General features: G+C 45.4%; 2 protein-coding genes, 1 long non-coding RNA gene and 1 pseudogene across 5 annotated transcripts; 1 reads left to right on the top strand and 3 right to left on the bottom strand.

Moving 5' to 3' along the window:
* Positions 1 to 26111: 26111 nt before the first annotated feature.
* Bicdl1 (BICD family like cargo adaptor 1) lies at positions 26112 to 124358 on the top strand. Of its 2 annotated transcripts, XM_059249035.1 has the most exons (10): positions 26112 to 26585; positions 33573 to 33788; positions 98795 to 98911; positions 102416 to 102562; positions 107754 to 107933; positions 108602 to 108820; positions 110051 to 110194; positions 116486 to 116616; positions 120331 to 120451; positions 122970 to 124358. In XM_059249035.1, the coding sequence occupies exons 1-10, from the start codon at positions 26112 to 26114 to the stop codon at positions 123129 to 123131; spliced, it is 1911 nt and encodes a 636-aa protein (XP_059105018.1). In that variant the 3' UTR covers positions 123132 to 124358. The 2 variants fall into 2 exon arrangements, with proteins under 2 accessions (XP_059105018.1, XP_059105019.1); XM_059249036.1 differs by lacking the exon at positions 110051 to 110194.
* LOC131898533 (large ribosomal subunit protein uL22-like) lies at positions 51446 to 52025 on the bottom strand (annotated as a pseudogene).
* Positions 111163 to 116404, bottom strand: LOC131898001 (uncharacterized). The gene is made up of 3 exons (XR_009375834.1): positions 116379 to 116404; positions 114969 to 115087; positions 111163 to 111754 (listed from the first exon to the last, which is right to left on the bottom strand). It is a non-coding gene; the product is annotated as an uncharacterized LOC131898001 (long non-coding RNA).
* Positions 124359 to 124828: 470 nt separating the features above from the next.
* Rab35 (RAB35, member RAS oncogene family) lies at positions 124829 to 140450 on the bottom strand. 2 transcript variants are annotated; one of them, XR_009375898.1, is made up of 7 exons: positions 140364 to 140450; positions 134421 to 134471; positions 131667 to 131790; positions 128904 to 129028; positions 128695 to 128819; positions 126119 to 126923; positions 124829 to 125630 (listed from the first exon to the last, which is right to left on the bottom strand). XR_009375898.1 is itself a non-coding variant. In XM_059249464.1 (6 exons), exons 1-6 carry the CDS (start codon positions 140413 to 140415, stop codon positions 126795 to 126797), a joined length of 606 nt encoding a protein of 201 aa, XP_059105447.1. In that variant the 5' UTR covers positions 140416 to 140450; the 3' UTR covers positions 126034 to 126794. The 2 variants fall into 2 exon arrangements, 1 of the variants encoding a protein (XP_059105447.1); XM_059249464.1 differs by lacking the exon at positions 124829 to 125630 and having other exon boundaries at positions 126034 to 126923.
* Positions 140451 to 143706: the final 3256 nt, after the last annotated feature.

Genomic DNA, 143706 nt, shown 5'->3' with positions numbered 1-143706 from the left:
CCAGAAGCCCAGATGAGCATTTTTTTAAAATTATTTAATTATTTTTTAAAAGATAATTCTGAATATAATTTTAATTTTTTTCCCAAATGCCATTTATTGAAGGAGGGAGGAGGTCTTAAATACAGGCTTACAGCACAACACCCCGGAGGGCAGAAGTTCACTACTGATGTTTTACAATCTTGCATCTAAGCTGTTAACGCCCATTATGCAGGATACACAGACAAGGAACTTCCCTTAAGCATTCAGGAGGGTGGAACCCGGCAGGGAATTAGCATAGGGAGGATATCAAGGTCAAGGTCAGCAAGCAAGGCAACAGTTACCCAAAACGGGGGCCAGGACCCTACAGGTCCCCTTTTTACTAATAAATGAGCTTCTGACTTAGGTTGCATGGGACGTCAGCAGGTCACCTTATCCGTCATGGAGATGCCTGCCCAGGCCACACAGGCGCTCTGTCTTAGGTTGGTGAGCGTCCCCCACGCATTACCCATCTCTGAATACTTATTACCATACAGGCTCAAACGTGTGTGAGCTGCAGCGTTAACTGCTGCCAAAGATCTCAAAGTAGCACTGGGCTTGCAATCTGTGTGTTCGACACAGAAAAGACCAACAGAAGTCCTAACCCACCCATAGCCAGTAGGCTAAAGGCAACTGAGCCATTCCCTTCCTTAACGAGCCTTACTGCAAATTGGAGTCCTTGTAAGATGGTATACCAAATGGAACTTGAGTTTATAAATTTATAATTATAATAATGGGCGTTAACAGCTTAGATGCAAGATTGTAAATTTATAATTTTCAAAGCCAATCAAAATGTATATAACTATTGAATTAAATTTATCATGCCCAATAGAATGAAAAATTAACTAACTGTGGTAGCTACTTTTGCTGCCAGGGTCTCCACTGTGCTAGCTGTAGTAACCAATTATGAAATGGTAATCCCAGAAACAGTAGCAGCAGTGGCCACCACTGCTATAACAGCAACAACAGCAGCATCAATGTCAAATTCTCTTCTGGAATGTGTGGGCATCCACTAGCATGGACACAACTCAAGGAACACTTGACTACACTTTCATCACAGCAACAGGAAGGGACCTAATTCACTCTCCTGCTCTCGCTGGTACTTCCTCCTTCCTGCTCAGCATCTCTTTCCTGAGAGCTGGCCGTCTGCTCACATGTCTTTTTTCTCTAGTGCTGGGGATCCAACATAGGGACTTGACTGTGCTTATAGGCTGGCTCTCTCTCTTGCTTTGTTTTTTTTGAGACAGGGTTTCTCTGTGCAGCCCTAGCTGTCCTGGAACTCACTCTGTAGCCCAGGCTGGCCTCGAACTCACTGAGATCTGCCTGCCTCTGCCTCCTGAGTGCTGGGATTAAAGGCATGCGACACCGCTGCCCAGCTTGTATTTTTTTTTTTTACTCATCCATTGATGGATGCTTGGGCTGATTCTATAACTTGGCTATTGTGAGTAGGGCTGTGGGTATGTGTGGCCATCTCTATGGTATGGTGGCTCTTGATGTCTTCAGGGATACACCAGGAGTGTTATGGCTGAATATTACTGTTCTATGTTCAGTTTTTTTTTTTTGAGGAATCTCTGTGATAATTCCTACAGTGGCTGGAATCCCTTACATTCCAGTGTGTAAGCATTCCTTTTCCTCCTGCATCCTTGCCAGCACTTGTCAGTTACTTATTTATTTATTTTTCTGGTACTAGGAACGGAACCTAGAGCCTCACCCACAGTAGTTGAGTGGTCTACCACCAAGTCACAGCCCGAGCTCAATTTTACTTATTTTTCTCTCTCCCTTTCCTTTAAAAAAAAAAAACAAAACAAAACAGAGTTTCCTTAATTGCTCATGTTGACCTTTAACTCATTCTTTTTTTTTTTTTTTTTTTTTTTGCTTGTCATTTAATTTCAGGTGGAAAAAGAGCAGGAGATCTGCCCACAGTGACTGACAGCTGACATGGATCTGCTCACAGTGACTGACAGCTGACATGGATCTGCTCTCAGTGACTGACAGCTGACATGAGGATCTGCTCACAGTGACTGACAGCTGACATGAGGATCTGCTCACAGTGACTGACAGCTGACATGAGGATCTGCTCACAGTGACTGACAGCTGACATGGATCTGCCCACAGTGACTGACAGCTGACATGGATCTGCTCACAGTGACTGACAGCTGACATAGATCTGCTCACAGTGACTGACAGCTGACATGGAGGATCTGCTCACAGTGACTGACAGCTGACATGAGGATCTGCTCACAGTGACAACTGACTTCAAGCCCCAGAAGATTATACAGTTGAGAAATGAAAATCCATATGTTTCGTTTCTCTATTTGGAACTCTTTAAGTCTGCTTTACTGGGAGGGGATGTTGGAGGTGTAATACTTAAGGAGACTCCCACATGGGAGATTTCAAGTTTCTTTTTTGTTTGTTTTGTTTTGTTTTTGTTTTTGTTTTTTGAGACAGGGTTTCTCTGTGTAGCTCTGGCTGTCCTGGAACTCACTGTGTAGACCAGGCCTTGAACTCACAGAGATCTGCCTGCTTCTGCCCCCCCTCCCTGAATGTTGGGATTAAAGGTGTGTGCCACCACCATAGAGTGATTGTTTTCCTGATGAGAGATATTACGGCTGGGGTGAGGTGGATTCTTGGAGTAGTTATGATTTGTATTTTTCTGATGTCTAGAGAAGCCAAACATTTTTTTCAGGTATGTATTCGTCAGGTCCCAAAGAAACTGGGGCAAATGGCCAACTGTGGTAGCTGTTAGCATACCAGAGTGCTTTCTTGCCTTCTGTGGGCTTCCTTTCCTCCAGCTTCTCATTCCTCATTTCAGCCAGGCACTTTGCCATCTTGGTTTGCTTGTCCTCTCTCTCTTTGCCCTCTCCTCTCTAGATCCTCTTTCTAGATCTCCTTTGTTCTCTCACTTCTCTTCCTCTCTCCTCTTATGGCCTGGTTCCGTCTACTGGCCATGTTTAGTCCACTGCTCTCTCTCCCTGCTCTGGACTCCTCCAGGCGCGTCTGGCTGTGCTCTCCCTCATATCTACCATAAAACCCTCTCCTCAACCATGCCTTGGAGCGGACATGTTCTTATTTGATTCAACATTAGCCATTTGTTCTTCCTTTGCTGTTTGGTTTTATGAGTGTGTGTGTGTGTGTGTGTGTGTGTGTGTGTGTGTGTGTGTGGTTTTTATAAGTTGATTTTGTAACCCCCTACTTAGCAGAAAATGTTTATGAGATCTCTCCATGTTTTCTGGTGGAGTCTTTGAAGTACAGAACCTTCTCAACTGTGTAAGGAATGTTCTAGCTTCTTTCCCCCCTACTCTTACCTCTTTATTTAGTTTTCTTGTCTTATCGCTTAGGTGTGGGAATTAAATCATTATATTGAGTAAGAGTAGAGAAAGCGCACACCCTCGCTTGGTTCCTGACTTTAGAAGAAATGTTTTCAGCGCCCCCCACCCTGGTGCAGTGTGATGAAGAAGCTGATCGGCCTAAAGATTGTGTCATTATAGATTTGTTTTTTGTTTTGTTTTGAGACAGGGTAACCTTGGCTGGTCAGGAACTCTCAATGTAGGCAAGGCTAGCCTCAAATGCACAGCAATCCTCCTGTTTCTGCCTCCCAAGTACTTGGCTTAAAGGTGTGGACAGCCACACCTGGCTACATTTCAATTCTTAGGATACCAAAATTGCTGACATTTTTCATTCTTGTGACAGCAGCTCCGTGTGGCGTTTCCTACTGCAACTCTGCATCTTTAGTGATTTGACAATATTCATTTGAACAGATAAAGAAATCCCCCAGCAAGCAAAGGCCAGCACATCTCTCCTTGCAAACACTGCCTAGAATCAGTCATGAAATTCAATCTCCCTGTTGCCTCTAGCAAAAATGAGATCGTCTGTAATTTTCAAAAGGAAATTCACCAGTAAACAAAGAAAATACCAAAAGTAAGAAAAGCGAGGAACACTGAGTACACAGGTTTTGAGACTCTGTAAGAACTTGCCAGCTTATACATATCCTATCCAGCCCCTACTCGAGTTACTTCCTTGATAATTTTTTCCCAGTCCTTTGCCTTTGGCTCTTACATTTGTAACTTCCTATAACAGGGCCCTGGTTACCCAGGATGTCAAGGATGTCAAGAGAGAAATGAATGTAAGACTGATGGCTGAGACCTGTGTGGGCAGAGTATTTCTTAATCTTTTCCAGTTGGAATCAACATAGCAAAGTTTCTCTATCTTTAGGAGATGGCCATGGCTTTGTTTCTTATGGGCAAAATTTGTTTCAGCTGTCTTTAATATATATTATAAATTATTAACATTATAAATATATTACTACATTAATTATAAATAATCGATATAGTATTAATTATTCATAATTAATTATAAATAATTAATATATTATAAATATATAAATTATTGTAAATAGTAGGAATTATATACTATTATAATTTATTTCTGTGTACACGTGTGTGCACGTGAGTGCATATGAATGCAGTTGTCCACAGAGGCCGGAAGAGGGTAACAGATGCCTGAAGCTAAAGAGCATTACATGAGGTTGTGAACCACTCCGTGTTCTTCTAAAAGAACAGGAAGTACTCTTACATGCTGAGCTATCTTTCCAGCCCGGGAGCTGTTTTCTCGTGTTTTAATTTTATTGCTCTGTGTGTATGTGGGGGTGGAGGGGGTGTGCATACACAATACTGTGCACGTGTGGAGGTCAGAGGACAACTCTGTGTCAGCTCCTTCCTTCCACCTTTACCTGAGTTCCAGGGACTGCACTTAGGTTATCAGGCTCCACAGCAAGTGGAGTGGTCTCACCTGCAGGGCCATCTCATCAGCCAGCAGCTGTCGTCCGTATCAAACTGCAGCCTTCGAAACATGCCATAGTCAAACAAACCTGCTGGGCCCGGTTCTGGATGTCCCAAAGAAGCACTGCCGCCATAATACCCTGACTGTTCAGCTGGGCACAGGAAGATCCTAAGGATATTGTGGCTGTAGGTAGGTAAATAGCCAATAGAGCAAGTGAAATCCGGCTAACCCAGATTAAGTTTTGCTTTTATGGTTAACTGTAAGTGATAAGCTCATCTGCCCGTCATTCATTCACGTTTGGATGTTCCCCAGAACCATATTTACATCATCCCATTTAAGCCACATCCCAGCCAACCAAACCAATTCTTTTTAATTTTTCTGCTTGTTTGTTTTTTTCCAGACAGGGTTTCTCTGTGTAGTCCTGACTGTCTTGGAACTCACTCTGTTAGACCAGGCTGGCCTCGAACTCACAAGATCCACCTGTCTTTGTCTCCCACGTGTTGAGATTAAAGGCATGCACCACCACCACCACCTGGCAACTAATTTTTTTAAATGTTTAAAAAATTGTATTATTTTATGTGTACGGGTGTGATTTTGCCTAGATGGATGTCTATACACCACATGCATGCCTGGTGCCCATGGATGCCAAGGAGGGTGTTGGGTCCTAACGGCTCCCTCAGGGAAGGGGGTGAGAAGGCGTGGCATCAACAGCACAGACACCGGGATTCAGGTAAAAGGCAAACAGCAGACTCATTTATTCAGCAATGGGAAGAGCCTTATATACCCTCCTCCCAGCACCCAGGCTGCATCCTGATCCCGTGACATTGCATGGTTGCCCCTCATTGGCTAGGCACCATCAGGACCTCTGACATCGCCTGTTGCTAGGCCCTCAGGCAGACTCCAGGTTGGCTCATCTCTTGGCCTCATAGGCCTTATCTTCCTATAGGTCCCCTAGAACTGGAGTTACAGATATTTGTGAACTGTTGAGGAGATACTGAGATTAGAACCTGGATCCTCTGGAAAAGCAATCAGTGTTCTTAACTGAGTTCTCTCTCCCCAGCCACCAACCCGCCCCCCCCCCAAAAAAAAAAACTAACTCTTAAGAGCAACCCAGACTGAGTTAAGTCAATAAAAGACTTGAGCTGGCAGCCAGCATTTTCAAAAAGTCCTCTTTACATGTAATCAGATCTCTCCGCGCAGGTGGAGAGCCATTGATCACCACCTTTGGTGAAATAACACGGTGCGATCTACTCCTCCCAGGTTAAATGCTCCTGTCACTCACATTTGCTTTCTAAGGTCTACTTACTCATGGCTTAGCCATAGTTAGGGGTTCTCCACCATCAGCTCGTCTTGACATCATGTACTGGTGTGTAATTACAAGTGTAAGGATGAGTGGTCTAACACCCTGCTTCAGCTGCCTCTGGACAGAGCCTGATTTTGCAGGAAAAAGAAAAAAAGAAAAAGAAAAGAAAAGAAAAAAGAAAGTCAGCTTTCTGTCCTCTGCTCTGACCAGCTCCGTCTCCATGTCTTCTTTCACCATCCCGTGTCCCAGAATGCTTGGTCCTTACTGTTCAGCGACTCGCCCACATCCATACCTCTGGTTTATCCTCAGATTTCCTTAGCCTCACCCCAACCCTCGAGGTCATACCACAGCAGAACCTCAGCTGGACGTGGTGGCATGCACCTGTAGTCCTGGGTACTTGGTAGACTGAGGCTAGAGGATCTCTTGAGTCTAGGGCTTCAAGGCCAACTGGGATAATAGACAGAGGAATGACAATAGGAGATCGGCAAGAAGGGGAGGGAGAGAGGAGGAGGAGGAGGAGGAGGAGGAGGAGGAGGAGGAGGAGATGAAAAGGAGAGAGGAGGAGGGGAGGGGAGAAGAAGAAGCACTCTGTTATGGGCCCAGAATTCTTAGATGGGATCGTTGAGAACACAGAATGTATTACCTAGATGTGTTGTCCCTACTGGTCCCTCCCTGTCAATCAACAGTCGAAGAGGGTGCCTTTGGATGTAGATAATAAATCTCTAGGAAGAGAAACACTCCCACAGGCATCACGGTCATGGTGGCGTTGACACCAGAAAGTCTCTCAAACCGACTATAGTAAAGCTGCCGGGTAGTAGGCGCTCAGAACCTGTGGGATGCTGGCTTTGTCTCACCTTGGTAGGAAACACTGAAGTGCTTAGGATCAGAGGAAGGAACACAGAAAGAAGACAGCCAATGGCTGGAGAGATGGCTCAGTGCTTAAAAGCATATACTCCTCTTGCAGAGGACCAAAGTTCAGGGCCCAGTGCTTACATCAGGTGGGTCATAACAGCCTGTCAATTCCTGCTCCAGGGGGATTCAATAACCTCTTCTGGCCTGCTGGAGTACTCCCTGTCTCTATGTCTCTGTCTCTGTCTCTCTCACTCTCTCAGACACACACACACACATACACACACACACACACACACACACACATACACACACAGTAATAGAGTAATATAGAATTCCTGTGTGATCCAGCCATCCTGGGCATAAGTCTGGAAGAACTGGAAGCAGGCATTGAAATAGTATTTGTACCCCCTTGTTCATAGCTATACTATCTGAAATAACAACAACAACAAAATCCAGTGTCTAGCAAAGGATGCAAGACAAACATCTCATGGTATATATATATAGATAGATAGATAGATAGATAGATAGATAGATAGATATATAGATAGATAGATAGATGATATAGATATAGATATAGATATAGATATAGATATAATGAAATATTATTCAGCCTTTAAACAAAAGTGCAAAACCACGACAATGAAAAAGAGCCGGGTGGGGTGAGGTGGTGTTTGCTTTTAGTGCCAGGACTCAGAGGCAGAGTTAGGCAGATCTCTGGGAGCTCCAGGCCAGCCAAGGTTACATGGTGAGACTTTGTCTCAACAAACAAACTAACAATTACCAAATACCAAATGGTCAGCCCTGAAAACTTACATGCAAGTAACAGTATACAAACTGAGCAGGATATATGTGTGTATACATATATATATATATATATATATATATATATATATATATATATATATATATATATATGTGTGTGTGTGTGTGTAAAATATATATATATTTATATATTATATGTGTGTATTTATGTATATATATACAGGGTTTGTCTGTGTAGTTTTGGTGCCTGTCCTGGATCTCGCTCTGTAGACCAGGCTGGCCTCGAACTCACAGAGATCCGCCTGACTCTGCCTCCCGAGTGCTGGGATTAAAGGCGTGTGCCACCACCGCCCGGCCAAGAAATAATTTTAAAATAATAAAAAAGGAAAACAAACCAAAATCCACAAGGAAAAGGGAATTCTCACTTCAATATGAATGGCATGAAGCTTGAGGTTGTTGAACCAAGTAAAACAAGTCAGCCGTGGGAGGACAAACTGTGTGATTCTACTTACATGAGGGCACAAGAGCAGTCAATTCCTAGTGAGTTCCTACAGAAAGCAGGACTGGTGGGCAGGCAAGATGGCTCAGTGGTTAGAGCGTGCTCCTCTTTCAGAGGACCCAGATTTGACACCAGCACCCACATGGCAGCTACCAACTCTCTGTAACTCCAGTCTCAGAGGATCTGAAGCCCTCTTCTAGTCTTCAGAGGCTCAGCATGCATGTGGTAACTCATACTGGGAAAACACACTCACATACATAAGAATAATAAAATAATGAACTTTAAAAAATAAAGCATAGGACTGGAGAGATGGCTCCGAGGTTAAGAGCACTGGCTGCTCTTCCAGAGGTCCTGAGTTCAATTCCCAGCAATCTCATAATGGCTCACAACCACCTAGAATGAGATCTGGTGCCCTCTTCTGTCGTGCAGGCATACACGTAGGCAGAACACCATGTACATATTAAATAAATATTAAAATAATTAATAATAAAATAAAAAATATATTAAAAAACAGCTCAACCTGCCAACTTGGATTTAATCCCTGAGACCCACATGGTAGATGAAGATAACTGACTTCCAAAAAAGTTGCCTGCTGACCTCCACACACATGATGTGTATATATACACGCAACAAACCATATACACCCCATGCACATACACAATATACACACATTACACACACATCACACACACATCATACATAACACACACTACATACACCCAACACAACACACACACACAACACACACAACACACACACACACACACACACACACACACACACACACTGAATAAACAAATGTTTTAAAAAAATGAGACCCCGCCTCAAGGCAAAAAGGTGGAGAGCCATAGAAGAAAACACCAGAAAAATGGGGGGTTGCCGTTTAATGGTTGTAGAGTTCAGTCTATGAGATAACAAGTTGTGGGGGGGGATGGTGGTGGTGGTGTGGGTGGTTACACAGAGACATGAGTATAGTAAATGCCACTGAATGGCACACAGAATGGCCAGGGCAGTCGATTTTATGTTATGTGCACTTTCCCACAACTAGAGAAGAAGGTGCCTTTCCCATGCTAACTCTAGCTTGTGCGTGTTTTTAAGCTTGATCTGTTTCCACAAAACCCGCCTGCCGGTGTAAAGTCCATCTTCATAGTGTGGGGCAACAGGTTTGTCCTGTTGGACATCATTCTGTATGAGAGTCCCTGTGATACGATGTCATACACCAGGGTAGTCCAAAACAGAAGGCAGAATTTCAGAACCAAGCCACAAGCAATCTCGTCACATTTTGCTATTTAAAAAGAAGACCCGGAGGATCTTATACCAAGTTAGTCAGCCATGAGAGGACAATCAGGCGAGAAATACTATATTCATGGCTGATAAACCAAGCAGCGTGATGTTGGAATAACACCAAACTTTGACAATTTTAACATATTCATAATTTTAGATCTGCAAGAAATAAATCTACCAGCTGAGAGCAGTTGAATAAAATCATTACAGGATTAGCAGTTTTCTGACCCACTTACTTAAAAAAGCTGAATCACTCCATCGAGACCCCAGGGAAACGCAGATTTAGAGCTTTGATGTATTTTTTGGTTCTCTTTCAATTAAATGAAATTATATAACCAGTTTTGGTTTTTGTCTTCGCCATCTCCTCTTTTAATTGGGTGGTTTCACACGTCTTCTCGGGAATATGCCTTTGCAAATTCTTGATTTTTGCAAATGCAAATGTGTCCTGAAACAGGCACACAGCTTTCTTCTGTGCAATTACTTTCCAAGCCCATCGGGAAGGCTTCTTGCTTTTCTCCCAAATCCCTTTCTTTATTGGATTGGGAACGGACAGGTGGCCCGTGCTGTCAATCAACCAGAGGAGCGCTGTGCTTCAGAAGAGAGGTGGAGGTGACGGAGGGATGGGTCACTTCCCCTCTGTCCACACTGGTGCAGTAAATGAGAGCTTTTCCCAACCCCCCAGTGCCGTCCTAAGAAGAGCTAAGGACAAGCCATGGGGAAAGTAATGGGCACCCACTCCCTCTTATACAAACACTGCCAAATGCAATCATACTAAGGTGGAGAGATGAGTATTCTGCTCCTGACATTGCTTAGAAAAGCCGCCACACCGGCTTTTGGCTGTCTGCAATTATATTTATGTTTTTAAAGATTTCTTTTTCTTTTAGTTATAGGTGGGGGTGCCTGAGTACATACATGTGCACCACATGTGTACAGTGCCTGAGGAGGCTAGCAGAGCACACCAGATCTCCCTGAAACTGGAGTTACAGGTAGCTGTGAGCTATCTGATAAGCATACTGGGACTGAACCCAGGTCCCCTGCAAGAGCAGCAAGTGCTCTTAACTGTCTGCCGTCTCTACAATCCTACTGTGTCTATTTTTATGTGACTGTATCTAGCAGTATCTCCTGCTTCTGAATTCAAAAATATGCACTGCATAATTTATAAGGTGTTTAATATACAGTTTAATATAATTCTAGCACTGCCTATAATTATAGTTATTTCTGTTTATGTTGTCTAACACTAGTAAATTATCAAGTCTTTGAGGGCAAGGTTCATAGCATACATATCCTTATTCTTGCTGCATAACATCCAGCACAGCACTATGGTTTCTCTGCGACGAATGTCCTGCATAATGAAGAGGTTAGAAAAAACAATATAGACCATATGAATATGAAGCGCATCCAGTATTCTGAGACCAATGAACTCTTTTGCCTACTTGTTTTAACATCTTATTTAATGAGCACTGGCTATGAATTAATAATTGTGCATTTGTTATTAAAATATACCAAGTTCCTATTGTACAACAGACACCGTGTAAGACCACAAGAATCCACTAGTGAATAAAAATATTTACTCACACGTGCCTATTATCAGAGAGGTTTACAAACAGGCCCACAACTATTTAGCTAGTAACTGGGTAGCTTCAACTTGAAACCAGTGTTTACTGTAGAGTCCCTATTCTTAAACAATTTGCTGTGTTCCCTATGGTGAGAGCCACAGACAAGATATGCTAAGACTAGAGGCTGGAGAGATCCCTCAGCAGTTGAGAACACATACTACTCTACCAGAGGACCTGAGAGATGACTCAGCAGTTGAGAACACATACTACTCTACCAGAGGACCTGAGAGATGACTCAGCAGTTGAGAACACATACTACTCTACCAGAGGACCTGAGGGATGACTCAGCAATTGAGATCACATACCAGAGGCCCTGAGTTTGGTTCCCAAAACCCATGTTGGGTGGTTCACAGTCAATTGTAACTCCAGCTCCAGGGAATCTGATGCTCTCTTCTGGCCCCTGTGGACCCTGTGGACACATACATGCACATGAATAAGAATAAAAATAAAGATACAGTAATACTACACTCTTTTTCACAAACATTGATGGAACCCTCAGTGAGATTAAGAACCGTTTTTGATAAAATTTTCTAAACCCCAATGTTCACATGAAATGAAAACCCATACCAACCTCTCAGGATTCCTAAACAAATTCTTATTGCCCAACTGTCCTAATTCTCTACTGGATTCTCTTTATAACTTGGGAGCTTTAGAAATTTATTTGCCCATAAAATATTTTATTAATAATAAAAGTTATTTATCTCTGAGTGGTGTAGTGTATGCCTTTAATTCCAGCTCCTGGGAGGCAGACACAGGCAGATCTCTATGAGTTTGAGGCTAGCCTGGTCTACAGAGTGAGATCCAGGACAGCAAGGGTGGTTACACAGAGAAATCTTGTCTCAAAAACACACAAAAAAAGAACAAAGCAAAAAAGTGATTTATTCTAGTCAAACATAAATTAAATTACTCTTATTTGCTGATGTGTTCTATCAACTATTATCCCAGAGTAGGGAGTAGAGAAAGCCTCGAGTGAGAAAAGTCCTGAGTGATCTGTGTTGTTCCCATGGGCAGGACCATACCAAGGACCCCAAGGACTCAAAGGCCTTGGACCCATGGGAAACTGTCAAAGCTATTTCCCATGTGGGCCAGGCTCAGAGGGAGGCAAAGTTTTCCTCGGCGGGGCTTGTGTGTGTGTGTGTGTGTGTGTGTGTGTGTGTGTGTGTGTGTGTGTGTGAGAGAGAGAGAGAGAGAGAGAAAGAGAGAGAGAGAGAGAGAGAGAGAGGGAGGGAGAGAGCAAGTTATGAGGGTGTACAAAAGTTAGCTGTTGAGTCTTTCTCCTCTAGGATGTTACAGCCTGAGACTTCTCCCATACAGAGACCTTCTATTGAGCCTCGCCAACCCTCCCCCTGCGCTGTACACAATAAATACACTAAGGTTCCAGGTTGCAGTGGTAGTTAATGGCTCCAACAGAGCACACAGCCACCTGACCCCAGCTTGTGACACGTGTCTGTATGTCTCTATCCTTTCTTCATTCCATCACCAACCCAAGTCATGTTTCTAGGACCCAAACTGCATGTATTGCAGCATCCCAGAATACACACACACACACACACACACACACACACACACACACACACACAAACACACCAACTAGACATCTTTTAACACATTTTATTTATTGCTTTAATTTTTTTAAGTAGTGGAGATTGAACACTGGGCCTCACACATGCTAGGCAAGAGCTCTACCTCTGAGCTACAACCCAAGCCCTTTAAAAAATGTATTATTTATGCTAGGCAGTGGTGGCACACACCTTTAATCCCAGCATTTGAGAGGCGGAGGCAGGCAGATCTGAGTTCAAGGACAGCCTGGTCTATAGAGTGAGTTCTAGAACAGCCAGGGCTACACAGGGAAATCCTGTCTCAAAAAAAAAAAAAAAAAAAAAAAACAAAGAATACACACACACACACACACACACACACACACACGTATGTGTTTATGTGCACCACATGTGTGCAAGTGTTCTTGGAGGCCAGAAGAGGCCAACAGAACTCCTGGAACTGGAGTTGCAGGTGGTTGTGAGCTGTCTGATGTGGGTGCTGGGAACCCAACCCAGGTCCTCTGCAAGAGCAGTGAGCACTCTTTAACAGCTGAGCCAACTCTCCAATCCCCCTCCTCCCTCAGCAAGCCCTCATTTTTTGTTTGTTTTTTGTTTGTTTGTTTGTTGAGACAGGGTTTCTCTGTGTAACAGCTCTGGCTATCCTGGAACTCTTCGTTGTAGACCAGGCTGACCTTAAATTCACAGAGCTCTGCCTACCTTTGCCTCCTAAATGCTGGAATTAAAGGCATGCACCACCACTGCCCAGAGGCAAAGTCCTCTATTTATTTTTTATTTAGACACAAAGTCTCAATAAATTGCTAGTCTGGCTTTGAATTTGCAATCCTCCTGCTTCAACCTAGCTGAACAGCTGGGATTACAAGACCCATACCACTGGGTCTGACCTAGAACATAGCTACATTTTGTAGGACTCATCATTTTTTGAGGGGAAGTTTGTCGAGACAGGGTCTCATGTAGCCTAGCTGCTTGTGGTAGTTTGAATGAGAATCTCCCCCATAGGCTCAGATGCTTGGCTTGGCTCCCCAGTTGGTGGTGCTGTTTGGGAGGTAGAGGAGGTGTGGTCTTTGCTGGAGGAAGCACGATGTATGTCAGTGGGAGCAGGCTTTGAGGTTTCAAAGCCTCAAGTAATTCTCAGCTCGCTCTCTCTCTCTCTCTCTCTCTCTCTCTCTCTCTCTCTCTCTCTCTCTCCTTCATGCTCGCAGTTCAAAATATAAGCTCTCAGCTTGCTGCTCCAGCCATCATGCCTACCTGCTGCCATGCCTCCCCACTGGGATGGACTCTTACATCTCTGGACCCATACACCCAAATAAACCCTTCTTTCTATACAATGCCTTGGTCATGATGTTCTTTTTTGTTGTTGTTTTGTTTTGTTTTTTTTTTTTTTTGGAGACAGGGTTTCTCTGTGTAGCTTTGCTCCTTTCCTGGTCATGATGTTTTATCATGGCAATAGAAAAATTACCAATACACTGACCTTGAACTCAATGTGTAGCTGAAAATGACTTTGAATTCCTGATCTTCCTGCCTCCACCTCCCAAGTGTTGGGATGATGGGCAGGCACCTCCACACCTGCCTTGTAATAAATCTTGACCCTTTAGATAATAACCACAGGCAGGCTTCTGTCTCAGGGTTTCTATTGCTGTGGTGAGACACCAGGACCACAGCAACTCTTACAAAGAAAACATTTAATTGAGGTGGCTCGCTCACAGTTTCAGAGGTTCAATCAGTCCATTATCATCGTGACGGGAACATGGAGGCATACAGGCAGATGTGGTGCTGGTTATATCTTGATATGTAAGTCACAGGAAGTCAACTGAGATGCTAGGTAGTATCTTGAGCACAGGAAACCTCAAAGCCCACCCCCACAATGACACACTTCCTCCAACAGAGCCATATCTACTTCAACAAAGCCACACCTCCTAACAATGCCACTCCCTGTGAGGTTATGGGGGCCAATTACATTCAAACTACCACAGTATCTATCAAGACACTCATAAAGAAACATGGAGAACACTAGAGGAAGACACTCAAAGGTGACTTTTGGCCTCCACACTTGTGTACAGGTGAGCACACCTTTGCACGCGCATGCGCATGCACACGCACACACAAACACACACACACACACCCCTCATAAAGGCTAAGAATGTAGCAATAGTGACAGAAAATACGGAGAACAAATTAAAGACATTTCAATTATCTATTAATAATAGCAAAAGCTGGGCTGTTGAGTTAGCTCAGCAGGTTAAAGCTGTTTGCTGCCAAGACGGAAGACTTGAGTTTCAGCCCCAGAACCCTCATGGTGGAGGGAGATTACTAACTCCCAAAAGTTGTTCTCTGATCTACACACACACACACACACACACACACACACACACCATGGCTCAAGTGTGCTCCCCACGCCCCACAGAATAAAGAATCGTAATTTTTAAAAATAATCCTGTAAGTTTTTTAGTTATTCGGGAAACCAAGGTGGTACACTATTTCAGTAAAATCTGAGTTTACTCTGAAATTGACAAAGAAAAATAAAGAGGAAAAATGGGAGGAATTTCACTCGAAAGAGCAGTGTTAGCATGAGCGGTATCGAGAGATACAAAACACTCCCCTGCCAAAAGCTTAAGCTGGAACGTAACGCAGGAAGATACAGCCAATGTTTGGCAAATTCTTAAGAATGAAATAAAACTAGGGAGCGTGTTTCAACAGCTTCAGATGAGTGATGTATGTAGCAAAACACAACAGCGATGTGTTTAGGGCCAAGACTGTTGAAAAGAAAGAAGCAAGAGAATGCGAAGATATAGAAAATTAAACCACAAATCTTTCTAGATGTGGCCGTTGGAAGAAATGCAAACAGTCAACTTGGGCATAAAGCAGTCATTTTCTGATGAGTTTGGGCAATGGAGACTGCCAAAGCATTACAACAGGGTGGAGGGAGCATTTGAATCAATATGGGGAGCAACTCAATCCAAAACACAGTTATTTGGGCTCTTTCTCCCTCCAACGTTGCCAAGCCTGAACCCAAGCACCTGGACTCAAGAGAGGCTCCAGAAGAGGTAGAACTATGGGTATGTGCCACCCTCGAGCAGGAAGGTTGTCTCTTTGCCTAAGTGGCATGGCTTTGTTAAGGGCTAGTTTTAACACGAACTCCCAGAATAGACAGAAATATTCCTTGGCTCATGTTAGAGCCTCTGAGAAACAGAGCCCTTGTATTAGTCAGCTCTCTGTCACGGTAACAAAATACCAAGAGAGGTAACTTAGGAAGAGAAAAAGGGTTATTTTGGTTTTTTTCATCTTAAAGCCCTTTGCTTTGGCTGGTGACGTAGTCTTCATGGTAAGAGTGCAGCTGCAGCAGCAAAACTATTCATTCTGCGGCCTGGAAGCAGAGCAGAGAGCACAGGGGGCCAGGGTCCCCCAGTCCCCTTCAATGACCTAAGGGTCTCTCACTAGACTCCACTTCTTAAAGGGTCTGCTGCCTTCCAAAAGCCCATCTCTGGAGACCAAGTATTTAAAACATGGGCCCCTGGGGGGCATTGAGTATCCAAACTAGGGGGGCAGAGAGATGGCTCTGTGGGTAAGAGCTCCCGCAGAGGATTTGAGTTTGGTTCCCAGCACCCATACTGGACAGCTCAACACCACCTCTAACTCCAGCTATGGAGGATCTGGCATTCTCTTTGGGCCTCTAAGAGTACCACACACACACACACACACACACACACACACACACACACACCTATAAGGAAAAATGAAGAACAACAATAACCATGTGGGCCAGCACGATCAAAAGACTTGCCACTCAAGCCTGACAATCTGAGCGTGGTCACCAGAGTCTATAGTAGAAAAAAAAAAGTGTTGTCTTCTGACTTCCACATATGCACTATGGCACAGGGATGCCCACATTCACACATACGCAACATACATGTGTACACACAGACAATAACAGTAAACTGTTTAGAGCAACTTGAGCCGGAAACCTAGCTCATCGGGCAGAGGGCTTATGTAGCTTGCGTGAAGCCCTGGATTCCATCCCCACCACCTAAAACTGGGTTTAGTGGCACTGGCCTGTAACTCCAGAATTCAGGAGGTAGAGGCAGAAGGATCAGAAGTTCAAGGTCATTCTTGGGCACTTTGCAAGCTTGAGGCTGGCCTGGGCTACATGAGAACCTGTCTCAAAACAAAACAAGGAAAACAAACGAACCCCAAACCCCACTCATTTTACTAGGCAAGTATGTATATGTAGTAACTGAGGCATAGAGACCCAAGGCTGACCAGCTCATGGGTATCAGAGCTGGGACTCCAGTTCAAGAAGTCTGCTTCAAAAAAAAAAAAAACAAAAAAACAAAAAAACAAACCAACAGTGGCCAGGGAATAGCAGACAGAGAAGTCAAGACAGTTGGACTGGGATAGCAAGCACATTCTTAGGGGAGGGGAGTCTGTCACACAGCTGTGTACTGTGACAAATTACATGAGAGTATCAACCAAAAAGGGAAAAAGATTTATTTGTTTGTTTGTTTATTTATTTATTTATAGACAAGGTCTCATTATGTAGGCCCAGCTGACCTAAAACTTGCTATGTAAACCAGACTGGCCCCAAGCTCATGGAGATCTGCCTGCCTCTGCCTTCTGGGTGCTGAAGAGTAAATGAAAGGTTTATTTAGGCTGGCAATTAGTATATCATGACAGAGGCTTGTAGCAAACAAAGCTGATTATAGTGGCCAAGCAGTGAACAGAAAACATGGGGGAATTGTACTGGAATCATTTTCTGTCAACTTGACACAAGCTAGAGTCACTGGAGAGGAGGGAGCCTCAACTGAGAAAAGGTCTCCATAAGATCAGGTGGTAGACAAGCCTGTAGGGCATTTTCTTAATTAGTGATTGATGTGGGAGGGCCCAACCCATTGTGGGTGGGACCACCCCTGGGCTGGTGGTCCTGGGTTCTATAAGAAAGCAGGCTGAGTAAGCCATGAGGAGCAAGCCAGTAAGCAGCACCCCTCCATGGCCTCGGCATCAGCTCCTGCCTCCAGGTTCCTGCCCTCGCTGCTTTTGATGAGGAACTGTTATACGGAATTGTGAGTGAAGAAACCCTTTCCTCCCAAAGTTGTTTTTGGTCATGGTGTTTCATCACAGCAATAGAAACCCTAAGACAGGGCTAGAGTCCCAAGGTGCCCCTCAAGGACATAACCCCAACATCCTTCTTCCCCAAAGTCCTCATCTCTTAAAGAATTTTACCACCTCCAAACTGTGTCACGGGCTAAGGACTAAGCTTTTAATACATGGCCCTTTGAGAGATACTTACCCCCAAACACAGCAGAGCTCTTATCTGGGAAGAAAACATGGGCAGGAATGACGATGGGATGAAGCAGAAGCTGGAGGAAGAGTTAGGGATGCAGTGTGTACCAGGGTAAAGGCAAGGAGAAGCTCTGACTGATGGTGAAGAGAATTTTTGTTTGTTTGTTTTTTGATACAGGGTTTCTCTGTGTAGTTTTGGTTCCTGTCCTGGATCTCGCTCTGTAGACCAGGCTGGCCTCGAACTCACAGAGATCCGCCTGGCTCTGCCTCCCAAGTGCTGGCATTAAAGGTGTGCGCCACCACCACCCAGTGAGAATTCTTTTTTTTTTTTTTTTTGGTTTTTCGAGACAGGGTTTCTCTGTGTAGCTTTGCGCCTTTCTGGGAACTCACTTGGTAGTCCAGGCTGGCCTCGAACTCATAGAGATCCGCCTGGCTCTGCCTCCCGAGTGCTGGGATTAAAGGCGTACGCCACCACCTCCCGGCTGAGAATTCATTTTTTAATACCAGGCAGGGAGGGTATCTGATGCCAGCAAGCACCAGCCACCCAAGGTAATAGCCTCTCTCCTAAAAATCTGAAAATCGACTTGAGAAGTGGTGGGAGTGTATACTCTACATTCTGCAAAATGTTGAATCAACTCAAATCCAAAAACATTTAAGGAGCTTTGGATAACATTTTAGGATTCTTTGGAGACTATGATGCTTCCGTAACTAGTTCTCAAACATAATATACAACTGGAAGTGTACACACACACACACACACACACACACACACACACACACACACCACTCTGCATGAAAATGCCAAGTGCAGACTTGCTTTATCACACATTGTACCAGCTCTTCATATTCCTTCAACACTTGGCTTTTCAGAAACATTTTTTTTCTCCCTGGGAGATGTTTTGTTTTTTTTTACACTTCCTGGTTTTTACAGATCAAGATGTTAATAGAAATAAACAACTTGGGAAAAATCGGATATGTGTTGTCATATTTAGAAATATGAGGATTTCTAAGAAGGAAAATTTCACGTTGTGCCATTTGTTGATGAAATGGTGTTTCTGCGCAAGTCTGTGCACGGTATGCTAAGAGGGTCTAGGGTAAGTTCACTAGCATAACCAGTTAGCAATACAAATGTATTTTAATGGATTAAACGTAAAATGAGGGGCTGGGTAGATGGCTCAGTGGTTAAGAGCATCTACCACTCTTCCAAGAGGACTTAGGCTCAGTTGCCATCACCCACATCAGTTGGCTCCTAACCACCTGTGTCTCCAGTTCCATCAGAGGGAATCTGAAGCCTTCTCCTGGCCTCCAAGGGTACCTGCACACATGTGGTGCATATGACCTCACAGAGGCACACATACCCACACTTCAATAAAAATAATAAATAACATCTTCTCAAAAACATGAGACCTTGTAACTAAAAACATGCATCTTAGAGACAGGTGTTAAGATGCTGCCATTATAGTACCATGTCCTGGGATACTGGGGTTACACACTAGCTTTATATGGTTACTGTGAGGCTTAAATAAGACCCTGTGATATAACGTTCTTGGAACATGATGCTAAGTATCTTTTGGCTGCCTCGTTCTAGCACAAAGCAGAAGGAATTCAAGAATACGCTCCTTTCGAACCTGAGAGCTGTTCTGTGTTTTGCTGGATCTTAAACCCCAGCACTCATTTCTGTGTATGCAGAGTTGCTCACTCTGTTTCTGGAGGCTGACCTGAATGGTCCTGAATGGTGGTTCCCAGTCAGTTTTCAAAGTGTGGCACCACCAACTGCAGAAGATCTTAAAGGGCCCAGAAGGGCCCTTAGAACTATTTCCGTAATTATTGTAATGACAGATATTCTCATTTTATTTAATAATTATAAAGCTCACTTTATAATGTAAACTCTCTATCGCTGGGTTGTGTTTTTATCCTTGGTGTTTGTACTGATGGTGTAAAAACAATAGTTGATAACACTGCTGATACTGGAGCACGAATGTTAAGCTGGTGGAACTTGCCAGGTGATGGTGGCACTCGCCTTTAATCCTGGCGCTGGGGAAGCAGAGACAGGTAGGTCTCTGTGAGTTTCAGGCTAGCCTGGTCTACAGAGCTATGTTCCAGACAGCCAGAGCTACATAGTAAGATCCTGTCACAAAACAAAACAAAACACGAAACAAAACAAAAGATGGTGGGACTGTCTAATTTGTTACTATTACAAAAGCCAGACAGAACCAACTTATCAGGAAAAAGGCTTCATTTTGACTCATTTGAAAGCTTTTGGTTCATGTTGCCTTGGCCTGGTCACTTTGGGAAAGGCTGCACATGGCTACAAGAATAAACTGAGGACTTAAACACACTAGGAAGTTAGAAGGAAGGGACTAGGGCCCTATGCTCCCCTTCAGTGGTAAACCCTAATACCTAAAGACTTCTCATTAGGCTCCACCTCTTAACGGGCCCACCATCTCCCAGCAGTGGAATGCTGGGGACCAAGTCTTTAGCATATGGACTTTTGGGGGACACTTAAGAGCCAAATGACAGCGGGTATCAGGGTGTAAGTGGTAAGCATTCTATTTATTCTTCCCTTTCATGTTTTCATGTAAAGAAAAAAGCCGTAATTTCACCTAAGAATGTCACTGGTGAAGCAACACTTTTATTAAATATTGACTCCCTAAGTACTTATCTTTTTGATATTTGGAGTAATTAAATAAGAACTGTATGCAAAGCATTTCTACTGTGTACTAGGATGTGGGAGCCCATTTTCAGGTTCCTTGTGGCGTTACCCAGCAGATCTGCATAGAGAGGATGATTAGGACCACCAGTCTGAGTGCAGGTGTCTGAGATGGTCTGCACTTAGCAGTGCTGGGGGAGGAGGTCTTTTGCTCCACCCCTTGGCATCTCTATAAATACCCTGGCGCAGAGACAGTCAGGGCCTGTTGGAATAGGTTCCAACCCAGCTCTCGAGGCTATCCTTTATTTTCTATCTGTTCATCTCCACAATCTAAATCCTTCTATCTAATATTTCCTGCTGATCGCACTCAAGAAAACTCTGGGGAACTGTGGGGTTGGTGGGTAAACGGCCCGCACTAGGGCATGATGGTTGTCTTGAGCTCAGACACTTAGATCATTATTTGAGTCGAGTTAAGCCAGCCATGTTTGTTTTTTATGAAATACCATTTTTACTTGAACTGAAAGAATGATACATGATACCATTCAGATTTTGTCAAGAATTAATAAAGTAAGGTATCACTTCAAGTAAAACTGGTTGACAATGCCTATTATCAATGATAAAATTCTTAATTTTTCTAGCACTTTTGGAAAATTCATATCCATCTCAATGAGCTAAAAGTGTCCCAGTACTTAAAGACTTCAATAATGAGTATTGATATTAGTAATTTTTTGAGACAGGATCTCACATTGTAGCCCAGGGTGACCCTGAACTGACTATGTAGTTCAGGCTGGCCTTGAAATTGCAGCAATTTTCCTGTTTTAGCCTCCTGAGTTCCTGGAGTCACTATGTGAATAAATATTATTTATTATTATTATTGTTATTATTTTCTGAGATAGGGTTTCTCTGTGTAGTTTTGGTGCCTGTCCTGGATCTCCCTCCGTAGACCAGGCTGGCCTTGAACTCACAGAGATCCACCTGGCTCTGCCACCCAAGTGCTGGGATTAAAGGTATGTGCCACTGCTGCCCGGAGATATAATTCTTTTGATTCAGTATAAAATGACATGTCACAATATTTTTAAGATTTGCATAACTCAGTGAACTAACTTTCCACATGACCAAAGTTATGATTACAGAATAAGTCATACATTGGTTAAAGATCCATTTGACAGGATCATCTCAGTATCAGAATATATTTTGTGATGTCTCAGAGTCCACATTGCAACTAACTTTAAGAAACTATCACTTGTTAGCTGTGCATGGTGGTGAACGCCTTTATTTCCAGCACTTGGGAGGCAGAGGCAGCGGCAGGCAGATCTCTGTGAATTTGAGGCCAGCCTGGTCTACAAAGCAAGTACCAGGACAGCCAGGACTGTTACACAGAAAAAACCTGATCTAGAAAAAATTCAAAAAGGTTATTAAAATATCCCTTTTTTTTTTTTTCCAGGACATACCTTAATGAGAACAGATTTTTTTTTTATTTTATTTTATTTTTTTTTGGTATTTTTCAAATACCAGGTTGGTCTCGAACTCACAGAGATCTGCCCACCTCTGCCTCCTGAGTGCTGGGACTAAAGGCGTGTGCCACCACTGCCTGGCTTAGAATGGATTTTAATTCATACATTTTAATCAAAATCAAACATCAACGGTTGGAGAGATTGTTTAAGGGTTAAGAGCTAGTACTGCTCTCCCAAAGGATGTGAGTTCAGTTCCCAGCACCCACACTGGGCAGCTTTCAACTGTCTGTAACTCCAGCTTTCAGGTGCTCCTGTGTTTTTCTGGTTTCTTTGGGCAAATGTACTCATGTGCACATACCCACATAGACATATAATTTTTTAAAAATCTTAAACTATCACATTAAGTATCATACATAAAATGTCAGTGTTTTGTTAAAGTAGACCTTATAGATGTTAGCAAACTGAAAAATGCCACTTTTCTCATTAATTTTTGATTGTTTTTTGAGACAGGGTTTCTCTGTGTAGCCCTGGCTCTCCTGTATTCACTGTGTAGACCAGGCTGGCCTCAAATGCAGAGATCCACCTGCCTCTGCCTCAGGAGTCCTGGGATTAAAGGCCTGTGCCACCATGCCTGGCTTCATTAACGTTTTTTTTTAAATTTGGGGATATATCATGATTATTCATAACATACATTTTATAACATGTTTATTAGAAGTATATTAAAGAAATATAATATTAAAATTCTTTTATATTTCAGTGTCTGATATGGCAAATATCAATATCTAAACCTATGCTAAATAACGGTTTTTAATGTCTTCAATAGTTTTTGAGAGTGTATAGTGATTCTGAGACCAAACAGTTCAAGAAGCATTATTCTGGCCAGGTGGTGGTGGTGCACACTTTTAATCCCAGCACTCAGGAGGCCGAGGCAAGTGGATGTCTGTAAGTTTGAGGCCAGCCTGGTCTACAAAGAGAGTTCCAGGACAGCCAGGGTTGTTACACAGAGAAACCCTGTCTCAAAAATCAAACAAACAAATAAAAAACCACACCAAACAAAAAAGCATTATTCTGAATAGTTCTCCATACTTAACCTGATCATTTTTGGACATTCATAGAAACATGCATGCTACTTATGGCCAAATTTCAGTAAGAAATTATTATTTCCATCTTTATGCACACTTGTATCCTAGCACTCCTCAGATGGAAGCAGAAAGATCCCAAATGCAAAGTCATCCTCAGCTACATGGTAAGTTTATACCCAGCAGGGGCTACATGAGACCCTGTTTCAATCAAACAAAAGAGTGGGAAGCTAGAAGCCAAAATCAACCCTTGAATAGTTCATTTCCATAGCAACAACTAAATCCTATAGATCCAGACCAGTGAGTTTCAGGCCAGCAAGCCACTGTTTTCCAGGTGTGTCTGTCTGCATTAAGGAAAAGCGAATAGCGGGAGCTGCCTTTGATTAAGAAATCCTGTTGCTCTCCATTTGAGTCTCTATATAGATTAGGGAGAGATTTGTTATTTTGTGCTTCAAACATGGCAAAGGGGAGCTTCATCTGCAAATCCGCCAGGACCTACAAATTCTGACCAAGGTTCCGTGTGGCAGGACATAATAAAATCTGCTGGAACAGTTCATTGCTCCATGAAACTGCGGCTAAGCGCCTATTTTAGCTCTAAAATTTGCTATGTCTTTTTACCAAAGCCAGCCCCTAGGCTCGAGACCTTTTGGGTTCTTGCCTTTGGTCTGAGAGTGTATTGGTATACAAGGTAATTGTTTAGGCTCTGTCTTTAATAAAGAACAAAACCCATGAGAAACGTTTCAACTTCTGGGTGTCATAAAATCTCCATTTCCCCGGGATGAGAAATGTCAAAGTATGACCTCACTAAAAACTAGGTTGTCGTTGAAGAGGAAAAGGGAACAATGAAGACCAGTTCTGGCTTCCGACGGAATTAAAAATAAGAGGCACACAGCATCACCAGGACGGTCAAAGAAAGAACTGACTGGCCGGCACCCTGTAGTCATCCTTTTATCACTCCAGGAAGCAGACCCTGTGCACTGAATCAACTCATTTTCTTCATCAATCTCCACCTGTCTTCCTCAAGACAGGTCCTACGTTAAGGAAGAATCATGATTTACCGGGAATCCTGGAATCAGCCTGGCAGGACCCAAACCTCGGGCCTGAGTTTCTTCCCATGTAGACAGGAAGAATGATAACACTTTATAAAATCCTTGTGAGATTAAAATAACGCATATAAAACAAAAAGATGGACATAGCACAGGGTTGTGATTACTGAGGAAAGTCTTTGTTTCGTATTCCCCATCTGTGAGCAGGTTTTTTTTTTTTTTTTCCCGTTATTTATCCACAAAACCCTTTCTCGGCTGCTGGTGGAAGCATCCGATCCTTCATATCCCTGAGTCATCGGCATTAAGATGCTGGGTTCCCCAAGTCACTCCTGTTTCTCTAGGGCTCCCTCTCCCGACCGCTTAGCTCTTGTAGGGGGTCCAGATCGAAATTCCGGGACTGCCAATGGCTCGCCGCTTGGCTACCTGACTCACAGAACGGTCCCCATCCTCCTTGGCTCACAGACCGACGAGGAGACCACGACACGACCCAGCCCCACAGGGATGGGGACTGACACTCACGCCAGCCCCCAGGTGGAAGCGGAGGCCCGAAAAAGGGAGGTGCGCCCCGCCGAGCTGCATTGGAGGTGAGAGCGTGGGAGTCAGGAGACCGTCCACACCCGGAGGTGAGCGCGCTGGGGGAGGGGCGTGGCCACACCCGGGGCGAGAACGAGGCTGGGGGCGTGGCCGAGTGCCCACTGCCAGGGTTGGAGTGGCGGTGGCGACGAGCCGCACCCTAAGGTGAGCGCGCAGGGGGCGTGGCCACACCCTGGGCGAGAACGAGGCTGGGGGGGCGTGGCCACACCCCGGGCGAGAACGAGGCTGGGAGGCGGGGTCACACCTCGGGCGAGAACGAGGCTGGGGGCGTGGCCGAGTGCCCACCGTGAGGCTCCGGGTAGAGGTGGCGAAGAGCCACACCCCGAGGTGAGCGCGCAGGGGGCGTGGCCACACCTCTAGCTGGGTTACGGAGGCCGGGGTGGGTGTGGCCGTGCCCAAGGCGCGGCTCCGGGCCCTTTCGGGATGCGCCGGGCGTCCCCACGGGCGGCGCGCGCAGCCGCCGGGCGACGCGTGAGGCCACGTCGGGGTTAGGCCGGCGCCACCTGGGCGCGGCTGAGGAGAGCGCGGAGCTCCGCCTGCCCGGCGAATCCCGCGCGGGCGCGGCGAACAGGTGCCCGCGCGCGTCGGGCGCCGGCCGAGGGGCGGGGCGAGGGGCGCGGCCGGAAGCGCGGGGCGGGGCGGGGCGGCCTCGGCCCGGTGAGCCCGAAGGGGCCGGGGGAGGCAGGAAGGAACGCTCCCGGGGCTGCCGCGGCGCAAGATGTCGAGCCGCCGCCTCGGCTCCTGCCGCGGCAGCAGCGGCGGCAGCAGCAGCAGCCGCCTCCGCCGCTGCGGCCGAAGCCTCGGAGCCGGGGGACATGGAGCGTGGCTGCAGGGAGCGGTCGACGGCAGCAGCAGCAGCAGCATCCACGAGCGTCGCAGCGACAGCGGAGCGCAGCTCGCCCCGTGAAGCGCTGGCCGGGCGGCGGCGGCAACGGCGGCGGCAAGGGCAGCAGCAGCAGCAGCAGCAACAGGGCGGCTGAAAACCGGGCCTCCCCTCCCGCTTCGCGCCCTCCCTCCCCCGCACTCTTCCCCTCCCACGGCCCACTCTTGCCCACCGCCCTCGTCCACGTCCCCGGCGCGCGCCGGTAGCTGAGCCGCCCCCTCTTGGGGGGGGCGGGGGCGCGTGCCGCCGCCGGCGCGGGGGAGGGGCCGCCCGCCAGCGCGCGCCGCGCCCAGGGCTCGCGGGGACCCGGGGGGCGCGTGCCGCGGCGCCAGGCGAAGCGCGGGGCGGCGCGGCGGGGCCCCTCCCCCTCCGCCGTTTCCCCCCCTCCACCCCCCCCAACCTCCCTGCAGCCTGGCGCGCGCCGGCCGGGCCGCACCGCTGCGGGCTCGGCGCGCGCGGGCCATGTCCGCCTTCTGCCTGGGCTTGGCCGGCCGAGCTTCAGCACCCGCCGAGCCGGACAGCGCCTGCTGCATGGAGCTGCCCGCTGGCGCCGGGGACGCAGTCCGGAGTCCCGCCGCCGCCGCTGCCTCCACCGCCGCCACCGCCGCCGCCGCCCTCGTCTCCTTCCCCGGGGGCCCCGGGGAACTGGAACTGGCCTTAGAGGAGGAGCTGGCGTTGCTGGCGGCCGGGGAGCGGCCGTCCGATCTCGGGGAGCATCCTCAGGCGGAGCCGGGGTCTCCGGCTGAGGGGCACGGACCGCTGTCGCCGCCGCTGCCGCCGCCGCCTACCCAGGATCCCGAGCTGCTGTCGGTGATCCGACAGAAGGAGAAGGACCTGGTGCTGGCGGCCCGGCTAGGCAAGGCACTGCTCGAGAGGAACCAGGACATGAGCCGACAGTACGAGCAGATGCACAAGGAGCTGACCGACAAGCTGGAGGTGAGGACCTTCCGGCGGCTTGGGTGGGAAGCCCGGGTGCCTTCCTATTCCTGGGCAGTTTGCGGAATCACATGCCCTCCCCCTTCCATGCTTAGCCTATCTTGAAGAAAATCATCGAGAACGGGAGACAGGCTGGATAGTTTGAATGGTCATCAGAGCATTCACGGAACCCACCTGACTTTCCCACCCAGCTCAGCTGTGGGTCCGTGCACGTTTCCCACCGCTGTGGGCCGTTCTATATATGTACTGTACACGGCGTCTAAAATAGAGCTTACAGTATGACTAATTTATACAGCACTGAGCCGATATCTGCACACAGAAATGAGAGCATCGGGAAGCATTTAAAATATGCTTCAGGTGTTGGGAGAGACAGTTAATCTCTAATCAGGGTGTTAGCCTAAAGCTTTCCCGTTTGGGCATTAAGGCCTCTGGATGCCCTTGTCTTAACTTCCTGGCAGAGAGTTGTGGGAAACAAGTGTCCCTAAAGGAGCTTTATATAGCTTTCAAATACTTAGGGATTAGGGGACGTGGTTCCATTGCAGAAATCAGAGAGGCAGGGCTCAGCATGTGATCACTAGTAGTGGATTTAGTTTGGGCTTCAGTAGTTATCTGTATTTCAGTAGTAGTTTTCTGTGTCCCGAGTCTCAGCATCTGAGAGCCATGTTACTTTTAACTATTAAAAATACCCCTTTTTCCCCGGGGTGGGGGTGGGGGCTGGCAAGATGGTTCTGTGGGTAAGGGCGTTTGCTTCAGTTGGATCCCCAGAACCCATATTGGGGAAAGGAAAACTTACCTAGCAACTGGCCTACACGCCCCCCCAACCAATAAGTAGATTTTTAGAATACATTTTTCAAAATATCAGTAATATTTCTGTTAATTCCATACAACAAAACCTAGAACTATGCTTATTGGTTGTTGTTGTTTGGTTGGGTTTTTTTTTTGCTTTTAAGCAGAAAAGGGTCTTAACTGCAGTTCTAAAGAATGATTGTAGTTCTAAAACAGTAGATTTTCAAAATAGAAAGGAGAGGGGACTCCTGTTTGGCAGTGGAAAGAAACATCCTTTTCCGTCCCCAACTCCAGCTGGTTCTTTTCATTCTTACTACGGGAACATAGTACAGATGTTAATAGGCCCCAAATCAACCCTTGTCAGGTTCCATCTCACTCCTGCTGTTTGAACGGTGAGAATGTGATCCGAGAAACACTTCTGTAATAAGACTGATGTGTGTCTGTAGTCCAGTGACCTATCCAAAGTCTAATCAGAGGAAAAAAGGAAACCAGTGAGTGTCCAGTGTTTCAGCAGGCCTGTGAACGAGGCCTGCCAGTTGATGGTCTCCTGAGATACGTCTTGAAAAGTTGTCTGTGAAACCTGGGCCTAGACTGCCAGAATGCAACAGAATGCTAGCTTAGTGAATTGAATTGTTTAATTTTCACTTGAAGTAGAGGTCTGGGAATAAAAGGCTGTCCTTTTTTTTTTTCCTAAAGCGATTCAGTTACGTTACACTGTAAAGGAGTACTGCCCCCAGAGATTTGTACTTGTGATTTGAGATTCCTTCAGCGAGGGACTTGATTGAAGAAACAGTGAACTTGAAAAGAGCATCCTATCAGTTTGATTAGTGATAGATTTCATCGAGTAGAGTTACACAAATCCTGGTTTCCATGTGGAGCTTTCTGTAAAGGAAAAGGATTTCAAAATTCCACAGCAACAAAAAGATTCTGCTGTAAAAGGATAAATAAATGACCTTTGACATTTTGTAATTGACTCCGTGGGCAAGAATAAAATAGCTTAAACTATCATTTAAGATCTTCACTCTACTGCAGTTCTGCTTGTGAATGCTAATGTTAAACTTAAAATTCTGGAGGTTGGTTGCACAGTATTTTTATTACACTCAGCACTGCTAACGTGCATGGTGAAAGTGGTTAAGATAGTAAATTATATGTCAGGTGCACTCTACTACAACTTAAAAACAAATATAAAAATTTTAAATTTATTTATGCTGCTTCTATAGTTGAAAAATATCTTTTTTTTTTTGAGATAGGGTCTCACTGTGTTATCCACGTTGGCCTTGAACTCGTGAACTTAAGAGATTCTCCTGCCTCAGTCCCCAACTAGCTGGACTATAGGTGTACACTGTATCTGACTCTAAGATTTTTTTCACGTGTACACTTGAAAATATATTCACTAGTTGCTTGTTAACTCATGAATATTTATTTGACAATGTTGAGGATTGCATCACCACTGAGCTATACTTTCTGCCCTTGTTAATTCTTCCAGCGCTACAATAGAGAGTGACTAATTTATTTGGATCTGTTTCATTGGATACCTACAAGTGAATTTTCCCCATAACGTATTCTTTTTAGTTTTATCTGTTTTATTTTTATGTCTGTGAGTGTTTGCCTGTATGTATGTATGTATGTGTGCCATGTGCACACCTGGTGCCCACAGAGGTCAGCTCTCCTGGAACAGGAGTTACAGGTGAGCCACCACGTGGTGGTTGGGAACCAAACCCAGGTTCTTTGCAAGAACATTAAGTGCTCTTAACCTCAAAGTCATCTCTCCAGCACCCTCCTCCACCAGGCTAGTTTGTGAGCAATTGAGATTTTTATAATGTCTGTTCAGACAAAATACTCTCTCAAGTTTAACATAGCAGCTATATATATATATATATATATATATATATATATATATATATATTTTTTTTTTTTTTTTTTTTTTTTTTTTTTGTCGGAGCTGAGGACCGAACCCATGGCCTTGTGCTTGTTAGGCAAGTGCTCTACCACTGAGCTAAATCCCCAACCCCAGCAGCTATATTTTTAATTAAACATTTGGGAGTAATAATAATAATCCTTTAAGAGGGATTTATTATTTTCCAAGAACTGTCAGATACTGACGTTAGACACATTTTCTGACAAATTGGTTTGGAGGTTGAGCACGTGAGGGGAGGATATGGCAGCATGTGTTCTAATTCCAGGAACTGTGAAGGCTGTTGACTTCTGAGTCCTCATGGGCAACAAAGTAGGATCCTGGATCCAAAAATATAGTAATAATAATAACAATAATTATTATTATTATTATTATAGCAGTGGTAGTGGTGGTGTTCTCAGACTGGTTTTATTTTGGTCTCATCAAAATTGTCACCTTTCTAACTTGAGAATGAACAAACCATCCTCAAGATCTTTTTTACCTACCATTCAGGAGTATATTTCTAGTTCTATATTCTACACCTAGGATTTTACCTGGTTATTTCAAACATGAAAGCATTTGATTCTGTATGACTGTCTCTTTAAAGGCATATTAATTATTTTTAATGGTTTAAAGGTTAACGTAGATTTTATAGCTTGACTAGAATATATTTTGTTGTTCAGATGCTTAAAAATATAATTGAAAGGCATTTTTTATTATTTTTCTGTACCTTTAATTACTTCTTTTGGTTTAAAAACATACATCTAATCAGGTCCTTGTTTTTTTCCCTGTAATAAGAACTAAAGCACTAACTTGTATTCTTATACTTAGTTCTCTGAAGACCATTGTACAGGCTTTCTTTTTCCCATTATGACAGGGAGTAGATTGTCCATTCCTACAGAAGTGGTCTCTCTCTGGTATTTCTCTCCCCATCCTAGCCTGATTCTCTTTGTTTTTTTTTTTTTGTTTTTGTTTTTGTTTTTTTGTTTTTTTTTTAAGTACGGGATGGAGGGAGATGGAACTGAGTCTCTGGGAGTCACTACTAGACTTGGAGAAGGGCCTGGGGGTCCTGATGTATGTTCAGTGCTTGCTGCCCAAGAGAACAGAGCTTTTCCCTGGTATTTTTCATGAGCAACGGCCAGGACTAAGGAGGATGGTGTCACTTTATTTTTGCAAAACATCTATTTCAACAAGTATCTATTTAGACTAGGAACACTAAATTCAGAAATTGATTGGTTGGTTCTTTTTTTCTTCTTAACGATTGGTTTTTATATTTAGAGAAAAATTGGAACGATAATAGAGTATCCATATACCCCACATCCAGACTCATCTTGTTAGCAACATCTTATATTAACCTGTGCCATAATTAGTAAAGTACCCTAAATCTGTATCAAACGTCTTTTTTCTGCTCCAGGAATCCATATTACGTTAGTTTTTATGTCTCCATAGGCCCATCTTAGACTTACCTTGTTTTGATGGCCCTGATAATTTTGTTGTTAATTTTGTTGTTAATTTTGTTGATGGCCCTGATAATTATGTTGTTAATTTTCAAAGTGCCATATAACCCTGGAAAACAAAAGCACAGTCTATGTTTATTAACATTCTCCTTAGACTTCACTGGTTAATTTTTTAAATTTTGATTTTTGTTTTATGTGCATTGATTGGTGTTTTGTAGACATATATGTCTGTGTGAGGGTGTCAAATCCTCTGGAGTTGGAGTTACAGACAGTTGTAAGCTGCCATGTGGGTGCTGGGACTTGAACCTGGGTCCTCTGGAAGAACAGTCAATGCTCTTAACCGCTGAGCTATCTCTCTAGCCCTTTTACTGGTTAATTTAATGCTTAAATGAAAATACAATTCTAGGAGAAATTTCTTCAAAAGGACCAAAGGCTAAATTCTGTACAAAATTTATCAAGGGTTGTGACCCCTGAAATGGGGAGTTGGTTTCCTGTTAAAGAAATACAAGGACAGATTAGTCAACACCACCTGTCTCAATTCCACTCTTCAAGTGGATTGGATTGTTTCAGTTGCTTAGCTGGGCTGTTGACTAGCAGCTGTTTGCTGAATATTTTTAAGTCTCTCTGTTCTTTGAGAACACAAGCCTAATTTATCTGGCCTTCGGTAACACTGTGGTTACCGAGTTCCTGGTGTCGCCGTCTGCTCAGTCGTTTTCATGTTGGATAAAACTAACCATTACAGTTTTAGGATTGAATTTAGCTTCGATTCCTGCCTTCTGTCTTTGGGAAAGTTCTAGTGACTGAAACGTCCTCAGTTTGGAAAGTTTCGCGGTATCAGGATAGCCCAGGGCAAACGGTTTATGTGCTGGTCAGTGGAAGTGCCTCCTTTGGTATTGCCTCGCTCATGTGCTCCAAACTGAAAGTGTCGATTTAAACAGTATAAAGTTCTGTGACATTTCAGCCTGTATACTCGAGTGACTGTAACCAAATGAATGGGTCCCTTAATGTGGTCAGTGTGAAAGTTTTCGTGAACACTGCCTTTGCTGCTGTGCTCAGAATTTTAATTTTGGGTTGCTGTTTTTATCTTTGGCAAGTTCTCCTGAGTGCTCTCAGACATAGTAAATTTTCATTTTGGGGGGAGTAAATCTGGCTTTTAGAAAACATTTACAAGTCACTCAGCGAAGTAAAGAATAAGGTGACAAGGTGAAGTGGGATAATCTTGTAATTTAGGCCCACCTCAGATTTGACATAATGGGACTGGTTTTCTTACATGACGGTTAGCTAGCATTTGAGGTTTCCAAAAGAAGCATTCCAAAAAAAAAAAAAAAAAAAAAATACGTTGAAAGGTAAGACCTTCAGTTAATAGTGTGTTTTCCCAGGAGATGAACTAGCACTCTGAAGGAAGAGAGTCAAGAGTTCATTTGAGGGTGTTGAAAACCTCATTCCAGTCCTAACTGAGTCACAGCCTTAGGAAGTGGGATCCAAGGCAGTACTTTCTGTTTTTGAGACAGGATCTCACACTGTACCCTGGGCTGGCCTCAAGCTCATGGCAGTCCTTCTACGTCAGCTTTTGTAGTGCTGGGATTACAGGCATAAACCACCACGCACAGCTTAAATCAGTGTGTTTTGAATAGTTATGCTAGAACTTTGCTGAGCTCACCACAGGTTGAGTACTGTTACTTTAATTAGACTGAAGTAAAGATTTGGCTATTGGACACACTGCTTTTCAAATATGAGAATATACTTGTCTCAAAATCTCTATTCTCTCACATAAGTGAAAAAGATACGCTTGTTTCCTTGAAGCCAATGGACTCCTTTTTGATGGAGTTGTTACCTCAAACCATCTTTACTTTTCCTGTATACCAACTGTCACACACAACTTATTATTTTTATTACTGTCCTTCACTAGCATGTGTCTGTTTTGTCCATCACCAATGTCTCCAGGAAAGTTTCTGTGCCTTAGTAACCACACAAGAACGAATAGATGAGCCAGAAATAAACATTACTAATAATGCTTATTAATGATGCATGGTTTAAAGTAGGTCTGGCAGGGGGCAGAGATGGTTCAGTGCTTAAGAGCGCTGGCTTCTCTTCCTGGGGACCTGGGTTCAATTCCCAGCACCCGTATGGCAGCTTGTAACTATCTGTAGATCCAGTTCCAGGGGATCCAACGCTCTTCTCACCTCCAGCACCAGATACATGTGCACAGACATGTAATAGGCAACACACACATAAAATAAGGCCTGAAACGGAACTTGCCTTAGTACAATTGAAATGTAGTAGTATATTATATACATAGTGGCAAATATCTATTAAGCCGTGATTTGGAACACTAAATACATCAAGTAACATAAGCACAGGTCAGCTCTCTCATTTTCCAGTACTGACCCTGAACTTGGCTGCTTGTAACCATCTAACGTTAAGCATAAAAAGATGGCTCCAAGAGAGGCCTCCTTTAGAAAATAATGATTGTTTTGGTTGTTGGGCTCACATTTAGTTGTTTAAATATATGGTTTAACCAAAAGATGACTTGTTAAATTTCAAATGAATTCCCTAGTCTAGAACCTCATGCCCAGGGAGAACAAACAAAACGTTGTTTCCAGGAGGAATGACGATTGGTGTGTGTGTGTGTGTGTGTGTGTGTGTCTGAGAGAGAGAGAGAGAGAGAGAGAGAGAGAGAGAGAGAGAGAGAGAGAGAGAGAAATTCCTTCTTGTTCTAGAAGAAAGTATTTTTGTAGCTGTGAATTAGACAACATGCCCTGTGGTAGGGTGTTTTGTTGTGCTCCCTGTCTGGAAAAGGGAAAAGGAAAAGGCTGTGGAGTTTTCAAGCTCCCCTTTTTCTCGTCCTAGCACTTAGAACAAGAGAAGCATGAACTGAGAAGACGCTTTGAGAACCGAGAAGGGGAGTGGGAAGGACGAGTGTCGGAGCTGGAGACGGACGTGAAGCAGCTGCAGGACGAACTGGAGCGGCAGCAGGTCCATCTTCGGGAAGCAGACCGAGAAAAGACCCGAGCCGTCCAGGAGCTGTCAGAACAGAACCAGAGGCTGCTGGACCAGCTCAGCAGGGTGAGTCCCAAGGCTTTCATTGTAAAATATTAAAAGTGGAAACCACTCGCCTGTACTGGTAGGGTATATGTGAAGGAGCCATTCTGATTTCCTTCCCCCCACGGAACTTGTTGGTTTTTCCTTCCACATGAGAGATTCAGGAACTGAACTCTGGCCTTTGAGTATGGAGCCCAGGTGGTGTCAACAAGTAAAATAAAGGAGCCAAGAGCCAGGCCCTTGATTAAACCATCTGAAAGACTTAGTTTCTTAGCTTGAGCATCCTCTCACTTCTAAAATAAAGGTGCTCGTATGTCTGGTGTTTGTTAGCGCTCTAAAGACCTATGATCTTTACCCAGGGAAAGTCCATCGTCACTTGTAAAATTGTTAATTCATTAATTCAATACTTAGAGGTGCTGTCTGTAACTGCACAGCTCAGGAAGATGAACATACATTAGGAAAGGAAGTCTATATTTAAGTTTTGTTTTATCTCCACATCAAGTAAAAGTTCTTACACATTTATAGATAGGCTGTTGTCAGAAGTGTAATTAATTAAGGTCAAGACTAATCATTGCAAAGAAGGTGGGTGAGTTAAATGAGTAGAAATCTGATTTAAATACAGTACTTTCCTTTTCAATAAATGTGGGAGTGGTCTGTAAATGCACTTACTAAGACCCCGGTTTACTATTGCCACTCAACCCTTCCGTATGTTAAAAGAAAAAATGTGGCCTCTTGTCCCATCCCTAGTCACTGCTGTTCTCTTGAGGCCCCTGTGCCACCTGTGTGGTCTGGGAGAAAGGCTAAAGGCAGTTGTGGTGAATTCCCAGATTTTGCACTGAGGTGATAGTTGACAGTATGTGATGGTATTTGCTGATTACATCACAGTTGCTTGCTTTTCTTTGGGATTGTGAGACAGGTGAGTTATCTTCTCACCTTCTAAAGAAGTGTGAGCTAATGCTATTAGTAGAGAGAGAGGAAGAAGAAAACGAGATGATACCTGGTGTCTTGGAAAACAGCAAATCTGTGAAAGATGAGGATATGGTTGTAGGTGGAGCTCAGTAGCCTCCATAATTTCATGTAGAGAATCTATAACTGTTGGATTGGCTGGGAAGCCGGCTCCACACCAGCATTTCTGAATCAGTTCTGAAACCCTTTTTAGTAACTGGGAAGGGAGTCCCTACCCTTGTAACAATTTTATAGGTTTTTGAGTCTTTCATTCATTATTCATGAAAGATTGACCAGAGAAGCCTGGCCAGGTTGCTTTATTTGTTCAAAAATATTTAATATAATTCTGAGCAAGTGTTTTGAATGAAACTTACAGGATGGATGCCACAAAACAAAGCAAGTAAAGGGAAATTAAATTTTCTTGGGCCAAGTTCGTGTGGCAAATGCAGAGTCAACCCTGCTGCCATGTGATCTGCTGGAAGATAGGTGACCAAGATGGAGAAAGTTAGAGAACAGATGCTAACGTGACACAGAACCCACAGTTGACTCTGCTTGTTAACTGGATGAACTTGTTCATGCCTCAGTTTCCTTAACTTTAAAATGAACTTGAAATTTTGTGCTGCAGACACGTGCTGTTGAAATGAAAATGAAGAAATGTGGGTTGTAGTGATAGCTCAGTGGTAGTGTTTGCCAAGCTTGCCCGAGAGACCCTGGGTTTACTGTCCAGTGCAGCGATTCTCAGCCTGTAGGTAGCAACCCCTTGAGGTCACCTAAGATCATCAGAAAACTCAGATATTTATATTACAATTCATAACGGTAGCAAAATTACAGTTACGAAGTAGCAACAAAATAATGTTACGGTTGGGAGTCAACATAACATGAGGAACTGTATTAAAGGGCTGCAGCGTTAGGAAGGTTGAGAACTACTGCTCTAGTAAGAGGAGGGGGAGAAATGCACTGTGTTTATGTTGGCCAGCATCTGGAGGTGCAGATTGTTGTCTGATTTCACTGTAGAAAATCCTCAGGAAGTGCTTCTAGATATTTCCATTAGATCTAGATTCTTGTTATCCTCCCTGGCCTTGAATGTAGGCTCCAGTGGTTTTGTGGCTTCCCTTCCGCCTTTCCCCTTGTAAGCAGGACAAGTCCCTGAGGTTTCCAGCAGCAGCAAGTTTAGATTGCATTTTATTATTGTTTTATTAACTGGGTATTCAGGAGCCAGAGGAGCTAAGTACTTTGAAGGGAATTAAAATTCTCACAGGGCAAGATAGCAGCCAGCGGAAGTGGTAGCGGCCATGCGCTTTTTTTTCCCCAGTGTGTAATGGGGTTTGTTTGTTTGTTTGTTTGTTTGTTTTCCTGAGGCAGGGTTTCTCTATGTAGTCCTAGCTGCCTGAGATTCTCTCTATACGCCAGGCTGGTCTGGAACTCAGAGATCTATCTGCCTGCCTCTGCTTCCCCAGTGCTGGGGCTAAACATGCATACACCACCATGTCTCTTTATAACCATGTAATATATACTGTCAAAAATAGAGCCCGGTACTTCTATAATACATTTGTTCAAGGTATTTTTACATGTATTTGCTTTGAATGGCATGGTCTTCAAGGTTGCACTTAACAATGTAATTCATGCCCCATAAACGTTGCTCTTTTTTTTTTTTTTTTTGGTTTTGCGAGACAGGGTTTCTCTATGTAGCTTTGCGCCTCTCCTGGAACTCACTTGGTAGCCCAGGCTGGCCTCGAACTCATAGAGATCCGCCTGGCTCTGCCTCCCGAGTGCTGGGATTAAAGGCGTGCGCCACCACCGCCCGGCAATAAACGTTGCTCTTTAAAGGTGTACAACAAGTGGTTTTTTTTTCTGCCTTTACAGAGTTATGCATCCATCACTTCTGTCTATTTAGAGAACATTTCACCTTCCCAAAAGAAGTGTTGTAGCCCCATTAGCAATCACCTTCGCTATAATTCAAAACCCCCATGTCTCAGCCCCTGGCAACTTTTAATCTACCCTGATGCCCGTGCTTTTCCTTGTTTTAGACTTTTCATGGCAATGAAATCCTACCATAAGTAGCCTTCTGTGTATGGCTTCTTTTACTTAGTGTTTACCAGGTTCATCCATGACTTCACCCCATGTTATGATTGGGAAATATCCTATTTTATGTAGCAGTTTGTTTATCCATTCACTAGTTGATGGACATTTGCTGTTTCTAGTCTTTGGTTAATGTGAATAAAGCCACCATGAACATTCACAGACAGGTTTTGTGTGTCCACAGATCTTTTTAGCTAAAATAGGATGCTGTGAGTATATATATCCCATGAGCTTCTGGATCCTCATTATGATGAGGAAAGGAATTGGTTGTGTTCTCATTTCACAGCTGGGAAAACTTCAGGAAAGAAAGATACATGACCTGATTAAGTTTCTTTCAATTCAAGACTGATTAGATTTTCTGTACCCTCCATTCCAGACTTCTAAGGCAGCAATAAAGATCACAGGCTTTGAAGCCAGACAGCCCTGGGGCCAAACACCAACTCTCGCATTTACTAGCTGGTTGAATGTAGGAAAGTTATTTTACCTTTAGTGTCCTCCTATATTATTATTAACCAGGTAATGTTATGATGATTAGTAAGTACATGGAAGGTTCAAATTGCAGTATCTAGTGTATGATAAATATTTGGTCAGTGGTGGCCATCATAATTGTCATGTTCTCATTACGTAGATGGGGTTTCTGCATCTGGTCAAACTTGGATGTCTCAATAGTGGAAGAATATGCAGTCTAAAAGTAAAAGTCATATATAATTTTATAAGTTCATTAGAGTTTTTCATTTTAATCCATAACTGAGCTGGTGAAGGTTGTTTTTCTTGAAATGCAAGGGTCTCCCTCTGTAACTCAGCTAGTTTTGATCTTGAGATCTTTCCTTCTCAGCCTCTCAAGAACTGGGATTCTAAGCATGTTCCATCATGATCCTGTTTTTGTTTTTTTTTAATTTTACCATTTAAAATTAAAAGTGAGGTAGGAACTGGTTGTATTTTATTCTGTGATACTCTGTATATACTGGGTATTGCTTCATATGCTGGGCTTATCTTCTCCAGTTTATCTAGGCATTTGGACAAAGTGTTGTTCTAACTTCTCTCCTAGCTCCTGAGAGTCTATTCTTATTCCCCCCTCCCCCCGTTTTTTTCTTAACTCAGGCTGACATGTTTGAGAAAAGCATAAATTCACTTTCTAATTTTGAAAGAAATACCACAGCAGTGATTCTCAACCTGTGGGTCTAGACCCCTTTAGGGGCCAATGATCCTTTTACAGGGGTTACCTGAGACCATCGGGAAACACAGCTATTTACATGACTATTCATAATAGTAGCAAAATTATATATATGAAATAGGAATGAACATTACATATATGAAATAGGAATGAACATAATTTTCTGGTTGGGGTCACCACACCATGAAGAGCTGTATTAAAGGGTCGCAGCAGTAGAAGGTTGAGGACCACTCATTTTAATAGGACCTGGGAGACACTCTCTCATCATAACTATCGACAGCAGAAAGAGTACAGTGGAACTTACCTTTCAGAAGAGCAGAGAGACACAGGCAGTGCAATATCTTAAAATGTTCAAGTGGGGATTGTTGGGAATCCTGATACATAATGTCCAGTTTCTAGAGAGTCTCTCCCAGATGGCAACAGAAGAGGCATGAGTCCTAAGGTGATTGGTCACTGACTTAACTTACCATATCTGGACACTGTTGAGGCACCATGGTATGTATGTTCCTAGAGCTCACTTACCAACTGAAAGCCAGAGCAGTGATTTGAAGGACGTGGAAACAGCCTTGTTCCTAATAACAATAACAGTAATAACAGGCTCCTGGTAAGCCTTTTCAGTCTTCAGAAGCAGTTGGAGTAAGATACTATTTTCAAAATGAATCTCAGTTGTGTTAGAAACTTCAGTCAGAGGTAAAACAAGGCATTTTCACACTTTATATTAGTAAAACACTGCTCACACACTATTTGAAACATGAGGGACAGGCTTGAGCACCTATTGACCAAAGAATAGAGAAACCAATTGATTCCTTCTGGAGATAGAGATGTAAAATTGCTTAGGGGATTCTGAGCTTTTCCTTCCTCAAAATGCACAGCTCTAGAGTTTGGAGAAACTGAGTAGGTCATCATTTTATACATTTGCCTGTAGTTTTATACATGATATATTAATTACATCATTCTCTTTCCTTCTCTCATGTGTACCACCAACCTTAGAACGATATGCTTGGTTCTAGGCCCTCTTTACTTATGGGTCCACCCAGGACTTCAGTTCTATACAGGACTCAATTATATGATGTTAGTGACTCTTTGGATGGAATTATGATAGAGATTTTTGCTTTGTCTATTTAAAAGCTTAACAAAATATTACAAGGATACAGAAAATTGCAGAGAAAAGTACAAATCCAGCATTTAAAAAATAACATTTTGAAGTCAGATGGGGTGGCACATGCCTATAATACCAGGGCCTGGAAGGCTGAGGCCAGCCTTGGACTATATAGCAAAACCTCTTTCACCCTCTACCCGCCCAAATTGTAACGCTTTGTTCTACTTAGTTGAGATTTGCTTATGGGTATGTGTATATATGTTTATTTTGCAGTGCTGGGGTCCAACCTTTTACATACTGTGCTTGTTTTTGTTTTGGTTGTTTTTTTTTTTTTTTCTCCAAGACAGGGTTTCTCTGTGTAGTTTTGTGCCTTTCCTGGATCTCACTCTGTAGACCAGGCTAGCCTCGAACTCACAGAGATCAGCCTGCCTCTACCTTGCAGTGCTGGGATTAAAGGTGTGAGCGACCAACGCCCGGCTCTGTGCTTGTTTTAAGTACAAAGAAAACATTTTTTATTTTTCTATCAAAGAAGTTTTATTTTTTTTTATGGGTTAAGATACCATTTTTACCTTTGTAGCTTTCACTGCTGTCTACATCTTTAGAATCAGCTTTCTCATTCATATTTTTGTACTTATACATACATGGATGTTTATATATATTCATATGTTATGTGTACATACATCATCATTTGTCTACATAGACATCCATTAACAGTGCATAATTTTCTATATTTTAGATATTTGAATAATGTAAAATGATTTGCAACTCCTTGTCTGGGTTCAATACTATGTTTTTGGATTTTACAGAAGTTGATGAATTTAGACTTAGTTCATTTATATTAAATGTTATTTAGTATCCCATTATACAGATAAACTACTATGTATTTTATTGGTGAACATTTAACTTCTAGTTTTTCCACTATTACAAATTTTCTGTGATGAATATTTCTGTACCTTTTCTTCTTATACACATATATTTTAATTTCTCTGTTGATAAACCTGTAACAGAAATTACTGCATCTGAATGTAAACCCTTCTTCAGCTTTATTTAATATTGACAAATTCTTGAAAGCCTTGTTACAGATTTGCATGCTTAATCAGCAATGTGTAGGAGTCAGTGTGTGTGGGTCTCATCTTTCTTTACCTGACTCTTCAATATTATCAGATTTTGAATATTCTTACCAATCCCTTGTATGTAGAAGGAAGTTTTACTGTTTTAATTTATATTTCATGAACTACTTGTGAGGTTGAGCATCTTTTATCTGTGTTTACTTTGAAATATGTGTTTGCTTTCCTCACACACTTTATTGGCAATACGAGAGGTTTTTTGTTTGTTTGTTTTAACTCTTGATGATCTTACACTTTCATGGTATTTATTTAAGGGGTCTCATACTAAAAAGTATGTAGGCTTTTTAAAAAGATTTTGTGTGTCTGTGTGTGGGTGTGTGCATGGGAGTGCCTGCCTGTGGCGGGAGGGTGATGAATCTCTCAGGAGATGGAGTTACAGGTGAGTGTTAGCTGCCCAAGGTGGGTGCTGCCTGTTGGGCTCCTGTCCTCTGGGACAGCAGACTCTGCCTTCAACCCTTGAGCCTTCTATCCAGCCCCAGTATCTAAGATAACAAATAGGTTTGTCTTTTCCTAAATGGTTTTTCTTTTGTTTTCATTAATCCTCTAGAACATACAGCTTCGCTTCCCATATTGTAATTAGAAAAACATAATTTTTTTAATGTTTGAATATTTAATCTACCTGGAATTAATTTTTTTGTATGATATGAGATAGGAACCTAATTTTATATATATATAATTACACACACACACACACACACACACACACACACACACTTGTGTGTGTGTGTGTGTTGGGGGTGTGTGTGATAATTTGTGATGTAACAAATAAAGCTTGCCTGAAGATCAGAGTGCAGAGCTAAGCCACTACTTAGCCACAGAGGCCAGGCAGTGGTGGCACACACCTTTAATCCCAGCACTGGGAGGCACATGACTTTAATCCCAACACTAGGAAGGTGGAGACAGGAAGGAATATGGCTGGGCAGAGAGAAGAATAGAAGGTGGGAGGAGACAGGAGCATTGCATTCAGTCTGAGGATTTGTGGAGACAGGATCTTGCCTCTTTCAGGCTGAGGAGTGGGCAAGGTAAGAGGTGGTGGCTGTGGCTTGTTCTTTTGCCTCTGATCAGTCAGCTTTTACCCAGATATCTGGCTCCAGGTTTTAATTAGTAAGACCAATCAGAATTTGCACTATGTTTTGGTTTTTCAAAATTGTATTTTTCTGTGTAATAGCTCTCGCTGTCCTGGAACTCGCTCTGTAGACCAGGCTGACCTTGAGCTCACAGAGATCTGCCTGCTTCTGCCTCCAAAGGCATGCACCACCTTTGCCCGGTTCCTAATATATTTTTTACATGGGTTATATCAACACTGTTTGCTGCCTGATTTATAGTTGTATATGGGTTTTCTGATTAAAAAAACAACAGTATTTACTTTTGATTGAAAGGCTAAGATAATTTAAATTTTTTCATTTTCTTTTCATTTTGCCAATTAAAAACTAAAAACATAAAATGGGCGAGGGTTTTTTTTTTTGTTTTTTTGTTTTGTTTTTTGTTTTTGTTTTTATTAAGACAGGATCTTTCTGTGTAGATCAGGCTTGTCCTGAACTCACAGAGATCCATTTGCTTCTGCCTCTAGAGGAGTGTTGACATTAAAGGTGTGTGCCACCACACCCAACTTCTTAAAATTTTAGAAGTTTATAGAAAATGTGTTTGTTTGCTAAGGCTGTCATAGCAACATACCATAGACTCACTGGTTTCCAGGTCTGGAAGCTGGAAGTCCACAGTCAGGGTGTGGCCTGGGTCAGTTCTGTCGAACCAGTGGGTCTGTTTCGGTCCTGTCTCTTGGCTGGTAGATGCTGCTTCCCTGTGCCTCTGTGCATTTGTCTTCCCTCTGTCTCTGTTTTCTTTTTGTTGTTGTTTTGTTTAGAGACAAGGTCTCACTGTTTAACTCCAGCTGTCATGTGGAACTTACCATGTGGACCAGGCTGGCCTTGAACTCGCAGAGATCTCTTCCAGCTTCTGCCTCCCAAGTGCTGGGTTTAAAGGCATTTATCACTATGTCCAGCTTATCTCTGTGTTGCACAAGTCCTAAATTGGTCTTATAATGAAAACCTGGAGCCAGATATTAGGGTAAATGCTGAAAGATCAGAGAGACAAAGGAGCAAGCCACTAAAGAAACTTCTCACCACTCCTGAGTCCTCAGGCCAAATGGAAGGTGAGATCCTATCACCATGAATCCTCTGACTGAAAGCCTCTGAGTCCTTAGCTGAAAGGGCTTTAGTTTCTGTCTCCTCACACCTTATATGCCTTTCTCCACCCAGCCATTTCACTTCCTTCCTAGTGCTGGGATTAATGGCGCATGTGCTTCCCAAATACTGGTAGCAAAGGCATGAGATCTCAAGTGCTAAGATTAAAGGCGTGTGACTCTCAAGTTCTGGGATTAAAGGTGTGTGCCACCATTGTCTGGCTCTGTTTATCTCCTAGACTGAGTCAATCTCATGTAGTCCAGGATGACTTTGAACTCACAGAGATCCAGATGGATCTCTGCCTCCTGAGTGCTAGGATTAAAGGTGTGTGCCACTGCTGCCTGACCTCTATGTTTAATCTGGCTCTGTCCTCTGATCCTCAGCAAGCTTTATTTGATACACAGTATATCACCACATCTCTGTTTTGAGATCTACTTTCCTTATATAAGACTACCAGTTAGCCGGGCGGTGGTGGCGCATGCCTTTAATCCCAGCACTCGGGAGGCAGAGGCAGGCGGATCTCTGTGAGTTCGAGGCCAGCCTGGTCTACAGAGCAAGATCCAGGAAAGACGCAAAGCTACACAGAGAAACCCTGTCTCGAAAAAACCAAAAAAAAAAAAAAAAAAAGACTACCAGTACTACCAGTTATATTGACTTAGGACCCTTCCTAAGGATCTCATTTTAATTGATTTGTATTTATAATGGGAGCTGGAGAGGTGGCTCAGGGTTAAGAGCACTTGCTGCTTGTGCACAGGACCCAGGTTTGATCTTGGCACTCAGATGGCACCTCACAACCACTTGCAACTCTGGTTGCAAGGGCTCTGATGCTCTCCTGTGGCCTCCACCAGTACTGGACATGTAAAGGGTGCACAGTCATACAGTCATGTGAAGACTTTTTCTCCAAATAAGTTCACATTCTGAGGAAATGCCATTTGGACTTTAAAAGAGGACACAATCCAACCCATAATAAAAACACTTTAGTGTACTTTGGTTTTGTTTTTGCACAAAACACATAACACACCTTTTGGATCCTGGTTGGCGCTGTCTGAGGGAGATATTCATGGTAATGCCACTTTCCTAGAAGGTTCTATACTCTTCATAACACATTTGTACACTAAATACTCATACCTCTAAGGAACATAGTGGCCAGTGGAGAGAGACCTAGAATGCTTAATTTTATTCCTTGGGAAAGTTCCAAGCCCATCAATCTCATTTTTCTCCCCTGAGGACTTACAGGTATTTCTTGAGCAAGGCTCTGGGAATACAGTGGAAAATGTTTAATATTTAATGAAGTTAAACTGTTTAATGAACTCATTAGGAAGAGTTACAAATAACTAAACTGTGGTGATATATTGTGTGCCCTAATAAATTTGCCTGAAGATTAGAGAACAGAACAAGCCACTAGATTAAACATAGAAGCCAGGCAATGATGGCACACACTTTTAATCCTAGCACTTAGGAGGCAGAGATTCGTCTGTATCTCTGTGAGTTCAAAGCCACCCTGGCTACATAAGATTGATTCAGTCTGACAGAGAAACAGAGCCAGATGGTGGCACACACCTTTAATCCCAATACTTGGGAATCACACGCCTTTACTCCCAGCACTAAGAAAGTTGAGACAGGAAATAATATGGGTGGGTGGAGAAAGGAATATAAGGCATGAGGAGACGGGAACTAAAGGCTCTTTTTTAGCTGAGGCCTTTCAGGTGAGGACTCAGAGACTCTCAGTCTGAGGATTTGTGGAAACAGGATCGGCTGAGGGGTTGTCGAGGTGAGGTTGGCTGTGGCTTGCGCTGCTTCTCTGATCTTTGAGCTTTTACCCCAGTACCTGGCTCAGAATTTTTTTTTTTTTTTTATTGTAAGACCATTTAGAAATTGGAGCAACACTAAACCCATCTGTAGTCTGGCAGGTGGGAAGGATGATTTGTGGTACTGACCAGGGAGGTGCAGCTGCTTTAGGATGAGTGGGCAGTGAAAACTGTTGGTGATAACACCTGAGACCACATAGGAAGAGTGAGGCAGCAGCTATGGAAGAGCTGCAGGAATAGTGTTCTGGGATGGATAGTTAGGTTGTAAACAGAGCTGCTCTGTTTCCTTTGCCTTTGTAAACAAGTCTCTATCAGGAAGGGAAGTCAATAAAAGGTTGTTGGTTGCTTTTAAATATTTTAAAATAGTCGGGTGGTGGTGGCACCCTCCTTTAATCCCAGCACTTGGGAGGCAGAGGCAGATGGATCTCTGAATTTGAGGCCAGCCTGCTCTTCAGAGTGAGTTCCAGGACAGCCAGGGCTACACAGAGAAACCCTGTCTTGAAAAACAAAAAACAAAACAAAATTAAAATAATTATAAATAACATATTTAGAATTACACCTTTCTGAAGACTGACTAATGCCAGTGCATAGACTGTAATATGAACCATTTCATATTCACGCTTAGTATATATTGTTTGAAAACCAGTGGCCAAAGAACCATGGAGCGAATTCTTGGGCAGGTAAGCTATAAAAGATAATGGTAACATGGTTGCTTGAAAAGGTAGTGCAGTCTTCGTAGGTACTCCAGAAATTGTCGCAAAACTGAACCTGCCCGTGATCTGAGATGAGTGATGAACCTCTGTGCGGATGTGCAGCCTGCAGGTCCTCTGTTGAGCAGCACTGTGCCTCCCTGGTCTACAGTCAGTTTACTGGGTGAGGGGCTTGTAGTGTTCTCATCTTCCTGATGGATATGGGAAATGGGCATTCTAGCTTTTCACCAAAACCGTTCTTGTCCTGTGGAAGACTTGGCCTCTGTTTTGATTTGGATAGTGTACTGTCTTCCTCCTCTCTGGAGCATACCCTCTGGACAAAAGAACATCCCACTGTGTGCTGTCTTCACCACACAGACCACAGTGGTCTGTGGTTTGGAGAAGGAGGCAGCAGAAGTGTTGGGAAAGGCTGACTCGTGATGATGGCTTCTGAGCACAGCCTTCCTGAGGTTGTGTACTTCCTTCCTCTGCAGCCCCGGTGGCTCTTCCTAGAGTAAAACTCTGGAGAATTCACCTTCAAATAACGTTTTCTCTTCTCATTCGTGTTATAATCTTTTTGCTCATTTTCATAGGACACACCTATTGCTTTGTTTTGTTTGTTTTCTTTCTTCTGTGTTTTAGGGTTTCTATTGATGTAAAAAGGCACCTCAACCAAAGCAACTCTTAGAAAGGAAAACATTTAATTGGGGTGGCTTACAGTTTCAGAGGTTTAGTCCATTATCGTCATGGCAGGACATGGCGGCACACAGGCAGACAGGGTGCTGGAGAAGCAGCTGGGAGTTCTACATCCAGATCCACAGGCAACAGAAAGTGAACTGAGTCACACACTGGGCATAGCTTGAGCATAAGAGACCTCAGAACCCACCCCTACAGTGACACACTTCCTCCAACAAGGCCACACTTACTTCAACAAAGCCACACCTCCTAATAGTGTGTGGGAGGCCTGCTCCTACTTTTTCCCCAGGGTACTCCTGAGGAGAGAGGGATAAGAAACATAAGATAGAAATATAGTGGGGAGAAGAGACAGACAGAAACAGGATAGCTTCGGGAGGGCCTGTATCAAAATCCACCAGCCCCTTCTGTCTCTTCTAAAGGGCTTTTTAGAGGAATGCCAGGGGGTGGAGCAAAAGACCTCCCCCTAGCACAGCCAAGTGCACACACTTCCAGTCACCTGGTAACCATGCACATGGTCAAGCCATCCTCTAATGCAGCCCTGCGAGGTAAAGCAAGCTCAGATCTTACTAGAAACCTCTGTGGGCCTCCACAATAGTGCCATTCCCTATGGGGGCCATTTTCCTTCAAACCACCACACACTGTAGCCGTACAAGTACCTGCCCAGTTTCTCACACCCAGGACCGGTCATCATGCACCTGGTTACTCTGACTATGAGTGTATCTAACTGTGCCAAAGCTCAAAGCTATATTTGGGACAGTGTACAAAAGGTGCTTTCCAAAGACTCCATGAAGTCAAAAAGGGCTATCACCATTGAATCTCTGAGATAGATGGTTCAAAGCCTTCAGCAGGAAGTTAGGCATTGGTCCAAAACTAGGAGAAACCAAAGCCTTCATTTTAGACTAGAGGAACTCTGACAGAAAGATGTGCCAGAGGAATTGTCTAAAGATGGCAATGGAGAGATTAAAATGAAGACCCATTGTAGACTGTTCAGGTAAAGCCAGACAGTCTGAAATCTGTCTGTGCAGTTTCAGCACCCGGAAGGTGTTCTTTCCATGAACTTTGGTGTATCTAACTAGAATGGGGTGGCTTCTTAAGCTAAGCTTTATTGAATATCCTTTTATAGATAGTTGGAACTTCTAGTTTTACCTCTGCCTCTAGTTTCTCAAGTTTTATAACACTTATTTTAATATATTTTCAGGGATTAAACCAAGGGTAAATTTTTGTTTAAAGAAAAAGAGGACCGAGGAAGTAGCTCAGTGGTAAAGCACTTGTCTTCACCCGAGGATCTGCGCTCAGTTCACAGCGCCACCACCCCTCAAAAAAGAAAAAACAATTAGATAGACCATAATTGTTTTTTTGGTGGCAGAAATATCTGGTGTTTACTGTAAAAAAAAAAAAAAATAGAGAACATTTAGTGTCTGAAACAGTGAAAAATTCCCATGATCCTAAGGAAAAATGATGATTTGATGTTAACATTTAATTTTTTTCCATGAACAGCATATGCACAATTCTTTGTTTTTTCTATTTTTAGCTTTTTGACTTCTTTTGTGTTTTTAATGGTTGTATATAGTAGTCCATATAATATATATGTTCTTGGTGTAACCATTTGCTACTGAGTAACATGTATTACAGTGTTAAAATGAGTTTCTTTGCACTTTCTGAAGCTTGTTTAGACAGAGTCTCACTGTATAGCTTAGTTTGTCCTCAAACTTATGATCCTCCTGTCTCAGTCTTCTGACTACTGGGATCATATACATGTTCTACCATGCCTTGCTTATTTTTTTGCTCTTTATCTCTTCTTTTGGTGTATGTGTGCATATATATATATATATATATATATATGTATATGAATATGTATATGTGCATGTATGTATAGTTCATGCACACTTGTGTACAGATGTGAGAACCACTTGTGTGGAGACAAGATGATGTTGTCAGGTGTCTTCCCATGTTACTTTGCACTATATTTTTTGAAACAAGGTCTTTGACTGAACTAGAACTCCCTGATTTCAGCTAGACTGTCTAGCCAGTGATCCCCAATACTCCTGTTTCTTCCTCCTCATGCTAGTATTTTAGGTGTGTGGCACCACTCTCAGGTTTTTGTGGGGGTACTGGGTCAGGTCCTCACTCTTAGTGCTAGGTGCTTCACTGACTGAGCATCTCCTCAGCCCTACTTTTTTGCACCCTAGAAGTGGGATGCCTTGGTCAAAGGGCATCGATAGTGAAGTTTTTAATAGCTGTTACACTGCCCTCCAAGAATGTAGGACTAAACTCCAAGACCCAAACAAAACCTACCATTCTGCCTGTATAAGTTATATAACTATTCAACACAAAAAAAGTAGTTATCACAAAATTCTACAAAATAGCTACCTGGAGAACATGTGTGTTTAGGTAGAAGTGGGACAGAGTTCTGGAAGTCTAGGAGTATTCTACTTTATGACCTTGGTAGTACTTACCTGAGTGTTGATGTTATAATTGTTAGACAGTAAATGCATGTTTTATGAAGTTGTGTGTTAGATTTCACAGTGAAAAAATCAGTCATCTGCTGAACAAATACAGTGAATCCCTTCCGTTTGTGAAGGTGCTCTTTTAGGTAACATAGGTACTGAACAGATACAGTGAATCCCTTCCGTTTGTGAAGGTGCTCTCTTAGGTAACATAGGTACTGAACAGATACAGTGAGTCCCTTCCGTTTGTGAAGGTGCTCTCTTAGGTGACATAGGTACTGAACAGATACAGTGAGTCCCTTCTGTTTGTGAAGGCGCTGTCTTAGGGACATAGGTACTGCAGAGGACAAAGTAAACCCGCAATTCTCAAGTGATGCAGGACGGTGCACACTGTAATGTAAGCAGCTGGGACAGAGACCAGCCTGGGCTAGGGAGCAAGACCCCGTGTGAGACAACAAAAGAGTATGAGGTAAGAATGTAAATGACACAGATCAGGTGCCCTGAACAAAAGCCAAGCAGGAAGAGAAAGTGGTAGCTGTGGGCTTGTCAGGAAGAACCTTTGGAAATGTGGTTTAGGGCAGGAAAAACAAAGGTGGTAAGAAGAGCTCCATGCAGAGAACAGTGTGTAAAACCCCAAGAGTGAATGGAAAGGCAGCTGGTGCGGCTGAAGTGAAGAGGGCAGGAGATGAAAACAGAGGGTTGTTAGTGGCTGGAAAGTGTAGAGCACTGCCAGCCATGCTCTAGGTTAGGATTTTATTTTGGGTTCTGGGAAGGCAGTGACGTGACTTGGTCAGGGGAACATGGGATCTATTGATGCTTTTGTCAAAGATTTGTTCTAACTGTTGTGGGAGGATCCTAGGGCCAAGGGTAGAAGCATGGAGGTCCTTGGAGAAGCAAGCTACTTTGCAAGTGGGAGGAAGCTTGTCATAGAGGTGAGAAGGATTAAATGGTATAGTTTGCTGATGACATTATAATAGGTATGGGATTTGGGGGGTGGTTAAAGATCAGAACTTTGACTTCTTTGGTTTTTCCTCAAAGTATGAAGGAGCAGGGGCATCATTAACTTGAGGATAGGCTTTCGGACTTTATGTACTGCCCTTTAACAACATCCATGTTAGTTTCATGTAAGTTGAATAATAAATTTACTTGATATAAAATATTGAGCCAATTTCCATAGCACCTGAACTCTCAGGAACTGAGACTCCTTTAATACTTTACATTAGTGTGGTAGGTAGTTTTTGTTATCTTGACAAGCTAGAGTTACCTTGAAAGAGGAAACTTCAATTAAGACACTGCCCCCATAAGACTGGCCTTCAGGCAAGTCTGTGAGGCATTTTCTTGATATTGGGGGGGGGGGGGGCTGGAGAGATGGCTCAGAGGTTAAGAGCACTGACTGCTCTTCCAGAGGTCCTGAGTTCAATTCCCAGCACCCAAATGGTGGCTCACAACCATCTGTAATGAGATCTGGTGCCCTCTTCTGTATACATAATAAATAAATAAATCTTAAAAAAAAAAAAAAAAGATTGATATGGGAAGGCCCAGCCCACTGTGGGTGGTGCTGTCCCTCGGCAGGTGCTCCTGAGTTGTATAAAACAAACCAACAAAGCCATGGGCAGCAAGCCAGGAAGCAGTGTTTCTCCCTGTCTCGGCTTCAGTTCCTGACTTGAGTTCCTGCCCTGATTTCCCTTCTTGGTGGACTACAACTGTAAGCTGAAATAAACCCTTTCCTCCCCCAGTTGCTTTTGGTGGTAGTGTTTCATCACAGCAGTAGAAAGCAAACTAAGACAGGTAGAGTACGCCCACAAATTTCTCAGAGTACTTGAACTGTATTCAGAGTGATCACTGCTTTGCCTGCTCTTCCTTTATTGCCCTAACACCTCCCCATCTCACCCTGCCCATATGAAGCATAACTACTCTTGTGGGTTTCTGCCTGTGAGGTGTGAGTGTCGAGGAGGAAGTTGATGCAATCCGATGGTTTGTCTGTTTCCTGCCTGACTCCTTGGTCAGCCTCTGCCGTCTCACTCCACAGAACAAACGGAGTTGGCACACCTGCCAAAGCTAATCTTTCCTGAAAAGACCTATTTTTCCTCTGAAGAATAAACAAGTTGATTTGAGGTTAGCAGCTTTGCATCTGGTACATTCCCTGAAACAGCTCTTCACCAGGTCCCTTTTTCGGGCTTATGGTCTTTAATATAGTGGCTATGTGTTGTTGTTTGTTTTTTGGCTCTTTTGGGGGGCCCGCCAACCAGCTCCCAAATAAATCATACACGGAGGTTTATTCTAACTTATGAATGCCCGGCCTTAGCTTGGTTTGTTCTTGCCAGCTTTACTTAAATCTAACTTTACCTCTGGGCTTTTCTCATTCCCTTACTTCTGTAAACCTTACTCTGCTCCAAGGCTTGCTGTGTAGCTGGGTGGCTGGCCCCTGGAGTCCTCCTCCTTCTCTGGCTGCTACTTTTTTTCCCCCTCAATCTCCCAGATTTCTCGTTCTGTATATTCTCTCTGCCTGCCAGCCCTGCCTATCCTTTCTTGCTATTGGCCATTCAGTTCTTTATTAGACCATCAGGTGTTTTAGACAGGCACAGTATCACAGCTTCACAGAGTTAAACAAATGTAACATAAACAAAAGTAACACACCTGAAAATAATATTCTACTACAGCTATATAGGAGTCTTTCTGTGTTGGATGATGCATCACTGGCCTTGTTCTTGAAAATTTTACAATGAACAACAGCTGCTCATCAAAAGTATTGTCGATGGCTGAATGACTTCAGTTCTTGAGGTGGGGCTGTATTATTTGTTTCTTCTTAAAAGTCTGCTGCAGCCAGGCATAGTGACGCACGCCTTTAGTACCAGCACTCAGAAGACAGCTGGGTCTCTGTCAAGGTCAGCTTGGTCTATCTAGGGGGTTCCAGGCCAGCCAGGGCTACATAATGAGACCCTGGGTTTTTGTGTGTGGGAAAAAGACATGCAGCTTTCACCCAGCTTTCGGTTACCCCGCCCTTGTAAGAAGTTAGAAAGACAAACCTACTGGGGCTGGTGCAGCAAGGAGAGAGAGTGTTTGCCTGCATGCCTGGAGCCCTGGGTTCTATCCTCATGCAACACCTACATTAAGTAATAAAATAATCAACCTGCCCAAATAAGTCATTTAAAGTTTTCTTTTTTTTTTTTTTGCTTCCCCCCCAAAGGCAGATTTACTGAATAACCAACATCCTGTAGTCCTCTACACACCAGTTCCCCAGTAAATGCTAATTCAATAAAACTAGACATGGTCATTTTTCCATGGCTTAGTTGTTTTCCAACTGTCTGTTTCACTGCTCAAGCACTTCACTAAACCTTTCCGGCATGATAACCACACCCCTCCCGTCACGTTGATTGACAGGCAGTCTGAGACAGTGCTTAGACAGATGACCAGGAGACCTTTACTTTTAGCTGCATTTATTTTATGCTGAATTTATTCTCGTGCCATAAGTTTTGGTTCTTCAGTTTCTTCTGGGATGTCTTTTTCTTCTGTGCAACCTCCTCTTCTGGCTTTAGAACATTTGTTCCTTTTCAGTGAGGATCATCTCGATGTGGCAGGGGGAGCTCATGTTCGGGTTAATGCAGCCATGAGCTCTGTAAGTTCATCGGCGCATCTTAGGTGCTTTGTTCGCCTGGACGTGTTCAATGACCAGAGAATCTGCATCTAGACCCTTCAGTTTAGCATTACTCTGCATTTTTAAGCGTGTGCAGCAAAAATTCAGTACTCTTTTTTGGCCACCGACCCTGTGTCCAGCCTCACTGTTTGGCCTGGGCACACCTACCGACTCCACCTACCGACTCCACCATTATACTGCCAGAAAGGCACACATTGCTTCTTTAAAGTCACATCTTTCAGATATTTGGTGGCTTTTCGGATATGCATACCTTTGATGGTCTGGGCAGTTTCATGGGTGTTCTTAAAATGAACCTGAAGATTTGAACCTCTTGATTTGCATGATTTTGTAGGGTTTTCTGGGTCAAGAGAGTCGCAAACCATCTTCACAGGTCACCTCAGGCCACCTACAGGAAGAGCCAGTAATTGAAATTTCTAAAGGGACAGTCCCATCCACAATTGCCTCTATTCTCATTACCACCTGTGATGGAAGGAGTGTACATCATTTTCTGTATATCTGAGGGTCACAAGTTTTTGACTCTTACTCAAGGCTTCACATTGTTTACTGGTTAACATCTAGTTTGAAAATTGGCTTTTGTGTGTATCGTCAGGGATGGGTAGTCTACCTTCACTGACTTCATTGACATTTTAGGTGATACTTGTTGATAGATACTGTTTCATATTGCCTTAGCTTCAGAGACACTGGGTCAGTAAAGCCAAATTTCAGGTTTGGTTTTAACAATTTCTGTCTGTCATATCAAATATGTTCTAGAATAATTAGAAACTGTTGAGAGGGTCACTTCATCTAAGCGAGAACAGGTTTGCGTAGAGCGGCACTTGTCTTTGATGTCAGCGCCAGCATTTCTAGACAGGTGCTATTGCTAATTAGTAAGTTAAGCATGGGGTGGTAATTGCGTATTCTTTTAGCATATGGGTGTTTCTGTTGGTAAGTGTTGTCTTGACTGTGGGGGCCTGTTCTTAATTATTTACATTGGGAAAGTCATGCCTGATCTTGATTCCAAGTTGGTTTTGTTGGATATAGGTGTATACAGCTAACTTTGTTTTTTAAGGAAAAGAGAGCCTTGGTTTTAGCATATTGTGCCTAAAATTTGGAGGTTGTGTGACTCAAGAGTCAGATGATTTTTGTATGGGTAGAGCACGGTGTTGCTGGATGTTACCCAATAAACTAGCGTTTTCCGGTTTTGAGATTGAAAGCTGGCTTTCCTCAGCTCCTGTAGAAATGTAGTGTACTACGTCGGAGAGGTGAGAACAGTTAAATGACGGCCAGGCTGCTGTGAAGTGGAGCCCGTCAGTTGGGTTGTAGACAGTGGAAAGGTTCACCGGCAGATAACAGGTGACATTATCAGCAAACTGTACCATTTTGTTATCTGTGCCACCAGGACCCTGAGTCCAGTCATAAAATATTTGCCACACTGAAAATAATATGCTTTGGATGAATTAAATACTGTCATTAGAAAAACGGGTAGTTTTCTGGCATACTGATCCCATCTTTGCCATCTCTCTTCATTGGAGTCTGGGACAACAATCCAGAGCTATGTTACACAGTTTAGAGCTAAGAGAATGGCTAACGTATCTGGACCGGTGACTTTTCATATAAAAATTTCTAAATATTTTGAAAAACATGACAAAAACAGACATCATGTCCTCTGAGATTGCTGCCACACATCCGTTTACACGTGAGACCATGCAGAGCTCAGCCGTGCGGCCAGCTGCCCTTGCCTGTGCAGAGATGTTGGCCTGTGGCCTGTCTCACCATCCTTGTTAAGGAGAGAAGATTCTGTAGGGGGCTGTGGAAACCCCGGTTGCATCTGTAACTACTTCATTTTTAAAATTGTATTAAGCATTCAGAATCGAAATTAAGTGTACTAGTATCACTACCAAGACTGCCGCTATTCTTACTCTTTGGTTTCAAATTATTGTGAAAAGATCTTACTATTTTTATTGTAGTTATGAATTTAAATGTGTTTCAACTTTGAATTATTTTGTATTAGTGTAAGATTGCTTTACCTGTTCTGTTTGTTGAAGCATCTTATCAGATTTCCTATATTTTTCCACATAATTTAGAAAAACATTGCTTAAAATTGGTGGTTCTCAGGAGCCACTGATTTCCAGGAATGTTCAGGAATGGTTATGAGGAATACCTGAAGAGGGCCTGACACTGTTACTCCCATTCAATTTCACCCTGAGCATTTTTATGTCTTAAATACTAAAGTTCTGTGTAATAGCTTGTGTGGAAGAAAAAAGTAGTTTTCAGCTGACTATTATAGAAAAAACATGATTTGTGGGTCAGTAGTAACCTGTCACTAGTTAAGGAAACTGAGCCTTGGAGAGGTTAAATGACTCGTAGAAGTCAGTGGTTCCAGCCCTTTGCTCTTCAGTGGGACTCCTATTGACTCCACAATTAGAACAGGCCACCTCTTTGGAAATAAATAAGACTGAATAAGAAAAAAAAAAAAAGACAGGGGTTATATTCATTAATTGTAGAAGAGTTACTCCAGTTATGCCTTTTTCAGTTAATGCCAGTGTTGCTGCAACATATAAATCCCAAGTCTTAGGAGCTAATCCGGCATTCCTGGTGGGCATGCAGTATGCAATTCAGGTAACAATGCAGTGATCTAGCCACCTGCTCCCGTCTTGTGACCCTGTTTTCCATAGGTTGTTCTCAGATCCATAGCAGTGGGGAGTCTGGACTATTTCTCTGGACTATACATGGAAATTAGGCACCTGCTTCCAGTGCTTGGTTGTTCAGAGCTCAGGAACAGGGACACCTGTACTTCCTGCAGGAGCTGGGATGTACAGGCCAGCTTTGGGCCAGGAGAGGAGGTGGAGAGGCAGACCGCCCTCAGTGTCAGCAGAGGAGGAGGGTCCTGGACTTGGCTTCTTCTGGGCTCCAGTGGCTGATGGCTGCGACTTTTCTAGTTCTAGCTCCTGGGGTTCTGAGGCACCAATGGTTGTAACAGGATTAGGGGATTTGTTACTTTGTTGTGTTTTTTTAATACACCATTTTATCCTAAAGAGGGAGACTTGGTGTTTTTATACTCAGACAATATTTCTAATAATGATAGGTAGATAAGTTCTTTTGAAATTGGTCCATACCCCCCAAAGGATATTTTCCAGATTGCCTTATAAGGTAAATACATTCATAGGTATGTTAAGTAGGGTGACTGTTAGAACAGATAAAACATTGATTTCAGTGGCTTCTCATAATGAAAATTTATTTCTCGTTTGATAAAGTGTTCTGTTTAACTAAGAAGAAAATAACACTTTATATATATATATATTTAAAATTCCTCTTAAATATATATAATTTAAAAGGAAAGTATTAGATTGGGAAACAGAAGAACTGGGTTGCTAGCCTGTGTGCTCCTTTCTTTCTGATTCTGAGTGAATCCTTACTCTGTGTCTCAGTTTCTGTGTTAGTAAAATGAAATTGAGCTGGATGACTCCTTTGCTTCTGAACCTCTTGTCTACATGTGTGATCTCGATGAGAAAGAAACTTCTTGGAGAACTCTCACAGGATGTGGTACATTGTGAATCTGGGGGCTCTGTAGTGTTTCCTTCTTTGTGTGTAGAAAAAGTTCCTCTAGAACAGAGGTGGCTGTTTTCTCACCAAATTTATTGCCTCTATGTATTGAGAAATAGAGCTTGAAACGATTGGTAGGTAGCCTGAACCAAATTTATTTTCCATTCTGATCACAACATATAGGTACTTTCCATGCATACCGTTAACGATGTCACAAGTGAGGTGTTTACGTGCTTTTCGTATTTAAAATTAGACCTCATAGAACGAGGGTTGTATGAGATTGGCATTCTCTGGCTTTCTACAGATAAGTCAGATTTCCCACATTGCCATTGTATGATTAGTTGCATTCTTGGCTGCATTTTCAGAACTAGAAGAAGTCCCCCACACACCTGTCATCAGTTGCTAGGTTACAGCTTTTTACATTGTCCCAGTCTGCTGACATTGATATGGATACCAGTTATTCCTTTTTCTGTGACACTGTTCTGATAAGGCTCAGAGTGCAACACATGTAATTGTGATGTCAGAGATGTTGTAGCATAAGTTCTTCCCTTTACAACATTAACATTGGCAGATATGGGTTCTGTGTTATAATAGGATATGAATTTAAGATATGATATATTAGCTGAATGCTTGACATAATCTACCACTTAAGACCTGAATTGTATTATACAGAAACAAACTAACATGATAATATGAATGAAACCTCCAACTCAGGATCTATACAAACCAGCTTCCTACCTTCTGTTCTAGGGCTGAACACAAAATTATCCTTGACATTACCTGGGAGGTAGGGGCATTTGGAATGCTTTCTATAAATTACAAGTTTTTTATGTGTATATGTGTTTGCTTATGTGAGTTTATGTGTATTATGTGTGTGCATAACCCAGAGACCAAAAGAGTATGTCAGAATCCCTAGAACTGGAGTTGTAGGCAAATGTGAACTGTCTTGGTGGTGTCGGAACCCAGGTCCCCTGCAAGAGTAGTAAGTGCTCTTAACCTCTGAGCCATCTTTCTAGCCCCTTCTATCAGATTCTTTATCGAAACAGTAAAGACTGTGTTCAGAATCTTATTTGTCATTCAGTAACGTGTGGTTGTGTTTGTTTTCAGGCAAAGTTTTGGGCACCTGAAGGCAGAGACTGTGTCTTTAACTGGAGGGTTTTTGGTTGATTTGGAGATTTTTGTTTGAGCTTATGGTTAGTGTCGCACCCCACACTGTGAGAAAGGGGATCTCATTGTATAGCCGGCTGGTGTGAAACTCACTGTGTAGATCAGGCTGGGCTCAAACTCAGAGATCACCTGCCTCTGCTGCCAAGAGCTAGTGCGACAGGTGTGAGCTATCACTACTTTTTTTTTTTTTTTTTTTTTTTTTGGTTTTTCGAGACAGGGTTTCTCTGTGTAGCTTTGCACCTTTCCTGGAACTCACTTGGTAGCCCAGGCTGGCCTCGGACTCACAGAAATCCACCTGGCTCTGCCTCCCAAGTGCTGGGATTAAAGGCGTGCGCCACCACCGCCCGGCGAGCTATCACTTCTTTAAACAGTTTTTATTCCCAGTGGTGTTTAGTGCCACACAAACCTTGTAGTCAGAAGTTCAGCAAAAAAGCATACGACTTACTCTGAAGACTGAAAGAATTGCTATTTTGACTTAAGAGTTCAAGATAATGGAACTGGCAGGATGGCTCAGCAGATAAAGGTGCATGCCACCAAGCCTTTTGACCTAAGTTCTGATCTCAGGAACCTCGTGGTTAAAAGGAGAGAACTAACTTTTGCTTATTGTCTTCTGAATTCCACACTTGTGCCTCTTCCCCCAAAAAAAATGTTTTTTAAAAGTTTTGGGGGAGAAGCTTTACATCAAGATAGAACCCCTAGGAATTACAGTTGATAAAGGACAAGGTTAACACATGGTACCTCGTCTGACCCTTTGAGCTCACAGTTAAAAGAAACAACTAAGGTGTCAAAGGATGTGACTCATCTAAGGTCAGAGAGCCTGGGGAGCTGTGGCTGTTGCATGTATTTAAAAAAACCCACTGGTGAAAAGCCATGGCTAACCATTGCAGTTAAGGTGATTCTGGGTGCTAAGTCAGTGGTGTTTTATTTTGCAGTCTGTGTACATAAAGGCTGACAGACAGGCTTATGTCATTGAAGAGGAACTACATTGTTGAACAGGCATTCTTTGGAGAGCATTACGAGTTGTTACCTCAGAGTTTACCATCTCTTTTAAACTTGACTTATTCCTCAAAACCAAACTGAACTTGAACATAGCATAAAATTGGAGCCAGCTAACATCCTGTCCCCAAACTGGCAAGATTTTAATTGAAAACACTCTTTTCATGGAATGTTACTTTCTTAAAGAGTGGGAATTTATTTACCAAGTAGAATATTTTTTGTTTGAAAGACAGACAGACATGCACTTTTAACTGTCAATGGGAGAGAGAAAAAGAAATCACTCAAAGTCAGGGAAAACAAGGAAGCAGAAGCCCTGGAGAAGACAAGGAAGCTGGTTCCAGGTGAACCTCCCTCTGACAGAACCACAGAATTCAAGCGTCTGCCTCTTCTTTTCCCTTCTCTCAATCCTAAAGCTTTGCCCTTTTCCTTTCCTACGATGGAAAGCCTTCTCTTTGGAGCTCAGAGCAGACCGTAGTGCCTGGAGGATGGTCTCCTCTGCATAACCAGGAAGGCCCTGTGCCGTCTGGACTTCTCATTCATTTCCAGCTCCTTTCCCACGAATGTGTTTGTACCTCTGTTTTAACCAAATGAGCCTGTTTCCTGTGAAAGCCCCGTGCTTTCTCATTTGGCTCTGCCCCCCCCCCATTGCCACTTGTAATTTCCCCAGGTCCTTAAGACTAAGCTCATTGCCACTTCTTTCAAGAAGCCTTTGATTTTTTGTTTGTTTTATTCTTGGGACAGGGTCTTGATAGTCCAGGCTATCCTGGAACTCACTATGTAGACCAGGTTGGCTTTGAACTCAGCAGTCCTCCTGCCTCAGCCCGCCATGTCCTAGGATTACACGGACACTGTATTTCTTACTCCAGTTTTAATTTTTCCTTCTAGTGGCCACTAAGAGTACTCTAGTACCTTTCTTTTGTTTGTACATTCTATCTAGTGTGGTTAATTCACTCCTTGATTCTCTGTGGTCAGGATGTGGTCTCAGAGCACTTCCTATAGAGGGATGAACATATTTTCTGAAAGTTTAGTGTGTGTAAAACTACAGTTGAAGTTAAGCGTGTATTGTGTGGTTCAAGTATGTAGCACATGTGACCATTTACTAAAAGGTTTACATACCACAGAATTAAGATTTTGCTTCCTTTTGTACATACTCATTCCTGCTAAATTCCTTTACCAGTGACTGGATCATTGGTTCCCAGTACATTGTGAGTACTCAAAAGCAACTGTATCCCAAAAAATCCATGGTTTATAAATTGAACACAACTGGAAATACAAGCAAGTTATCTGGATTTAGTGGAGCATGACTGTGATTCCAGACTTGAGAGGCAGAGGCAGGGGATCACTACAAGTTCCTGGCCAGCTAGGACTGCATAATGACAGTCTGTCTCAACATAAAACTAGAGAGCCAAAAGCAGTAAGAACGTGAGGTTAGAGATGGAACCCAGGCCTTGTGTGGGTGCAAGCATTGCATCACTGAGAAAATTTCCACCCCATTTTGTCTGTTTATAAGACAGAGACCTACCTCATAAAGTCGTGTGAAGAAATATGCCAAATGTGGTCCTGTGATAGCTGCTCAATTAGCAGCAACTGCTGTAAGTAGCAGTATAATAGGAAGTGCATGGGCTGAGAAGCCATGGGGGTGTGATTTCCATCTCACCTGAGTCAGACTGCATTAGTCTTTGTTGCAGTACGGACTATGGATAATTGCAGACATCTGTGTTCATGCTTAATTCTTACAGACCAGATTGTTGTTTGTATCTGCTCTTTTTTTGTTTCATTTTGGGGAAGGGGGCAAGATAGGAAACTTGTCCTCCCAATCCCTATCTTATCAAAGTCATTTGGTTACTGTGACCTGTGTTCTGAAGTTGATACTCTCATCCTTGGTTGTTCAGAAGTATCACCTGAGCAGCTATTGAGACAAATGGTGATGCCTGGGTCTCGCCAGGAGAGGCAAGAGGTCTTAGAGAAGACCCAGGCACCAGGATTTTTCAAACCAGTTGATTAATAAATGTATCCAAGGATGAGTGTTACTATTCTAATGTGAACCCAGAATTGGAGACAGCTGTTCTTGCCTAATTTAGTATCAGCAGCTGATACTAAAATATCTTTGTTTCCTCATCAGTACTGAACAAAGTAGACTTGTCCCCGGTTCCTGGTTAACTGCCATCACATCACTGGACCCTCTCAGACAAGCCTTTCAGTCATTGTCTGAGAAGGCGGGCGGTCACGTGGAATGAAAGGAAAACCTTGAACCTTGTTGAAGTCAGGGCACACTCTATCCATCACTCTCTAGGAAGCATTCTGGCAGCAGGAAATGGTGCAGGTTGGACACTAGATGAACCCTGGTTTATTTTGGCCCTGTTGATTACTGACTGTTGAGATTTGGGGAGTTTGGATTGCATACTTTGCTCATCTGAAGAAATAGGGGTCATAAAACAAGTCAGGTATAAATGGATGTTTCTGATCCACAGCAGTCAGGCATTTGTATGCCTGTCAGAGGGTTAGAACTACACACTGTCATTAAACCCTGTAACTGCAGACAGTGAATGTAGCTATGCTACTCTAAGGTGCTGTGGAAGAGCCTTAGGACTGGAGTTAAACACTTTATTGTAGACTCATTTATATATCTGCAGTGCCAGTTACAGTGTCATGGACTCAGGAGTTATAAAATGTGATGATTGAGAAAGCAGAAAAACAATTTCAATGTGGCTGATGTCCTAGGTAAATAATTAACATGTGGCTTTATAACAGTGCTCAGCAATTAGATGATGCTACGTATCATTTTAATGGCATAGCTTCTCGTTTTTGTTGAGTGAGATTCATAGTTGAAGTCATGTAATGTTATAAAACCCAGAGGCACCTTAGTATTTGGCTAGAGATGCTTATAGTTAGGTGTAGCTAGAGTTTTCCTGGTCCTACCTGGCCCACAGTCAGGACAAAACTCTCTCACCCACCAGTCCCACAGCTGCTTAGACCCAACTGAGTAAATTGCTTACAAACTGTATGGCCGTGGCAGGCTTCTTGCTAACTGTTCTTATATCTTAAATTAACCCATTTCTATTAATCTATAAGTTGCCACGTGGCTCGTGGCTTAACGGTATCTTAACATATTGCTTCTCATCATGGCGGCTGGCAGCGTCTCTCTCCCTCAGCCTTCCACTTCCCAGATTCTCCTCTCTCCTTGTCCCGCCTATACTTCCTGCCTGGCTACTGGCCAATCAGTGTTTTATTTATTAACCAATCAGCAACACATTTAACATACAGAACATCCCACAGCACTTCTCCTTTTCTTTTTTTCAAAAAGGAAGGTTATAACTTTGATGTAGTAAAATTACAGATAATAAAACAATTATAAAGCAAGAATTACAGTTACAATATTAAAGAAGATATCCTATCTAATATTTGTGAGTATAAGGTTTTATATCTAACCCACCTTTTATCATAACTGAGGAAATTATAACTATCTAGTCTTCAACCACATCAAAGACCCCAGAAGGATATACTATTACCTGAGAAACAGTAGAAGGATGCAAGCAACTTTCAGGAGTTGCAGGGTAGACAGAGACAGCTGGCAGCCTGGACATTCACCTAATGTTCCTTTGTAAAGTTGGGGCATCTGTCCTTAGCCCACAGGTCTAGGGTCTCTCAGTCATTTCTCCCTGTGTCCTGTAGAATGTCTGGCAGTTTCCTCTGCAAAGCAGGAACCTGAAGGACCATTTCGCCAAGCAAAGTTCAGTAGTCACCTTTCTGTGGGTCCTGCATGTCCAGTTGATCAAGCAGTCCAGGCAAGAACAGTTTCTTGCCCAAATGGCTATTTTTGCCAAGGTGAAGATAAACTCCATATAGAGTGTCTTCGATGCCCATCCTCCTCTCTGAAGTAAACCGGTGCTGCCAGGAGCAGACATGTCTCACTGTCTAGGAAGTCTAAATTTTTAAAACATTTTAAATGTGTTTGAAGATTACCTACCTAATTGAATTATATCTATGTATACCTAGAAAACAATATGACTTAAAGTTTTTAATCATACAAGTCTTTCACTTGCTTGGTTAGAGTTTCCCCAGGGTATTTTATGTTATTTGAGGCTACTATGAAAGGTGTTGTTTCCCTAATTTCTTTCTCAGTCCATTTGTCATTTGTATTTAGGAGGGCACCTGATTTTTTTTATTAAAGTTAATCTTGTATCCAGCCACTTCCCTGAAACTGTGTCTCAGCTGTAGGAGTCCTGGTGGAATCTTTAGGGTCACTTATGTGTATTATCATCTCACCTGCAAACAGCGATACTTTGACTGCTTCCTGTCCAATTCGTATCCCTCTCATTTCTTTCAGTTGTCTTACTACTCTAGCTAAAACTTCAAGAACTATATTGAATAGATATGGAGAGAGTAGACAACCTTGTCTTGTTCCTGATTTTAGTGACTGCTTTGAGTTTCTCTCCATTTAAGTCGATGTTGGCTGTAGGCTATAACTTGCCTTTATTATGTTTAGATATGAACCTTGTATCTCCAATCTCTCTAGGACTTTTATCATGAAGAGGTGTTGGACTTTGTCAAAGGTCCTTTCTGCATCTAATGAGATGACCGTGTGGGTTTTATTTTTTCTTTCAATGTGTTTATATGGTGGATTACATTGACTGATGTTTGTATGCTGAACCATCCCTGCATTTCTGGGATGAAGCCTACTTGATCATGGTGGGTGATCTTTTTGATGCGTTCTTGGATTTGGTTTCCAAGCATTTTATTGAGTATTTTTGCATCATGTTCATGAGGGAAATTGGTCTGTAATTTCCTTTCTTTGTTGAGTCTTTATGTGGGTATCAGGGTGACTATGGTCTCAAAATAAATTTGGTAATGTTCTTTTTGTTTCTATTTGTGGAATGATTTGAGGAGGATTGGCATTAACTCTTCTTTGAAAGTCTGGTAGAATTCTATACAAAAACTATCTGGCCCCGGGCTTTTTTTGGCTGGGAGACTTTTAATGACTGCTTCTATTTCCTTAGGGGGTTATAGGTCTATTTAAATTGTCTCTCTGATGTTGATTTAACTTTGGTAAGTGGTATCTATCAAGGAAATTATCTATTTCTTTTACATTTTCCAAGTTTGCGAAGTACGGTTTTTTTAAAGTATAACATGATTTTTTGGGTTTCCTTGGTCTCTGTTGTTATTATTTCCTCCTTTTTGTTTCTGATTTTGTTAATTTGGATATATATTCTCTATCCATCTTTTAGTTAATTTTGATAAGGGTTTGTCTATCTTGTTGATTTTTCTCAAAGAACCAACCCTTTGTTTCATTGATTTGTTGCATTGTTCTGTTTCTGTTTAATTGATTTCAGCACAGTTTATTTTCCTGCTGTCTCTTTCTCTTGGGTAAGTGTGTGGGGTTTTTTTTTTTTGTTTGTTTGTTTTTGTTCTAGAGCTTTTAGGTGTGCTGTTAAATTCCTAGTATGAAATCTCTCCAATTTCTTTATTTAGGCATTTAGTGCTATAAAAAAAAAAAAAAACAACTTTCCTCTTATGGCACCACTTTCATTGTGACCCATAATTTGGGTGTGTTGTGCATTCATTTTCATGGAATCCTAGGAAGTCTTTAATTTATTTTTGCCTTGATCTACCAGTCATTCAGTAGAGAGTTGTTCAGTTTCCATGAATTTGTAGGCTTTCTGCTGTGGTTGACATCCAGTTTTAATCTGTGGTGGTCTCATAGGACATAGGGTGTTATTTCAGTTTCATTAAATCTGTTGAGACTTGCTTTGTGACTATGTGGTCAGTTTTGGAGAAGGAAGGTTCTGTGAGGTGCTGAGAAGGTGTTGTCTTCTGTTTTGGGGTAGATATCATCCATTTGGTTGATGATGTTTGTTAGCTCCAGTATTTCTCCACTTTTTTTAGTTTTTCTGTGGGTGACCTCTTCATTGGTGAGAGTGGGGTATTGAAGTCTGTCACTATTAATTTCTTAGGGTTGATGTGTAGTTTAAGCTTTAGTAGTGTTTCCTCTACAAACATGGGTGCCTTTGCATTTGGGGCATAGATGTTAAGAACTGAAAGATTGCCAGGTGGTGGTGGTGCACGTCTTTAATCCCAGCTCTGGGGAGGCAGAGCCAGGTGGATCTCTGAGTTCAAGGCCACCTGGTCTACAGAGTGGGTTCCTGAACAGCCAGAGCTGTTATCCAGAGAAACCCTGTCTCACAAAAAGAAACCTAAAAGAAAGAAAGAAAGAAAGAGAGAGAGAGAGAGAGAGAGAGAGAGAGAGAGAGAGAGAGAGAGAAAGAAAGAAAGAAAGAAAGAAAGAAAGAAAGAAAGAAAGAAAGACAAAAACGATCATCTTGGTGGATCTTTCCTTTGATGAGTATGAAGTGTCCTTCCCTGTCTTTTGATTAATTTTTGTTCAAAGTCTATTTTGTTAGGTATTAGATTAGCTACACCAGCTTGCTTCTTAGGTTCATTTACTTAGAAAATCTTTTTTTAATCCTTTACTCTGAAGTAATGTCTATCTTTGATGCTGAGGTGTGTTTCTTGTATGCAGCAGAAGGATGGATCCTGTTTTCCCATCCATTCTGTTAGCCTGTGCCTTTTTATTGAGGAATTGAGTTCATTGATATTGAGACATATCAATGACCAGTGATTGCTAATTCCTATTATTTTGTTGTTGGTGGTGATGGTGTGTGTGTATGTGTGTGTGTTTCTCTTTTGGTTTTGCTGGTGTGAGATTATTTTCTGACTTTTCATAGGTATAGTTAAGAATATGTGACAGAATTAATATGTAACCTCCTTGGGTTGGAGTTTTCCTTTTAGTATCTTCTGTCATGCTGGATAGCTATTGTTTAAATTGGACTTTATCATAGAATATCTTGTTTTCTCCATCTATGGTGATTAGAGTTTTTCTGGGTATAGAAGTCTGAGCTGGCATCTGTGATCTCTTATAGTCTGCAAGACATATTTGCAGGCCCTTCTGGCTTTTAGAGTCTCTGTTGAAAAGTTGGGGTCTTAGCTGAGGTTCTGAGTACCAGTGTGGCCTCTGGTAAAGCAGGGGGCTTATACTGGAATTGTAGGCTGGGATATGGTGATGGGGGGTGGGAGCTACTGTAGGTAGGCTCTGAGGAAGTTTTGGCAGTCTTCAGGCAAGGTCTTACCTGGTATTATGGGTACTGACATGGCCTCTGGTAGAGCAGGGTTTTAGTTATTTCTTAAGTGATAAGAATATTATCTGCTGCTTTTCCTAAGAATGCCAGTGAATATTTGTAAAACTAATAGCAAATAGCCATTTCCCCTGAAAAAAGTCTGCCTTAGACAAAAAGTTTCAACAGATGATGTAACTATTAGAGAAATGGTAGATGAGTCATTAGACATTACCTCACAGATTATTTTGCAGAATAAGGAAAAATCTTTCCAATAGAGGGATTATCAGGACACATGGTCTATCTTGTCAGCAGTGGTGGGACAACCAGACAGTACGTTTTCCATGATGCAGTATGAAATAAGCGGCATTCCTTGTGACATTCATAAAACATGTTTAACCTGAATCTTTCATGGTCTTAATTGACTTCCAGCTTACAGAATATACAGGAGTTATGTAGGAAGCTACAGACCAAATCCAATCTAATGCTTAACTTTGTATGATCCTTGAACTTAAAAAAAAATTTAAAAGAACAGTTAATAGAAGACAAAAATACAATAGACAAATGACTAAGAATATGTGACAGAATTAATATGTGACCCACAAAGCCTAAATAATTTATTTTCTATGTCTTCCCATAAAGTTATCTTGTTTTTTCAGTCTTAGGGATTGAATCTTGGCTAGCATGCATTCAGGGCAAGTGTTGTACCACTGAACATCAACCCCTGGGTTAGAGGAACAACTTACTTGATTTAACAGGAAACAGACAAATCCAGATGTGTCTGTTCCAAATCATAGAGATAATAGAGACAAGGGGAAGGACTTTGTTCAAGATTAAAATAGACTTAAGAGACATTAGAGATAATGAAAGGTGTGGATATTAGTTTGAATAAATTAGCTTTCAGAGATAAATTGGAGATTTCTGCTTCTAGCCAGTCTGGAATAGCAAAGATCGTACTTACCTTCCAACAACAAAAACTGTTATTAGAGACGGTATTTCAAGACACTGGGCATGGGGTTATGTATGAAGATCCCTGAGATGTTAAATGAGGTGAGGCCCACAGTTGTCAAAACTGCCTTGACTTTCTGGGCTAGGGTACCAGGAGTAAGAACTGAAGGAGGAGGGCTGGAAAGATGGCTCGGTAGTTCAAGAGTGCTGGCTGAGTTTCCAGAGCATCCACATTGTAAGTCCAGTTCAAGGGGACCCTACACCCTACCCTCTTTGGGCCTCCTCTGGCACTAGGCGTACATGGGTGCACAGACTACATGCAGGTATAACATCCGTCCGCATTAAGTTAAAAGGAAGAAGGAAGGAAAAGAAAAGAACTGAAGGAGCACCCAGAGCACTCCAAGTTAACTTGAACTGTGAGTGCAGGGCCCCGAGATCTAGAGTGAACTGGGCGAAGGACAGAAGAGTCGTTAGGAGTCAGTTTAACACTGTCTCTGCTCAGCAGTCATAGTTGTTCTCCTGTAGGGCCTGTGACCTGTCTGGGATCTGATGATGGTGCCATGTATGCGTTCCATCTTGTGAGTGACCCTTAAATCTAATCATTAAGTGCTCACTCCCATGGCATTTGTGTCCTTATTGTACCAGAGGACATACCTTGCAAGACCCACTTCCTAAAGTTTCCACAGCCTCTCAAAACCGAGTATTGAAAACATTTTAATCTGTAGGAGGAACATTTCATACTCAAATCAAAAATGAGGTTTTTTCAGATCACGTGGAAGTAATGCTGAATTTCTCCCTGTTCACCTTGAGGCAGGAGCACTTTGCCTTGACAGTACTTAGTAAGAATTATAACTGGAGTTATTTTATGCTTCATTTATATGTATATTTATATTTTATCTACCTTATCCAAGACAAAGGCTACTCTTACCACCACCATCCCTAATCAGCAGACCTGTTTACTTTGTAATTACAATGTCAGATAGATAGAAGATCCACATACAGAGATACTAAATGTTATGTTTAAACGAGTGGTTTTTAGATTAAGTTTTTTTTTTCTTTTTTTTTTTTCCGAGACAGGGTTTCTCTGTGTAGCTTTGGCTACTCACTCTGTAGCCCAGGCTAGCCTCAAACTCACAGAGATCCACCTGCCTCTGCCTCTCAAGTGCTGGGATTAAAGGCATACGTCACCACCGCCCGGTGCAGATTAAGTTTTAAGTGAGGTATAGGGGTAGGTATTAATCTCACTCTGCCTTACCATGCTGTAATTGCTCAGGATTCATCAGAAAGTGGTCTGTTTAGTGGATTGGCTTTTCTCATAAAACCTAATCTTTGAGGGTCATGACTGCTAGTTTAGTCAAAGGTCCAAATTGGACTGTGACATAATTATTGGGACTACAGACTTCATAGAAGTACCAGTGTGGGACTGAAGAGATGGCTCAGCAGTTAAGAGCACTGGCTGCTTTTCCAAAGGACCTGGATTTGATCCCAGCACACACATGGCAGCTCACAGCTGTCTGTAACTTCAGTTCTAGGGAATCCAAAAACTGCTCCTGGCCTTCTTGGGCACCAGAAACACATGTGATACACAGACATACATTCAGGCAAGGCATCCATATACACATAAAATAAAAAATAAAATGAAAAAAAAAAGGAAAGAAAAAAAATACCAGCTTGATACAGTCCCTCCGGATTTCATTTTCACTGATAACAAAGTATCTCCAATGCTATATTTTGTTCACTCCTTCTCATATTTCTCTGTTTTGTAAATGGATTAGGTGTAGTGGCTGGTGTTGGCCTATATAATCTCAGAATTTGGGAGGCTAGGAAAGACAAAGTTGAAAGCTTAAGACCAGGCTAGGCTACAAAGCAAGGGGGCCTGTTCAGAAAACCAAACCCTACCCTCACTCCTCAAATAAAACCACCAAAGACTCTACCACTTATCCAAGAATTGGTCTGCTACTCCTTCGAACAAAACAAGATGAATACTGAATCTTAACAAGAGAACTTTTTTTCTGAAATAGGCAGCAGTCGCTCAGGACTGCCAATAGCTATTTAAGCAGTTTGCAGTTCTGTGGTCACAGGTAATCAGGGAGCTGAGTTGAAGGTAGATAGCTGATTTGGGAAAAAGATGACTGAGGCTGTCGTGATAAGTCCATGAAGAAGCTGGTCTTAGGGTTTCTATTGCTGTGAAAAGACTTCATAACCATGACAACTCTTATAAAGGAAAACATTTAATTGGGTGGTTTACAGTTTCAGAGGCTCATTCCATTATCATCATGGTGCCACGTGGTGGTGTGCAGGCAGACATGGTTCTGGGAAAGAAGATGAGTCCTACATCTTGATCCTCGGGCAACAGAAAGTGAACTGTGACACTGGGCGTAGCTTGAGCACAGGAGACCTCAAAGCCCACCCCCACAGTGACACAGATCCCCCACCAAGGCCACACCTCTTAATATTGCCACTCCATTTGGGGGCCATTTCCTTTCAAACCACCACAAAGCTCTAATAAGGAGGAAGACGTGATGAGCAGAGGCAGTCCCTGAGCTGAGAATGTGGGACCATGGTTTAAGAACCAAAATGTAGCCGGGCAGTGGCGGCGCACACCTTTTATCCCAGCACTAGGGAGGCAGAGACAGGTGGATCTCTGAGTTTGAGGCCAGCCTGGTCTACAGAGTTCCAGGACAGCCAAGGCTACACAGAGAAACCCTGTCTCAAAAAAACCGAAAGAAAGAGAAGGAAAAAGGAAGGAAGGAAAGAACCGAAGCACTTGCTTGCTTGTGTTCTCATTCTCTCTCCCTCTCCCTCTCTCTCTCCCCCTCTCTCCCTCTCCCCCCCCTCTCTCTCTCCCTCTCTCCCTCCCTCCCAGGTTTCTCTATGTATAGTTCATGCTGTCCTGAGACTTGCTTTGTAGACCAGCCTGACCTTGAACTCACAGAGATCCACCTGTCTCTACCTCCCAAGTGCTGGGATCAAAGGCGTGCGCCATCATACCTGGCAAAACCAAAATTCTTAATGCTGTGGTCTTGAGACTCACTTGCATCTGTCTCTGAAGGGTACAAGGACACTTGTGTTGAGATCCCCACCAGAAGTGGTGTGTACCTATTATCCCTGAGCTTAATTAGGTGTTGGAGCCAGGAAGATGAGGAGTTCAAGCTTGTGGTGGTTTGAATGAGAATGGTCCCCATAGGCTCAGTATTTGAATACTTGGTCTGCAGTTGGTGTAACTGCTTGGGAAGGATTGGGAAGTGTGGCCTTGATGTAGGAGTTGTGTCTCTGAGGCGGGCTGTGACATTTCAAAAGACTCACCCCATTCAGTGTGCCTCTGTCTCTGTCTCTGTCTCCTAGTTGTGGATCAAGATGTGAGTCTTCAGCTATCTCTTCACTCCATCATGAGCTCTGACCCTCTGAAACCAGAAGCCAAATTAAATGCTTGCTTTTATAAGTTGCCTTGGTTGTGGTATTCTATCACAGCAATAGAAAAGTAATTAAAAGTCATCCATGGCTAAGTAGCAAGTTGGAGACTAGCCTGGGTCACACGAGACCCTGCCTCAAAACAAAACAAAAATGAAAAAAGGTCACCATGGGTACAGATAGAATGTACCATCAAAGCCCCAGGGCATTGTGCTCTTGTGTGCTGTGAACTGCATAGCTTAAATTTGCCTGACGGTGAGCACCATATTTTAACTTCAGTAGGTTGGACAAAGCTCCTTTGGTTTTATTCTATAGAACACAGACTGTGACTCTGATTATTAAAACTAAGTGTTCTTTTTCATTTTTAACTTGTTTCCTATCAATGGATTATACATAAAAAGAGCTTTGAATGTTTAGTGCACCTTTTTTCAAAGAGTGCCCTTTATTAGCATCAGTCCAAAGAAATTGTCTCAAAATAATAGAGGTTCTGTGGTTGAATGAATCCAGGAAATGTTTAATGTTTTGCCTCTTTCTTGGAGATTTGCAGAACATATCATTAGTTTACAAAGAGCTTTTATAAGCCAGTGTTTTCTTTATTATCCTAGAATTATTTTTTTGTTGCCAATATCCACTAATCTGAGCTAGTTTTTTTTTCCAAGCTGTATGGAAAAATAATTGAAAACTGAAAGTTGAGTTAATATGGGTACATTATAAAATGATTATCGTCATCTATCGCCACATTAAGCTACCATTTGTGTTGTGGGTGTGAGGAAAGAACATTTAAAATCTATCGTCTTAGAAAATTTCAAATAAACAATACTGTATTATTAGCTGTATTTCTTAAACAACAGCAGCAACAAAGCACACTCCTAGATTACTAGCTAAATGCCAAGTGGACTGAAGGAAAAGCAGTAGGGGGAGTATAGGTTGTTATTAACGTTAGTACACAGAGGAAAGCTCAGACCATTCTTAAAGGGAGGAGATAAACCCAAGAAAGGGACTGATGATGGTCTGCTGTTTGCTGAAGGGATAGGTGGATTTTGGAATGTGGAACAGGCTTCCATCACTCATTACCAACAGGAGGAGGATTCCTCACGAAGTTTTGTGCTCTTAAGATTTTACAAAGCTTTTGTTTCTGTGAGCAGGACTCTGAGGTAGAAAAATAAATATTGCTCTCTTTTTACAAAAGAGGAACATCTTGCCCAAAATCTCATGGCTGAATCATATGTTGTAAAGCTGGTGTGTCTGGGACCAGCCTCCAGGTCCAGGACTCATGGCAGATGACATTTCTGTTGAGGGCTTATCTTTTGGAAGTAGGTTCTTCTCTTACTCTCTTCTTCCTCAGAAGCACATTTTATTCCTCCCCCCCCCCTTTTGTGTCTTTACTGTGTCCCAGGGCAAGTGAACAAGCATCATCTAGATGTAATAGCTCTAGGCTCCATTTGGTCTGAAAGTTTCACAATCTTTGGGCTTGACTGTGTTTCAAATTTCTCTTTTAAAACCCATTTCTAGACATGAATTAGAACCTTCTGGCTTAACCTTTTTGGTTTGGGTTTTCACAGATTAAACAGATACTTCTTAAGGACAGGCTACCAGCTACAGATAAGACATCATGAGGAAGCAACCTGGCAAATTCAGAAATTGGAACTGTCTTCAGGAAAACTGGCCCAGGTGTTTTCAACATGTCACTGACACAGAAAAGGATTGAACTCAATCTACCTAAAAAACCAGATGTGCTGCGGGATGAGGGCAGGAATAGTAAACCCAGCTAGAAAGGATTTACATACTGTTTCCTAATATTGTATTCTCTAAATGTTCAAATAAACCTGCTATGGTGTTGAACACTCAAAAATCCTAGTACTTGGAAGGCTAAGGCAGGAGAATCAAGAGTTTGAGATCTGAGCTAAAAACCATCTCAACAAGCAAAAAAGAAAAAAAAAAATCAAACATACATTAAATTAAAAGAATTGTTCAGTGAACACCATATGCCCACCTCCTGTATTTTATAGCTAGCCTATCATTTTTGTCATACTGTCTGTTCATTCAGACAGTCATCCTCAACTCCATCTTATTTTTTTATGCATTTCAGTGTAAATCGATGACTTCACTACTAAATACTTGGGAATAAGCTTTTTTTTTTTTTTTTGTTTTTTTTTTTTTTTTTTTTTTGGTTTTTCGAGACAGGGTTTCTCTGTAGCTTTGCGCCTTTTCCTGGAACTCACTTGGTAGTCCAGGCTGGCCTCGAACTCACAGAGATCCGCCTGGCTCTGCCTCCCGAGTGCTGGGATTAAAGGCGTACGTCACCACCGCCCGGCGGCGGGAACAAGCTTTTTGACTAGGATCAGGTATCTAAATGTCAGGGTGTGTTTCATTAGGGCTCAGCATTTGTTTATAGTTTCCTTTTGTTTTGTATGTTTCACTTGGTGTTCCAGCCATGTAATAGATGTTTATGAAATGCCTACAGGATATGGGAGAGGAGACGGGGACCTGTGCATTTATGAAAGTGGTAAAAGTCAGTATTTGAAAAGACCATTTCATGCGTGCTGTCTTGACAGTCTCAAAATAAAATTTCTGTGTCTTAGCTTAGCTTCACTCTGGTCATTACATGTACACAGGACCCCACACATACCTGTGGTAGAACATTCCATTATCAGAGGGGAAGCGGTCCATTCTGAGAAGCCAGGAAAACAAAGTCTTAGCAAAGGAGGCCAATGTCAGTTGTCTCTTCTTTGCAGTGATGATGGATTTGGATTAATTATATGACAAAAAAAGGAGCAGCTGGCTGTGACCTAAAAGGAAATGTGTTTTTTGTGTAGCCCTGGTTGGCCTTAATCTTCCTGCTTCAGCCTCCTGAGTGTGTGGTTATAGATGTGATAGACCAGGCTCAGCTAAATGGGGTTGCGGGGGAATTACAGGAAGTGTCTGAGTCTTTGGCTCAGGTCTGTCATGCTGTTGTCATCACAGCTCTGTCACTTTCAGACTGATGGGTGAGATGATGAATCAGCAGTTTCTGCCTGACCAGACTTACTATTTTCCAAGGTCACTTCAGTTCCGCCCTACATGAAGGCTTCCCTGGCCAGTCTAGCACACAGTGCGATTGTTTCGTTTTCTGAGCTCATTATCTACTTACCTCCAATAATATAACGTCTTGAGAAATATTACAAAAATTATATATACACATTGAGAAGAAACACTATAAAAGAAATACAACTCATGTTTCCGACTTCTAGATGAAGATCACCACCAAAAAAAATGTAGTGTCAATATTTAGGGACCCTCTCAGCACATATAAATATGTCTGTACTTTTTTTTTTTTTAGATCAAAACCAGATAAAATATTAGAATCCTTGAGTAAGAAACTTGCTATATATTCCAGGCTAGCCTGGAACTCAGAACCGAAGCCTCAGACTCAAGATCTCCCTAACTCGGGCTTCTGTGTGCTGGGGCTGTATCACCAAGCCTGGCCTTAAAATCATGTAATAGTTTGCATAAACTGTGGAGTAATATATTTTAAAAGATATTTACACCTTTCCAGTTTAGTAATTTTTATATAGAAATTCGAATCTCATTCATCTTTCTTCCAAATGACCTCAAAAGATGCCTTTACTAATTGGCTTACAAATCAGCCTTCCTGTCTTTCACTCTATGTTATGTCTGGTCTTTTAGGTGTTGAGTTTATTCTTTTCCTGTTCTAATGGCAAATTGAAAAAACTAGGCCAGTTTTCCTGTAGACAGCTCCAGCTTTTGCATTTGCCTGGCTGTTGCCTCATAGTGACCTCAAGCCCATTCTTGTATTTCCTGGTTCTTCCTGTTAACCAGAGATTATATATAAAAGTTTATGGATTTGGGTTAAACGTTTCTGGCTAAAAGATGTGCACTTTAATGAACAAAGTATCAGATGACAAGTAGCTGGCTTTCTACCTCAGGGATACTTGGATTAGCCCCTGAACTATAATAATAGGACATCCTCCATTATGTTTTATTTTTCCCCGTTGGACAAGATAGGTATTAGCTTTTGAAAGGTTCTCCTAAAAATAGCCTATCACCAGCCCCATTTTTACATGTTAACTGTTCCACACGGTTTGAGTCTGTAGATCTTGTGCTCTAGTATTAGAGAATGAACCCATATCTGTTGTAGGATAGTGGGAATGATGACCTATAAGAATGAAATTGGGAAATCACAGCTTTAGTAGGTGAGATCTGCCATCAGTAGAAAGGACAAACTAAAAATTATCTTTAACGAAAACAGATTTGAGAGCCTGCAAATGCAATCAAGGTTATTTGAGAGTAACTCAGGAAGACATGACTGGACATATTTTTAACTCAAATTATGATTCTAAAATTAACTGAACACAGAGGGTTTGTGAGTCTGTCTGGCACTAGGTCTCCTTTCCCAAGTGGAGCACTGACTTGAACAGAGACACCTGGGTAGCTGATCCCTGACAAGGGCAGAACATGTGATTTCCTGGCCCTGTTTGGGAGGTAAGATCTTCCAGATGCTCTGAAGCTCCCTGATTAAAATTTGAGAGGAATTGGTGAGTGAAGTCAGAGAGATGTAGGGTCAGCAAACTTTTTATTTATTATTTTTTAGCTCACCTTTGCAAAAGATCAGGGATCAGCATGGCTTCACTGAGCCCCCTGCTTGAGGTTTCATGAGAAACCTCAGCATGAGATTCAAGGCTCTCATCTAGAGCTCCAGGTCTTTAAAGCTCTTAACCAGTTCTTTTCCCCACCTCTGCAGAGCTCACACCCTTGCCTCCTAGAGGCTGCTTCTGAGGCACAGGCATTTCACAGCACAGCTGTTGGCTTCCTCAAGGCCAGCAAGAGCAGGCTACTGTGCCATTTCCAGCACCTCAGTTTCATCTAGCAGTGTTTATTTGGATTACTGTCTGTCTTGTCTCCCCAACTGCATCGGCACTGTGTGGATCCTAGAGTTCTTACCATAACAGTGCTGTGCACAAGAAATGTGCTCTCAGCTGGGTTGCCTCTGTTATTGCTGCCGGATTAGGGAAACGGCAGAAAAAGGGTTGCATGCCCCCCATGGACCCTGTATCGTGCTACATGCTGTCTCTCTTTTGATCCTCATATCAGCCCTGTGTGGTATAAAGTCGCTTATTTCTTCACAGTGAGATGGATGAGTCTCAGAGATGCTAAATGTATTACTCAAGGTCACCGTACAGTCTCTGAGCTGACCCTGAAATCTTCCCCTTAAATCTTGTCTAAATGACTTACTGTAAACGAAACTCTTGAATACCTTTGCACTAAAATCTTTTTAATGAAACCTTGTTAAAAACTGTGTAATAACTGGGTGGTGGTGGCGCAGGCCTTTAATCCCAGCACTTGGGAGGCAGAGCCAGGTGGATCTCTGTGAGTTCAAGGCCAGCCTGGTCTACAGAGTGAGATCCAGGACAGGCACCAAAATTATACAGAGAAACCCTGTCTCGGAAAAAACAAACAAACAACAACAAAAAAACTATGTAATATAGGGGCTGGAGAGATAGCTCAGTGGTTAAGAGCCATGTCTGCTCTTCCAGAGGATCCAGGTTCAATTCCCAGCACCCACATGGCAGATCACAACTATCTGTAACTCTAGTTCTAGAGGTTCTGACATCCTCATGCAGACAGACATTCAGGCAAAAATAAATAAGAATTTTTAAAATCTATAATACAGAGAAGAGACATAAAACATAGACAAACATTTTAACAAAACATTACAGTTAAGACACCTATGTAATCACGCAGGAAATAGACTGACATCAGCCTAGTGCAGTCTCTGTACCAGCACAGCCATCTTTCTTCCCAAGGGACCTCTCTCTCCCCTATAGTAACCCAACCATTCCTCTCCCTGTTTTCTAGTGAGTCTCACCTGCTAAGTATGTATCCGAAAGAATGTCGTTTTGTTTGCCTAAAATGGAATTTTACATAAGCAAATCACACAGTACAATTATTTTGTGGTTTCTTTGACTTACCATCTTGTTTTTACAATTTGCCTTAATTCACCTCACATTAATGCATAGAATTTATTTTTTGCTTTAGTTTATTATATTCCACTGAATGCACTTCAATATTTTCTCTAATCTTCTGGTTGTAGTGGTATGATTTGACTGTTAAATAATATGCTATAGTGTAAACAAGTCTTGGACATTTATTCCTGTGCAGTTGCACACATTTCTGTAGGGTTGACCTTAGAGGTTTGCTAGGTATATAAACCATTGGCTGCTTCTCTGATTATTTCCTGAGGATCAGTTCCTAGCAATAAAATTAATGGATCAGAAAAATGTAACCATATAAGATGATTTCAGGATATCTTTGAACTTCATTAACAAGAGAGTCTTTACTCAGCTTTAAAACAAGGTCTCCTGTAGCCCCGGCTAGTCTGGAACTCACCTTGTAGCCAAAGCTGATCTTAGCTTTTGTTCTTCCTGCTTAACCTCCTGAGTGGTGGGATCATAGGTATGTTCCACACTTGGTTAAATTCTGCTGCAGTATACAACAGTCTGCAGACGCAAGCTGTAGATCAGTATGCTGTTTCTTTGCACTGGGAAACATTGACTCTTTTTCTGGAAATGTATTTCATGTTGCTTAAAACCCATTCTTGGAGGTATATATAGTAATGATGACTGACTAACTACCTGGACGGAGCTGTTGGAGAGTCTCATTACATAGAACTGTCATAAAATTCCGTATGTCAGTCACTCCTTGAGGACTTGATTTCCTCCGTTTGAACAGAAGTTTCTATCCATTGAATGCTCTATCTTACATATTGCTGTGTTGTTGCTGTTTTCTTTATCAGATATGATGCCCAGGGTCTGATCTGTGTGCATCTCATTCTGCTTGGAATGAGGGCTGCATCCTACTCAGGCCCTGGCAAGACAATGGTCTTGCTGTGGTAGTTCAGTACTCTGTGTTGGATACTGTTGGTGCTGCATTTGTTTTTGAAATTTGTTCTTTGTGGTTGCCTTTGCTTGTGTGTTTTTACTCTGCGCTAGTACGTTAGACTTACTGGTGAACACTTGCTTTGATTTATAGAATGTCTTCTAACATAAGAAAAGGCAGTTTATTTGGAAGTGATTCTTGAGGGTTTGTAATATTTACTCTGGCATTTAAATAAGCCCTGCTCTGGAAGCTCTAAAATTTAATTTTTGTCTTTTTAAGATTCCTTAAGAACATTCAGGCTTGTAAGCTATGGTTCATTAATATTCTCTGTCATAGCATCCCAGATAGACACAGAAGTTGACTGGCAGGAAGGAAGCAGAGGTAAGATTTAGTAGAAGAATTCTTAGTGGTGAGACAGCACTTTATACCTGAAAGCATTTGAAGACATTAACTGTGACTGGCTTGCCTGCCAACATCTTGGGAAAGTATGAAATGGGTTTTCATTTTGTAGTTAATAGCTGAGAAGAGGAGATGTGCATTTAATCTCTTAATTATCCCTGAGAGGTTGGAGTTCATGTGGAAACGACTTTATTTAAAATCATGAGATATTCTTTGTAGCCTGCTTTACACAATGTATTTCTACTTAAAAAAACAAAAACCAAAAAAAACCCTACTTCTTAATTGTGTGAGTTTTTTTGGTTTTGGGTTTTTTTGTTTGGTTTGGTTTGGTTTTTGTTTTTTTGAGACAGAATTTCTCTGTGTAACTGCCCTGGCTGTCCTGGAACTCACTCTGTAGACCAGGCTGGCCTCAAACTCACAGAGATCCACCTGCCTCTGCCTCCCGAGTGCTGGGATTAAAGGCGTGTGACACCACACCTGGAAACTGTGTGTATTTTAATAGACTCATCCTTAGACCTTGCATTTTTCTCAGAAAACAGTTGAATGAACATCAAAGCTATTGGTTTCATTTCCACAAAAACAAACCCATTAGGAAGTTTCCATCCTTGGAGGAAGCAGGAGAACAGACAGGGGCTGGAGTAACACAGAGCCGTTCCCTTGCTCCAGAAGGGTGGTCTACAGTGAGTGGTTCATTTGGCCCTGGTTTTGAAGGCTTGAGACAACAGTGGCCAGATTGCTTCATGTGTGTATCTCTCTTGTTCACCCACTGAATCAGCAGCAGTTAGGAGTAGATCGCAGTGACAGGTGACCCTGGCTGGTGCTTACTTCCCATCAGCACTTGCTCACTGTGCTCTTTGTGCTGAGAGTGCAAGAGAGCCGTGACTAAACCTTTTCTCCCCAGGCAGAGAAAGAGAGCAGTAGAGAGAAAGAGAGCATTTTGATTTTGTTTGTTTTCAGGTAAGAGTTATTTTATTTATCAGTAATTACAAATGACTTGCAAAGTATCTCAGAGTTGACCATGACCAGTATTTTTTATTTCAATAATCTGCTTTTCCTGCCTGCTTATCAATGTTTCTTTTTCATTATTGATTTTCTTTAAATCATTTTTTTATCAACTGACTCTTGTGAGTTTTCTGAATACTGGAGGGTCATGGGATAATTGGAGATACCCCTTTCTTTGCAAAACATAAATTAATGCTGTTTGGAAGAAACAGTTTACAATATTAGGAAAATTGCTTGACCTCTTTCAAGGTCATCTAAATAGAAGGTTAATTTATCAAGTAGATAAATTGGATATAGAAGGCCATGTAAAAAGCTATCAGTAGGTACTTAATTATATGCAGACCTGGGGTGGGACGGTGCACATACACATCTGTGCATATGGAAACCAGATTCAGTACCAGCCCCGTGTTTTGTTGTTGTTGTTGAAACAGGACCTCTCACTGACCTGAAGTTGGCCAAGTCGGCTAGGCTGGCTGGCTGGCTGTCAAGCCTCCAGGTATACACCCGTCTCCAACTCTCCAGCACTGGAATGACAGAGATATGCTGCCATGCCCAGCACGTCTTTTATTTTGTGTATGTGAGTGTTTTGTGTGTGATGCATGTGTGACTGTATACCATGTGTATACAGTATCCTTGGAGGTTGAAAAAGGTGTAGGATCCCCTGGAGTTGAAAACAGCCATGAGCCATAGTATGGGTGCTGGGAATCATACCTGGGTCCTTTGCAAGAGCAAAAAGTGCTCTTAGCCACTGAGCCATCTCTCCAGCCCACCCCACCTCTTTTTTAAATGTGGATTCTGGGGCTAACTCCGGGCCTCCTACTTGCAAGGCAAGCACTTTACTGATTGCACTATCTCCCCAGCACTGAAGAACATTTTTTAAAAATGTGAATTGAGAGCTTGAACCAAGATTTGCTACTAAGGCTTCGTGAAAGATGTTTAGCTGGGTGTGATTGTGTATACCTTTAGTCCTAGCTCTCAGGAGGTAGAGGCAGGCAGATTTCTGTGAGTTGGAGGCCAGCCAACATGTGAGTTTCAGAACAGCCAGGGCTACATACAACCTTGTCTCATTTAAAAAATAAAAAAAAAAAAAACAGACGGAAGAAGCAGCTTGAATTTAAGTTGACAAACTGTAGGTCGTACATGGTGGCTAGAATCGGATTTAAAGCAAGGAGTGTTTCCGCGCTCCACCCTCCCACTGGGTGTTTAGGCAACCTCACCAGATTTTTATTTCTGCATTCTATCTGTGTTGCCTCCCCAGTGACTTCTCAGAAAATAGTTCTGTAGCCAGTGGTAAAGCCTATGGGGTTAATCCTTGCTACATTGCTACTGTTGCCATGACAACCGTCAGATGGCCCATAATCTGTGTAAGGCAAGGCGTGAAAAGTGTTTTCATTGATGAACACCCAGTGTTACTGGTAGAATGCCCCACTGGGTGTTAGTTAGCAGGCTGCTCGGCTGCTGTATCCAAAATTTAAGCTTTTTTCCACATTGCATGTTTGAACATTTCAGTAGAAAATACTTTTTTTTAAAAAGTCTTTCTGTGGTTTTTTCCTCTTGTTTGAATTCTGATTATTTTATACAAAATGGATATAACAAATAATGACAAAAAGCTTCAGATCTAATTTGTATAGAGTTTTGTGATGGTTGATAACTAAGGGCAGAGGTTAAAAAAGGGGGGAGGATTTTACTCAAGTAATGGGAAGGATTCAATGATAAAAAGTTTAATATTTAAAGATATATTTTCCCTTGCTAAAAATGAAATCCATTATGTAGCATGGAGATTTTATACTTTGTTTTTTCTTTATTATAGACCATCTTCAGTTGAAAATAAGATCATAATACAGTTGTTTCCTCTTTGTATAATGAATGTTTCTTCTCTGGGCCTGTCACAGTTCTAAGGCCTGGGATTGTGGCAAGCAAGCAGAGCAAAGGCCCTCTGACCTTCTGGAACTCGGTCAAGGGCAGGCAGAGACATCAATTAAGGATTGTATATCGGGTGTGTTAAGTGGTACAGAGAAAAATTAAACAGAGGAAGATAGCTTTAATTTAGTTCATTTTGTTGCAAAATACCTTAGACCAATTAATAAGGGACAGAAGTTTATTTAGCTCATAGTCTTTCAGGGCCGAGCAGTGTTGGGGTCCAGCCCTGACTTATCAAAGGGTCCCTTGAAGGGGGAGTGAGGAATTGAGAAATGATAGAAATATAGGCATAGAAAAAGACAGAAACACAGGATAGCTTCAGGAGGGCCCTGGGTCAGTACCCAGCAGCCTCAAGTTTATTTCTTTTTCTTTTTTTTTTTTTTTTTCAATTTTTATTTTGCAATACAATTCAGTTCTACATATCAGCCACAGATTCCCTTGTTCTCCCCCCTCCCGCCCCCCTCACCTTCCCCCCTATACACTAGCAAGGGGAGGCAAAGGACCTCCCCCTTTCAAGATCAAAGCACAGTGTACAACCAAGTATAGACCCTTTAAAACACCTGGTAACCACACCCCACAGCAAAACATCTTGTGATTAGGCCTTGAAGTATAAGACACCTGGTAACCATGCCTTTGCATCCTATTATGCAGCCTTGGAGAGCAACATAAACTCTGACTCTCTGACCTGAGTTGAAATCTTTGTGGGCTCCCACCATAGTCCTAGAGGCTGCAAAGTCCAAGAACACAGTGTCAGCATCCACTCAGCATCTGCAAGGGTCTTGGCAGCTTTATAACATGGCAGAGGGTATCACAGGGCCGTTGTGTGAGCTCCGATATCTCTCTCTCTCTCTCTCCTCTCTCTCTCTCTCTCTCTCTCTCTCTCTCTCTCTCTCTCTCTCTCTCTCTCATGATGACTGACAAGGCACCAATCTATGAGTATATCATTAGGAATCATTTCATTGGTATATATATTTTTTCTATTTTGGTCAGTTATGTTTGATTCAAACCCTAGGTCTCTAAGCTATCCAGTCTCTGGTCCTGGCTTCCAGGCAGTATCAGGCATAGGCTCCCTCTCATGGAGTGGGCCCCAAGTTAAAACAGATATTGACTGGCTATTCCCCCAAGTTCTGCACCGCCACTGCCTCAGCACATCTTGTAGGTAGGGTAGATTGTAGGTCAAATGTTTTGTGGCAGATTGATGTCCAGGTTTCTCTTTGAGTAGCCTGCAGAGTACCTTCCCACACCAAAGAGACTTGAACATAGACACCAACTCAACCTCTTTACAGTCAGTGAGTCAGTATGTGGATATTGCCCTTCGTAGTGCCTCCCATCAGTTTGCCAGTAGGGGGGACCCTCTGTCCTGTCATCAGCCTGGGTTGTTTGGGGATCTCCATAGGACCCCCTCGGCCAACAACTTAACTGAATACAACCCAGCCCTGGCACTGGAAGCCATGCCTGGCTACAAGAAATGGCCAGTTCTGACTCCATATCCTCCATTACTAGGAGTTTTCACTAGGATTATCTTCATACATTCTAGGAAGTTTCCACATCACTCTCAAATGCCGCCCCCCAATTCTAGCCATCTCTCCCTGAACTCTCTCCCTTCATTCCTGTCCTCCTGATCGCTCCTGCTCCCATCCTAACCTACCCCCAGTCCACCTGCAAATTCTATTTCCCCATTCCAAGGAGATCCATGTATCCCACCAGAGCTCTCCTCTTTACCTAACCTCTCAGAGTCTGTGGGTTGTATCTTGATGATCATTTATTTAACAGCTAATACCTACTTAGAAATGCATACATACCATATTTGTCTTTCTGGTCTTGGTTACCTCACTCAGGATATTTTTCTAGTTGCATCCATTTGCTTACAAATTTCATAATGTTATTTTTTTAACAGCTGAATAATACTCCATTGTGTAAATGTACTACATTTTCTTTATCCTTTTTTCATTTGAGGGACATCTAGGTTGTTTCCAGTTTCTGGCTGTTAGAAGTAAAGCCATAATGAACATAGTTGAGCAAGTGTCCTTGTGATAGGATGGAGCATCCTTTGGGTATGTGCCCAAGAGTGGTTTAATTGTGTCTTGAGATAGATCAACTCCCAATTTTCTGAGAAACCGCCATATTGATTTCCATAGTGGCTATACAAGTTTGTACTCCCACCAGCAGTGGAGGAGTGTTCCCCTTGCTCCACATCCTCGCCAGCAAGAACTGTCACTTGTGTTTTTTTTTTTTTTTTTTTTTTTTTTTTTTTTTTTTTTTTTTTTTTTGTTTTTCGAGACAGGGTTTCTCTGTGTAGCTTTGCACCTTTCCTGGAACTCGCTTTGGAGACCAGGCTGGCCTCGAACTCACAGAGATCCGCCTGGCTCTGCCTCCCGAGTGCTGGGATTAAAGGCGTACGCCACCACCGCCCGGCCTGTCACTTGTGTTTTTATCTTAGCCATTCTGACAGGTGTAAGATGGAATCAGAGTCATTTTGATTTGCACGTCCCTGATGGCTAAGGATGTTGAACTTTTTTTTTTTTCTCTCTCTCAGACAGGGTTTCTCTGTGTAGTTTTGTTGCCTGTTCTGGATCTCATGCTGTAGACCAGGCTGGCCTGGAACCCACAGAGATCCGCCTGCCTCTGCCTCCTGAGTGCCAGGATTAAAGGTGTGCGCCACCGCCACCCTGCCAAACATTTCTTTAAATGCTTCTAAGCTATTTGCAATTCCTCTGTTGCTAATTCTCTGTTTAGGCCTGTACCCCATTTTTAATTAGATTATTTGTTTTTTGATACCTAGTTTCTTGAGTTCTTTATATATTTTGGATATTTGCCCTGTCAGATGTGGAGTTGGTGAAAATCTTTTCCCATTCTGTAGGCTGCCATTTTGTCCTATTGATAGTGTCCTTTACCTTACAGAAGCTTTTCAGCTTAATGAGGTACCATTTATTGTTGATCTTAGTGCCTGCACTATTGGTGTTCTGTTCAGAAAACCATCTCCTATACCAGTGTGTTCATGACTGCTGCCCACTTTTTCTTCTATCACGTTCAGTGTTTCTGGTTTTTTGTTGAGGTCTTTGATCCATTTGGACTTCAGGTTTGTTCAGGATGATAATATGGATCTGTTTGCATTCTACATGTGGATATCCAGTTAGACCATCACCCTTTGTTAAAAGAAGAGTTAAGGCCAATAATCCTCAAATTATTCCACAAAATAGAAACTGAAGGAACATTGCCCAATTCATTTTATGAGGCCACAGTTAACTCAGGTTGCACATGCCTTTTATCCCAGCACTCGGGAGTCAGAGACAGGCAGATCCCTATGAGTTTGAGGCCAGCCTTGTCTACAGAGTGAGTTCCAGGACAGCCAGGCAGGGCTATACAGAGAAACCCTGTCTTAAAACAAAAACAAACAAAAAAGAATTACAAACCAATTTCCCTCATGAACATGATGCAAAAATACTCAATAAAATGCTTGGAAACCAAATCCAAGAACACATCAAAAAGATCACCCACCATGATCAAGTAGGCTTCATCCCAGAAATGCTGGGATGGTTCAGCATACAAACATCAGTCAATGTAATCCACCATATAAACACATTGAAAGAAAAAATAAAACCCACACGGTCATCTCATTAGATGCAGAAAGGACCTTTGACAAAGTCCAACACCTCTTCATGATAAAAGTCCTAGAGAGATTGGAGATACAAGGTTCATATCTAAACATAATAAAGGCAAGTTATAGCCTTCAGCCAACATCGACTTAAATGGAGAGAAACTCAAAGCAGTCACTAAAATCAGGAACAAGACAAGGTTGTCTACTCTCTCCATATCTATTCAATATAGTACTTGAAGTTTTAGCTAGAGTAGTAAGACAACTGAAAGAAATGAGAGGGATACGAATTGGACAGGAAGAAGTCAAAGTATCGCTGTTTGCAGGTGAGATGATAATACACATAAGTAACCCTAAAGATTCCACCAGGACTCCTACAGCTGAGACACAGTTTCAGGGAAGTGGCTGCATACAAGATTAACTTTAATAAAAAAAAAAAAATCAGGTGCCCTCCTAAATACAAATGACAAATGGACTGAGAAAGAAATTAGGGAAACAACACCTTTCATAGTAGCCTCAAATAACATAAAATACCCTGGGGAAACTCTAACCAAGCAAGTGAAAGACTTGTATGATTAAAAACTTCAAGTCTTTGAAGAAAGAAATTGAAGAGGGCAGAAGATGGAAAGATCTCCCATGCTCATGGGTTGGTAGGACTAACAGTAAAAATGTTACTACCATCCTACCTAAAGTAATCTACAGATTCAGTGCAATCCCCATCAAAATTCCAATACAATTCTCTACAGACCTTGAAAAGACAATACTCAACTTCATATGGAAAATCAAAAGGCCAGGATGGCTAAAACAATCCTGAACAATACAAGAACTGCTGGAGGTATCACCATCCCTAATTTCAAGTTGTACTACAGAACCATAGTAGTGAAAACCTCATGATATTGGCACAAAAACAGACACGTTAATCAATGCAATTGAATTGAAGACACAGACATAGACCCTTACACTTATGGACACCTGATTTTTGATAAAGAAGCCAGAAATACACATGGGAAAATAAGGTCTCTTTCTCTTCATAAAGCCACTAATCCCATTTTAGGGGCCCCACTCTCATGATCTGATCTAATCCTATTTACTTTTCAAAGACCCTTCTTGTAAATTTCATCAACATGAATTTGGGGATTAATTTTCCAACATATGAATTGGAAGAGGGGACACATTCAAACCATGATAGCAAACACAGGAAGCCTTGCTGTTAAGACAGAATTTCAGGAGAGTCCTAAGTGAGGAATATATTTTGTCAATATTAGAGGAAGAGTATTCCAAGCAGGATGGTGGCGGATGTAGGGTTCTTGGTAGAAAGACCAGAGAGCTGAGGACAGCAACAGAGAGAATGTATCACATAAAAATAGATCAGAGATTAGTGGGGGGTGGGAAGGCATTGAGATAGCTCAGCAGGTAAGGATGGTTGCTACTAAGCTTGATGACCTGAGCTTATCCCCAGGACCCACATGGTGAAAGGAGAAAACTGACTCCCTACATAGAGTTCTCTGACATCCATATGTGCACAGAGCATATGTGCTCACACAGAGATAAATAAAAAGGTAATAATTTTTTAAAAAGATGACTGTGGAGTGGGAAAGTAGTCAGACAATATTATAAAGGCCTGGAAAGGGCTCACAGGTCAAGAGTGCTTATTACTCTTCCAGAGGATTACAGTTCAGTTCACAGCACCCACATCAACCAGTTCACAACTACCTATATAACTCCAGCTCCTGGGATCCAATGCTGCCTTCTAGGCCCTGAGCACACACACATAAATAAAAATGAAATATTACAAGGAGTGTGTTGTATTTATCCTGAAACCAAAGCTTCTAGATGTCTTGAAGCAATGACATGACCTGACTTGAATATTGAAAGGTGCTCTATGACAAGGAGAATAAGCAAGCGGTCTGAAGGTGAGGATACAATCAGGGAGACCAGTCAGGTGCTGTAGCCAGTAGTCCAGACAGTGCTGGCTGGAGCCAGGATGTGAGAGTGGGACAGGGAAGAAGTATAGGATGTTACATTCTTATTTTACTCAGTAAATACTCACAGGGTCCTTACATTCCAGGCACTGTTCTAACAACATTATAAATACCATCTTGTCCTTCTTTAACGTCAACATTCCTCTGAGGTGAATGTCAGAGGTTAAATTCACAGGATTGGTAAATGATCTGGATATGAGAAGGGGGGAACCAAGAATAATTTCTGTGTGGAACCAGTCTAAAACTTGAAAGAATGAAGTGACCTTGTGTTAAGAAGGAAGCTGGAGGAGCAGCATATCTGGGGCAAGCCCCAGAATCAGGAGTTTAGGTTTTAAACATGCTGAGCGTGGCCAAGCAGCTGTGTTAGGTAGGCAGTCTGGATAGAGGAGCCTGCCTTCAAGGGACAGGTGAGGCTGAGAGAATTACAAAGACTCTCTCCAGTCATTCAGGAAGACCTAGCTATCTGATGTCTTATCATCAGTCTGACCAGAGGTCAGTATGAGGACAGTTCTTCCCCAAGTCAGGGTCCTGTGTAGCATTAGCTTGGGCTTTAGAATCTGTAAAACAGGATGAACTCTACTACTTCCATAGCATTCTTAGATAAAACGGAATAACAAATGTTAAATAGAGCACTGCTTAGACATGGAAAATACCTCACAAAATTTGTAATCTTCCATTTACTCAGGTTCAGTTCGTTGCATTCAGCTGAGACTAACAGAACATGATCTATACTTCGGTATGAAGGAAGTCTGAATTTACAGCCTATTTGCACACCCCACTGCTCGTTTAATGACAGGCTCCAAAACGAAGATTTCAGGCTGGACAGTGGCTGATGCATGTTGTCCCAGCTACTCAGGAGACTGAGGCAGGAGGACAACTGAGCTACAGGATATTGAGGCAAGCTTAAACAAAATAGCAAGATCCTGGCGCAAAATGGGGAGGAGTCCTGTTCTTTTCCCAGGGTCTTCTTCCCCTCCCCCAAACTGAACTTTGATCTTCTGTCAAGTGATGATGACCTTGTAAAAGAAAGGATTTCATTTAGAGATTTCCTTAGAGGGCACAGGGAAAAAATTGTGGGTTCTGAGTATTAAAAGTTTCCACATGCAGAAGCAGTATGAGGGTACAGGGAGAAACACATCAGAAGATCCATGGATTAGTCATGGGTAGTTTACGTCAAAGCCTGAGGAAGGTCTGGTTGAGCCACGGTGCTGACCTAGAAGGAGAAATACTACCCTGTGCCAGTGACAGGCCATTTGAGTCAGAGGGAATTAGCTCATTAATACCCCGGGAATACTGCTAGGACCTTGCTGCAGGGGCATTTCTGGGGCTTAGATTAATCCTATTTCTGTTTGCTACAGTCATAGCTGGACTGACTCGTTTAAAGTGTTGAAATTTTGTCTCGCACAAACAACCTGTTTTTATTAGAGAAGCAAAGATCAATTGAGACATAGTTCCTGCATTTATACTGTTGGTTAAAAAAATACCAAGAACATTTTTACTTCTTAGCCATTTGTTTAGGTCTAGTTAGATCCCCTGGTAAGCCATGTGACTGCAGGAGAAAAATTTAAATACTCGTATTTTCCTTTTTAATATTAGACCTGACCATCATTTTTTTGGCACAGCCTATGTCCCTGTGGCATCCTTTGTCTTCCAGTAAGGACCTCCTGTGTGTGCCCCAGCCTGTCCCTGTTGCTGCCCTAATGGAGTGTGCTCCGTACATGTCCTGTGTTGTTCACCCTCCCCAGCCTTCCTGTTTGCGAGGCGTCACGGGCGTCTGCATCCAGTTTTCTTCTGAAAGCATCGACAGTTCATGATCCAGAATGTCCAGTATAGTTTCACCCTTGAGGCACGAGGTTGTAGTCTGGGGACTGCTCCTTCCGTTGCCCCCCTGACATTTTGGGGCTACTCTATTCTGATGGTACCAGGGCTGGTAGATGAAGAGCCAGCCTAGAATCCCCGCAGCATTGCCGCAGTTAGGGCTGTAATTCTCTCTTCCATAAGGCCCTTTTCCACATTGCCTTAGGCTCTTCTTCAGGCTCTGTAAGATCTGCCCTTGTTTCCATGTAAGCTGTTAGACTTGTCTGTGTTTTGTAAAGATGAAGATTAAAACAATAACAGCAACTGCAGCATCTAACATTAATTTACTTGATTCGCACAACCTTAATGAGGTACTTTTTCAGCCTCTGATCAGGCACAGAGTTAGCAGATTTTCTGAGGTTACACAGTACAGTAACTTGAAGAAAAGTAATATTCTTTTAAGATAGAGTTTGGAATATGCTATCCCCACGAAAACTCAGCTGTAATTTATCTCTATCGGCCGCAAAAGCATAGTAAGTGTTCCATCCATGTTGAAATTAAGTGAAGGCCAGACCATCAGATTAACAGAGGATTGTGTCATTTATTATGTAAATCCTCAGAACACTTAAAAAGCTTTTCTAACTTTTTAAAAAAAGATCTACTTATTTTATGTGTATGAATGTTCTGCCTGTGTGTATGTAGTACACCACATACATGCCTGGTGCCCTCGGAGGTCAGAAGAAGGCATCAGGTCCCCTGGAAATGGAGATACAGATGGCTGTAAGCCACCAAGTGGTGCTGGGCCCTGAACATCAGTTCTCTGCTAGAGCCACAAGTGCTCTGAACCACGGAGCCAGCTCTCCAGCCCCTTCTTCCCAGATTCCATTTTTTGTTTTTATAAACTAGCATTAGAGGTCTGACACTGAATAGCCTTTCAGGAATGAGAGCAGGTCAGCATTTGTCCTTTCTTCTTCCCCAGTGACCGCTTGTACTGCTGCAGTTGCTGGTCTCTGGTGCTGAGAGGTTATGTTAGTGATGGAGATTCAAAGGATGGTCATAACAGAACTGCTCCTGTGCTCTAATTCTAAAGTTAGCTCAAATCAAACAAAATTAGACCAGTCTCCTCTCTCTAGAGGGTGTTCACTTTCTAAATGTCAGAGTGGCTTTTACACATGCTGCTTCTAAACAGGACCACAATATGCATCAGCTACATCAGGTCTTCTCTGTGAACTCATGTGAATTCACAGGCTAGTAGCATTGGACTCTAGAGCATGAATTCATAGCAGTCCTGAAAATCTTCTAGACTATGGCTATTTGTTTTGACAAAAAAAAAAAAGAACCTGAAACGAGAGCCAAGACTGTACTGGCCTTCATACACTCACATCATCTCCTAATAGGTCCATCTTTTTCACCATGCCACAGATCCACACCTGCAGATTAGTGGCTTAAACCAGATCCTCTCCAAGGTTTCAACTTTTTCAAATTACATATGTTCCTTATAGGAAATACCAGTATTTTATTTCAGGTTTTTACTTAATAATAATAGCTGTCATATATTATATGCTTAATCTGTGCCAAACATCTTGTGGGTTTTGTATATTTTAATTATGTATAATTTATGTGCACTGGTGTTTTTCTTGCATATATGTCTTTGTGAGGATGCCTCTGTTGATAATGTGGTTTTTGACTTGAAGTTCTTCTTGTGTGTGTTACTACATTTTCTAATGTATGTTCACTGGGGATATTGGTCTGTATCTCTTTTCCCTGCTTATATTTTTACCACACTTTGGTATTAGTTCACTGCTGGCTCCATAGAAGGAGTCTGGGGGTGCTCCTTCTGCTTGCATACTTTGAGGATTGGCTGTAGATCTTGGAAAATCTGGTAGAAGTCTGCTGTGGGTGCATCTCGGCCTGGGCTTGTTTGACTTTCTATTATGGATCTATTTAGATTGCTGTTCTCCTCCTGGTTTAACTTTAGTGGTTTGAATGATCTAGAAATTAATCCATTTCTTTTATATTTTCCAACTTAATAGAATACATGTTTTGTTTTTGTTTTTGAGACAGAGTCTCATTATGTATCCCTGACTGGTCTGGAAGTCTCTGGAGATCAGGCTGGCCTCAAACTCAGAGATCAACCTGCCTCTCTAGTGCTGGAATTAAAGGTGTGTGCTACTATGCCCAGCTTTGGAGTACATGCTTTAAAAATACTTCCTTAAAATCTGAATTTCTTGGTGTCTGTTTTAATATTTCTGTTCTTTTGTTTTGGGTCATCCCTTTCTTTGTCTTGGTTAGTTGAGCCAATGGTCCATCAGTCTTGTTTATCTTCTCAGATTCATTGATTCTTTGTATTGTTTGCAGTTTTTGTTTTATTAATTTCTGCTCTGATTTTTATTATTTCTTGCTATCCATTGGATTTTGGTTTGCTTTGTTTTTCTAAATGCTTGAGTTGTATCATTAAGTCATTTATTTGGCGCTTTCTAATTTCTTAATATAGGCATGTAGAGCTCCCACTATCCCTCGCGGGACTGCCTTTAATGTACCCCGGAGGTTTGGTTGTGTTTTGTTTTCATCTCTGTTTCGTTCAAGGATATTTCCTTTCTTGCTTTCTTCAGTAATGAGTTGTTTAATCTCCACAAGTTTGTGCACTTATTAGAGGGTTTTTTCCTGTCTATTTTATATTTTATTGCATTGTGGTCAGATATTTTTGAGACAGAGTCCCTCTACATAGCCCAGGCTGTCCTGGAACTCAGTTTGTAGACCAGGGCTGTACTCAGACTCACAGAGATCCGCCTGCCTCTGCCTCCCAAGTGCTGGGAGTAAAGCTGTGCACCACCACACCCAGCCACCCAGCTTGAAGATTTGTATTACTTCAGAGAAGCTTCTTAGGGATGCTGAGTCGAGTTATGTTCTTTGGTGATTGGGTGGAATACTCTGTGGATATCTGATGTATAATGTCATTTAATTCTGATGCTTTTCTGTTTATTTTTTGTCCAGATGACCTATATTTTGGAGAAAGTGGATATTAAAATCACCCACTCTTAATGGGATTGATGTTAATCTGTGTCTTTAATTCCAGTAGCTTACTTTTTATGAAATTGGGCACACCGCATTTGATTGTAACGTTGTATTAGTTGCTTCGTATTGGTGTGATAAAACCCAGTGGTCAAGATAACTTAGAAAAGAAAGCATTTGATTGGGCTTATGGCTCCAGAGTCTTAGAATCCATGATAGCAGAGTGGAGGGAGGCATGGAGACAGGAAGAGCTGAGGCCTGTTTTGTCAGACAGTAGACTCTCGATGCCTGCTTGCTTCCCTATCCCATTTGACGGGAGTACTTTTTCCATCCTTCTCCCTTTGTAGTAGTGCTGGTCTTTAAAGCTCAGTTTCTTGTAGACAGTAGAAAGATGGATCAGTCCACTCAGCCATTCTGTGCCTTTGGACTAGAGGATTGATGCTATTAATATTTAAAGTTATTATTGAAAAGCATTGATTGCAGTCGTTTGTTTTGGGTTTTGTGTGTGTGTGTGTGTGTGTGTGTGTGTGTGTGTGTGTGTGTGTGTGTGTTCTTAGTTGTACTGTCTATGTTTCAATAATTACAGCTTCCTTTTTTTTTCTTTCTGCAGTCTCTTGGCGGTGCTTCCTCTCTTCAGTTTGAAATACTGCTTCCAGGATTCTAGTAGTGTTGGTCTGTTGGTTTGAGTTCTTTTAGCCTGTTTGGATCATGGAAAGTTTTTCCTTCTCCTCTGACTGTGGTACATAGTGCTGAGTACTAGTCTGAGTTGGCAGGCAGTCTTTTAGAATCTAGAGCTGCAGGCTCTTGTGGCTTTTAAAGCTTCCATTTAGAAATCAGGCATTATTCTGATGGGTTTTCCTTTGTATATGACTTGTAGTTTCAGTACTCTGTTCTGTATGTTGAGTGTTTTAACTATGATGTGTGGAGTTTCTTTTCTAGCCTTGTCTGTTTGGTCTTTCATGTGCTTCTTGTATCTGTATGGGTGTGTTTTTCCTTAGTTTGGGGACATTTTCTTCCATGATCTTGTTGAAGATCTGGTCCGTGCCATTAACCTAGGATTCTTCTCCTCCATATGTGCCTAAGAAGATTTGGTCTTTCCATGGTATCCCACAGTCCTCTCGTGTTCCTTTAAATTTTTTCCTCTTCTGTGCTTGTGTGGGCTAATTCCTCTATTCTATCTTCAAATCCCGGTATTCTATCTTCTACTTGATCCATTCTGCTTCCCACTGAGTTATATAGTGGGGCTAATATTTCATTTCACTTTGAGTTCTCAGTATTTCTCTCTCTTTACTGAACTCCGTTTTCAAATCCTGAATTGTCTTCATCATTTCATTCAGCTGTATATTTGGATTTTCTTGGACATCACTCAGGTATTTATTGTTATCTTCTTGAGGTCCAGTGAGATGTTCCTGTCTCTTTAAACTCCCTGAATTCTTCCATAAGTTTATGATTATTTTCATTTCTATATCCTGGGTTCATCTGAGTAGTTCTCATTTGAGAATATTTTTACAGGACTAGTGAGTGTGATAGGAAGCATGCTGTCTAGGCCTTTTGCGTTGTTTTTATTTTTGTGATATGACCTGGGCATGTGGACTTCTTCCTTTGGTGTGTCTCTGATACTAGACTGCCTTGGATTAGGCCAGTGCTGGAGCTATGTGACTGGAACTAGGCCAGGTAAAGCTGCTATGTGAGCTGCTTGATTAGACCTGAGCCAGGCAAACTGTGGGCTGGAGCTAGGCCTTTGGAGGTGGAAGTAGCAGCAGCAGTGGATGGGTGTGGGGAGGAGGGGCTTACCAGGCAAAGCCAGTTCAGGTCAGGAACTGGGCCTGAGTGTATGGAGATGGTAGGGTCCATGTGGGATACTATTTTTTGTGTTTTCTGATAACAAAGTGGTGTGATTACCTCATGGTTTTGACTTTCATGTACCTAGTATAACTACTGATGTGACCATTTTTTTCATATGTTTATTTGACATTTCTGTGCCCTCTGTTGAGAATTGTATTATTTGCCATTTTTAAAATCAGACTGTTTATGCTGACTTGTTGGAGTTCCTTATCTATTCTAGACATTTAATCTCTTCTCAGATGAGTAGTTTGCAGAAATTTCTTCCATTCTGTAGATTGTCTCTCCACTCTTGATTGTTGCCTTTGTTGTATGAAAGCTTTGGTTTGGTTGATACAATCCCATCTTTTATTTTTTGCTTTTATTGCCTGTGCTTTAAAGATCATATTTTTAAAAATCTTTGCAGACTAAGAACTTGAATTTCAGCTCTGAAATTTTACATTTAAACCTCTGGTCTGTTTGAGTTGGCTTTTTATGTATGAGAAATAAGGATCTAGTTTCTATGTTCTATATACAGCTGTCTAGTTTTCTAGCTCTTTTCTCCAGTGTACATTGTTTTTGTCTTTGTTAAAAACCTGAGTTCTGTATTCTTTTCTCTTTGGCCCATATGACTTTTAAGCCAGTACCATGCCTTCTGTTTTTTGTTTAACCTTTAAAGGTCTTCTTTTTTTAATTAAGGAAATTTTTTTATTCATTTTACATACCAATCAAAGATACCTCTCTTCCCTCCTCCTGCCCCTCCAGCCTCCCCCCCTAACCCACCCACCCCCAGTCCCTCCTACAAGAAGGTAAGGCCTCCCATGGGGAGTCAGCAGAGCCTGGTACATTCAGTTGAGGTAGGTCAAAGCCCCTCCCACTGCCTTAAGGCTGTGCAAGGTGTCCCATCATAGGTAGTGGGCTCCAAAAAGCGTGTTCATGCACCAGGGATGGATTCTGATCGTACTGCCAGGGGGCCCCTTAAGCAGATCAAGCTACACAACTGTCTCACTATGCAGAGGGCCTAGTCCAGTCCCATGGAGACTCCACAGCTGTTGATCTAAAGTTCATGAGTTCCCACTAGTTTGGTTTGATTGTCTCTGTAGGTTTCCCCATTATGTTTCTGATGCACTTGCTCATAGAATCCCTCTTCTTTCTCTTCAACTGGACTCCCGAAACCGGCCTGATATTTGGCTGTGGATCTCTGCTTCTGCTTTCATCAGTTACTGGAGAAAGGCTCATGTTTGTCCTTCTGAGTCTGGGTTACCTCACTCAGGATGATATTTTCTAGTTCAATCCATTTGCCTGCAAATTTCATGCTGTCATTGTTTTTCTCTGCTGAGTAGTACTCCATTGTGTATATTATCTCCAGCTTTGTAATCTGCCTCCCTGGGATTGCTATTTCTGTAAATCTTTTGTGGTGCAATACAAATTTAAGGAGTGTTTTTTCTTTTTTTAAAGATGTATTTATTTTTATTTTATGTGCATTAGTGTTTTGTCTGTATATATTTCTGTGAAGGTACTGGATCCCCTGGAATTGAAGTTGCCATGTGGGTGCTGGGAATTGAACATAGGTCTCTGGAAGATCACCCAGTGCTCTTAACTGCTGAGTCATCTCTCCAGCCTCATGGGTTTTTTTTTTTCTATCTATGAAAAATGCCATGGTATTTTATTATTTTATTGGCATTACATTGAATCTGTAGATCACTTTTGAGTACTGTAGACATCTTAACAATACTCTTCCAACACACCCATGAACATGGGATGTCTTTTCTCGTGTGTGTGTGTGTGTGTGTGTGTGTGTGTGTACACGCACACATATGTATCCTCTTTAGTTTCTTTTATCAATATTTTGTAATTTTCATTTTAGAGATCATTTACTTGGTTCCTTAAGTTTATTCTTGGTATTTTATTTCATTCTGTTGTGAGTTGGGTTGTTTTCTTAATTTCTTTCTCAGCAATTTCATTAGTGTTATATTAAAAACTGTTAATTTTTGCATATTGATTTTGTATCCTACAATTTTACTGAATTTAATAGTTCCAACAGTATTTTGGTGAAGTCTTTAGATTTTTCTGTATATAGGGGCTGGAGAGATGGCTCAGCAGTTAAGAGCACTGACTGCTCTTACTGACTGCTTTTCCAGAGGACCCGGGTTCAATTCCCAGCACCCACATGGCAGCTTACAACTGTCTGTAACTCCAGTTCCAGGGGACCCTCACACAGACATACATGCAGGCAAAACATCAATGCACATAAAACAAAAATAAATTATTTTTTTAAAACTCTGTATATAAAACATTAATAAATTGACCTCTTTTCCTATTTGATGCATATTGTTTTTCTCGTCTTGTTACTTTGGCTAGCATATCTAATATTTTAAGAGTGGTGAAAGTTCTGATCTTAAAGAACACAAGACAACTCATAAAAGAAAGCATTTAATTTGGGGCTCACAGTTCCAGAGTGTTAGAGTTCATGGCAGGGAGCATGGTGGCAGGCAAGCAGGCAGACAGACAGACAGAGAGGGCACTGAAGAAGTAGCTGAGAGCTTACATCTGATCCACATGCACAAGGCAGAGAGAGATCTGGGCCTGGTGAGGACTCTTGAACCCTACCCCTGATGACACACCTCCTCCAATGAGGCCACACCTCCTAATCCTTCCCAAACAGTTCCAACAACTGGGGACTGAACATTCAAATATATGAACCTATGAAGGCCATTTTCATTCAAAGCACCACAATGTATGACAGGGTCCTATAACATACATGGTGTTCTGAGTACCTGGGGTTTTTTGTTTGTTTGTTTAGTTTTGTTTAAAAGGTGGTCGGCAGGTTGTGGCAAACATCTTTAGTCTCAGTACTCAGAAGGCAGAGGTGGGTGGATTTCTCCTAGTTTGAGGCCAGTCTGGTCTACATAGTTAGTTTCATACCAGCTAGGAACACATAGCAAGCCCTGTCTAAAAATATAAAACAAAACTAAATAAATAAAAAGACAGCTGATCTTTGGAAGGGTCTATTCCTACTGCTTGGTGTCCTGAATTAGAGATAGGGAATAGATGTCCCTTCAGAACTGCCCTTTTTGTGATACAGATAAAAGAAAAATATATTCATAATTTGGGTTTCACTTTTTTTTTTTTTTTTGAGACAAGTTTTTACCATGTAGTCCAGTCTGGCTTCAAACTGAAGATAATTCTCCTGTTTCAGCCCCGTGAGTGCTGGGATCACAGGCATGCATCACCATGCCCAGTTGAATATGTTTATAATTTAGAAAAGAAACACAGATTAAATGACTCATTTAAGTTATGGACATGGTATGGAAGGGAAGAAAAGCAGATCCTGGCTGTTCACTTCCTCCTTTCTCCATGTTACCTTCTGTTGTCTTGGAGCGAGAGTGGTACTCTTTAGAGAGAACCTGCTGTTACCTGGCTCAGGGATGTTACAGCTCCCTGCAGCCAAGGCTTTTGTGCTACTTGTGGATACTTTATCAGAACGTTTGGAACACTAGAGAGGAGTATTTGTGTGTGCGCACACAGTAGGCTATTATGTGTGTGCAGAGATTGCTAATGTTCATTGTTTTACTCAAGTCCAAGGGTTGAACTAGATTCTGCCTCTGAAAAAGATGAAAATAGGGAGGCTAGATTGTTCAGCAGGTTAAGGTACTTGCCACTAAGCCTTACAACCTAAGTTTCTTCCCTGGAAACCTACATGGTGAGGAGAGCACTGACTCCTACAGGCTGTCCTCTGACCTCCACATGCATACCACGTGGATCAAAGACCTCAGCATAAAACCAGACCCACTGAACTCGATAGAAGAAATGGTGGGAAATCCCTTGAACACGTTGGCGCAGGAGACAATTTCCTGAGCAGAACACCAGTAGCACAGACACTAAGATAGACAATAAATGGGACCTCATGAAACTGAAAAGCTACTGTAAGGCTATGGACGCCATCAGTAAGACAAAAAACAGCAGTTCACTGAATGGGAAAAGAATGTGGTGGTATTGTGTTCCCCAAAATATTGTGTACCCTAATAAACTTATCTGGGGTCAGAGACAGAACAGCCACTAGATACAAAGGCTAGAAAATGGTGGCACTCACACTTTTAATCCTAGCATTCCAGAGGCAGAAATCCATGTGTTCAAGGATACAGCCAAGCATGGTGACTCATGCCTTTAATCCCAGAAAGTGAGCCTTTAATCCCAGGGAGTGAGGCAGAAAGCAGAAAGGTATATAAGGCATGAGGACCAGAAACTAAAAGCATTTGGCTGGTTAAGCTTTCAGGCTTATTAGCAGCAGTTCAGCTGAGATTCATTCCGGATGAGGACTCAGAGGTTTCCAGTCTGAGGAAACAAGACCAGCTGAGGAACTGGCGAGGTGAGGTAGCTGTGGCTTGTTCTGTCTCTCTGATCTTCCAGTTCACCCCAATAACTGGCCTCAGGTTTGATCTTATGAATAAGACCATTTAAGATTTCATGCTACACTACCAAACCTACATCCGACAGAGAACTAATTTCCAAAATCTATAAAGAACTCAAGAAATTAGGTATCACAAAAACCAGATAATCCAATTAAAAATGTGGTACAGATCTAAACAGGGAATTCTCAGCAGAAGAATCACAAATAGCCAAGAAACACTTAAAGAAATGTTCTACACCCTTAGCTATCAGGAAAGTGCAAATCAAAACAACCCTGAGATTTTATCTTACACCTGACAGAAAGGCTAAAATCGAAAACACAAGTGAAGGCTCATGCTGGTGAAGATGTGGAGCAAGGGGAACACTACTCTACTATGGTGGGAGTGCCAACTTGTACAGCCACTTTGGAAATCAATATAGTGGTTCCTCAGAAAATTGTGAGTTGATCTACCTCAAGACCCAGCTATACCACTCTTGGGCATATACCCAAAGGATGCTCCATCCTACCACAAGGATACCTGTTTAACCATGTTCATGGCAGCTTTATTTGTAATAGCCAGGAACTGGAAACAACCTAGATGTCCCTCAACCGAATAATGGATCAAGAGAATGTGGTACATTTACACAGTGGAGTATTACTCAGCTGTTAAAAACAATGAGATCTTGAAATTTGTAAGTAAATGGATGGAACTAGAAAAAAAAAATCATCCTGAGTGAGGTAACCCAGATCCAGAAAGACAAACATTGTATGTACTCACAAGTGCATATTAGCCGTAAAGTAAAAGGACAATCATGGTACAATCCACAGACCCAGAGAAGCTAAGTAACATGGAGGGCTCAAGGGGGGACACTTGGATCTCCCTGAGAAGGGAAAATAGAATAAATTTGGTGAGTTAACGGGGGTGGGTGGGGATACAGGGTACAGGAGGGATCAGGTAGGGGGGATGGAGGGGGAGAGTACTGGAAGAGAAAACAGGAAAAGGGCATTTTGGGGTGAGGTAGAAACCCAGTACAATGGAAACTCACAGGAATCTACAAGGGTGTCCCTAGCTAAGACTCCTAGCAATAACGGATATGATATGGAGCCTGAACTGGCCATCTCCTGTAACCAGGCAAGACTTCCAGTGGAGGGATTGGGACCCCAACCCAGTCATATAACCTTTGACCTACAATTTGTCCTACCTAGAAGATGTGCTAGGGTAAAGGTGGTGCAGAAATTGGGGAAGTGACCAGCCAATGACTGATCCAGCCTGAGTCCCATGCCACAAGAGGGAACCCACCCCTGACACTGTCTGGAGCACCAGGACCCAGAGGCTGGATAGCCCAGAGACCTAGGACAGAAGCAAACACAGCTGGCAGAAAAAAGAAAATTCAATGATGCCTAACTCTATTCTGCTATATTCATAGATTGGTGTCTATCACAGTTGTTATCAGGATTCATCCAGCTACTGATGGAAACAGATGAAGAGACCCATGGCCAAACACTGGGCAGAGCTCAGGGAATCCTGCAGGAAGTGGGGGGGAAGGATTGTAGGAGCCAGAGAGATCAAGGAAATCCACAGAATCAACTCACCTGGGCTCATAGAGGCTCACAGAGACTGAACTGACAACCAGCTAGCCTGCATGGGACTCACCTAGGTCCTCTGTGTATATACTACAGTTGCATAGCTTGGACTTCTTGTGGAACTCCTAACAATGGAGAAGGGGCTGTCTTTTGGGACCCTGTTCCTTATACTGGGCTCCCTTGTCCAGCCTTAATATGAGGGGATGGGCCTAGTCTCTCTGCAGCTTGATATGCCATATTTGGTGGATATCCATGCCCCTTTCTAAATAGAAACAGAGGAGTGGGTGGAGTGGGGGGGAGGGCTGGGAGGAGAAGGGGGAGGGGAAACCGCAGTCAGTATGTAAAACAGTAATAAAATCATTAAAAAGAAATAGGTTAAGATTAATATGTAGCTCTCTATAGTGAGGCAATATATGTTGAATTTGTGGAGCTAAAAACAGTAACAAAGATAAACAACTGAGATGAAAAGAAGTGTTGATGACAGACCCATTATGGAGAGTGCCTCACTGAACAGCTAGCTAGACATCTCAATGGTACCACTATAACATGTTCTCTGAAAAGAATTCCTAACCGTTTCAGGGTTTAGTGATCTCTCCCAAGAAACCATAAGTCCTCCTCAGCTCCAGAAAGATCACAGAGGTGGTCTTGCTTTGCCTTGTAGCTCTCCTCTCTACAGGGCAGCATGTTGTGCTCTCCATGGTAGCATCAGGCCCTCACAAGAGGACTGGAGTTTATGCACAACCAAGTAGACTTTGTTTCAGACGACCTTTCGTAATACTAGAAAACAAACAAATAGGGTAGGGAAGAGGACTTCAGCCCCAAGCAGTACCCAGAGAATTATGAATGGTAAGACTATCCAAAACCATAACGTACATGACAGAGAATTCTAAATAGCATTCATGTTCAAGAGAAGTGATATGAAAATAGACCAAGATAAATAATGTCTTTAACCAGAGCTGAGGACATGGAAGAGAGAAATAAAGGAATTCCTAAAGTGACTGGGCGTGGTAGCCCATACCTATAATCCTAGCACTGAGGCAGATTTAACGCAGCTGGCTTATATAGTGAGACTTGCCTCACAGCAAACAAAACTCTACTGCAGAAGGTAGCACAGCCATTTTATTGTTGTGAAACATCGAGACTCTTCTTTTCTTTATTTATTTACTTATTTATTTGATTTTGCGGGGTAGGGGTCCAAGACAGGGTTCCTCTGTGTGCTTTTGATGCCTGTCCTGGATCTTGCTCTGTAGACTAGGCTGGCCTCGAACTCACAGAGATCCACCTGCCTCTGCCTCCTGAGTGCTGGGATCAAAGGCGTGCGCCACCACTGTCTGGCGGAGACTTTCTAGATATTTGCTGATCTTCTATGTGCACAATGATACTGATGTTAACTAGCATTTGAGGACCTACTTTTTTCTGGACCTGTTTTCTCTGGTCAGTAAAGTAGCCTCAGACCTAGGCAGTCCTTTATGATGAAAGTGGAAACCGAAACTCACCCAAAAGTCCTGTGGAACAGATGTGCAGAGACGCTTGAGAATCACAGCACACTTGCTTTGCGTACTCCCTTGGACCCACTCCGAAAACATCTTCTCTCTTACAGGCATCCGAAGTTGAGAGACAGCTCTCCATGCAGGTCCACGCACTCAGAGAAGACTTTCGGGAGAAAAATTCATCCACCAACCAGCACATCATCCGGCTGGAAAGCCTTCAGGCCGAGGTGAGGCTCCAGTGTGGCCACACTTGAAGCTGTGCACTGAGTCTTTGGAAAAAGAGTCTCTGAGCTTGGAAATAAACCCCTGCTCTCTATAAAAAGTACTGAAGCATCTAAGAGACATTTCTGTGAGAACTTAAATGGAGAACACTTGTCCTTGCTCCTGTGGGTAGCCTGTTGTCTAGGAAAATAGAGAGGTTGAAAGTTACAGCCGAGGGAGTTGAAATCATGAATGGCCTACTTTTTACTGAATAATCTTGACAAGAAACAGCCTTGCTAGCCCCACACAAAAACTGGGGAAGGACATTGTCCCCGTCTTTCCTCTTATTCTAGCTCAGCACAGCACCATGTTTCAGCTTCATACAAAGTAGTCTCATTAACTCACCGAAAAGCCCCACAGAATAGAACAGAAGCTTGCATTTTATAGCCGAGGGTAACAGCGGGTGCTGTGGAGGAGTTAGTAATGAGGGTACTTAGTATGATACCTGAAGCGTGGTGGTGGTGGTGCTGTTGAGGAGTTAGTAATGAGGGTACTTAGTATGATACCTGAAGCGTGGTGGTGGTGGTGTTGAGGAGTTAGTAATGAGGGTACTTAGTATGATACCTGAAGCGTGGTGGTGGTGGTGCTGTGGAGGAGTTAGTAATGAGGGTACTTAGTATGATACCTGAAGCGTGGTGGTGGTGGTGTTGAGGAGTTAGTAATGAGGGTACTTAGTATGATACCTGAAGCGTGGTGGTGGTGGTGCTGTGGAGGAGTTAGTAATGAGGGTACTCAGTATGATACCTGAAGGGTGGTGGTGGTGGTGCTGTTGAGGAGTTAGTAATGAGGGTACTCAGTATGATACCTGAAGCGTGGTGGTGGTGGTGGTGTGGAGGAGTTAGTAATGAGGGTACTCAGTATGATACCTGAAGCGTGGTGGTGGTGGTGCTGTTGAGGAGTTAGTAATGAGGGTACTTAGTATGATACCTGAAGCGTGGTGGTGGTGGTGCTGTGGAGGAGTTAGTAATGAGGGTACTCAGTATGATACCTGAAGGGTGGTGGTGGTGGTGCTGTTGAGGAGTTAGTAATGAGGGTACTCAGTATGATACCTGAAGGGTGGTGGTGGTGCTGTTGAGGAGTTAGTAATGAGGGTACTTAGTATGATACCTGAAGGGTGGTGGTGGTGGTGCTGTGGAGGAGTTAGTAATGAGGGTACTTAGTATGATACCTGAAGCGTGGTGGTGGTGGTGGTGGTGTAGGTGGTGTAGGTGGTGTAGCATATGCGAGGCCAGATTGTGGCAGCCAGGGGCTGTGCCCCTGGCTAGAGCAGAGGAACAAGAACGTAGCGCTTGGGGACTGTACTGCAGGCAGCATGGGTGCTGCAGACAGAGCAGGAGTCATCCAGCAGAAGGGGCTCTTCCCGGGCCAGATTCCCATCCATCCCACTCTCAGGACCTTCATCCCCTTGGCTAATGAGACTTTGAGAAACAATGAAGAGCCTGACAGAAGGAGCCCACCCCACCCCCCTCTGTGGTTAAGGGATCAGCCATTGTGACCGATCCAGAGAAAGCTTCCCTGCATCGTAAGGGACCTAAGGATGTTTTTCCTAAAGTCTGTCAATGTCTTCTCTTTTCTGCCTCCAATCCCCTTCTTTCCTCCTTTCCCTTGGAATTCCCACCGCTGTTGAGCAGCAGGTTCTTGAAGTAAGTAGAGATCGCTCCAGTGGGGTTTTGGCATGCCTGTCTGTGACCATCTGTGTGCATGACTTGCCATTCAACTGCCCCTGCCCGGCGCCCACTCCTTCAAGTTGCCTGCCTTCCTCTTTGCTCCTCCTCTTCACTTCCTCTGGCCCCCCAGGAACAAGTTTCCCAGGAACGTTTACCACCAGATTTGCTCACAAGTTTTAGGGTATGTAGGGGTTGGGTGAGGAAGTTGGCACCCTAATACCTCTAGTGGCACCGCTGATTGAAAGGCTAAGCTGTGAAATCTTTCATTTTAAATAAGTAACTTCATGAAACCGTGAAGTGTTTCTTAAGGGCCAGTTACGTATCAGAATCATGTTACCTCATTACTTTACTGGAAACCTGGGAAACAAAGATGATCCATGGGAAGGAGAATTGAAAGGTCAGAGGGCACTTAAATAAAAATGAACTAGAGTGAAAATTCCCTTTGCATGGGTAAGTCTGCTTCAGTGAGAGGAATAGTGGGCCATTCACCAAAGGCTTGCCCCTTTGGTCTCTTACCCAGGTGCACACTTGAGAGACAGTCTTTCTTTGTTTAGACAGACACCCGATCTCTCTGGACAAAGGCCATATACCCTGCTTCCCCAGGACAGCATCCTATCTGATTGATGGATGGCCAGGAAGGATTTGTGCCCTGAGCAAAACTCTAATGCAGAGCGGGGGCAGCCAAGAGGCAGAGGGAGAGGGAGAGCCCAGGGACCTAGAACAGTTAAACACTTATTTAATTCTCCCCTAGAAAAGTGCTGAGTTCCGTCCCCAGAGCTTACTCAAGGAAGAGCCTTAAGGCATTCTCCAGACTAGACCACAGAGAAGGGGGACATCTTGACTATGCCAGGGAAGTATTTCCAAGCATGCAGGTGGATGAGACATAAGTGTGACAGGGAACTCATAGATGGGAGGAACAGGGTCGGGAAGGATCTTAGGACTTCTGGAGTCCTTCCCTCCCCCACAGCCAGTTCTATTTGGAAAAGTTTTCTGGAGCCCCTGCACCTGGGAGTGTCCTGGCTAAGGCATTTCTGGCCTTGAGGAGCAATGATTGAGCTTCCTCCTTGCAAACATGGAAACCAGAGAAGACTGGGCATCTCTTTCCTCAGCTTTCTCCCTGCCACTGAAGAGAGCAGACAGACCTTACAGAGAATTGCATGTGTCTTGACATTGACTTCAATGTGCAAAAAAATGAGCCTTTTCCAGAAGGGAGATCTCTCTTCTCTTCACAGATTACTTGTTCAAATTACCCACGAGGCCATTGTCTCATTCCTTTCCAGGGCCTGGGCTGATATAGACAGTCCACCTTCTATACCCTGCTGGCTTCTTGTTAGCCAGGGCTCTGGGTCTTAGCTGGGACGCTGGCCCCAGGGGAATCAGCAGTAGGAAGAGGAAGCAGTGAGTCTGCTGGCGAAACACAGCAGCTCTTAGGGAACTTCCTGGAGCTTAGGACTTAGGAGTAGGCAGATCAGGTCCTGCTCTGCCCGAGTAGGGCTGAGGGCAGGCAGGGTGGGGCCTTCTCTGACTTATCTCTGGAATTTACAGAGCACTAGCTAGCCTTCCTCTGCCTTGCAGCCCACATGCTGGCTTCCCCTAGGCTAACTCCTACCCCTTCCCAGGCACCTTTCTGAAGGGGAGGGACTTTCCCTTCAGCCCAGGATTACACAGCTCTGTTCTCCAAGTCATGTCTCTGGGCACAGTACCCAGAGACACATACCTTCATATTTGGGGCCAGTCCCTCCTCCTACGCTCACCCAGATAGAACTCCATCCACACCATCCTGTGGCTTCTCCCTCTTTTCAGATCAAGATGCTGTCGGATCGGAAGCGGGAGCTAGAGCATCGGCTCAGCGCCACCTTAGAGGAGAACGACCTGCTTCAAGGGACCGTGGAGGAGCTGCAGGACCGGGTGCTGATCCTAGAAAGGCAGGGCCACGACAAAGACCTGCAGGTACGGGGCCGAGATGCTGTTCCGTAGAGCCAGGGCCAGACCGGGGAGTGTTTAGCCCAAAAGAAAAGGCTGTGAGGCCAGAGCCAGCACCACTGCCGGTATCCGAGTAGGTGACTCTGAGACCTCCACAGGGGTCTTGTAATTCCCTAGGGGGTTCCACCATGCCTGTAGCTGGGTAAGTACATTGTGGTCCTCAGGTCATCCCTTCCATGTGTTCTGAGCCACCACTGGTCCCTAGAGCAGGGTCACATAGTCCTTTCTAGGCTGTCAGTGGCTGGAGCACTCAGAGTCTCCTGACCTCCCTAGCATTTGTGAAATCCCCTAGAAGATTTCAAAGGGAGCCTGTGGATCTCTGTTCTCAGCTCCCAGTGCTCTCTGCTGCTGCTGCTGCTGCTGCTGCTGCTGTTGCCCAGCAGAGGGATTTAGTTGGCTGGCACAGAGCGGAAACCAGGAACCTTCCCACAGAACCCAGCAAGACATTCTCAGCTTCTGCCTATTGCCAGGAAAGGCACAGGCCAACCCCTTTGTGAACCTAATTGGTCTTTTTTAACCTCCCTGAAGGAAACTGCTTCTTACTCATGGTTGTTCTTGTTCGGGAACTGCCACCAGGCCTCAGATGAAAATCCAAGCTTAGACTTGACAAGAAATAACCTCCAAAACAGAAAAATAATCTCCCAGTCTCCCCAGAAATAGAGGGTAGCATCTGTTCCCAGGGTGCTTTGCTGGGCTGGTCCTACAGAGTAGGAGAGCATTATTTCCCCTCTGCATAGTGGGGAGGGTACCATGAGTTGTTTTGTGTCACTTGTGCGGAAGTGGCTGGGCAGGTAATACTTGAATGCCAGGTAAGTCCCTACCCAAAGACCAGGCCACAGAGGCCCCACTGGGTTCCAGGGAGGCTGTTTAGAAGTTCTGATGTGAGATGACATTTTAACTGAAGCCGAACATGGTGGTACATGCCTATGATCCTAGCACTTAGGAGGCTGACTCAGGAGGAATGTGAGTTCAGAGTTAATCTGGGATGTACAGCGAGTTGCAAGCCAGCCTCGGCTGTATAGACACTGTCTCAAACAATAAAAGGAAGCACCTTCTGAGTTTGGAGTCTGTAAGAACACCTGTCACTGCCTCTGTAACTCAGCTGTACCCAAGCAGTTGGCCTCTCTGAGGGACATTTAGTAGTTGTTTTTCCCCACTCTGTGATTTTCGTTCTTTCAACTAATGACTTTCCGTGTAGTAGGGCCTGGGCAAATGCTGAATAGAAGATGGGGCTGGGTGGGTGGGGCTTGGCCAGCAAGCATAGACCCTGGTTTCTATCCCCAGCACCACAGAAATGGAAGAGTTTGGGGGGTGGGACGGCAAGCGGGGAGAACACGGTGCCGGTTCTAAAGCCTCACAGCAGGTTTTGAAATGCAGAGGAATTTGCCCATTTTCAAGGTTAATGATGACGAACAACAGTGTTGGAGGTCACTTCCTAGTGATTGGAGAGCTTTCATAGACTTCTCTGAAGCCTACAGAAAACAAATGGCTTATCCAGAGTCGTGTTCCAAGCCCTTGAGAGAGTGGAGACTAGAAACCTTTCCCGACCGACCGACCCCGGTACAGCTGGTTCTCCTGTTGCTCATCTACCCTTGCCAGTCCCCTTTGAGTCTGCAGGAAGCACTCCGCTGCTAACTGAGATAGGACACAGAGGAAAAGGGAGAGAAGCACAAAGCCCAGAAAGAGCCAAAAGAAACTTTGAGCCCAGCATGAAATGCAAATGAAAATTAGTTCCACTCCCTGAACCTGGAAACGGAGGGAAAGAGCCAGGCCCAGTGTGGACCTCCAAGTGATCCCCGGTGTGGGTGGCCTGTGTGTACTGCTGCGTCAGGAACCCGAGGTCATGCCTGCTGATTGGCATGCAAGAGGAAGAGAGATGTCTTACACACATACAGGGCCCCCAGCAAGTCAGAACATCCCCACCCTTTTGGGGGATCATATTTATTCTCACCTTTCCTACATGTGTAACTTCTGTTTATGTAAAATCTCCTTAAGTTGCCACTAGTTACTAGCGTCCTCCAGGAAGTCCTGTCACCAAAGTGTCCTCAATTGACAGAGGGAAAATAAAAAATCCAGCTGACCTAGGTAGCACTTGAACAGTCCTAACCCGGATTTGTAAGATGTTGAGTCAGTGGCCTTGGAATGTGTTTAATCCCTTGATTTGAAATCCTCAGATAAGGTTGTGTAGGAGGCTGAGCAGTAAAGGCAAAGTCTCCATCAGCAGGGGAGCCCTTTTGATCTGTTCCACTGTGTGACTGAAGTCCTGCTGTCAAGACCTTTTTATACATTTTGTGTGTGTGTGTGTGTGTGTGTGTGTGTGTGTGTGTGTGTGTGTGTGTGTTGTATAGTGTAGATGCACACGCCACAGTGTACATGTGGAGGTCAGAGAAGAATTTTTCTGAATCACTTCTTACTTTCCAACACATGGATCTTGAGGGTCAAACACAGGTCCCCAGGCTTAGTGACAAGAGGCTTTGTTTACTGGGCAGTTTCTCCCATCCCAAAACAGATTTTTAAGCCACAGATCAAATTCAGCTATGTTTTTTTTTATTTGTTTGTTTTTGTTTTAAGACCTTAGAATAGGGGTTAAAACTCACACTGTGTACTCACTTCATACCAAGCGTTTTGTTAAACTGTTTTGTTTTGATTTTGTTTGAGACGGTTTCCCTTTAGCTCTGGCTGACTCAGAACTTGATAGGTAGACCAGGTAGACCAGGGCTGGCCTTGGGTTTGCATCAGTCCTCCTGTCTCCCCGTCAAGTGCTGGAATTACAGGTAGATGTGCCAGTCTGCTTTACTAAACTGTGGGAAAGACTTTGCTTTAATACCCAGTAAAGAAGTCAGTTGTCCTTCTAGGGGGCTCTTAGCCCTGTACAGAAATGCATAGGGCCTGACCCTGGCAAGTGGGTAGGCTCCATCAGCAGAGTGCAGACCCCCATCACTGTGGCTAACCCGTGAAGCAGATGCCCTGGGGTCTAGACTTGGCTCTGGCCCTGCACGTGCAATTAAGCAACTCGTGTGCCATCACACACCATCTTAGCTCCCTCAGTGTCAAGAAAGGAGAATGTCCCCTTTAGTGCTGTGAACTTAAACTTAACCACTGTACTAATAAAAGCATTTCATGTCATTCCTTTTCATACATAGAAATACACTGTCATCTTTCTTCCTTCCTTTTTTTTTTTGTTTTTCAAGACAGGGTTTCTCTCTGAAACAGTCCTAGCCAGTCCTGGAACTCGCTCTGTAGACCAGGCTGGCCTCGAACTCACAGAGATCACCTGCCTCTGCCTCCCAAGGCACGCACCACCACAGCCAGGCTCACTCTCATCTTTCTTATACAAAAGTGTTATTTTTTTTTTTTTTTTTTTTCTGATTTTTTGAGGCAGTTTCTCTGTAGCCCTGGCTGTCCTGGAATTTGCTCTGTAGACTAGGGTGGCCTCGAATTCAGAGATCTACCTCTTTCCTCCTGAGTGCTGTGATTGAAGGCATGTGCAGCCACGCTCATCTAGGTACTATTTCTCATTTTACAGAATTCCTATAGTTACCGGGCTCTTCCATGGTTTGATTGGGATTTTCTGCACATCTGTCCAGGTGGTGAATCAGTCACTGACCAGAGAATGAGGCACCTCCTGGCCTTTTGTTCCCTTGCTGTTACAATTAATTAAACACTCTGGAGTGTGTGTGAGTAATTGAACTAATTGTGTCCAGTTCATGAGAACTTGTACTGAACTGTGGGAACTTCTCCTGCTGAGATGTATGTGGAGTTGCCTAGAGAATAATTGTAAAGCATTTTGCCACTTAACATGCTGCTTGTAATTGTGCTGAATGCTTCCTAGGAATGTCTATTTCCTGTAACCCTGGTTTGTGTTATTTTATTTTATTTTATTTTATTTTATTCTTTCCTTGCAAGTTTTCCTAAAACTGGGGCTAGAGGAGGTCCCACTGTCCCAGCAGGTATTGCTGATCCAGGGACTAGGCAGAACAGCTTGCCGGTTCTTGTCCTGTCAGCAGCCGGCCTCTAGCCCTTCCTAGTTAGGGCTCTTCCAGGCCACTAGCCAGCCACTTCCTGGCAGTGATGGCTTGAAGGTGAGGCTCCAGGCCCCAAGAGGATTGGCTAAAGTCCGTGTGAAGCACTGGCTCCCCTAACGAGAGCCAGAGCTCACAGTGGCTGCCATCCATGCCGAAGCCTCTGCATCTGCAGGAGGCACAGTGGCTTAGGGAAGTCGAGGGAAAGCAGCACAGCCACTCTGCAGTGGCCTTGGGCATTCAAGACCAGCAGCACCCAGCACTGAGCTCCATTCCCAGCCCAACCCTAGCTGTGTTCAACCAATGGCAGTCTGAATGCAGGAAATACGTGTGCACACCACACTACCACACCCAGCTGTTTCCTCTTTTTAATGAAACAACGATGGCTCTAGATAGACCATTTTATTTTTTAAAAAAATAAAAATAAATAAATCCCAGGAAGTTCTTTACCCACACTAACCTAAGTGTGTGTGTGTGTGTGTGTGTGTGTGTGTGTTTACAAGCACATATATATGCATGTGTGTTCATGTCGACGCCTGAGATTGGTATTGGGAGTCCTCCTCAGTCACGCTCCACCTTATGTTTGTGAGTGTGAGAGCCCATGTGCCATGGAACACATAGAGGTTAGAGGACAATTTCTAGGAGTTGGTTCTCTACTCTCATTGTGGGTTCTGGGAATCAAGTCCAAGTCCCTCAGACTTGTATGGCACGAACTTCATCTGCTGAGCCAGACCCCACCCTCTGCCTCATTTCTTTATAATTTCTTTTTTTTTTTTAATTGAGACAGGGTTTTTCTGTACAGCCCTGGCTGTCTTGGAAGTCACTGTGTAGACCAGGCTGGCCTCGAACTCACAGGGATTAAAGGCGTGCACCACCATGCCCACCCCTTTAATCTTTTCCATCACTGGGTTCTTCTAGTAACTTTTCCCCCTGAAGTTACTGAAGGAGTCAGTTGTTGGTTCTGTAGAATTCCCCAGGGCTGGGTCTTGCTGACTGTGTCCCCCACACACCCTGATAGGTTCCTCCCAACTCTGTTGTCCTGTAAGTTGGCGGCAAGTCGAGCAGGGGGGTCAGGTCCTGGACACTGCTTGCTGCGGTTTGGATAGGCTGCCCAGCATTTGCTCTCTTGCCCACAGCTGCACCAAAGCCAGCTGGAGCTCCAGGAGGTGCGGCTCTCGTGCCGGCAGCTGCAGGGGAAGGTGGAAGAGCTGACGGAGGAGAGGAGCCTGCAGAGCTCCGCGGCCACCAGCACATCCCTGCTGTCGGAGATCGAGCAGAGCATGGAGGCCGAGGAGCTGGAGCAGGAGAGAGAGCAGGTGCTCACGTCACTGTTTGCTGTCAGGAGGAGTGGGCCCAGGCTTCCCATCGTCCTCGGTCCAACACTGTACTGCCACTTGGCAGAAGGCCCTAGGGCCTGCAGGAGCTCCTGTGGCCACGGGCTGGAGCAGGGCTCCACTACTGAGTGGGCACTGACACCTTGAGCAGAACAGCCAGAGCGCAGTGTCCTCTGCTCAGTCCCTCCCCTGTATTTTCTCGGAGGTAATCCAGAGTCCTCCCACATTTGCAGTCCATCCCTCTGCGCCATTTGTCTCTTTGTGCCTTCCATAGTCACCCCTTCCCCGGCCAGGCCCTGATCCCAGTCACTGTAGCTAAGTGTATAACAGAAATGCTTTACATGGCTGATTAGTTGATTAGAGGGAGGATAAGAATTGGTGTATCTGGTCATGGGCACTAGGAAGACTGAGGCAGAGCAGTTAGAGCAAGTTCCAGGCCAGCCAGGGCTACACAGGACTCTCAAAAAGAATTGGAAGTCTAAGATGTACTAGGTCCAAAGTAAGTATGATTTCTTAAGATAGACTACTTTAAACACCAAGACAAGACCTTTGCTCCTAAAAACAGGGTTTCGGGTATCGGGATTTTGGCTTTCGGTCCTGACTAACCAGTCCTCCCTAGAGTCTGTAACGAGTAACCCTTTGTGACCCAGCTGAGACTGCAGCTCTGGGAAGCCTACTGCCAGGTCCGCTACCTCTGCTCCCACCTTCGAGGGAGCGACAGCGCCGACTCGGCCGTGTCCACCGACTCCTCCATGGACGAGTCCTCCGAGACCTCATCCGCCAAGGACGTGCCTGCTGGCAGCCTGCGCACCGCCCTCAGCGAGCTCAAGAGGCTGATACAGAGCATTGTGGACGGCATGGAGCCCTCGGTAAGGGTCAGCTGCAGGAGCCAGCCTCTGTGCAGTGGAAACTCATGCAGGTGGGACGGCAAGCCTGGGCTGGAGCCTCCCGCATAACTTGTCGCCAGAACCCCGAGTCAGTAGTTGATAGTACTGAGTACCAGTACCCAGGAAGTAGGGACCATGGTCCCCTTCCTGCAAACGCCATGACAGTGGCTCTCAACCTTCCTGATGCTGCAATCCTTTAACACAGTTCCTCATGTTGTGGTGACCCCCAACCATAACATTATGTTCATTGATACTTCATAACTGTCACTTTGCTACTGTTATGAATCCTAATGTAAATATTTTTGGAGATAGATGGTCAGCAAAGGGGTCAAGACCCACAGGTTGAGAACCACTGTACCATGGCATAGTCCTTTTTTTTCATATACTTATGCACAAGGCATTGGTGCCTAGAGTTGGAGAGTTTTGCTTAGAAACATTGAGAAAAGAAATTTGTATCTGGGTAAAACTCCCAAGTTGCTCTTCTGCAGTTGGTCCTGATAGGAGGGTAACTGTTAGTGGGCAAGCTTTAAAAACTAAGCTTGGTCGGGATGGTGGCTCACAGTTGTGATCCCAGAACTCAGGAGGCAGAGGCAGGTGGATCTCTGTGATTTGGAGGCCAGCCTGGGCTACACAGTGAGTTCCAGGACAGCCAAGGCCACGCAGAGAAACCCTGTCAGAGAAAAGAAATCTCAGCACAGGAGGTTGAAGAGATGAACAGGGCCTTTGAGAATCCCAGAGGAGGCCTCTCAGGGGAAGAGGGATATTCCTCTGGCATCCAGGGTGGACTGACATTTCTGCAGCTTCATGATGGGATTCTCCCTGACTCCTCTCCTGTTTCACCCTCCCAGAGTTATGTCTGTCTGTTATATTAGAGGCAGTAAGTCAAAGGGCAGGTGTGTCTGTCGGAAGAGCCTCCTTGATTTGCAGCTAGATGGGAGCAGGAGGCCAAGTCATTGTGGGATAAGGAAGCTGTCAGTGGCATGTGCATTCCTAACATATACACCTGCTGCTCCCAAAGCTTGAAATCAAAATGAGCTTTTCCAGGGTAAAATTAAACCCTGAAAATCTCTCCCTAACCTCCCCCGTTTCATCCTCTCTCACTTCCTCCATTCCTCCTCATCTTTCTACTCTCTCTATTACTCCTGCCTCTGTCACTCCCCACTAATGGCTGCGCACCTTCCTCCCTACTACTGGCTTCCCTCTTTCTGTCAGGGCGCCCGGAGAATGGACGATGAGTCGTTAGAAGAGCAGATAAGGCAAACCAGTGAGGACTCCAGAGCCCTGAGAGAGCTCATGGAGGGAGAGAGGGGTAAACTGAGGCAGAGCCTAGAAGAGCTGCAGCAACTCCACAGTCAGGTGAGCACCCTCATTTCACAATGCAGAGAACGTGCGTGGGTCCCTTATCCGCTCCCTCTTTTGTGAGATGCAGCTCTCCTCCATCACATTCTCAGGGGACTGTGACCCAGAGTTGAGGAACTGGGTGTCTTCAGGAGACAAAACCAGTCCTCATTCTGCCCACGTGAGATGGGCAGGGGCTGTGGTGTCCTGAAGTGGTGTCCACAGAGGTAGACGTTGGGCTAACGGGTGGGTGCTGACCACTGAAGCCACAGCTCCCAGCGGCCCAGGCCAGGAGTTGTCAAGTCAGGGAACAGTTGGTCCTTAGAGGTGTCAGCTTCATCACCTGTGAGAGCCTGGTGCTCAGCTCTTAGGAACGTACCCTCGCCCTTACTGTTCCTTTCTTGTTTGACTGTGGCGCCATCTCTCTTGTGAACACTAAAGGACATTGACACGCTGATCTGAAAAATGTTAAAGGACTTAGGAGGTGCTCCACCTAGAAAGAAGCTTTTGACACACTTTCTCTGGACCAGACTTACGTGCAGGAGTGAGAACCAGGGGAGCACCTGTACACAGCCCCACTTACCTGCCTATCCTGGCCTTGGTAAAAATGTCCTACGCTTAAGATTCCTTCACTATAAACTCTTTTTTACTGTCATCTTAGAAAAACACACCTACACCTACAGCCGTCACTACTCTGCCTGTGAGGGGCCAGAGGGCAAGGGTGGAAGGTCACAGCTGTGGCTGGCTCCTGGTCAGATACGGGAGTGGGCAGGCAGCCCAAGGGCATGTTCCTGCCTGAACTCTAAGATCCTCAGAGGGTGATTCAGACTTAGGACAGATCTTCTAAACTAAATGAATAAAACACCAGAGCGAGCTGAATCCAGAAGCTCCCTGAAGGGGTGTGTAGTTCAGTGACGGAGTGCTTGACTAGCAAGAGCAAAGACCTTAGGTTTGGTCTCCAGCCCTCCCAAAAGGAAAACAAAAAGGTTGTTTAGAAGTTCTTTGGAGTTGGTGGCGCACAGTGTGGTGGCACATGCATGTAGTCACAGTGCTTTGGAAGTAACAGCAGGCGGTGGGAATTCAAGGCCGTCCTCAGCCCAATGGTGAGTTCGTGTCCAGCTTTGACACTGTCTCAAATAAACCGAGAGGGTTCACGTTGTGTTGGTTGGTTGGTTTGGAGGTGGCGTCTCGCTGTGCTGCATTTGCTAGTATTGAACTCTTGGGCTCAACAGCTCCTCTTGCCTCAGCCTTCCAGGTATATGTCAGTGCTCCTGACTCACTGATTTTAAATAAGTGCTTGCTTATTAGAGTTCGATACTTTTTTTTTTCTTATCAGAGTTAAAAACTAAAAATTTCCTGGAGGATAGTATGTCATCCAGAAATACAGCTTACATATAGGTTGCCTAGAGTTTAGTTTGTAGCTTTAGGAGGCCATGTGTACTGTTTCCTTAGGAGTTCAGTTGAAGTCAGGTGTGGTGGTGTACGCCTTTAATCAGCACTCGGGATGCAGAGGCAGGCAAGCCTGGTCTACAGAGTGAATTCCAGGACAACCAGAGTTGTCACACAGAGAAACCATGTCTTGAAAAACAAAAGAAAAAGTTCAGTTGGTAACTGGTTTAGGCCAGTTCCTGTGAGCTCCCTTTCCGAGAGTTCCCTGGACTCTACCCATGCCCCATGTGGACTGTAGAAGTGAACTTCTCTTCCAGAATACTCAAAAGAAGAAACCCCTTAGCTACACCTGCACCCACTAATGTGTCACCCATGGGAGTCACACTAACACCCAAGGTAGGGGTTTAGAGTTCAGACTTAGTCCTAAAAATAGCAGCCAACACTGGGGGTTGATCTTCCTCTTGCAGAGTTGGTTCACCATCTGCCATCTGACCACTCTATGCCTGGCGCTGAGGCTAGACCATCAGCACATGTGACAGCTGTGTGCAACGCCTGCATTCTCGAGTCTCTCAAACAGTGTGGGGACGGCAGTTGGAACGATCTCTGCTCTTTGGTGGTAGGGTGCAGACAAGGTTAGCCAGGACTGAGATTCCAGGAACAGCCAGACCAAAAGTTAAGCCTCATCCAATCAATGATCCACTCTCAAATCCCATTGCTTTCTCTCGAGAATGTTCTTTACTCACCTGGAAACTGGGAAGAAGTCAGGGTGAGTGTGCTTCATGCTACCACCTCAGAAACTAACCAGACTTTTAAGTAAAAGACTGTAATAACTGCTAATTATCAGTTGGAGGCAAACTCCATAGCCAGCATGAAGATGCACCACCTCTCTCCTCTGTCCCCAGCATCCTCCTTGACATTGATGAGTGCAGAGCAGCCACCAGCAGATGGAGTGGGTCTTCAGGACTAATTGTAGAACATAAAAGACAAGCACCCAGGAGCTCAAGAGAGGGCTCAGCAGTTAAGAGCACTTGTTGCTTTTGCAGAGGACTCTGGTTCAGTTTCCAGCCTACATGGTGGTTCACAGTCACCTGTCACTCCAGTTCTGGGGATCCAGCACTCTGTCCTGATCTACATAGGCACCTGGCCCACACATGGTATACATACATACATGCAGGCAAAACACTCATTCACAGAAACTACATCAATCTAAAAAAAAAAAAAAATGTAAAGAAAAACAGCTATCCATGAGGCCCCCTGCCCCTGTTCCCTTGGTAGCCTAGGCCTTAGGAGCAACCAGACAGCCTTTCCTGTCTGTCTTTTTTGCAAGATATTCAAGGCAAGTGCTCAGGGCTTCTCGGAATCCTTGGGGTTCTAGTTGGCTTTCTGTTGTTGCAATAGAATGCTCATCTGGCTTACAATCCAGTCACAGTCTGTCATTGAGGGAAACCAAGGCAGGAGCTGATGCAGAGGCCATGGGGGGAGGTGCTGCTTACTGATTTGCTCCCCATGGCTTGCTCAGCCTGCTTTCATACACAGTCCAGGACCACTTGCACAAGTGGTACCATTCACAGTGGACTGGGCCTTCGATTAATAGTCGTTATCAAGAAAAATGCCCCACAGACATGCCTACAGGCCATGATGAAGGCATTTTCTCAGTTGAGGTTCCCTCTTCCCAGATAATTGACCAAAACTAACCAGTCCACCACGTGGTACACTGTCTTCCTCCTCCTGGCCACTGCCCTGTCACAGCTAGCTGTGCGTATCACTTGCCCATTTGTCCACGCTCCTGAGCCCAGCCACCTTCACATGGTGGCAGTTTTCCTGCAGTGTGACTTGAAAACAAGGTACCTCCTGTGCGTCATAGGCAGCTTCCATATCAAGTCCCTGGCCACCATGTGCGTCTGCACGCTGCCCCCTTCCTCATCTCAACTCTTTCTCACCCTATACTAGCAACAGAGTAACTGTGCACACTCCCAATGTCCTCTCCTACTTCCCTGCTGTCTGGAGGACCCTCCCGCCTGCCTGCTCAGTTGCTGAGCAAGTTTCACTTCCTCCTTGGAACTCTCTAGATATTCCTGGAAGACCCCCTGGCTCCACCCTATTGTATAACTACATTCTCATCTTGTTTTCCAATAAAACAGATCACAGACCCCATAATGACCAGTACAAGTTACCACTCAGCTTTTTTTCTCCTGGAGTTCCTAGCACAGGCCACCAGACTAAGTTCAAACGAGTGTTGTAAAGATCAAGTTTCAAGGCTTCAGGGTAGGCTTTTTAATGTTGTTTAATTGTGAGGCCCTGTCTTATTAGAAGGTGAACGGTGGGGGGTGTAGCCTAAGTGCATGTAGAGACAAGTTTCTTGACATCCACTTTCTTGACAGCCATCAGACCTAACGTTAGTGAAGAATGGGAAGAGTGGAGCCCACATCCGTAGCCTGCAGTGTGACATTTGAGCCTCACTTCAACTCATTGGGGTGGGCAGGGAGTTGTTTGTGTTTTTCTGATTTCTGTATTCCTTCCTAAGAAGCTGGCTGTTGGGTTCTAGCTTCTTCGGGTTTTCTAGACCACAGTGGAAAGCTTTTCTGGAGTTTTATTTGGCATATATTGGGTGTTGGTTGGTCCTGCCTGGTATCGTGCCCAGCATGTGGTTTTACTTTTCTGCCCCTTATTCAGCTGTCCTGAAGCCACACCACACTCCTTTGATCAGAAGAAATCTGTCTTTGCACATTCTTTCTAGGTCCAGGGTCAGGCAGTCAGGCAGCCAGACCTGCTGGTACCTAGAGTAATGCTAAACCTCTCCACAGTCACCTCTACCTGGAGTGAGATGCATATGCAAACCAGAGCCTTTGCAAAAGTTCCAGACTGCACGTTCCCAAGGCTTAGAATCCTTGTGTACCAGCTGTTAGCTCCAGGAAAGGTGTAGCTTGTACAGTCAGTGTAGAGCGGGAGGCCCAGGTCCTTACATTCCTTATCAGACTCTTAAGAATGTAAATTTTGAGGCTGGAGAGATGGCTCAGCAGTTAAGAATGCTGGCTGCTCTTCCAGGGGACCAGGGTTTGATTCCCAGCATCCACATGGCAACTTGTAACTAACTGTAACTCCATTCTAGGGGTCCAATAGTCTCTTCTGTTGTGGGCACCAGGTATGTGCCTGGCTCACAGACATATGAGCAGGCAAAAACACATACACCACACACACAAAAATCTTATTTAAAAAAAATGCAGCAACTTTCCTGTTTTCTCATCATTGGATGCCTTTTGCATTTGTGCATTTGGCTCTGTCTGGGATCTTGATCTTCAGTCTAGTCCTGGAGTCAAGGTGGCATCTGTCCCTTAATGGAAGGATCAGACCTGTATGGATGGATCCTCCCTTGGAAAAATGTCAGTGGGTGTGAAACACTTACCAAGAGAGTGGGGTTGGGCATCCCTATTCATGTCTGATCCTATCAGTCTTCATTGCTTAACACGTTTATTGCAATCTCTACCAGACTGGTTGCACACAACAGACATTTGCTCTGTGTAACTGAAATAGAAAATGAATGCCTTGGAATTAAATCTGATAGCTTATAGGATCAACAGCAAGAACAACTGGATAACTCAGGTTCCAAATAGGAAGGAGGAGTCCTGGGAAGCCAACAGCAAAACCAGTCTGCTGCCAGGGCGCTCTGCTTTACTTCTCCCAGTTCTGCAGGATTTGGGGGTGGGGGGTGAGGGGGGGGCGGTAACTGGCGACTCTAGGTCACATGTCCAGACTGCAAAGGAAAATAGATGCCTTTCTCATCTGGCTTTCCTAGTGGGAGGTCATCTCGGTCTCCCAGCAGGACATATAACCAGGAATGTCCCCCAAATAGTAAAGGTTTGGATTGATGACTACCTCAAAATGTCAGCTGTTCAATGCACAAGTGTTTTAGGATTAAGTACTATTTGCAGCCAAGCTCTGGGATGTACAGATGGATAGGACATGCATCCAATGATATGGTGTATTTGAGTGAGGTCACTCTACGGGGATAGGATGGAATGTGTTGCTGAAACAGCACTAGAGGAACCCTTCATTGCCAAATGGTAACTCCCAGGTTGGTCATGAGGACTGTGCAGGTGCCATTCAGTGCAGAATGGACCACAGAAGAGGTAGTAAGATCAAAGTGACAGATTATAGCTGTGGAAATGCCATGTGGCTTTGATCTATGGAGCTGAATGGGAAGATCAAGCTGTGCCAGAATTTGAGACCCTGCCTCCAAAATGTGTTCCAGAGCCCTGATGCATGTGTAATCTCTCTTACTATCTACCTCTCAGTCAAAGCAGTGGTGTGATGTGCTGAGGACACAGGGAATCTGACTCCACGGCTGCATATCAGGTTCAGCCTCCTCCCTAGATCCTAACTACTAAGCTGGAACCAGGCACAAAGCATCCTTGCTTGGGGGAGAAGGACTCTGCACTGGAGCCGAGCACCAACAGGACACTGCCAGCCTGCTCCCGTACATGCCCTGGGACCTGTGGATGTCTTTGTTTTAAAGATTATTTTCCAGATTTATTTTATTCTTAACTATATGTGTATCATATGAGGATGTCTGAAACCTTCAAGATGGAGTTACAGCCCCTGTGAACTGAGGGTACTAGGAAAAAAACAAAACAAAACACAGGTCTTCTGAAAGAGCACCAAGCATTCTTAGATGCTGAGCCATTTCTCCATCCCCTCAAAATTGTGGTAGAGGTCAGAGGTCAACTTTGTGGAGTCAGTTTTCTCCTTCCATCTTTATTTGGGTTCTCGGACCCAAATTCAAGTGGGCAGGCTTACATAGCAAAAACACCTTTACCCGCTGAGCCGTCTTGCTGGCCTCTGGGTGGGTGTCTTTCCCTCGTGGAGGAAGCACCTGGGATGCAGCAGCATGTTAGCCTTCATTTTCCTCTCATCTGTTGCTAGGTGACGCTGCTGAGTGTGGAGATGACCGCGCTAAAGGAAGAGAGGGACCGACTCAGAGTGACATCTGAGGACAAGGAGCCCAAGGAGCAGCTGCAGAAGGCCATCAGGGACCGGGATGAGGCCATCGCTAAGTGAGTGGAGATGGGCTGTTCACTCTTACTTACTTGTGGGTTTGTTGTGTGATGACTGCACAGCTCTGCAGCCCTGTTGTCACCCTCCAGCATGGAAGATGGGGCACACAGGCCACACCCACTGTTTACAGGAGTGCTGGGGTCCAGACCGTGTCCTCATGCCTGTGCAGCGGGCGCTCTCCTCTGAACCGTCTCCAGCCTCTGCTGCCATTGCTTTGTCCTAAAATCCAAGTATGTGCTTGTTAAAAATTCTGGTGCCAGGCAGAGGGACCACAGGCATCTGGGAGGCAGAGGCAGGCGGATCTCTGTGAGTTGGAGGTCTACAGAGTGGTTTCAGGACAGCCAGGGCTGTCCGTCACACAGGAAACCCTGTGTAGATAATAAGTAGATAATAAATGGGAGTTCTGTCATACGCCCACCATAGTGTCATACATTTGTACTCCAGAACTCAGGAAGTATGAGCGGAAGGATCTCCAGTATAAGCCAGCCTGCACCACAGAGCGCGAGTTTGAGACCAGCCTAGGTTACATAATAAGACATTCTCTCTCTCTCTCTCTCTCTCTCTCTCTCTCTCTCTCTCTCTCTCTCTCTCTCTCTCTCTCACACACACACACACACACACACACACACACACACACACACACACACGAGCACTAGGATAGGGTAGGTGGCCCTGCTGCTACCCACATCACTTGCTCCCCAGGTAGACAGTGCTAGTGAAGGTTGTTTCTGTGACTTGACACTTTTCCTATGGGTGTGATGGTGTATTTGTAATACAGCCGTTGTGTAGTTAGTTGGGGTTTTGTTTTTCTTTTTTAAACATCAGATGCTACAATGCATGGCTTAGTATATTTCCCACTTACAGCTTAGCTTTCCAGTGTCCTTCTGTGCAGCTACCACCTTTTTATTATTTTTAGTTTTTTTTTTAATTTATTATGAGCACTTTTTTGTTTTGTTTTGTTTTTCAAGACAGGGTTTCTCTATGTAACACCCGTGACTGTCCTGGATCTCACTCTGTAGACCAGACCAGGCTGGTCTGGAACTCACAGAGACCCACCTGCCTCTGCCTCCCCAGCAGTGCTGGAGGCACCACCACCACCCGGCTTATAAGTGCATTTCTTTGCATTCAACAATTCAGAAAAAACGGAGAGGCAAAGGGTTATTTTTACATGGTCCTCATTTTACTAGAAGTTGGTTGGTTGGTTGGTTATGCATGCAGCTCAGGCTAGCCTCTAACTTGAAATCATTCCCTGGTCTGAACCTCAAGGACCAGGATTGTAAGTATGCACCAGGACACCCAGCCGATACCCAGTCATGTGCTCCCTTTACTGAGGAGATAAAAGTTAAAAAAAAAAAATGTGTTTGTTCTCAGATGCCTGTCTCACTGTCTACAGAGGAAGTAAAGGGGTTTTGTTTGGTTTGGGTTTTCTGAGTCAAGGTTTCTTTGTGTAGCCCTGGCTGTCCTAGAACTAGGTTTGTGTATCAGGCTGGCTTTGAACTCAGAGCTCTGCCTGCCTCTGCCTCCCCAGATTAAAGGCCAGGAGGGAAGTAAGGTTTTCCACTGTGCTCACTAGCATGGCCTTCAGGCCTGCTGATCCTCTGCACCTGACATCCTTTCTGCTTGCTGCTTGTCCTGAAAGCTGGAGAGCCGGCCTGAGTGATACTGTGTGTCTGTAAACAAGAGTCAGCTTCTCACCGTCTGCCTTTCGGTCTTCATCCCATTTTACCTGTCTGCCTGTTTTCTTCTCTGATCAGACCTTACGTTGGGTTGTCTATCACGTCTAGTTCATTTTTGGGAATCGAGTATGATATATCTCAGTAAGGCTCTTACACCTGCCCGTGTGTGCTGTGGGATTCCCAGTGCGTCTCTGGTTCTCAGTGCCCGGACATAAATACGCGGGGGGCCTCCCCAAAAGCGTTCAGTCTGAATGGCTGGGGTGGGGCTGCTTCTTTACCTGGTTGTTTAATATGTATTCAAGGGAGAGAGGCTCCCCTCACTAACCTGGGCTGGAGGAACCTTAAGGGGTTCCTTATCTCACACAGTAGGTGAGGTCCAGGAAAGCTGCTGGCAATTTTATCACCTCACAATTGAAAAGGACTCAGGTCTGGGGTTCCTTTTGAAGACCCCCTTTCCCTCTGGCACGGCAGCACTGCAGCTCTGCCAGGCCCCTGGCCCTGGCATTAGTCAGCACATTCCCCTAGGTCCGGGCTGCTCACGGCGCCATCTGCTGGCACCTTCTGAAGAAGCGGAGCCGCTGCGGGGTGCCTGGGAACTGTCAGGCAAATCGCGTCCATGGCAACCGCTGCCATGAGGATTTCTGCTGTTCTCTAACAGCCAATGGCAGCGGGCATGACGGAAGCAACCTGCAGCGTCTGAACCTTTGCCCATTGGACAGGCCTGGTCCTATCCCTGTTGCCTGCAGCCGCAGTGGGCGGGGCCGGGAGGAGCCCCGAGTTGTCTGGAGCTGCCTATAGGGCAAAGTGGCCCGGCTGGTGGATGCACCACTCGGGGGCAGGGTGGGGTGTGTGGGGCGTGGAGCAGTGACTAATTGCTGGGTAGAGGGCAAGGCAGGAGGAAGTCTGGTCTGAGCTCTTTACAAAGGAGACTCACCTACTCCTTCCGGCTTTGCTTGGGTAGTGTTACTGTGAGGCCAGAGTGGTGGCTTCTGCAGGGCAGTCCTGCAGCTCCCCACAGTCTGTACAGTCCGCTTTCAGGCAGCGTGTGCTGCTGCTGCTGCGTTTGCAGAGGCGGCAGCACGGTTAACGGCACCCTCCCTCAGACCCACCCCAACGGGTCCGGTTTTGGCCTTGTTGTTGTTTTGCACTGAGCAACTCTAACGTAATAATGTTGGGAAGGTGAGCAAAACAGTACTCAAAACATGCAGATTTGAAAATACTGAAGCCTGTGAGCAAGGTTAGCACCAGTGACATCCCAGACGTACTGCGCTGTGTTTCTGTGTGTGTTGTGTGTTGACACACTGGCAGTTTTATTTCACAGAACTTGCCCTCTCCTTGCTCCGTCATGGTAAACTGTCAGTAAATACCCTATATCTGGGTTTTTACTGGGGCCCGTGTTATATTGTTTTTTATTTTGAAACAGTTCCTTTAATCCCAGCACTCGGGAGGCAGAGCCGGCAGATCTCTGTGAGTTCGAGGCCAGCCTGGTCTACAGAGTGAGTTCCAGGACAGGCTCCAAAACTATACAGAGAAACCCTGTCTCGGAAAAAAAAAATTAAAAATTAAAATAAATAAATGATAAACAGTTCCTCAATTATTGGATACTGGAATTGCTAAACTGTGGTCACCATTATGTGGCTTCCTTTGAACATCTTAATCTTAGGGGCAGTTCCTTTGGGGGAGTGGCTACTCCAAAGGAGTACCTCCCCACAGCAGAAGGTTCCCACCCTCAGGTGCAGAACCTTGTGGAAGGGTCAGCAAGCAGCTCCTTTGTGAGAGGCCCTTGATCCCCTCTGGTCCTCATAGAAATGCTGTCCTCTTTTAACCACCCTCTGTGTCTCGTTTAGAGATGAGAGACCATCACTTACCACAGCCTGGTTAGGGAGCATGCTGCAGTCCTTCAAAGAGTTTAGTTACAGTGACCCTGTGGTGTGGGGTCAGCCCTTTCCTTACCCTGAAGACTCCAGGTCTCCCAGTGAAGAACCAGGTGCTTTTGGCACAAGGTGCCCATCCTCATTGTGGTTCATTTCGTTGCAGGAAGAATGCTGTAGAGCTGGAACTTGCCAAGTGCAAGATGGACATGATGTCTCTGAACAGCCAGCTGTTGGATGCCATTCAGCAGAAACTGAACCTCTCACAGCAGCTTGAGGCTTGGCAGGTAAACAGCAGCCTGAGGCCTAGGTGGGCAAGTGCCATGAAGCATCTCTGAACCAACATCTGTAATGGGAGTTTTGGCAAAAGGGCCTATGAGCCCAGGTGACCAGAAGCTTCCGTTCTCACCTGTGGAGTCCCCGGGGAAGAATGCCTTAGCGTGGCCTCCAGACAGAAAGCCCAAACAGCCTGTTAGGGACATCCTACCACCAGACATGGAGTGGGCCTTCCTCAGCTGCTCATTCTGGTTTAAACTAAGGTTGGGTCGGAAAGCCCCATGTGACTGAGTGAAAACTCACAGCTGGGTCCAGCTCAGCAGTCCTCAGGCCATTGCTGTCCTCCCTCTCAACGGTCTACAGCTTCCTTTTTCCATGGACACTGTTCGCACAGGGCCTGGAGAAAGTGAGTCAGGGTGTCTAGCTCTAGGACCACTGCTGTCAGGGTCTGCTGACACCCTACTGCCCCGGGGCTGTGACTCATGGATGAGGTTGGGGTAGGCCCATGTCGGAATGTGGGTCCAGTGGTTAAGGTCTCTCTTCAGATGGAAAGGCACCTGTGACTGAGGTGAGCCCCCATGGCAGGCAGGGTAGTAGTAACCATTACACTGGCTCTGTGGGGCTGGCAGCCAGTCCTGACTACACCAGCCGGCTAGCCGGAACCCTGGCTTACCACAGCTGTTCTCTCTTCTCTCCCAACTACAGTTTGCTTCCTCAGGGCTTTTTACTATCTGGCTCCTTTGGTTTCTGATCTAGTGGCCTTTCTCAGTTCCTGTACCAACAGCTTTAGTTGTACACCCCTCCTGCCTTTGAGGTGAGATTGAGCCTCGCATCCATTCGTCTCTTCCCCTCCTCCATCGCTGTCCTGCGTCTGCCACCTCCTCATGGACCACTGTGTTCTGTGTCCCGGAACCTCCCATCTCTGTGCAGTGTGACGTGCCATCGAGCCCCAGCCTTCTTTCCCCCATCAGTGCCGGCAGGCTGGTAGCTCTGGCAGGCTGATGCCACCTTACCACAGATGGATTTTTACCACAGGAATAGCAACAGGCGTGGGACCATGACCAGCGCGTACGTGCGTGCATGCGTGTGAAGTTCCAAGGAGATATGTTCCGGAATTTGCTTGATGAAATTGGCTATTTAAAGTATAAAAATGCAATTTGAAGTGACCGTGCCAGGGAAAACACGGCAGCATTGACAGGGCTTCTTTCTGAAGGTCTTTGACTTTTCTCTCTGGTGCTGAACAACATACTTCATTGAGTTTTTCCTCAGTGTAGAGAACTACGCTAAGATTCCACATCGAGGCTTCGGAAGGAGGAGCCGTGTGCTGAGTGCTGGCAAAAATGACACAGGGTTGATCTGAGAGGCAAATGGAAAACCGGGCTGGCAGGGAGAGGATGAGGAGGAGCCGGCGAGGAGCAGGGAGGAAGCTGAATGTGGTGGAGGGTGAGAATGGAAGGAGAGAGGTGTGCAGGCAGTCGGCCGGTGACAGTGAGGTCTGTCCCTCACTGTCCCTCACCACACTGCCTGTGACCGATAGGTCAGGAAGGTCCTGTGGCTTCATTCTGAAACCTGAAAAGATACTCGGGTCACACCCACAGATCAGAACTTGACACAGAGGGACAGACAAGCTGCTGGGCAGTGGGGCCAGGCTCTCCAGGTCTGTGCCCTCACCTCATGAGTGGCTGCCCAGAGCCCCAGAGCCCATCCTTCCCTGCTGCATGGAGCTCACCCACCATGTGCTTGGATCCCAGCCACTGAGTCCCCATGGGTTTGTTTTAGGGTCTTTTTGTCAGGACGTCACAGAGCTCACAGCTGGGTGAAAAGCTGAAGGAGGCAGGAAGGTGGCGGTGTGGTTTGCTGTCTGGCGATGACCACAAACTGTTAGCAGCAGAGCCCATTGTCAGGTAGGCCCCTTCTACAGGAGTCAGAATCTGGTGACTAGAAGTGAGCTCTTCACCGCCGCTCTTCTGTAAGACAGGGCAGGGCTACTGGTTCTAAGTAACCAGCTAGTCAGAGGGGTGAGATCCTACCCCATGAAGAAGCTAACAGAAGTCGGACTGAGGTGGAACAAGACAGTGTCTCAAGATGACACTGCCCACAGCAGTGAGAGCCTGGCGGGGGGCAGTCCCAAACATAGCCACCATTGCTGGTGTGTGGGCATTAGCAACAGCCTGGAAGCGATCTGAAGGGGGAAATCCGGACATAGGTAGCCTCTTGGGACGAGGTCGTTGACAAGCTAAGGTCACTCTGGGCTGACTGAGGGTGAGGTGGCAAGCCAGACCACGGGCATCCAGACAGCCCCATGAGCTAGTGTAGCGTGGGGCTGTTCTATTATCTAGGCCTCATGACGCTGGCTGAGACTGTCCTGGCACGGTACCAGCATTCACCGCTTTCTTGGTCCCCCAGCCCCAACTACAGTGCTTACTCATCTCATCCCATCGTCACCTGCCCTGACATCTGTCACCTCCCTGTCCAACCCGAGGGCCAGGTAAGAGCAGCTGCTTATCCACATCCTTTCCTTCTCTGCAGGATGACATGCACAGGGTCATTGACAGGCAGCTGATGGACACGCACCTGAAGGAACAGAGCCGGCCTGCTGCTGCCTTCTCTAGGGGCCACGGCGTAGGGCGGGGGCAGGAACCCAGCACCATGGACGGCAAACGGCTCTTCTCCTTCTTCAGGAAAATTTAAGAGGGGAGGAATCAGGCCGTGGAGGATGGAGAACTAGAGGCAGTTGAAGAGGGTCTCCCGTCAGCTTCAGCTGGAGCCAGTGGGTTCCAGTGGGTCCATTGCCTCTTGTTAGTGTGATGGAGACCGAGAAGTAGGGCCTGCCTTATCCTCTGAAGGCTGCTCCCTGCCAAGGGACAGGAATGAATCCTGTCCCCACTGCCCAAGCCAAGCCTCAGCCTGGGCTCCCCCAGGATCCTGTTAGTGAGCAGGGCTCAAGCCACTGCTCATGCAGTCCACTGATGGGCTCTGCCCCTCAGACCCAGCTCATCACAGCCCACCCTGAAGGCTCTGCTGCCTCCGTGGATTTTGACCATGGGGACAGACTGAGGCCTCCTGTGCATGCCTCAGGAGGCCTGAGCTTCCATTCCTGCCCCAGCCACTTGCCTGGAGTAGGGGAGGCACAGCCCCTCACCCATGTGCATGCACCTCTGCTGGAGTCCCTGTATGGCAGGAGCCACAGCCTATGGCTGTAGGCCTAAGAACCGGGTTACCCTATCTCCACCGAGGCCATTCTGTACCCCAGGGAAGGTCCTGTCTTCTGGCTGCCTCCACTCAGCTTCCTCCAGGGCAGACAGTCCTTACCCCTAGTGAGGCCTGGGCCCGGCAGCGTTCCCATTGGCCCTCTAGAGGCTTTAACCTTCCAGACTTTTCCCCTCGTGGGGTAGGGCTGGGAGAACACTTGTCTTCCACAGCTCCCTCCCACCTCAAATACAACCTGGCCAAGTCGAGCAAGTTCAGGCCACAGGATGGCCTCCAAGGGGACTAGTTTAACCACCCACACACGGAAGGCAGCGTGGGTGCCACAGGGTGGATGGGGTAAGGCTGCTGGGAGCCCCCCAATACTGCCCACCAGGCCTACCGGGGACAAGGCCTGCACTGCAGCCTGCTGCTTCTGCTCCTTCCGCAGCAGCCGTCCCGATCTCTGCTGAGGCCCCAGCTCCGAGGCTCTGTGGGCCCAGCCTGCAGCTGCTTACCACTCACGAGGCCTCCTGCCCTCCACGGGGAAAAGCACAGCAGGGCTGAGCAGAAAGAATGTACTTATAGATATGTACATACCACAGTGCTGTAATTTTGTATGTAGCAATTGTGTAAATACACGTATGGATTTTATAATACACATATATAAATCTATAAAGGCATATTTTTAGAAAAACAGCGCACCACTGCTTCTTTTGAAAATAGTCTGAATAAGAATAAAATTAATTTCTACAGACCTGCTGCCTCAGTTCCTGGGTGTGTGGAGGGTTGTTGGTGTGTTGTGTGTCACAAAGCCACCACTGGCTGCGGCGGCGGCAGCAGGGTTAGTACCGAGCCCAGAGGGTCCTTTGTGAAGGTGGCGGGGTCTTGCCCCACACCCTCTTGTCCAGCATGGCAGAAACTTCAGCTGAAAGAGCTCACTCTAAGCAGATGCTTCCACTGCATCCTTCCGGCATGTGAAGAATAAACATGGAGCTTCCCCTGACATCCTCCCACATGTGCTCTGGGCCCAGAAGGGAACCACCATCCTGAGCTGTCCATTCATGGAGAAACCAGACTTGGCCCTTGACAGTTTCCCAGGCCCCTCGATGGGCACCTATGATCAACAAGAGCTGGACCCAACAGTGGAAGAAGCCAGGTACCCAGAGCACAGCTGGAGGAGAGCAAACAGACCCTAGAAGGAAATTTGGCAGCTTGAACCTTTATTTTTAGTATTTTTTTTAAAAAGCATAATTAGAAACTTTCAATACAGAAATAATCCTAGCAAACCATTTAAAAGTTTGTTGGTTGACAGGAGTTTCACATCAGGTCCACCAGGACACCAGTTGAGCCCTGAGTCCCCCACCCCCACCCTCACCCTACCCCACCCCACTCATGCATGTGACACTCTGCGGGACAGGCACGCTGTTGTCACCAAGTCACCCATCACCTGGGCCTTAACAGGCACGTGCCAGAAACCACAGAGGCACCTAACTTGGGCTGGATGCTCCAAGATCACCCTCTTATTGCTTGAATTGGCAAACACCTCCACACTGGTTCCCACATGCTCAGAAGCATGTGTGACCCCTTCTGCCCCATCAGCCAAGACAGTCCTGAAAACAGAATCTGCCTCAACTCCCAGCTCACCTGGATCATACGGAGCCGCCTACTACTTGGCCCTGAAGTGTCCTCCGCGGCACCTACCTTCCTAGGCCCACAGCCCCCAAACCCAGCCTGGAGCTCAGAAACACAGGCCTGTCGCACAGAACCCCAGCTTTTGACAATCTGGACAAGTGGAGAGACAGGTGAGAAGAAAGCCCCAGTTTTATTGATTAAAAACCCGTCCACAGTGTTAACATGGAAAATCTGCAGTAATCTGTGATGATTGTCCGGTCAGGACTGCCTGGAAATCGCCTAGGAAAGGAAATCTAAAACACACATCATGGTGTCCAAATCAGTTCTTCCCAGTTACGTGATCCTTTAGGGGAGAGGGAACCAAGTGTCCTGGGGGAAGGGGGAAGTAATCAAATGTAGATTACCCAGATTTTTACTTCAGGGGCCTGGGGGGGGTCAATACTGGCTGCCCCCACCCCCACTGCCACTTCTTCCCAGTGGCCAAGAAACCTTCCTACCGCCTTCATTCTAAAATAGGTCTGTCCCCGCTTGGAGGAGCCCTCCCAGACCCAGCACCCCCTGCATGTGTCAAGGTGCCCGGTACATTACAAACTGGCTCCCCTGGGAGCAAGGGTGCAAAGCTCCTCTTTTCCCAGGGAAGGGAAAGAGCCTAACCCCACAGTGGACAGAAGCCATACACCTTTTCTAAAAGTACTGAACCCAAAGTGGGACAGTCACAACTTTTGCTAGTGAGCCAATCAAGTCGTCTCACGGAAATAACTGAGGAACTTAATTCGCTTGATTTGGCTTCATTTGGCGCTATCTGTTAAAATAAGGCTCCCCCTTACAAGCTCCATCTCTGAACACAGGTACCCTACCTTTCTGCTGGAACTGAAACATGTTGGGTAAGTGAGAAGCCACAGCTCCCCTGGTTTGTAGCAGAGGCATCTAGAAGGCAGAATGAGAAACCTGTTGGCCAAATGGGCAAGACTGACTTCCTCTGTGGAACTGAAGGCCTAGGGCCAGCCGAGGGCGGGGCCTGTGTGGAGCCAGGTTCCCCAGCTCCCAGAGCAGCTGTAGGGCAGGAACCATGTAGAGTGCACTCCACGGGCCCAGGTTGGCCAAAGACTCAGCTAGGACATGAGGCTGGCTCCTCGGGAAGCTGCCGTCGAGATGGGACAGGAGGGCTTGGGAGGGTCTGTTGCAGCAGGTTGGCAGGAAGGAGGCAAAAGCCAGAGCAGGCTGAGGGTGTGCAGCTGGTTAATGCAATATACACTATGTACAAACTGGTTAATCAGTCCGCTCAGCTGGCAGCGTCCTCGACAGGTCCAGGCGCCTCAGCAGGGAGATGGGCACCAGTGGGAAGGGCAGGCTTGTCCAACACCTTCTTGGCACTCGAGGGGAAAGGGGAGGAAGTGCCGATGGCGCCTCCCGGTACAAAAAACGTGGAGAGAATTCTTTAAATAACGGCACTAAACTGAGACTGTCCCCGAGGAGCCTCCGAGGCCTCGGGCTGGGGAGGGTGCAGTGCAGTCTCTGCGGTGGACTGGGGCATTAGCAGCAGCGTTTCTTTCGTTTACTGTTTTTCGTGAGCTTCACCACATCGTTCTGTTGTTGCTGCTGCTGTTTTGCCAAGTTGTCTTTCTTTGCTCGTAGAACCAGCTCCGTGATGCAGTTGAACATCTGGAGAGGTGACAGGGCAAGGCTGACCTGAGACCTAGTGCGGAGCCCTTGCTGGCCAGCACAGCCACCTCCCCAGGCAAGTTTCTGTTCCTCTGTGAACTCTGTCTATGTCCTCACAACCTGTGTGTGTGTCGGGGTGTCTGACTGTGACTGTGTGGCCCAGCCTGGCCTTAAACTCACCATTCTCCTCCCTCTGCTTCCCCGGTGCTAGGGTTACTGGGGTGTACTATGTGCCCTCAAAACACACTCTAGGGCACCGGTTCTCAGCTTTCCTAACGCTGCCACCCTTTGTCACGGTTCCTCCTGGTGTGCTGACCCCCAACCCTAACTACTTTGTTGCTACTTCATAACTAATTTTGCTACTTTTATGAATCATAATTAAATATCTGATGTGCAGGATATCTAATATGCGGCCCCTGTGAAGGGTTGTTCGACCCCCAAAGGGGTCATGACCCCCAGGTGGAGAAGGGCTGCTTTAGGAGGAGGGAGTGGGGTCTTTTTTCCTGTCTGTGGTATGTGCATGTGAGTGCCATACCCACGGAGCTGGAGTTCCAGGCGGTTGTGAGCTGCCTGGCATGGGTACTGGGAACTGAACTCAGGTCCTCTGTAAAAGCATACAATCTCAATCACTGAGCCGTCTATCCAGTCCTTTTTAAAACAGGAAGAACCCACCAGAACCTCTGACAAAAGTCCGTAGTTCTGCGTGTAGATGGGAGGAAGCGCCGGCTGTCCCCCTCACTGTACCTGGGGCCAGACAATGCCTGTGTCTAAACCTTTCCCTGACTGCCAAAGTCCTGCTGCCAGGACTCAGCGAGGCTGGGGCAGCCACCAAGCCACAGGCCTGACAACACTGATGTCCTCAAAACCAGAGGTGAGGTGACTCGGTGTCATGTGGACCAGGGGTCGGATCACAGCACCCCCATCACAAGCTGGGCCCCACAAACACCTCTCATTCCAGCTCCATGGGCTCTGATGCCCTCTTCTGGATCCTGTACGTGTGAACTGCACACACTCCACACAAATCTTTGTTACAAACAGCTGCGTTCACCATCTCCATCTACTGAGCAAGCACAACTTGGCTCGCTTGATCCTCACAACCTGGGGAACCACCTCACTCCTGTGCACAGATGAACAAGTGAATCACCCGGAGCTCAGTCCCAGGTGTGGGTCCTGGCCCGGCTCTGAGGAGCCTGTGTTTCCAAAGCAGTGGGAACCCAATTTCCCTGGTACTTCTAGACTCCTGGGGCCAGTGAGTGGGCCAAGTGGGGCTTGTGGCAAAAGCTCTAGCTTTTCTCCCTCAGAATCACAGCTGCTCTTCAACAGGTGGAGCTAAAGTGAAAAAGAGGCCTCCTGGGTGGACGCTCGGTCCACAAACCCTAGGAACCTCTCAGCAGGCGCCCACTTGAGCTCAGAGGCCGGGAAAGCAAGCAACCCAGAGGGACAGAGAGGAGGTGGTGGGTGAGAGGGCTGACGGGAAGCCGCTGGGATAGAACCTGCAAGGCTTTGGGCTGGCAAAGATCTGGGCTTGATGCCAGCTCTCCCTGGTTGATTCTTAGGGCCGTTCAGTGAGGGGATCCCACCTCAGAGGACAGCTGAGCTCAGACACACTGGGGGCCTGCACAGCGGCAGCCGGCAGTGGGCACTAAGTAACTGCTGGTCACTCACACCTGAGCAGACCTGAGTGGGGAGAGCGCTGTGGTAGAGAAGTGAGGTCTGCTGAGGGTGCACGGGTCCTCACCTAACCCCCTGATGGGGATCAGGCAGAGCTTACCTCTTCCACGTTGACATTCTCCTTGGCACTGGTCTCAAAGAGCTGGATCCCCATCTGCCCAGCAAATTTGTAGGCGTCTTCTGTCTCTACCACCTTCCGCTCAGGATCGTCATTCTTATTACCCACTTGAAGACAGAGCACAGTCAACCCCCGGGCAAGGGCACCAGCCCCCGCTCTCCCACCATCCCCCCCTCGGGGTCCAGCCTCACCTAATATTCGGCACACATCGTCACAGTTCTGGTTGATTTCATGAAGCCATCGTTTGACATTAACAAAGGACTCGGCACTAGTGACGTCGTAAACCACAATGACCCCATGGGTCCCCCGATAGTACCTGTAAGGCCAAGATGTGCATCAGGGCTTCGGCCCAGGGCAGAGAAGCTGCTTCCCTGGGACCCGCTTGCCACAGCCGGACAGTGCCTGGGGAAGGTGAGGTGCCCAGGGCCAGGGCCAAGGCCTGCACCCAGCCTTGACCACCAGCCACAGCCAAGCTTGACCAGCTGGACAGCACTGGCTTCTCAGGCCTGTCCCTGCAGCAGTGGAGAAGGCTGGGAAGAGTCTGAGATGGACCAGACAGGAAGAGTCACCGTAGGTGACTGAGTGTACCACCAGCTGGAAACTTCTTTGAAGTTCTCCTTTTATTTTTATAGTTCAGGCAGTTTTTGTGTCTGACATCATGTTATCCCCATCCTGGTTTATTTAAACATTCACACTTTGAAATCTTGGTAGTAAAATGTCATTCCTGGAGGCTGCACCTTACAAGAAGCCACGGCAAGGTGTGTCCCTTTCCCCTGGTGGGCAGGTGACGCTTCTTTTCCTGCTCTTGGCTCACTGCCCCAGGGACAGAGAGTGTAGAGGCGACACAGGCCTCCAGCCGTTGTAGGAAGGACTCAGGTCAAGCTGCACACCCCAACCTGCCGAAGCTCTAGAAGGAAGGAGGTGCCACCACTCCCCTCTGAACATCTGGTCCCCAGAAGGCCAGACGGCAGCACCAACCCTGAAGCACAGGGCCAGCGGCCAAGCACCACGCCTGGCCCACTCTACCTAACCGCCTAAGCCGTTTTCTGAGAGCCTTGTCTCTAAAGCAACCCATCCTTGATCACTACGGTCTTAGAACAACAGGACTCCAAACCCCGAGGGCAGGCTCCTCCCATGCACCTCTACTGGACAGCACTTCTTCCCCAGCCTGGGTTCCAAGATGGCTACACCAGGATCCACAGCCAGACTGGTAAGGGGCACCGAGCCATCTAGTCACCTCTCTCTAGTCAAGACCTATCTGAGGACAACGGTCAAACCTGGTCCCATCTCTGAAAGCCGTGGACTCTGGACAGGCTACCTGGTTTCTTTCCATCCCTACCCCTTACCTCAGTTTCTTCAATTATAAAATAGGGGTGCTAGGACAAACTTCTGCGGGTGGCTGTGAGGAAGAGGAGATAACAGATGCCACCCCAAGGCTGGGAGCAGTGTGAAGACAGTGCTGGGTGCTCTTATTATCAGGACTGGTGTTCCTCCACAGCCATCTGGAGCCCCAGATGAGGGGGCAGAACCAAGAGTGGGTGGGCAGGGCAAGGCAGTCCAAGGGCAGGACACCAGGGCCCTGCTGCACACTGCCCGAGCATCTGTCCACCCTCAGACACAGTGGAGCCCTCCCAGGACACCCTACTCCATCTACCGACTTGGTCCAAGGCTCTGAGGGAGCCCCACAGTCCCACTATCTCAGCTTGGAACCCCTGAACCACCCTGCCTTGGTCCCTAGCAAACCGCTGCCCTGAGCACCGGCTCAGCACACAGCACAGCTTGGGTGCCTCTGGGGCAGGTATGGGAACCACATGGACAGAAGCCACTCCTGCAGCAGAATGCCTCTGTAACCTTACCTCTGCAGAAGACACCAAGAAATGGCACATCACTGCCCTAGCTCCTGCCACTCCAGCACTCCAGGAGAGCTTTGGCCAGGGAAAGGCCTAGGCTGGGCCGGGGTGGAAGACAACAGGGCTCCCAGTCTTCTGACCCAAGGGTCTCACACCTACTGCCTTACTCACCTGACGGCCACTTAGTCCAGAAACGGGTAGATGTCTCTGAGCTAGAGGGCAGCCACGGGTCCACAGTGAGGCCCTGTCTCAAATGTGTACACACGCGCGCACGCACGCACACACACGCGCGCGCACACACACACACACACACACACACACACACACAGACACACACGCACACCTTTGTCTGTAAAATGGGGAAACAGTAAGCACAGCACACAGAAAACCAGAAGTGACCCATAAAGAGGCCAGAGCAGGAGCCCTGGACTTAAGCCTTAGCACTCAGACAAATCCTAACTAGAGATCACACAGAGCAGAATTAGAACTCCACACTGTTTCACAGACACCCAAGAAGCACGTCTACAGGACTCAACATGGAGTGGTTTCCAGTGGGCAGCTGAGTTCCACAAGCACCCCAAAGGAAGGCGACCCGCTAGACAACAGATGTCCCAGACTACGTTGGCGGTAGAAGAGGGGCCCACATACCTATGGTCTCCCAGGCCTCCAGAGAGGGAGAGCCGTCTCTAAGGAGTCAGAGCGGGTGACAGAGACTGTACAGAACTGACACCCACAATAACTGTCAGCAGCTCACTGGGCGCCAGGGAAGGACTTGTCACTACTACCCAGTGAGGCAAATACTGTTGCTATAGCCACCTGAAGGGAAAGGAGCTGCCGGCCAGAAAAACCGAGTGCCCACGAGGAGGGCACACAGTCTGTATCATGGCAGGTACCAGGGCCAGGTGCTCAGCCACTGCACGTCCCAAGCCCTAGTGGCCCCCACAGCACACCACGGCCTTCTCTTGTGCCTGCAGGAAGGGAAGGCCCAGCTACCACCCCAGCCTCACTTCCTCACACACAGTGACATTTCTACCACACTGTTTCTGTTCCACACTGTCACTCAACGTCACGCAAACATCCAAGACAAGGGTCCAAGGGACTCACGTGGAGGTGATGGTACGAAAGCGCTCTTGCCCCGCTGTGTCCCAGATCTGCAGCTTCACCTTCTCCCCATTGATCTCCACAGTCCGGATCTTGAAATCCACTCCGATTGTGGTGATGTAGCTGCCTGTACGAACGCAGCCCATTACTCAGGGTAGGGAGCCCTCTGGTCCCCAGAACCCCACCCCATCTCACTGTATGAGCCCCACAGGCAAGGCCCTAAGGACAGAGCCCTGAACAAAGAAAACACACCTACTCTAACAGGCCCACGATGCAAGTAAGACAGGACCCAGTGACACAAAGAGGAGACAGGTTCAGAAATACATGCTACCAAGGAAATTAAAATGGAAGCGAAAGGCAGGGCAGCGACATGGCGGCTGTGACCCGAGAATACAGCAGACCTAGTCATCCTGGGCTTCTCTTTTCTATTTTTTTGGGGGGGGTGGGGGGGGAGGGTGACCCTTCAAAATTGACTGAGGACCCAACACTGCACCTTCCTGGGGAGATGGCAGCAAAATATCCATGGTGAGTCTGGGGTCTGTGAGGCTAAGGCCGGGGTGGGTGGTGAGTGAGGAGTCAGGGCCGGTCCTCCAGGCCTTTGTGCCATTGTGAGAGTGCGCACTGTTGTTCCGTGTGTGTGACAGTGGGCCATGAGGTTTCACCCGCGCACAAGATGCTACTGAAATGGCGCTTCGGACATCCGTGTGGAAGACGCATTTAAGAGCGGCTGCCGACTTCCATGGTCCAGTATGGTGCAGGCTTACACAGGCCTGCCTAAAAGCATGTTTGTCATTCCATCCGGAACACAGCAGGGACTCTTTCAAAAAACAGACACAGATGACCACGTGATGGGTGGCAAGGGCATGGGAAAGGCCAAAGTTCAAGGTGAGGCAAAAAAACGGAAGCAGGAAGTTGGCGGGAAAGCTTAGCAAACGTGGTGGAGACACAGCCCCCAGAAACCAGGGCGAGCCCCCAGAAACCAGGCCGGCGTCTGGTATCTCCAGGGCAAGCAGCTCCTCACACGTGAACACGCAAAGCAAAACAGAGTCAACACACAGCATGAGAAGAAAGCTGGAAACAGGTTCTCAAGACCAGTGGTTCTCAACCAGGGTGGCTTTGTTCCCCAGAGGACACATGGAGTAATCTGGAGACAACTTTGGTTGTCACAGCCCAGAGACGCTGCTCCACACCCCAACAGAAGGCTTGGGTTCAATTCCCAGCACCCACATGAAACTCACAACCACAGACACACGTGCAGATAAAACACCCAGATACAGTCAGAGAGAAAACGAACTGACAGAAGCATAGATGACCACAGCTTCCTTGAAAAGCCACTGGGAACTTGGTGAGGTGTCTCAGATGGGTAGAGTGCCTGCTGCCAAGCATGACGACCTGAGTTCAATCCCACATGACGGAAGGAGGGAACCAAGTCCCCAGTGTCCCCCGACCTACACACACACACCCCACGGTGTGGTGGTCTGGCTAAGACCGGCCTCCATAGGCTCACATATTGGAAGGCTTAGTCACCAGGGAGTGGAACTGTTTGAGAGGATTTCAAGGAATAGGTGGTGTGGCCTTGTTGGAAGAAGTGTGTCACTGGGAGTTTCAAAAGCCCATGCCAGGTCTAGGCTCACTCACCCGCTCACCCTCCCTCTGCTTATGAATCAAGAGACAGCTTTCAGTTACTGTTCCAGCGCAATGCAGGCCGCCATGCTCCCTGCCGTGATGATAATGGACTGACCCTCTGAAACTGTAAGCTAAGCCCCCAATTAAATACTTCCTTTCAGTGCGGTGATCATGGTATCTCTTCACAGCAGTAGAACAGTAATTAAGACACATGACATGTCCCCTTTGCCCTCAGCTTCAGTCAGATAAGGGTTTTTTGTTTCTCTGTGTAACAGCCCTGGCTGGCCTCGAACTCACAGAGATCTGTCTGTGTCTGTCTCCCAAGTGCTAGGATTAAAGGTGTGCACCACCACCTCCTGGCATAAACAAAAGGTTTTTTAAAAAGAAATCTGGCAGTACCAAGCAAAGTTTAAACACTCTTAGACCCTGTGACCTAGTAACCTCAGTTCTGCGTGTACACGAAGAAACAATGTATCCCAGCAATGCAGCACTGATTAAAACAGATGTAACCAGAAGCCACTGCCCTGAGTGGTGTTAGTGAAGGCCAGTGCATCCAGACATGAGCAACCTTCCCAGCCACTACAGAACGAAAGGAAGGCTGGGCATGTAGCATGTATGCCTTTAACCTCCCTACTCGGTAAGTGGGTCTCTGTGAGTTCAAAGTCAACCCAGTCTACATAGCAAGTTCCAGGCCAAACCAGAGATCCATAGGGAGACACTGTCTAAAAACAATCAGAACCAGGGTGGGGGTCTGTGCACAGCAAGGCTGGAGCATGTTTCTGAACAGCAGGTGGGGTCAGGAAAGGACACCCACACCCACACCCTGAACAGAGGCTCCAGGGCAGCAGAGGGACAGTGCAGGGACAACTGTCATCTTACATTGTGGACATCTTCCTATTAGACATGGACTATCGAGTAAGACTAAAAACTCCTAAATGTGGGGCACAAATGGACCCTTGGTAGGGAAGTGAGGACCAGCAGGCGCAGAATTCTCACCCAAGCCTCACCCCACTTGCCCTCATCCAACAACCTGAATGATAAAGTCTCCTGCGTCAGACAGAAGCAGTGGGTTCTCGAACAGGGTAGGAGATTTCAGACCCAAGCACCCCAGCAGCACCCAGGAAGACTCACCTGAGAAGGTGTTGTCTGCAAATCGTAACAGCAAGCTGCTCTTGCCCACACCTGCAAGAGAGAAGGCATGGAGGTGAGCAGTGGGAGGGGCTCCGGGAGACCATCCTTTGTCCTCCCTAAGAAGCCCAGCGGGGCCAGAACTCTTCAGGGCCAACCTATCTCGGCACACACCAAGAACATCTCTTCCAGTCAATCGCTGACCTTTTCCTTCGTCCTCATGTAAGACAAGCTGCTCTCAAATCCTCTGGGGGACATGACAGCCACTCACGCCCAGGCCCTGTTCTGAAGCCTGCCCCAGACAACAGAGACAAGCAAGAGGAAGGTCAACCAAACGAGACTGGTCCACTGAATCCTGCTTCCGGATTCAGCAAGGGCCTCAGCAAATCTCATGACACTTCAGTTTGCAAGGAACCGGAAAGCTGGAGAGAGTCCTCAGTTTTATCAGGGCATTCTGCATGTGAAGAAACTGAGGCCCACATGACCAGAACCAGCTGTCAGTCATCGACCCCTAACTGAGTCAGTATGGCTGAATGAGTGAGGCAGGGGTGGTGTGAGACATCATACACTGTATGAAGATGTATTGCTGTGATTGGGTTAATAAAAAGAGCTGAACAGCCAATAGCTAGGCAGGAGGTCTAGGCGGGACTTCTGGGCAGAGAGAGGAAGTAGGAAGAAGAATCTAGGCATGAGGGAGAGCAGCCAGCCAGTGCAGAGGAAGCAGGATGGGCAGGACGGAGAGACAAGGTACCACGCTACACGATGGAACACAGAATTCAAAGTATAGGTTAATGAAGATTGTAAGAAGTAGTTAGGAACAAACCCTAAGGTAAGGCCAAGCTTTCATAATTAATAAGTCTCCATGTCATTATTTGTGAGCTGGCGACCCAAGGAAAAATCATCTACACAAGGAGTCTGCTGGATACCTACTTGGCTTCCACCCATGAGTGTTTGGACCACTGCACTTGGCACAGCAGCACCTGGCTGTGCCTTAACCTGCCTTCCTCTTGATCGCCACACACACGGTTCTGATTGGCCAGTGCACCTACCTGCCTCCTGTCCTCCTGTCCTCCTGTCCTGTCCTCCTGTCCCCACTATCCAAAAGTGGCTAGATCAAGCAACCTCAGAATGAAAGAGAACACACACTCAAGTCTGCATGGCAGCTCGTGATGCTCCCAGAATTCCGACTGTGTCTCCTCAGATGAGGAGAGCAGGACCTGAAGAATGAGCAGCTGACCTAAGATGCCTCCAAAGGTCAGACACAGATCCAAATCCAGGCCTGCCAAGCACCTCTGCTGGCATCCTAAGGGCTTGTTGGCTTGCTCCTTCCCTTTCTACCCTTCCCTTCTCCCTCTGTTTTTTGGGGGTGGGAGTGGGGTGGGGACAGAGTATTATGTAGCCCAGGCCACACTTGAACTCACTGTGTAGCACAGGATGGCCTTGAATCCAATTCTTCTATCTCCACCTCCCAAATGCTGGGTTTATAGGTGTGCTGGGGATTGAACCCAGGACTTTGTGCATGTGAGGCTAACACTCTACTACCTGAGCTATATTCTTAGCCCTTGATGGGGGCACTTTCAGCCCGTTTAGTAGAAATGCAAATGACTTCAGTTTCTTTGAAAAGCAGTTTGACAATACCAAGAAAAATTTAAATACCCCAGACCCAGTGACCGAGTATCCTCACTTCTGTGGAACTGCCACACAAGAACAAACACAATGTCGCCCAGTGATGAAGCATGACTTAAAACAGAAGCAGCCAGAAGCCAGTGGATGTCAGCCCATCATTCTCTTGCATCTTTTTCAGGAACATCAATTGATCCCAGAGCTGGTACAGCCATCCTTTCTGTTCTGTTCTGTTCTAACAAATGCCTTCAAACGTACCACATCCTAACCTAGGACCCCATAAATGCCCTGCGACTGAAAGTAAATTTGAAGTGGATGTGCCTATCATGAGAAACCCAGAGTCTGACTCCAATTCTCAGAGACGGCATTGCCCCACCCCCCGCCCTCAAATAACCAAGATTGCAAAGCACTGCTGCAGACTGAGCTGCTGTAGAAACACTGGTTTCTCTAACCTAACCCCAGACATCCTCTCCAGGCCATCTCCAGTGAGCAAGTTGTCAGGGCCACCCAGAACTTGCTTCTCTGAGTCCACCCGGGTCCTAGGGTCCTACCTTCCCCAGAGGGTCTGAGGATGCTGGGCTCCTGAGCACACAGCTGAGCATCCAGGGCACCTGTTGCTCAGCCCTCCGGCGCCCAGGGCTCAGCACCACTTCCTCATTGTGCTGCCACGAGGCTTCCTGCTAAACTCAAGGAGAGCCCAAGTTCTGGGCTGGTCCTCGGGGTGTTCTGCCTGACACTAACACCCCATTGGCCCTGTGGCCTCCTCCGCTTCCTCCTGAAGCCTTCTAGGTCCAGCTTACTCAGCTAAAAGCTCATGTCTGGCCATTAAGCAGTGAGTTCCCTAAGCACTAAGACCTAGACCTTGCCGCCTTCACCCTATGCATCCACTCGGTGCTGGGAGCTAAACCCAGCACTTAATACCTACCACCTAAACACCCTCCACAAACTGATGGCCGAACAAATATCAGTCTCGATGAAAGCCGGGGAACGTCATGCTATTACAGCAGCATTACCAAGTGCCATGAAGCAGCTTTCACACCTTAGGGGCAGGAGACAGCAGAATCTTTTTTCCCTCAGACAGAGTCTGGCTGTCCTGGAACTTCCCAATGTAGACCAAGCTGGCCTCAGACTCACGGAGAGCCACCTGCCTGTGTACCCAAGTGCTGGGATTAAAGACGTGCAATACTATTAATATTACTGTTGTTATTATTATTCAATTTATCCGAGTCTCAGACCGTAATAGACAAGAGAAAGATGCCATCGGCAGTGACAATGAAATGACCTGAAGTCCCTGGCTGCAGGATGACCACTAGTCACGGCAGGGTCTGCTGCCATAGACCTGCACCAATCTCCAGCACTGTGCTCCCGAGAGGAACAGAGACCACGCCTCCTCCCAGGTAGCCCAGCTGCTGTCTACCCTGCACATGCGCCCAGCAAACAAGTGCGAGGCATACTCTCACCACAGCAGTACTTCCCGCCAGCCACCTAGCGCTACGGTCTGCTGCCCTGCAAGGGGCACGGGCACACCTCAGCACACTTGTGGCCTCTTGGCAGGCGAGCAATTTCACCCTTGGCCGTCACCCCCTCTGTCTGCCTTTGGGCCTTCACCCCGGCTTTGTCCCGCTGTTTCCCTCGTAGGCCACAGACCCATCAATTTCTCTGCTTCAGCACCGGCCTGCCGTAAACTCAAGTGAAGCGCTATCAACTTCAATCCTGCCTCAGTGACCACCTTCTCGTGTAACCTCAGCCAAGCCATGCCCGCCTCCCAGCTCCAGTCTACTCATCTGGTAAGGGGTTTAACCAGGTCTCGGATGGCACACCAGCCTCCAGGTTCTAAGAACGAGAGTGACTGGCATCAGTGGGCACGGTTATAAACCAAAGTCAATGCCACAACAGCTAAGAAGAAAGTAGAGAACCTCGGCTACCAAGAAGAGATACCCAAGCCAGGGAAGGCATCCCAGAAGTGTGTACGGTGTGGTCCGGCGGGAAGGAGGACTCGGGTTATAAAGCAGCTAGCACCGAGGGCCTACAGCTTGCCGGCCCACCACCACCTGCCCTGGCAGTGTTGGCGGAGACCTGCCCTGGCAGTGTTGGCGGAGACCAACCCTGGCTCCCGGCTTTGCTGCCGAAAGCCGTGTGATGTGGGGCAGGCAGGCAGGCAGCTCCTCTAAGCCTTAGTTTCCTTATTTGACAAACCACAGAGGCCATGGGTGAGAATCAGATGAGAAAGTGTCTGTGAATCACTTGATAGACCTTAAGAAGCACACACTCAGGGGGCCAGGGCACGCAGGTGATGTGTCAGGCTCCCCGCCCAGCTGCAGACCTTATTTCCAACTCCCCTGGCTACCATCTCCCAGTTCCCTAAGTGTTCAGCTCTGGCGTTTCAGCTCAGTGTCAGGAGACATCAAAGTGTCTCCCTCCTCTCCACAACCCAGGCCTACACACTCATACTGAACTGGGAGCCACACAGTCCCTGACCAAGGCGTCTTCTCCCACACCTGACTTCTGAGGGGGAAAAAAAAAATCAATACATCATGTAAAATACACTGTAAGAAAGCAAGCCAAAACCATCTTCTGGGTTTCACAGAAAAGCCAACAAGCTACATCTTCTTGCTGAGTCTGGCACAAGACATCTTCAGGAAGGGTAAAGACCTCTGACCACAGCAGGCTGACTTTAACTACAAAAGGAAAGAGATCACCATACCGTCAAACTACTCAGAACCAAGGCCAGAGGAAAAAGCAAATCCTCAGAGTCCAGAGGAATGCCATAGGCTATGTCCAAGTTCAAGTTTACACAGCTTGCTCAGTTCTGTTTCATTCAAACTACAACCCAGCAGCCCTCCACCTTTCTAACTCCATCCCCGCCCACTGTTACTCTTCCACCTCACTGGTTGGGCCCTAACTTTTCCCGAGATCTTCCCTCCACCAGCAACCACTGAAACTTCAGCCACCTTCCACTGGATCCAAACCACCAACCACATCCCAACCCAGCTTCACGGGTGAGACCAAAAACCACTCACTTGAATGACCCATCTATGACACTGCCACCCAAACCTACATCCGGAGTCTCAAGGGACTTGCTGCTTCATTTCCTTAATGATCCACAGGCTCTACCACCAACTTGGCTGTCTCAAGTCACATGACCCTCTATCCCACACTCAACTGAAGTCTAATCTATAGAATTGGCTGCTCCTCAGCCTCCTTCCAAAACATCCTATAGTCCTAGCACCTCAGCTACACTCCCATAAGCATCCTGGGACCTGCCTCCCTGAACTCAACGTCACTCCATAGACCTGCTCACCTGCCATACTCCAAACATCTCTAAAATGCTTCATCCTTGGCCAGAAACCAGTCTAACTTTCCTAAGGCTGCTCTGTGTTCATTCACCGAACACATGCATTTTAAGCACTGGGTACCAGAAGTTGCTCTATGAATCAGCGATGGAGCGGTACTGAAAGGAGTGTGTATGTGGACGAAGCACTTAGAATATTGGATGAAGCATCCCCGGGTCCCCCTCTGGTATTGCAGGAAGGTAACAACTGCAAACGCTGTCCACCCACTGTGTGCCAGACACTGTTCTCATCACTGTGCGTGCTAACTAACATCAGCTGCGTGCTAACTAACATCAGCCGCGTCAAGCAGATCTACTACTACTCCATTCTACAGATGAGGGAACCGAACCAACCAAAGACTTTGCAACGATTCTGCAGGAATGTGCTTATGGCTTTACCTGCCGCGCCTCATCCAAACGCACAGCAACCCGGAGGGACAGGTCCTGGAAATACCCCCATTTCACAGAGGGCTCAGTCCTCACGGGGAGACTCATTCTGACAACACTAACAGTTACTTAGGGGTTACTTTCCATCGGGCCAGGCGCTAAGCACTTTCCTTACTTTTAGCTCAACCGAATACTCTCAACGCCCAGTTTAGCAAGCCCCCACTTCTCAGATGCAGGAACTGAGGCTCAGAGAGGTGAGGCCAACTTGCCCAAGGTCACGGAGTGAAAAAGCCTGTCTGCCCGGGACTCGAACCCGGGTCTCCCCAACTCTAGCGATCGCGCGACTTGACCAAGGTCACACGTGAGGCAGGAGCAAGCGCCGGGGCGTGCATCCCGCGCGCTTCGGCACCCCGACCCGCAGAGGAACAGCCCGGCCGAGCCCCTGACTGCACCCCCCCCCAACCCGGGCCTGCGGCCGCCGCGCTCCGCGACTCCCGCCCCGCGCGGGCCGCGCCTCCCCGTCCGCCCGCCCGCCCGCCCGCCTAGGGCCCCCGCGGGCCGCGCCCGGCAGGGCCCTGAGCGCCTCCGGCCCCTGCGGCCCTCACCGCTGTCGCCGATGATGAGCAGCTTGAAGAGGTGGTCGTAGTCCCGGGCCATGGCGGGCGGGGGCGGCGCGCGCTGGCGGGCGGGCGGGCGGGCGGGCGGGGTCGGTCCTGGCCTCGCGATCCGCAGCTCCCTCCCGGCTGCTCCGGCAGCGGCGGATCCACTTCCCGAACAAACAGCCGGAACTGACAGAAACACCTCCCTCCGCTCGCTCCCCCCACCCTCCTCCTCCTCCTCCTCAGCAGCCGCCGCCGGTGCCACCGCCTCCCTCCTTCCCGCCCCGCCCCACCACTGCGCAGGCGCGGCGGCTGGCCCCGCCTCTGCGCAGCCGCAGCCCCGGTCGGCCGCGCCCTCTTCACGCACGCGCAGTGCGCCTGCGCCCCGACCGAGTCCCGGGCGAGCGCGGCCGCCGCGGTCCAGAGAAGTGAGCCGTTCCACGCTGGCCCGACGGAAGGGAGGCGGCGGCGGCCTGCTGCGGAGCCGCGTCCGAGAGGTCAGCGCCGGGCGGAAGTCGCCTCCGAGCCCCGTGACCCCGGGAGCCCGACGCTCCTGGCCGAACGGGTAGCCGTTCCGGATTCGGATCCGTAGGACGCACCCTGGTCGCCTGCGCGCGCGCGCGGCCGCTCCTTCGGCCTCGGTTTCCCCGTGGCCGAAGGAGCCCCGGGGCGCCGGAACTCAGCCGTACGCAATTCAGCAGCAGCCTCAGGTTTTTCCAGTTTGGGTGGATGCCCACCTGCCCTTCCCGGTGCGCTGCCGCCGCCATCCGTACTGCAGACTTGCGCGGATTGCTCCGTCCCTGTGCCTTTGGCTTTTCCCAGCAGGTTCTCAAGTAGCCCAGGGTAGCCCCAGAGTAGCCGAGGATATCCTTGGACTTCGGATCGTCCTACCTGTACCTCCCGAATCCAGTTGTATGTGGTGCGGAGACTCGAACCCAGGGCTTCCGCACAATGCTACGCAAGCACTCTGCGAGCTGAGCTCCACTCACAGCCCCCCTCGTCATGCGTCATACCACCTTTCCAGTCAGGCTCCTGTTGGGATACTGCTGTTCTTTCGAGCTAATCTTTCCCCATAAAAAGCAGTGCTAATGTTAAAAAAAAAAAAAAAAAAAGTACAGATGCTTACTAAATTCAAAGTCCAAATTAGTTTTTCCTTCTGAACCACTCCTCATAGTGACACATTAAGGTTTCTTCGACAGCAAGAAATACTTACTAGTTGGAGACCTGCTTCCCCACTAATTTCTATGTGTGTTTAAGTACGCATATGTATACGCCTTGCGCATGCACAGTATACTTCTATCAGTCATTTAACTGCCTCCCGACCTGGTACTCCATCTGATGGTTGTACTATTCCTTAACCACTCTGCTGCTAGTAGATTCACGCAGTTCATAGTTTTATGCGATTCAAGGTGTTACAGGCAAGTCCTTGAACAGCACATGGAGTGAGTGGCTGGTGCAAGCCTTGAACTGTTTTTCCAGAAGCTAGCGTGGTCATGTCAGATGAGCACAAGTCTGAAATCAGGAGGTACCGGCTGAGGAGTGGTGCTGTGGTATGTGTTCTTGATGGAACTTCTGGGTCTGGGCAACTTAATGCCATCCCTTTGACCAGCAGTTTTAAGAAACAGACGGAAGGGCCGGAGAGATACTTCAGCAGTTAGGAGCACCGGCTGTTCTTCCAGAGGACCCTGACTAAATCCTCAGCACCCACGTGGTGGCTCACAGCCGTCTGTAACTCCAGTCTCTAGATCTGTCATCTTCCAGCCTTGGCAGGCACTGCAGACACATGGTATATAGACACATTCAGACTAACATTCATATACAAAAAATAACCTCAAAAAAAAGTTTAAATAAAGCAGATGGAAAGAAAGACATCTTAGGCTGGGCAGTGGTGGTGCACGCCTTTAATCCCAGCACTTAGGAGGCAGAGGCAGGTGGATCTCTGTGAGTTTGAGGCCAGCCTGGTCTACAGAGCGAGATCCAGGACAGCCATGGCTACACAGAGAAACCCTGTCACAAAAAAAACAAAAAGAAAAAAAACAAAAAAAAGTCTTAGGTTAGACTTGAGATAAGCACCCGGTGTCTCCCCAGCCTGTGAGGCAGTGGATCACATCTGCATATCTGCTCCCAGGTCAGGAGGATTGCTGTTTCCAAGTCCACCCCTGCAATGCTTTTGGACAAGCCACATAGCCCTGTCTCAGAGCCTGTTTCCTCACAGAATATTGTAGATGCGAGGCTGTGTGGCCACCGATGCTAATCGGTCATGCTGCGGGGACTTGTTCATCCTAGAGCTGTTTGCTATTCTAGACTTTAAGAATTTCCTAGGCAGCAGCCTGATGACGTGGCTGCTGGACACGCCAGGGATGTAAAGCAGAATTGGCCACGGGAGATGAGATTCCCAGTTTTGCCCCAGGTGTCCTCTAGAACCCAATAGGTGTTAATTCCTCCGTTTATTCTGTAACTATTGAATGGTTTCTTCCTATTTATATACCCCATGTTGTAAAGGATATTAAACTTTTTTCCCTCCAAAAATTTGCAGACTCAGCAGAGCTCAGATACATTCGTGAGGAATTAAAAATGAATGATAGAGTACAGAAGACACAGCAGCTGTCAGATCCCCACCTAGACGTCAGAAGAGACAAACCGCCACTGTTAGAGTGACGGGAAAGATCCCAGCATAAAGATTCATGGTGGCACCAGAACAGAGGTGGGCTTTGAATGTCAGCTGTATTTAGACAGCAGCTGTCTGAACCTGTGAGAATCATCAGTTTTGGCTTGGGGAGGGAATTCCCTGAGGATATACCCTTGGAACCCCAAAATGAGTCTCCCAGCACATTCTCTGAAAACATCACCTCGTGTTCACTCAGCTACATCAGTAAGAGCTCTCGTCTCTAAGCACGTGTGCTGTGTTGCAATGTAAACCTCCAACCTGATCAGGACCACCTGCGGCTGGAAACCTCATCTCAGGAGTCCTGAGCTGTGGCTAGAGTAGGCCTGCAGCTGCTTCCACCTTAGGAGTCTCCAAGCAGAGCAGCACCATGACCTACACCGCAGACTCACGGTGGCGGCAGCCAGATAGAGCTGCCGGGCTGGAAGCGTGTGATGAACAGGAGGGGCAGATACCAACAAATCAACACGGCAAACAGTGACAGCCAGACAAAGCTGCTTTTAAAACATCACCTCACCTGGATTCATGCAACAAATTCAGTCGATTGCGATGGATTCATTCATTAATTCAATAAATATGGGTGTGCTTGCTAGATGCACCCAGAAGCAAAACACCACCCACATCTTCATGGTGGGGGAAGCAAGTCAGTAATTCAACCATCAATGGGGGCTGGAGAGACGCCGA

Source organism: Peromyscus eremicus, chromosome 23 (genome assembly GCF_949786415.1).
Source record: "Peromyscus eremicus chromosome 23, PerEre_H2_v1, whole genome shotgun sequence".
Lineage (NCBI taxonomy): Eukaryota > Metazoa > Chordata > Mammalia > Rodentia > Cricetidae > Peromyscus > Peromyscus eremicus.
Note: the sequence above shows the minus strand (reverse complement) of the source record. Positions and strands in the feature narration are given on the sequence as shown.

What these genes read in the sequence shown, in the direction of transcription:
- Bicdl1 (XM_059249035.1), top strand. Translation starts at nt 26,112, where the DNA reads ATGTCCGCCTTCTGCCTGGGCTTGGCCGGCCGAGCTTCAGCACCCGCC. An exon ending in TGCTGGACCAGCTCAGCAGG is followed by an intron (nt 33,789 to 98,794) that starts GTGAGTCCCAAG and finishes TCTCTCTTACAG; the next exon opens with GCATCCGAAGTTGAGAGACA. An exon ending in TGGACGGCATGGAGCCCTCG is followed by an intron (nt 108,821 to 110,050) that starts GTAAGGGTCAGC and finishes TCTTTCTGTCAG; the next exon opens with GGCGCCCGGAGAATGGACGA.
- Rab35 (XM_059249464.1), bottom strand. Translation starts at nt 140,415, where the DNA reads ATGGCCCGGGACTACGACCACCTCTTCAAGCTGCTCATCATCGGCGAC. An exon ending in GCTCATCATCGGCGACAGCG is followed by an intron (nt 134,472 to 140,363) that starts GTGAGGGCCGCA and finishes TCTCTCTTGCAG; the next exon opens with GTGTGGGCAAGAGCAGCTTG. An exon ending in AGAATGTCAACGTGGAAGAG is followed by an intron (nt 126,924 to 128,694) that starts GTAAGCTCTGCC and finishes TCACCTCTCCAG; the next exon opens with ATGTTCAACTGCATCACGGA.